A 118,590-nucleotide genomic window follows, 5' to 3' on the forward strand; every position below is an offset into this window, starting at 1 on the left:
GAGGTTTGACTCAGGATAGGAAAAGCTGCACTTTAAATTGCATGACTTGTACTCTCCTAAAACCTGAGCCAGTATCCCCTTAGTAGGTGGGGGAAGAAAAAAAAAAAAAAAAAAAAAAAAAAATCAATCCAATGTCACTCCACACTGACATCCTAGATATGACTGCTGGACACATCATCTACTGTCTTTTATGGAACTTTGTGATGCTTATGCTTTTTCAGATAAGCCTAAAAAAGCTTAAACTCTACTTGGAATCTGACTTCCCTACACTATCCTCAATTATATTGAGCAAACAAATGATACATTTCTTACTGTAAAAACATCAAGTTGTCCTTAAAAATAATGAAGAAAGTATCTTGGTTAGAAAGCTCAGACTTATACACGCTTTCAACAGAAAATACATCACAATAAGCAACAAAAAGACGTCAAAAATTATTAAAATCAATATTGCATAATTATAACCAGCTTATAGGCTTTTTCACTCAATTTCTCATATGTAAAAAGTTTGTAGATGTACATCTTAAAAAGAAAACAAAACGCATATCAACAAACCAACCCAGCTGCCACCTGGGCAGATTCTCACTTGGGAATGAATTGTAGCAGTTTGTCTTTTCATTAGGGAAAATAAAATAGTGGCCAAGCTCAGCAACTTGGGCAGCACCACAGTATTTCTGCAATTCCAGGAATACTCAGTCCCGAAACGTGCTGGTATAAAAACGATTTACACCAAAGCCTGCTCTTGGACCGTGACACAATCGCAATGAAGTCGGCTGGTGCTTGCCTCCAAAGCGATACCAGTTAATATTCTCTAGCCTCAAATAGCGGTAATGTTAACTATAAAAATATCAAAAAATCCTGCCGTCAGCCACCAAGGAACGGTCTATATGCAGCATACTACAAAACAATATGAGGGATCTCCACCTGATAATCACTGCCATATTTTAATGACCTTTTCTGTGAACATACCTGCAAGTGGTACCTTACACTGCAATACTGGAACCTGCTCAACAGATTCCCGCACCCCGGCCCTGTGCCGTGCAGCTGTCAGACCCACCGTCCCGCCAGGAGCTCCAGGCCCGGCCGAGCGCCCGCGGCGGCACCAGCGAGGGAGCGCGAGGTGGCTGAGGACACTCTGCACCCACGTCCCCTCCATGAGCCAACGGGATCGGACACCAGCAAGGGGCATAATGAAGGACCTGCGGACTGGAAGAGACCGTAAAGCTTAAAAGAAATAAGTATGTGGCTTTTCACTGCTATTTTTCTTTACACCCAGTGTTCAGTTCCAAGCGCAAAAGTACAACCCCAAGCTTTGTACAAAATCAACATTCACGTTTCAATATCCCATCTGGAAAAATCTGGGAAGCACCTATTAATTTGGCAACCGTTGTGTTTTCACGTGAGGAGAAGTCGAAATTCAGGTGCTATACAGGAACGACAGAGGGAATGCAAGAAACTCTTCACCTCTATCAGCAACATCAGTGGCAAACAAACCGTTTCTGCAAATCACTCCTTGGTACTTTCATAGTGCCCAGCACTTACCACACAAACATCGTCAGCTTCAGAGGGCCTTGATTTCAGTATTGCCACATACCAGGTACCAGGAGAATATTTAAAATACATACCAGTCAGTAGTGGCTACAATTTATCAGAAAAATGGCTGTCTTGTTTTTCACTCCACAATGTTCTGTTTGTAAAATGTCCTCTTATAAAAACCTTCCATTACTAGGTTAACTACTACAGCATAGTGGTATTAACATCTGTAATACCAAGTATAGCAGATTGTCTTTGAAAACAATGCTCAGATCTGAAAGTGTAAAATTATTATAAATGCTAGAAAAAATATGACAGACTAATGTTTCTAGAAAAACAACAATGCAATGAGATTCCCCCCCGCCCCGCCATGAAAACACACAAGGCTACAGTGAGATAGTCAAAACCACCAGACTCATCAACCTGGAAGAAGCAGAGTCTTGAACAGCATGAACCATGGTCCTTACTTCAGGTATTATACAACCACCGGGAACAACTATTTTCAACATTTGGAAAAGCAAAAGTTCTCGCCAATCACTTTAATAAAAATTATTACAACCTATTAAAATCGAGGAGATTTAAGCTTTCACAAACAATTTAGGGATTTAATTTTTCCCACTATATAATCTGGAAGATAAACTTCAAGCATTGCTTCCATCACCAGCATCTTCCCTCAGCTGCCTGTTGATTCAGTGACCATTATGAACACGGGTAGCATCATGTAACATCTCATTACTCTCAGAAGTGTGAAGAGACTAAGAATTGGAGTTAAATTTAATATTTTGACTAAAATAATGTCCACAAGATACATGCAACAAAATATCCAGCTTGTTTTGGAAGCAAGTCTCTTCCCAACAGCTTTGCCTTTTACATCTAGAATTTTTCTGTCTGTTTGGTAAGATGCAAGTCCAAGTCCAAGTCTAATATCTACAGTTACACAAGCACACAACCCCCCACATATATCACTAGTAAATAATCAGACTGCAGACAAGATATTTGTAAAAGTAATAAAACCCTTTGATGCTCCATATTTATGCTGGCAAATAACTCTCCTGATATAAAAGGCACTTTGAAAACCCAATATGGTTTGGTTCATTAAGTTTGCAAAGTACAAACAATTGTACAAACATACAATTATATTGAAGCATGTCAGCCATTGTGACATTATCTACAAAACAAGTTTCCAATTGTTGATAACACTGGTTTTATGAGAATGAGCAGTGGTTTCAGCAGCTTTACTGAAGACATGACAGGGTTTCCAGTACCACAATCTTAGTAAGTAAAAAAACCCTCAAAAACTTGCAAGTTTAGGGGCCACGAAAAGACAAGACCCAAGGTCTATAACATTCATTCAGTATTTCCTCCTTAGAAGTGAACTCCATCTGTAGCCCAAGGGCAGAAATCTATTCAGCCGATTCCAGACCAGTGGTGGAGGCAGACTCTGTCTTGAGAAATCAGTTGTTATACCGTTACAGCACAGAAAACTTTGGTCCAACAGCACCATTTCAGAAATTCACTACATGGCTGCGACATCAATCTGTATGTAAAGCTGTCTTACTCCTGCCTATGGAAAAGAGAGGGAGAGTTAAAAAATAAAACTGTAAAGCCAAAGCAGTTCAACTCTCTTGAACACCAGTCCACACCAGTAAGTTACCTAGCAAAAAAAACTTAGCATCTTATTTTTCCACAATTCATCTTCCATATTTAGCACATCATTCACCAAGATACTGGCAATTTAGAAACCTATGAACTTGTATCTAGACAGTGCTCTCAAAGGTCTTCACACAATCAAGTGCACATCGATAATTATATATTAACGTTAGCTTTGTTACATTACTTTTTTCGATTCATCCTAAATAGCTGTCACACGTGAAGCTGCACAAAAGCAGTTCTTACTTTCTTTTGTACAAGTTTAAGTTCCTGAGAAGCAAGCTGCTTGAAGAGCTGTCAGTTTAAAATGGAGCTAAGCACAAGAGTGTAATATGGGATTTGTTGTTAGAACTAGTTCTACATTAAGATTTTAGCAAGAAACAGCAATGGCTACAGTGAATTTACATCATGTCATGACACACTCAAATAATCGTTGGTAAAGGTATGTGAATTGTATGAAAGGACTTCTCTCAGAAGTCCTAATTAATCAGGCTTACGTGGGCTTGCTTTTATCATCATTCAGTATAGAACAGTATTAAAAATCATTTAGTCATTCATTCTAATCTCAGCAGCAGCAACAATGTTCTGATGGTCACTGGTTATGCAATGTGATCCCAAAGCATCAGGCTGAACACTGACTGCAGAGCAGATCGTCTTCAACCACCATCAGCTCGCTTTTAGCTCAGTCCAGTGGCAAAACCAACTGTCATATTAAGATAATGGGGGCAAATATTAATGAGGAGAAAAATCTCTACTTGCTCCAACTGTTCTTCTGCTTATTACCACAAGTCACTTAGGAAAAAGGAGAAACCTTGTTCTCCCAGTTGCCTTCCGAGACACGTGGCTCTTGGTACCTTTGCAGCTGCAAAGCGGCCAAAGAGCTAACAACTCAGGCAAACCTTCGGAGACTTTATGTTAAACTCATTTTACACCTAACAGAATGTTCTGCATAGTCCTTCTCCAAAAATACCCCTTAGTTTCAAACTACATGGTCTGCAGAATAAGCCATACAGAGTTCTACCTGCGCCGTAATCTAGAGCTGTATGTGATAGAACATCACAAAAAGGACCAAACTTCACTAATAAAGTTTGATTTTAGAATATCTGTAACAACAAATCCTCCTTCCCATAGTCTCTAACATAAAAACAAGTATGTGTGTTTATTTTTACTGGGTTCTCCATGACTGACTACTTTAAAATTCCTTAAATTTCACAGAGTTGACAAGAACTCATGCACTCAGGCAGCACATTGTAGGGTTGGCTTCAGTGGTGTTTCCCCCGTGAGTCCAGAAACTGAGAAAATCCAGTCTGGATTTTTTAAGAAATGTTATAAAACAGTTAATAACAGGGGCACTTATCAGATGCATAAACAAGTCACTAGGCTGTCACATACACAAGCTGCCAATGCCACAGACCAGCAGAACATTTAGCACAAGGGAAAGAACATGCATGTGAGCACACAAGGACTTTCCCCACTGCAGAAAGCTTTGAGAAAGCACTAAACTGTTGACAGAAATGCTTTTTTATTTACTGTATCCAATATACCTGATCAGAAACTCCCTTTCTTCACTGTCCAACTGACATAGAAAAGTCACTAATTTGTACATCTCCAAAATATTTACCCTCCAACTGACAATATTTTGTTACCTAAAACACTGGTTATAAACCAGAATATTTGTCTCCTTTTCAGCTACAGAACCCTTCGTAACTCAAAAGCAGAGAAAGGACATGATGGGAAAACGTAATAGTTTTGTTCAAATACAGTCCTCCAACACCATGAATAGAACCAGGATGTTTGGCCCTGGATGGTGTAAGACAGAGAGAAAGTTTCCAGCTTTATTCTTTACAAAGTTTGCTTGCTGGACTAGAATTTTCTATTTTACCCGAATAGACTCTAGGCTCTACTCGTAAACCACTCATATCCAGTAGCTATACTGGAATAGGCAGCCAAACTGCTGGCAGCCAAACCATGTTTAATGGTTGAAAGCATAAGAAAACAACAGAAAAAGCTTTCTCAAATTTGTAAGATTTTAATCATAAGGCAAGAACTATCAACTTCTAATAAAGTTTCTCTCGTCCACAAGAATTCCAGTAATTCCTATCAGCTACAAGTGCTATCAAATTCCTCACCATCTACATATATATATAAATAAATAAAAAAATAATATACATACACACACGAATAACCTGTAGGGAAATAAACAGGAACACACTGGTCATCTACAACATGACAACTGATAGTTACATTTTAACTAGTGATCACCACAGCATGGATGTTACTAAAAGACAAAATATGCTGAGATCAGGGATTCTTACAAGTATAGAAATGAATGACAAATACAGCATCAGCACAGTGAAAAACTTACGTAGGTCCAGTCTGTGGTCAGAAGCCCTATCTTGAGGGAAACCTCATTTATTTTCTTGGTTCCGCACAGGTCAATATAGAGTTTCAACCAAATTTGATACACCTCAGACAACTACAGCTGTTATTCCCATTAAGTGGCATAAAAAACTAATGCAGAGTGGTGCAACAACTCCATCTACACTGCTGAGTATTTTGAAATTGTTCTACACAGCTGAAGCAGAGAAGCTTTTCAAAACACACGTACCAAAACCAGAAACATTTAATTTTTCTTGATAAGAATTAAAATGCCACATCACACGACAGGCAGTTTACACTTTGAGATGTGATCTCCACTGACGAGACATACCTGAGTAAAAATATTGTGAGTCTGGCTTAGAATCCACCTTCCATCAGCATCAGGAGCTACTAATAATTTCAAAGTCCCTATGTAAACATCAGTACAGAGGGTCCAGAAGTGTGGATCGTGTAAACTGTAAACTCCCTGCAACTGCTGCACCTAAAAATACAAGCAAATTTTTAAAAAATATATTTCAGAAAATATTTATCCATGCTATGTTTTCAATAGAAAATATTAGAAAAGCTGATGCATTCTTTTACTTCCAGTCCATTGTGCAATTTGTGATATTTCACCTAAATTCCTTATTAATATCTCAGTAATTGCAAGGAAGGTGAAAACATACCGATTGTATGTATGTGGCATGATTTTGTATCTAGCTGCATTTACATTCTACATATATTTTACCAAAACCATTTCTGAAAATAGTGGTGTCCAAGAAAGAAAAGTCAGTTAATAAGTTTGAAAGGGCATTCAATCAAAACAGCAACTTTTGCAAATGCAAGAATTTCCCCATAAGACAATTTGTGAGAGATTCTAACTATTAACAGAAATGTATTAATATCTATGTAAATATTTTGTGAGGGCTTAGGTTTGTCCTGTCAATTCGTCTGTACAATTTTAGCAAACCCTCCGTGCAACGATCACAATCCTTTATCTTCCTGAGGACAGATGGCACTTCTACAAGTGCTTTGTATTATTTTTGCAAAGGTGCTTCAAATGTTCAGGTCATGACACAGTATTAGATTAGAAACAGTAGTACCAGGAGAGAGATCAAATTCTGAGTAACCTATGTACTCTTCTAAATACACTTCCAATGTTACTCCATCTCACTTTACTAAAGACAGAACTAGATTTTGAGGGAGACAAAAACTGAACCAAACAGAAAACATTACGCACTTTGCATTAGCATGAAGTACTTTGAGAGGAAAAGCTTCAGGATCTGTTTTTCTAAACCAACATAGCTCATATTAAAACACAAACTAAGCTGAAGCTATATACAACTTAGGACTTCAGCAAGACAAGAATCAAACTGGTACCTCCACTTATGCAATCTATGGAACCTTTCACTAGCATTACTGGAAAACCATCACAAAATATCCTCATACACACAGTTCAGGACCATTCAGTCAGCAGCTTGGCCTGAAGCAAAAATGGTCCAAGAGCTCACCCTCTGGTAGCACTGAGGCAGCACTTTTTCCAGGGAAGGAGGAGTTCGCTGCATCAAAATTCCAATGGATTCCCTTAAAAGTGGAACAATACTGGAAAGAAAAAAAGGAAGTTAGCTACCATTACATTTTCAAAAGATGCAGAACAAAGAGCAACATAACATTCCTTAATCGTCTTGAAGAATTTTTCTTTAATTGTTTCACCAGAAGCTGGGAAACTCACCATGAAAACCCGTTACAGAAAACGAAAGGATTGCCAAAATTGCTATGGTGTCTCACTAAAGAGAAGATTACTTCTCCCCCAGATTTTCCATAGAGACAACTAGTGGACATTCTCAAAAGACTAACAGTTAAATCACGGGATCTGAGAGCATCTCTCTTAGGGTCTTAAAAGTTCTATGACAAAGCAGCTGATGAGTATAGCTCAAAACCCAAACCCTACTTCAATGGCAATCACTCGCAATCGACCATAAAAATATGCAGCCGGAATGGGTTTTTTTGCTTTTGTGTTTGGCTTAAGGCATATTTTTCTTATGAACTAAGATAATAATGGGGAGAACATAAAACTAAATTAGTATGGACCAGTCCAGCTATAACAAAGTTATTTTGTCAGAAACAGAAAACTTAGCATATTCTTGAAGTGAACTAAGTGTAGGGTCTCATCCAAGCTCAAGGATTAAACATTTGGAAGCAATTACAAGTTCCCTCCTGGCCAAATGGTCTTATTTAAGCAGGAAACTAAGATGACACTTAATACCCTCTATTATTATTATTACTCCTTTCCTTCCTCCCCCCCCTCCAAACAGTAAGCCTGAAGCTACCACTAAAAATTTATACTTTTATTAAATATTTAGTATGACGATTTTTTTTGTTTAGGAGTAGTGCATCATGTCTGGCTCAGTAAAGCATCCTAAAATTTTCAAGAAGATGACAAACTTTTATAGCCCAATATTGAAACTTAAATAGCAACCTAATTTCAAGAGCATAAAAGTCACCTAACACTCTAGACCAAAAGTGCTGATGTATTTCAGAAATCGTAAGCTGAATTTCAGTGTTTGGCACTGGCATGACAGCTGGAGCATAGAGTGATGGGATAAAAAGCAGCCAGAAAACACTTGTAAGAGATTCACTGGGCTGCCTGTTAAAGGAAACTGCAGCAGCTTCGTTTGAAAAATCTCATGAAGCAACACAGAATGCACTGCGTAGACCAGCTGTATATTTGCGGATGGTGAATGGCATGACCGAACCGTTCCTCTCCATTTCAAAAGAGGTGGCTCCACGTGCACATGGAAGCAGCGCGGGCCGGTCACCTGCTCTGCTCGCTCCTCGGCCAACGCTGAGCCCGGGCCAGGACGGAGTTGGAGGGTGCCTGGCTCTCGTCTAACGAACCTCTGGAAAAACAATGAGCCTAAAATGAAGTCTCCTTGGAGGCACACTGGTTACTCCAGCCCAGTTCGCTGCCTGATGCACCCCATCGCGTGGCCGCGCAGTCACACTGCTACCGAGGAATCAGTTCAGAAATAGGAAGAAGCAATTAAGAGGCAGGCAGGAGCTGCCTAAACTGGACCCGCCATGAAGACATTTAGCAATGCAATAAGTGTCAATCTGTCTAAAGGAAGCTTAATTGGAGTGTCACATTCTACAGACAGTGGATTACAGAAGTTTAGGGAAAAAGGTTCTCTTATCAATGGACCCATCTCACTAAATAATGTCCATGTCACAAGCATTACATCAAAGGGAGCTGGAGCTGCCAAAATACTCCATTGCTGAATTGATTTTAGTTTAACTCACTACTTAAAATGCAGGTTTGCTCCTTAATAAAAACCTTGAAGACCAACACACAAGCTCAGGATGCAAACTGAATACAAGATTTCTGAACACTGACTCCATCCCCATAAATTTAACAAGGCCCCTCTAACACACGCATCCAAAGGCTTCAAAAAACACACACGCACAGGCTGCATATTTTTTCCCAGAGAAAGGGCTAAAGAAATGGAGAATGTAAGAGCTTGCCTTTTTATTGGAACATACCACTATGAGTGAAAAAAAAAAAAAAAAAAAAATCCATGAAAGCAATGTACACAAGATATGTCAGATTTGCACAACTGTGGCGGATGCACTTGACCCCCCCATTACATTATTTGATATTATTTACATTATTGGATAAAACTGATGCACATAATCTGATGGAATGGAAATGAATTGGCAAGTAGGAGATGTGGAGAGACAGCCTACAAAAATTCAATACTACCAGGTTGGGAACTCCAAGAAAGGATTTTGTCAGTGAAACTGGTTGACTCATTCTGGAACAGGATGCACATTGAAAAGTGAAAGTTAAAACCCCATTAGAGAGCTCTGAAGCTGAACATGAATTTAAAATTAAGATCTGCTTCATTCTGAAAACCTAGTTGCCGAAGAAACTGATCGTCCAAATTAAAGTCTCCGCAATCAGCAGGGTGTGTGCAAGCATCAGAGACTGTCTCTCCTTGCCAGTCAATGGGGTGCAGTTTTAAAGCGGCACATATCGGAATCATTAGCTCAAAATCAACTAATATACAAAAAGATACATGACAAAATACACTCCACTCCTAGTATAGCTGGTACAGCTTAAGAGCTGGTGAGATTTAAGAGAGAAACCTCCCGTGCAAGTTTCTGGCGATAACGCTGCACAAGTTGTGCTTTTATCCAAATTACAAAAATCCTAAAGCCATGGTGTTTAACTGAAACAGCAATATCATAAAAGTCCAAAGAACAGCGGTAAATCAGGATGTGGTTTGACAGCGCAGGTGAAATTTCAAGCATATCCCAGGTCACCCCTCCCTCCTCTAACTTCGACACAGTGTTCAGCTACAAATTTATGTTTTGCAGAGCTGAAAAGGCCAACAGACAGCTGCAGTGATCACAAAGCCCCTGCACTCATCTCTGCATCCAAAGGGACACTATCTTACAAGGCAGTCTTCTATTGTAAGCCAAACTAACACGACAAACTATAAAATCCAGTTTTCTGATGTCTCCGATTTTCCATTGTTTCATGCATACTACTGAAGTACAAAACCTTTAATTAAAACCCAAAACTCCACACAGTATGCTCTTTTCTCAAACACTAAACCACAGTATTACTTAATCACCAGGAGGCACTAGCAATATTAGTTCCATCTCATATGACTGAAGAAAACACTAGGAAACATGATGAATGTGGTTAGAGAACTTGACCAAGCTTTCCTTTGTTTTGGATTAGTCATTAGTGCAAAATACACGTGGTCGTCTGCAACAACTATTGCACTGGTACTTCCCCTTTTTTTTTCCTTTACAAAAAGATTATTGAGGAAAATAAAAAATGCTGAATTCTCACTAAGCGGGGAGTTTTTTCGTGCATAAGCAGTCTATAAGCTTTGCTGCTAAAGCAAACACAACTTTCCAATGGTCTCTGATTACCAAGCCCTGAATCTAAAATATCACATTCACAAGACAATGGAATTGGAAAGAGCACTAACCCACAGCAAGACTCAGGACAAAACCACGTCCTCTATGAAAGCCGTAACAGCAAAAGCGGGTAGTGTGCGCTAAATGAGTTAGCAGCACATCCCACTTTCACATACACTGTTACAGAGGAAGCAAAAGGTCTTCAAACAGATAAAAGCCACTGATGTGAACCTGATAAATCCAGCCTGCCGCTACTACACATGGCCTGGTTAACACCGAAGAGTGAAAGCATCAGACTCTCAATCAACTTGCATTACATTCAGATAATACTCACACCCATTCCAGTCCCATCCCGTTTATGCCACTGTTTTTGCAGGCAGAGCTGGCAAGATTCTGGCACTGTCATGACGTCAGAGCTTTAATAAATTTTTTCTATTAGGCAATGGCAATTTTAATCAGATTGCAGGCTTTGCTCAAGACAAGGGTCACAGCTTTAATATTTACTTCTCCAATTTTAAGTTGTCTCTTCTTACAATAACGTAGTACTTTCATTTACAAGGTAACGGTACCTGCCAGCCTTGCTTGAGAATCAAGGTAGTGCATGCCATTTAGCAATGACGGCTCAAGACAACACCAAGGACAAGCATGATAGTTTGGGGGAGTTTTGCTATACAACATTCCTTCGGAATCTTGGGGAACACAGCACTTCATTTAAAAACGTAATTTTTTATACTGTTATGTCCCAAACATTATAAGGAGTATATACCCCAAACGTTCTGGGCATGTCCTCCCTCCAAGCTTTTTCATATATTGTATCATGTTCAAGCAGCTCTAGACTTCAAGTAAAAATGATGTAACCCATGGAAACAACTTCACTAAGCAACTGAAGTAAATTGCCTCTTTTCTTTGACCATTTAATATGTACTCTGCATGCTCTATCCAACCTAGTATCATATTTAGTCCATGATGACTTTCTAGAAACATGTGGCTCTAATAGTGGTTTCGGAGAAACTTCTTGCTCTATACTGGAGTTGTGGCTTTTGCTTGATGACTAATTTCACAGAGCTGATGGAAATACTAAAGTTGCTTCAACATTTCAGAATAAGATTTAGAAATAAAAAATAAATGAACATTTAGTTTTAAGTATTTAAAGCCATTTGAGATTTGAAAAATTATATTAGGAGGAAAACACCTTGGATGACACTTGGAGAGTGTCAACCATAACAACTATGAAATAGCCAAGCTTTTTTTTTTTTTTTTCTTAAAGACTTCAAACAAAATGCTAGTAAAACAGACTTGTCTATTTTAAACATGTCCTATTTGCACTCTATAATTAAATCGACACTTGCATGAGATGGTACAGAAAGTAATCAAAGAAAGATTCATTGCATATTAGTGGTAGCAACCAGGAACACTCAAGAGCTACAACCCCCCCACCCAAACCAGCTTCACCCTCCAGAACAAGCCATAGATACATGATGCAGAGATTTTAAAAGATCACAGTATACAGCCCTTCGATTGAGAAACCACAAACTACCAAGCCCTCTGCTTGTTAAGGCTCGACAGATAAATACATCAACAGAGAAACACACCTTTCTACAGCAAGTAAAAGCATAATGGAATTTGCAAAGTGAACAGTATCTGACTTCATGCCTTTGCCTCTCTCTATCAGAACAGTAATACGTGGGCTAGTTTTCTTCCTCTAAACACATTTGAAAGCATGAGCTGTAATAGGTATTAACAATATTTCGATATAGTTCCACTGAAGACAGGCTTTTACTGGGATGTAAACAGTCCCAGTCTACCAAAGGGAAGCGGCTGATCTTACCTCTCTTTAATAAAAGCTACCTAAATTCTGCTTCTGCTAAGCTTGGAAGTGTATTTATTTGCCAGTGAAAACAACCTCAGAAGAATCCCACACTGGATTTTCACTGCACAGCCAGAATGTTCCGTGCTAACTCATGAGGAGTTTGGCAGTGAATGTGTCACCTTAGAGCAGCCTTAACGAAGGATCACAGGAGTGACCGTGTCAGTAGCTGACAATTTGCACTAATGTTGTCTACAGGAAGGCTCAACCATTTGAATTAAAATCACTGCTTGACCTCCCTGGAGAGGCAATGCGCAAGCCCCCGTGCACCCGCACAAGACAAAACGGGTTACAAATTAGAGGCTGCGCAGCTTTATATTGCAATGATAAATGCTTTAGTCATCCTATACAGATATTTCTGTGATTTCTTTTGGCAAGTGTTGCCATCATTTCAGAAAACTGAATGGAGCAGGAGACCCGCTAATCAGACCAGGCAAGACTCAAGTAAATCAGAGAGAGCTGCCCAACACTGAAGCAAACGCTCAACATAAAATGAACGGTTATGCCATCCAGACGCACGCAGTCCTGGATTAGGAGCAATGATTCCGCTCTGCACTTGCATGTGACCGCTTTGATATTCTACTGGCTTAATAGACACAGTTCCACGGACGGTAATAAGGAATTGTGTTCTGCCTTTATTTCCTTTGGATACAAAAGTATCCTGGAAAGAAAAAGAATACAGATTAAAAAACAAAACAACCACCCCCCGCCACCCCCCCAACAACAAAACAAGCCACACACTCTGTAAAACACTCTAAGTCAGACTCAGACCATTAAGCAACAACTTGGGGGATACATGATTGAAGCCAAATCACTACCAGGTATATGCACATTTTATCCAAAAAAACCAACCCACCACACCCCAGTCCCCAAACTTCATTAAACCCTCAAACAACTAAAAGTGTACAAAGTATTAAACACTAAATTCACTGACTACACAGTGATTTCCTAATTTTAGTTTCTTTCATTTTTCATTTAACATTTTCTTGAGAATTTCCTTGCTAAAAAGGAAACTATTAAAAAGCTCCTCAAAGAGTCTCATGAACCTCTAAAGGCATCTCAAACTCTATACAGCTTTTGCCTTTGCCTGATATATTTGAACTACAAAATATGTTCTATATACATTCCTACAGTGTATGCATTTTGTATTTAAAATCTAATGACCTGTATGAACACAGCATCAGACTTTCAACAAAAACTCGGCTTACGGCAATGGCATGAAAAAAAAAAAAAAATCGCAACAGCTAATTAATCACCTTAAAGTACACTAAAAATATAAGTGCACTACGATAACCACATTTTGATTAAATAGTTGCTCGGACATGCAAAGTGTAACATGCTAATGCAGATTTACTGGTATATATTTTTAAATTAAGCTATGTTTAATGATCAGTTTCAGGAAAATGATGACATTGAATTGCAAAGTATTTATTTTTGTAAAATTTGAGACAAAATTCAGTGAGATAATTATTTTTCCATTTCAAGAAAATTTCAATACATACTCAGTTAACGAAGTAGCTGGAGCTGAGAACCTGAAAGTTCTTGGTGACACTTTTGTTACTCCACTATACTCATTTGCTTATTTCAAGAAAACAAGAGCAAAATATCATGTGATTTCATAAATACTATCTCACATCCAGTAACAGATACCAAATTCAATATATTATATTCTTCCATTTTAATCTAATTATTTTCTAAATTATGTTGTACTACTTGCATCACAGTATCTTTACAGGATGTAAAAGCTGCGAGTTGGTTATACAATGGTGCCACATTAGTGCATTACCTAGATCTTCCTATTACAATCCCTCATCAGGTCAACAAACATGACAACGTAATTTGTTAAAAAGGCAGAATGGATTCTCACTAGTCTCAAACCAACATACCTAACTACTGTCACACATTATCTTTGCTCCTCCTGCACCTATTACCAAAACAATTCCTCTTTTAAATACATATACCTAAAGCTCAGCATCAGAAAATACACCTAGTTTTGTTGAAAATAATTCAGATGTGTTTCTGAATATATACTTCCAATAATACCCATCATACTGCAAGAATATAATCTTTCCTAAATCCCAATAGTGATAGTATTCCAGATTGTTCAGCTCATTAAGAAAACTACTTTTTAAAGTTAACAATCCAAAGGCTTCTTTAAAGGTACCTTATGATACTGTTTACAAGAATGCTGTTTATCCTGTAGAAGACTCCTGCCTCGAATTTACATCTATAATTCTGTCCTAATATAAAAGCTCATTCCAGCTGGAAAGCCTACTAACTACTCAGATTAAACACACATCCAAAGTGATCTGTAATCTAGACTGGTCTGAAGATCCTTCTCTTAGGGGAGAACACCACCAACCAGCATGAGTAAAAATTCATTTACCAGTCTGTATTTTATTGGGAATTTCCAACTTATGAAAATAATTTGCTCAATGTATACTTTATTTTCATATACAACTAGCAAAGTTCCTAGACTGTAACATTCAGAATAGTGTATCGTCATTACTTAAAAATTAACAGAAAATATTCAAGTCTGGACTGCTCTTCCACCATGACTTTAGATTTATACTCATGTAGCCATCTGCAATATTCACAACCGTTTCCTAAGACACCTTCCTGATGACAGAAAAGCACCCATATTATAAGCAAGTCTTATTCCAAGATGGTAATTTGGCATTTGAGAACAAGTGACCAAGGCCAGCCCAACAAGAGCTCAAAGATACACACACATACAGACATTCTCCAAAGAAAGAAGTCTCCCTCCCAATTAACAAGCCCAGAGCAAAAGCATTTCCATACACATTTTGACATTTCGACCGCTTTATTTTAAAGCTTCAGAGTACTCAAAGACATAGAAGAAGATCCACACTCAGGGTTTTGCTTTCACTAAGAGCTGTTGGTAGACGTTAACAGCAGTAAGGAGGGTATTGCCTGCTCAAGTTCATCATTAATAACTAATCCATTTTATGTAGAATCCAGAGGTCTAAGCAGCTAATTAAAAAGGAAATGGACAGTTTCATATACTTAAAATGTGGAGTCAGGCAAAAGAGCTTTGGAAGATCCGCAATAAAATACACTACTCCTTAGATTTAAATCAATCTTGTAAGAAGAGCCAGCACCTTGGGGCTTTCACACAACCCTGTTTGATAGAAGCAAAGCTGTACAGCCCCAACTTGGGGAAAGTCCCCAGACAGCATTCAAACTTCTGGACAACTTTATCAGGCTGGCTTTTGCTCTCTGACTCAAAACTATGCTTGCTTTATTACAGCCAAAAAGAACAGATCCCGATTTTGAAACACACACGCACGGGTCTGCTTGCTGGGTCAGGCATGTACTCTTACCCCACTCCACCTTAGCCAAGCTGGTTTAACTAATAAAAAGGACACAAATGGGCTACAAGTAAAATTGACAAATACCCCTCTAAAACATCAGACAATTACGTAAGCTAAAGCCAAACTCCCCCCCACCCCCACAAGTTATTTATCCAGGTTGCAAACAGGCCCACAGAAGCAGCCATGAGTCCCTATACTAGATATTGAACATCGCCCTCCTTCCCACCTCAAACCCACACACACCCCACCAGCAAACAGACAATTTCAAACACCTAGACACAGATCTTGCCGCTATCAGTTTAGTGCCTTTTTGCAAACCATGTTTTTCCCTTTAAATTTTAAATTTCACAAAATTTCAGTATAATCTTTTCTCTTGGTTAGGTTTAGGTGACTTGAAAAGATTAAGGACAAAATTATTATAAATCCTATCAGTCACCAGTTGGGGCCCCGTATTACCGTTACAGAAGATCACCTTATGGGAAAATCTGAAAAAAATCTTTTGCATTGATTCTAGAAGAGCACTTCACGCACACAGCGTAGTGAAGAGTAAGGCAGAATAAACAATGGTTTTACATCCAGAAGCATAAATAAAGATTGCTAAAGTCAAACAACACAAAAGGGGACTCAAGCTTTCAAAGAATATCCATCTGAAACAGTCAGTCATCTTGTTTATGATCATGTTTAAGTGCATTTCAGGCAAAGCCATCACTAGTTAAGTCTGTTGGATTGCTTAAAAAAATAATTAAAAAAAAAAACCCAACCAACCCAAACTTGCAATTAGTGTTTGCTCCACTATAGTGCCAGGATGTGTGAGTCTGCGAGAAATGCAGGCTTGCTTCTGCTGACTGCGATGCACCTGACTGCACTCAGCATGACGACTCTAGAGATCATTTATAGCGCCATGGACCGACAAAATAATATTACAGGCTGAGGTCTGGTATCAGGTCAAATGACACACCAAGCAGTGAACTTCTCCACCATTTTCAGCACAGAATACGGACCTCAGACGTTCCTCCTAACTGTGCTAGAAGACCTATAAACAGCTTTATTATGAAAGCTCTGTTATGGAAGGTAGTCTTCCAACCTCCGTATGAATGGGGAAAAAAAAAAGAATTCTCATTCCAGTGGTATTTTCTGATCAGCACTCCACATCTGCTTTGCTGTACACAAAGCTAGACCCTTAAAATACTGAGTGTATGGAAACCTGTCATTTATTTAACTATTACCTCACCAATAGTTTTTTTTCCCTTCGTAACATGAACATTTTCTCTCCCATTTTTTGAGGTTTCAGTTACAGAATTAGTTTGTAGTAATTTGTCCTTTATGAAGTTACAGAAGGTTTAAGTGAAAATATAAAGTTTATATTAAAGTGGTAATTTAATAGTGGGCATTTAGTGCCTGAAGCATGTTGACCTACTCTGATAAACAGAGAGATTCACATCAATAACTCTGCGAATGCTGCCATGCATCTGGCATAAACACACCATATATGGTGTAAGCATAAATTGCTGCACTTAATGAGATGATATTCACCAATGCTGGAGAGACAAAGGCGTTCAGTTATTAGGCTGTAACTGGATTTGTGGCGCTCTGCCCCATGCCGCCATTGAAACTGCTGCCAGAAAAGCCTCAGTAACAGTATCACTGAATGAAATGTTTGCTTGTCCAGCCTGATCCAAATGGCTGCACGTTTGGCTTCACATCGCGTCACAGATCTTGGTAAGCAACAACCGGGAAAGCCCACGACTACTTGAAGCACTTCCATCAGATCTTAAAAGGAATAAGGATGTCTCAGAATACAAATACAAAAGAAAAGACAGTTCTTGCCGGCGGGGGGGGTGGGGAAATTACCGGCCTTGGTTTGTCAAGGACAAGGGCACATCCTGTGCCAGCAGCGCTGCCCTGCAGCCATTCTGCTCCAGTTACTGGAGAACATGGCCTTATGTAAGCCTGGACTAAATACAGAGAGGAAGCTTTTTACAGATTGAACCTGAAAGACATTTTTGTAGTATTATGCAAACATGGGTAAAATATGCAGATCAAGAATGAAAGCTGTAGAAAGGGAAAAGAAAGCTCGTGTAAGAGCACACCAGAACAGCTGCAGAGAACAGAGGTAATATCTCTCTCTTGGAAGAAAAGCAAATGTCATAAGCCATTAACATACCAGACAAATATTTTCTTCCGAGCTGTAATTTGTGCTGTAACTAGCAACAAAAATACTACCAAATATCAGTGACAGCAACACTTACCTTACACCTATAAGTATTGCTATCAGCATTGAACAAATAGGATCTGCTATCATTAGACCATAGTTCTGCATCAATATAGCAGATATGATTACACCAATACTTCCAAGCGTGTCTGCAACAATGTGTAGAAATACACCTGTAAGAGATTAATTGACATAATTACAACTTGGTATTCTCAAAGCTAACGGAGTATTTCAAAGACAGTTTATGGAGAAGAGTTGCAAGACCTAGATAACATGACTTAGGCTCGTTAAATTTGTGGTTAATTTTTGATCAAACATACAGAAAGTGATCACAAGATTTCAATGTATTTGTAGAGCATTTGAAGAATTTACATTATTTTCTGCACTTAGCAGAAAAGGGTATTTCATGGCATGGAAGCGATTAAGAGATGTTGCTAATTCTTTTTTCATTCAGTACCCATCCATATTACAGTGAAGAAACTCACGTTCCCTGACGGCTAGAGACAACAGAAAGTACTGTATAAAATGGAAACTTAACAGAAACAGTTCTGTAAAACTCTGAATGATGCCAATGTTTTATCTACAATATCTTGTAGAAGTTATTTGGCAAAGAAATCCAGACAAATGATTTTGAAAATTAAACAATACTGCAGACATGAACAACTTCGCTCTTATTTTGAAGAGTAACACTCTACCTTAACAGACAAAGAAACAAGCACTTTGCAGCTGGCTAAAATTTAGCCTTTGGAGCTCTCTGCTGGCCATGACAAGAATAGTCATTCAGAAACAGTTTTTTGAAAAAAAGTTCTCCAGATTCAGATAATCCCTCCTCACAAAAAACAACACACAACTATAAATCAGCTCTTTAGTGATTTTTCCGAGTCTACGCTTGTACTGGCTCTGGCTGGGATGGATTTAATTTTCTTCACAGCAGCCCACACGATGCTGTGGTTGGGACTTGTGACTAGAACTGTGTTGGTACCAGTGGTTTAGCTCTTGCCAAGCAGCGCTTGCACAGCACCAAGGCCGCCTGGTTCTCATGAGCCCCCACAGCAGGCAGGCTGGGGTGGGCAAGATGCTGGGAGGGCCCATGGCCAGGACAGCTGACCCCAACTGGCCACAGGGGTATTGGCCACCAGGTAACATCACCCTCAGCAACAAAACTGGGGTGCTGTCTGTTCAAAATAGCTGTTGCTCAGAGACTTCCTGGCCATTGATCTGCTGGGGGGAGGTGGTGGGTGATTGTCTTTGCACTGCTTGTGGGGTTTGGTTGTTTTGTTTGTTTTTTCACGGTTGTTTGGTGGGGTTTTTTTTGTTTGGGAGGGTTGGTTGGGTTCTGGTTTGGTGGTTTTTGGAGCTTTTTTTGTGTGGTGGGTTTTTTTTTTTCCTCCCTCTCCTTTCCCCCCTCCCCTTCACTCACTAAACTGTCTTTATCTCAATTCAAGAGTAATTTTTGCTTTTACTCTTCTAATTCTCCTCCCTGTCCCACTGCAGCAGTGAGCAAGCAGCTGATGGGTGCTTAGTTGCTGGCCAGGAACCAACCCACCAAGCATTGAAAATAAAATTATATAAAATTGAGTCTTTTAAATATGCTTTAATTAAAATGTGCCTTTCATGAAAAGACTGACTTTGAAGTATCTTCTACCAAAGTACTGAATATACATAACACAGTATACTTTATATATTCTCAAAGAGGCTGAAAATGTTCCTTTTCCAGGACCATAAACAAGACAGAAAATCATGCAATAAGAGAACACAGTATGTACATTCTGGTATGCCAAATAATTACTACTTCTTACCTTACATAATTTTCTCCCTCTAACTTTTGAGCATTAAAAAAAAAAAAAAATAACCAGAGCTCAAAACTTATGACTAAATTAGCAGTCATTTATTTACACTAATGCTCAGGAGATCATGGACTCCAACGCTCCTTCAAGCAATTTAGAGTGAATTACCATCTTGTCTAAACCAACTGTAATAGATTGATGAAATGCAAGTTTTAAGTTCAGGTACCCTTTAGGCTCCTCAGGTTTCTGCTTTTAACTACTTTTCCTAGATTATTATTATTTAAACTTTTCAGCATCAGTAACAGAAGCTGAATCACAGCTTCTGGGATCTCCCTTTTAAATTGCGTTGACACTGCGCCACATTTACACTTGAGGGAACACACCTCAGCACCCGGCCATGCCCGGAGTCCGGCCCTGCTCTGTTTACAGCTGGAAAGGGACTTCATAAGATATCTCCTCTAAGATGAAACATAGCATTTACCCAGACACATCTTCTAAAACAGATGTGTGACAAACATGTTACAAGCAAGCAGACCATGAAAAACCTAATAGCACTATAGTTATTCTCATCGTACCTTGTAAAATCTGTTTGCTAGATCCAGCCATCCCTTCAAGTGAATGGTCATCTGCGAAGACAATTATTGGCATGTTAACCTACACAAAGGCGCTCTCTAGTGGTATATTCTGCTATAGTCTTCCTTGCTGAAATGTCTTGAACAAGCAAGCTGCTCACAGTGACCAGCTTTTACTCTAGTTATTGTTTTATAAAGCAGCAATTAAGTCTTAAAACACATTTTTAAAAATAAAATACCACTTTACTCAACAGATTTTATCTATGTACATACAAAAAGGATCAACATTTCTTTTTTTTAATGGAAACAAACTGAGAAATAAGGCCTTTCTAGTATTTAGCAAAATAAGGCACTCTCAAGAATGCAAGGTGCACACACAAACAAGAGCAGCAAGGTGAAATAAATTTACTAATCAGAAATATTTCACTTGAGCAAGCATTTATACCTAATGTAAAACAAGGATAAGACTTGGAAGAACTAAATCAAAAAGTCCTCTCCCCAAGCAGATTAATGCCTCTATGGAACACATCAGAAAAATATTTTAAGAAAAATTTATTAAAGGATAACAAATGACTTCTAATAAAGATATATAACAATTTATGCAAAAGTAGATTTGAATACCAAATTGCACAAAACAGATAGCTATATTCCCTGTTCCACTGGGGTGGGGCATGGACAGAGCAAGGAAGAGGCAGGAGCGGGGAGCTCTTGCTTTCCAACCAAACTCCAGGAGAACACTTGGAAAACAAGAGCCAACTTTCTACTAAAAATATCAAGGAAGAGACAAGTAAATATTATTAATAGTCTTCCTCACCTCCTGTCTGCAAGCTACCACGCTATTCCCCGCCCTGAACACGCACATTTTCAGTCACATCAGATTCTAGTTTATGGTTTAGGCTGGAAGGACTGACAAGCCTGCATTATAGCAAGGCTTTCATTTGTGTTAGTTCAAACAGGTAGCAACCACACTGTCTTTTCTCCCACAGTGAAGGCTGCTGATCACATTATGCACGGATGTCTCCTCATAGATTGCTTGCCTTTATAGAAGACAAGCATAGCTAAGATACCACATAAATTTTCCGCAACCAGCTTTAGAACAGATTACAACTACTCAAAATCAGGAAAACCTCATATTTGAGATCACAAACCAAGTGCGACATATCAGTCCCTAAGCACCCAAAATAAAATTACCTGTTCATCTTTCTAATTATCTTGATCTGTAAAATTGTTCAAATGGAGAACACCAGTAAGCAGGTTAACTTTGTCTATTGATTTTAATAAAAAATTGAAAAGAGAGTACTTGATAACTGATTTCATGATAGTGCTATAGCATACATCTGTTTTGCCAACACATTATGGTGAACACTCAAAAAACACAGGTAAAGCAAAATCTTTCAAAACTAACACTGAACTTGCTGCAAGCAAAACAGCATTTAGCAAAATGAGTCACAAAACATGACAGTGGCAAAGCATACCATACATTTAGTGAAACTATTTCCATGTATACTCTCAACAAGCTGCCAGCACCCTCTCTTTTTTTTTTTTTTAATAAATCATTAATGGCAAATTTTAATTGAGTCACGATGGTCTTTGACATTAACTAAGTACTTACCATGACAATAACTCTGACCGTGAGAGTGTCCATGGCCATGATCATGAGTGTGTCCATGGGCATGTTTATGTTCATGGCTGTGACCATGACCTCCGTGACTGTGTCCGTGGCTGAGGCCACCATTAAATAGGGAATGGCTGTGTTCATGCCCTATAAACAAATATCATTGTCAGAATATAAATTTATGTGTTGAATAAAAGTGTGCTTGCATTTGTTGCTAAGCTACTTGAAACCTATTCATCTTTTACGTCATCTTAAGGTATGGCTCTAAATAAGTTAAGAAAATTAACACAAGCTGCTTGTCTTCTAAATCTATGCTGTACAGCCATATAATACATCTGATTTGAGAAGTCAAGTGCTTTTATACAGTCCCGCTTCTGAGAAAAGTTGTGCTACACTTTTAGTACAATTTGAAAAATGTACGCATAATTTGATACGAGCACATTAAAACCAGCTGTTTTAAGAAACCAGATATCGGATATCATTTGTATATTAAAAATTCAAGCTTAAATTGCTGCTTAAAGACCAAAGACTATTTTCTTCCACCAGTCTGTTTCAGTTTAATATGTTAAGCTGAACGAGACAGCATTTAGCTTTGCAGTAAAAAGCTTACCATACTTATTTAGACAAATTCTACATTTAAATTCAAAAGACACTAAGATGAGAAGCATCTGAAGCTGAATCATCCCATACTTAAAATTTGGTTCAGCCGCTGTTTTGTAACTTTTCCAACCAAGACAGACCTCGGCTTAACTACAGTTTAATTTTTTCCAGAAGACACTTTGCAAAATCTCTTCCAGTAAGGTGCAGAAGAGTGCATGTTCCAGAAAGCAGATTCTGGAGTTCTAGGTCTTCCAGTTAATGGATATTAACATGACAAGTACGGTAGTGACAAATCAGGGGTGGTGATAAAACAGAGGTCAATATTGCAAAAGATCACATATATATTTGGCTAGAATTGCCACTAAAAAGACATTAAAATTTAATACTGCTGTTCTCATTGGAGGATTATAAGAACCTGCAACACAAGTAGCCAAGAAAAAAAAAAAAAAAACAGTACTGAAAATTCTAGACATCCTACCAGAGCCATGTGAATGTCCATGACCTCCATGTTGAAAAACAAATATTCCTATAAGATTTACAATAAATCCTAGTATAGAAACAGGAAGGAGTCTCTCATGATGCACGTCAGGAGGCTCAAGCGCTCTCTAAAAAAAACCCACAAAACAAAACAACAAAGCAGGAAACAAACAGAGTTTTACAATCTCTTCACATTACTAAAAGGCACTGAAAAAAACCAACTTAAACACAGAAGCATTCTCATACATAGAGGCATATATAAAGACATAATTAGAAATTACTCAGGACTTTCAGTTTTTGGGATGGTACACAGACTAATTCTTACTGTCTGAAGTCAAAGCTCTGCTATTAAAGCTATGAAAATATAGTAGAATGTTCTGCTATCTAACTAACTTGTATCGTAGGATTTCATTATGCTGCAGGATGTGGCTCAACACCATATGAAAACATTCAAGTTTGTTGTAGTATGTGGATTGCCCACATCATCCAAACAATGCCCAAGAGCCTAGAATGCCATTTCTTCCTTTCTCCTTCGAAGCGTGAGGGGACGAGGGCAATGAAATGAAGACTGAGAACAAACAGTGGCATTTTTTGAAATTACTAAAATCTAGATTTTTTTTTTTTAATTATTTTTTCACCCTACTTTCTTCAGAAGTTTTTTTTTTTTTTTTTTTTTTTTCAATGAGACAGGCCTAACACAATTTGCATCTGAAGCTAAGTGTTGAAGGGGAAAGAAACATTCACCATCTGTCCACGGGGTTGAAAGGTACAGGCAACAGTGAGACAATGAAACTTTCAGCAGATGTAAAATTTTGGATTGACAGGGAATCATCTCAAGCAAAGGGAATACTTAGCATGGGAGCTAAGACCAGGGAAAAGAATGATGTTTCAACACTACCTTTGACCTTTCCAGTAGCAGTTTTTAATTTTTCTAGTAAGTTTTGTTGCTGTTTCTAGATTTGGAGTGGTTTTCCCAAGCTTTTAGGCAATTTCAGCGCAGTTTGTATTGATTTTGAATTATTTACAGGCTTGTCCATGTAGAGGATATGTTCCTGAAAGTTCTTCCCAGTTCTCTAATAACTAAAATAACCCCACTAGAATGTGTTCTGAACCACAAGTCTAAACAAACCTACAGCACCTCTTCCATTAAAAAGTAAAAGCATTAATACAAGCTGATGAGAATCAGTTATCAATTCTTAATTTTACCTCACTTCAGTACAGACCCCCTTGACGTCTAAATTTTACTCTTGAAATGATCACCTGAACCAGCTTGTTAAAAAAACAAAACAAAACAAAATATCTCAAGAAAAGTGCCCTTCTAAATGTGAAAGCTTTTACTACTTGGCATTTATATCAGACTTCAGGATTGGAAGATAATGCTCTTTTTTAAATGACTTAGTCAAACTTCTTTGCAGAATGTATTTCCATTTCTTATGGCTAACTTGTCTCCGCTGAATGACTAGTTTTGGCCTTCATTTGTCCTTTAACAATGAGAAGATCTTTCTATGACATACGTAGGTGGCAGAAAAAGGATAGGGTAAATCTCACAGAATCTTTACAAACAACCAAAATACACTATTTAAGAAGCTAGTACAGCTATACGGAAAAAGCTGGGTTTCTATGTCACAAAGTAGCAATTTGAGATGGTCCTATTCTCTGTTCAAATCACAGACTTTTAAACAATTGTGAACATAATCAATTTCAATAATTCTATCCCCATTAAATATGCTTTACAAATGGAAATGTGACAATGATACAGCAATACGACATCATACCTCAACACCTTCAGAAAATATGAAGAATGCTGTAAAGATGAGGAATAAACCATTTACAAAACCAGCAAGTACTTCTGCTCGAACATACCTGCAAGAAACAAAAAAGCAATAGCATATATGACCACCTCCATTTGAATGCTGAAAACTAAAAGTCAAAATTGAAACCTAGAAGATGGTACTCCAGTTTCTAAGCAGTTATACTACACATGGATTTGCTAAATGTAAGATTCAGTATATAAACTACAGATAAGTATATGAAATTAACTATGTTGTATTTGACAGAAATTACCTGATCTAGATTAGCCATTAACTGATCTACATGGAAGAAAACTTTCAATACATCAAAGTCTTCCCATTTAAGATCACCTCTACTGGAAGTTATGGTGCAAATGTATATTTGGAAGCCACAGAGTAAGATAAACATGCAAGATGTAATCAAATTCTGCTAATGTAAAGTTCTGTTTAATATCAAATAGCCACACATTAATCTGCTCCCCCTCTTGTAGGGGGATTTTTAGTAAAAGTTTTAAGTAGAAATTAGTATTTCAGTTACTAAATTTTTGCAATGAAAAACCAGTCAGGTTGGAATAACATGTAATTCCAATGTAGCAAACATCAGACTTAATAAATTGTGGCTGTTCTCTAATAAATGGAACACCAGCTGTTTAAATGCATAGCAGTAATTAATACAGAAACTGCTTTCATTGCAATTAGTTCACAGTACAATCAATTCTTCCTAAATTGATTTCTAGGCACACTGGAGCTTCCATCTTAATTAAACAGTGCTTTAAGTTTCAAACTACATGATCCATGCTTAGGCAAGACAGCTGAAAGTAAATGCTGACATTCAGGTCAGTAATGCTATGGGGAACACAGCAACCCCTGTTACACCTCATTTGCTGTTAATTAATCAGCATCACCAATTAATACTATTGCATCACCAGTATTGTTTTATAGGGCACAGCTGCCATGTGCAGTACAACCAAGTCCTGGCCGCAGCTCCAGCCATGAAGGGCGGCACAGGGTGACCAACCTCAGCCCTGAGGATCCGGGTTCGAGGTGGCCACAGCTGCTGCAGCTGCTGGTTCTGAGAAGTGGGGCTCATGTGCCAGGTGCAGCACCACGGAGACTTGGCTCCTTCCAGTTGGAACTTTCTGTTCCAAAGGTGGCACGGAGCACCAGCAACCTGAGATTCCCTGTGCGGCACCTCACCGTGCCATGAGGACAAGCCCACGAGCGGCTGCTCTTACCGCACCGGTGCCACGAACACAGGAGAATGCAGCTCTCTGGTGTGTGACTTGGTTCCACTAGATTAATCACAGATCTCAGAAGCGATAAACCTGCTCCCCAAAAGCAATGTCTTTACATTTTTACTATTTCTAGGGGGATACTAACTTAAAAGTTAAAATAACTCATCTTAAAAACAAACAACCCCCCCCCATTCAATATAGCTTTTACCATGTTCTGCAAAAAGAGGTTTTGTTCACGCAGTGAAAAATTAGCACCTAGACATTCACTAAAATACATTAAGGTAACAGCTTGAAGTTTCTTACCCATATGAGAAAGCATCGTTTGACCTCCATTTTGAAATAACTGAAGCTGCTAATCCAGCCAATAGAGCAGTACAGTCAAAAAACATATGAAAGGAATCTGATATTAGACCTAAGCTGGAAAAGAACAGGAAAAAAAAAGTTATGTTCCATATGCTGTATGTTGAGTACAAAAAAAGCAGCACTTAATCTTTTACACACTAGCAGAACACACTGTGCATCTAAGCTTCAGGAGTGGTTTTGCTAGCACAGAAGAGGAGGCAAAACCAGCACCCCACAGAGCACACAGCTCTATCAACAGTTTTAAAAAATAAAAACACAGACAAGAATGCTAAGTTGTTATGGATGGCTGCTTCTTCATTTTGCTAAGTGTAATGATAGCAATTATCTGCTCCTTTTGCTGGCGATCACCATTACTCTTCTAGTTTGACCGAAATGTGTCCATGCAGAAATAAATCCAAGCAAATACCTGCTTCAACTGTGCTTTCAGCTGAATGGATCCCAGCTAATTCCAGTTCAAAAATGACAGAGTGGTGTTAGAATAAAGATGAGCCACTGCTTGTAAATGTTATCAGTTCTTCAATCTTTGCCTTATCAGCTGGAAGGAATTAACTAGAACGCACACACTCCCCTTTCATCTAGAAGCTGAAGGAAGCGGAGGCTGAAAGACCACTTCTGAAATGGTTTATTTCAACGACCAATGCACACCTACAGTCTTGACTGCCTAACACTGGATAAGTTTAGCATGCTGTTTTACCCTACGAAGTTCAAATAACTCAACCTAGTTCACGAGTTACCCAGTCAGCAGAACTCATATGAGTTTGTAGGCTGTATGTAAATCGGATTTAACACCACACACAACAGTGGCCAAATTTTACTCAACTACTGATCAAAACAGGTTCTGTAAGTCTGTAAGGAAGTATGTGCATCAAAACACAACAATTGCCTCATGTTTGATAAGACATTCGATACAGAGGTACTGATGAGCATTTGCTATTACAATTGTCCCAGGAGTTCCATTTTCCCAATCCTTTGGTTGTCTAAGAACAATTACATACACAACTCGGTTATTGCAAACCGAAGAACAACAGGTAATTACTGGTAGTAACAAGTTCTGGAGGACAGCCAGGTTTTTGCATTGAAGTCAAATACAAAGTTTCATTAGCCAAAGTTTGAACTACTTCACGATAAGACTCTAAACCATTTCAGCCTGACTGCAATAAATTTCAAGATTAATCTGAAGTGTTTCAGACAAAACACTCAACTGTGGAAGAAGTGGGTTTGGAGGAGAGGAGAGGGAACAGAAATCTTGCTGTCTCTATTTATTTACATATACACTTCATGTACACATACAGAGGTATATAAACATACAACTATAACACACATTTAAAGCAGAGGATGATGTCATGATAAATTGTCCTTAGGTGCTGTAGCCACCCAAGCAGGAAACATAGGAAGTAATTCTGAACAAACTTTAAAGGAAGACCAAAGATTTCAGCTGGATGCCTATGAAGCAGTAGAATGGAATCCCTATCAAATTCTTGAAGGGTGTAGGTGAGAGCTTCCCCCTCCCCAAAACCAGGTGACATCCCTAAGAAAACAGCTCATTTTAGGTTTGGTTCTGAGCAGTAAGGAAGATCCAGTGGGGAAACAAAAACAAACAAAAAAACCCCCCACACAACCCAAACACATCAAACATTCAGGTAGAATTAGGGTGACAGTAACAGTAAGTTTGCAGTGATTGTGAAATTGAAGGAATAAGTATGGTTAAACAGTTAGTGGTTTCTGAGGGATTTTTTATGGTACAAAGTCTCCTGGGAAAGACTGTACAAGGACTGTTACTGAATCAAAATCCCACACTAGCTCTAGAACCAGAAATCATACAGCAAGTTATCACAGTACTGTGCTCACACCCGCAAATCTCCCAGAGGCGAGACTTACCATACGTGCAACACCACTGTGCTGTGCTGCCATCTTCAAGCAGCCAGAGGCACGTGGATTTATCAACAGGGCTCAGCACAGACTGTGTCTGCAAGGCAAGTCACCCATGGCATGAACATGCTCTGTGTTACACCTACAGCTGTGAGAGATTCAACTGCACAAACCATAGGAAGCCCCAGTAAGAAGCCAATCTGATTTCACCTGAGGCTTTTTAAAAATGACCTGTAAATTAAAGGGACCTTAAAAAACAGGTGCAAAGTGACTCCTGAAGTAAACAAGCGATCCCTTCAACCATTTGCAACATGGGGCGTATGCAAGAACTTCTATCAGAACTGGGACACATGATCCAGAATATAATCCAGTAGAAACCCTGTACTCAAACACATTGTGTCTAAATGAGGATGCTTTAGTGAGGACTTAATAACACAATTTTAACACCAAATTACATAAGTGTGCATGTAATAGTGTTTCAAAACAGAACAGCCCAAGTAGCAGATTTCAACTTCAAACAAGCTCTCAGGTAGCAAGATACCACATCCAGTTCTGCTGTCTGTGCTTCAAGAACACCAACATATCAGAGTATTTGTAAGAGGATCGTATAAATGACAAAACAGCTATGTGAGTTCAGGAAATAAATTACTTGGGAAACAAAAGCTAAGGAGAATGTAAAAAGTAAGAATTAAAAAAAAAATAATTAGAATCGAAGACTTTTAGAACTTGCTGACAAAAATTTGGGGGGCTGAAATCATTAGATTTGATTTTGAAATCAGCATCAGGCACTGGCCATACCCAAGACAGGCCACAGTGGAATAAAGAAGCACTCCAGGAAGATACAGAAAATCCCCTTTACAAATGTTCCATTTCCACATCTCACACACAGAGAGCAAAGGAACAGTGTTTTTCAAACTCAATAAATAATTTTCCCTATAGGGCTCCTTGTTTGTTTGTCACATGTTTGTTGTTCCAAGGCATGAACCATCTGCTTTCACTGAAGGCGTTTCTCACCTCTTCACTACTTCTCTCTACTAAGAGATGCTTGCTAAGATACAGTTCTATTCCAGCCCAAAATCTAGACTTAACATAAAGATACCTGAACGTAGAGATTTGAAGTATAAACAAGAGGTCCAACTGATGACTATTGAGCAAATCCCAATTCTTAATCTCTATAACGAACAAAAATAAGTGTCTTCTCAATTCCGGTAAGCCAAATTCTTCAGTGACAAATTTCTGGCAAGTGTCACTTCAGTTTCTCAGTTTAACCTTCTCCTATACAGGACATTTTCTGGCATAGATTTCATTTCTGGTCACGCCATCAAAAAATTATTATGCTTAAAAGAAAGACATGAGAACAAACTCACATGAACACTTAGTTCTTTATATGTGAATCATTAAGAAAAATATTTGTATCTTCTGAGATCTTAAAAAAATATCCATTCTTGAACAGACTACACATACAATAATCCTCAGACAATTGCAAAGTGACTCAACATCAAAGTCAAAACCAAGCACATCCAAGATGGTCTGCACATTGCCAAGACAGCACTGAGTTCTCACTAGTGCTACAGTAGCAATTACTGTAACCAAGGTCAAGGATTTTATAGAATGGTTTGAGGGATTCAGAGGAACACGACAAACGGTAGGATACGACTACTTCCAAATCTGCATTGCTGCATTCACTCAAGGCTCTTGATTAAGCGTACCAGTAATCTGTGTCCATACTGTGGTTTCTGATAAAGACAACTTTAAGTTCCATGTGGAAGGAGGCACTGTTGGGCTTAAATGACATTTCCACGTCTGTACACTTCAAACTGAAGTACTGACTTTTAGACTGAAATAACCACCATAAAACAACTCTGTCGAGAATGAAGCATGATGGAGACACTACTACCATTGGCTGTTCTCTACCTGTACACTATACATGAGTACTAAAGTTATTTCGAATTTCTGCGTATATTTTACTACAGACTTTTCAGTAGCAATTTAGTCAAGTCCCCCCTGTTTTTTCCTGGTTTTATGTGCTACATAAACTACCACTTAGTTATACCAGGATGTGTTAATTCCTGTTTCTCACTGAGACAAGGATGTTTGCTGCAGCGCTGGTTTTTGCCACCGAGCTATCAACTTACAAATGAAGCCATATTCCCAGACAAAGGACCCTGTGGCAAGCAGCAGGCACAAAAGGGTTACAGCCCCTGGGTCCCGTACCTCATGTTAAGGCCAAAAAGCCGGGCAGCACGGCCGGCAAGACCCCAGGTTCAAACAGCATTCCTCCAGAAAGCGCCGAGCCGCGTCCCCAAGACGGAGCGCATCCCCCCGAGACGCCGGGCTCTGGCTGAGGGGCTGGCGGAGCCGGTCGCTACCCACGGGCGCGCTCCCGGTCGGAGGAAGCTCTCCAGCAGCCCCCCGCGCTCTGCCGCCCGGCCCCTCCGCACGGCGGGCGCGGAGGCCCGGCCTGCCCGCCCGGCCCCGGCCCGCGGCGCCCCGAGCCGGCCCCGCCGAGAGGCAGACGTGGCACTGGCCGCGGCGGGAGGCGCCGCTTCCTGCGCGCTGGGAGCCGCTCCCGCCCCGCGCCCCCCGGCCCGGTACCTGTTACTCCAGATGCCGTAGAGCAGCTCCACGAAGGCGAAGGAGAGATTGAGGCAGAGGAAGAAGAAGAGGTTGCGGGAGGTCTTGTCCGCTAGGATGGACCTGCGCACGGAGCACGCAGCGGGTCACTCGCAGCCGGCCCAGCGGGAGGCAGCGGCGGAAGGCCGGACCCGCTCGCCGGGCGGCCCAGGCGCCCTCGGCATCGGCCTTCCCCAGCCCCTCCGCGGGGGCTCGGCCGCGGCCCCGGCCCCCACTGCGCCCAGCCCGGCCCGCCCTGGGCTGCTCACCTGAACCAGCCCGACACCTTCCTGAGCAGGTTGAACTTCGGCGGCTTGTACTCATCGTCCTTGATGGAGAGGGGCAACATCTTCCCGGCGCCGCGGCGTGCCCGGCGAGCAGGCGGGGCGGCAGCGCTGCCCCCCGGCCGGCCCACACGCCAGTCACACTTCCGGCCTGCGCCTGCGCGCCGCCACCGCACGTGGCGCTGCGGGGGGCGTGGCGGAGGGGGCGTGGCGCCGCGGCGGGCGCGCAGGGCCGGGGCGGGGCTGCGGGCGGGCGCCGCGCGGGCCGCCCGCCGTCTGGGCTCCGCGGTGCTGGCCCCGGGGCAGAGCGCGCGCTGCCCGTGCCGGCGCGGCCAACGGAGAAACCAAACCCGGCTCCGGAACGTGACTGCTCGTCCGCGCCCCGCTCACCATGCCCGGTGCTGCCGGAGCAGCTGCTGCGGCAGCTCCCGGTTCGGGGCTGGGGCGGCGGTCTGGTCCCCCGCGGCCGGGCCCGGGCTGTGGCGTACCGCCGCGCCCTGGGAAGCTGTGTGACAGCCGGTGCCGGGCGGCGGGAGGACTCCCTGCCCGCGGCAGCACCCCGAACTACAACCCGGGGCCTGCCGGGAGGAAGCGGACAGACGCCCCACAGGAAGCGGGATACGGCGGCGCCGCCGTAGCGCTGCGGCGATCCCGCCTGGGCCACCCCTGAGTCACCGGAGCGGCCTGCGCGGGCGGGCCCAGCCGAGCTGCGGGGTGCCGGGCCGTGCCCTGGCGGCGCCTCGGAAGCCCAGCCCAGCTGCGGGGAGCGCCGCACGGCCGGGGAAGCGAGCGGCGGCACCGGCGCCCTGCTGAGCGTGAGCGAAACCGTGCGGGAGGGGCGGCCGGGCTGCGCGGGGCGCTCCGGGAGCCGCAGCTTCTGCGGCGCGGCGGCGGTAATGGCTGTGAAATGCTGTGGAGAGGTGCTGCCCACCGAGAGAGGGGAACCCGTTCAAGAACTCTCTTTCTTGGAAGCAGGATTAGAGTGATGTATTTTGACACGGGGTTTTTATTTTCGTCGGTTGTGTTTTGAAAAGGTCTTCTCTATGGGGGTAGTGTAAGAATTTTTTAAAGAGGTAAATCGTACATCGCAATTTCATAACTCAGTGGGCAAAACTGATCATCACTTTCTTACTGGAAAGTGCTATGATGCTAATTCTGAAGATTTTTATATAGATGTTTATTTTAATAAGGGAATAGATAATAATATCCTTCCTTACTATTATAGCCTATTGAGTAAAGACAAGAATCTATGGCAAGCCAGGGAGTCTCATTACCACAGTAAACAACATCTACACTTTCACCTCAAGTATGCTTTTAAACTAAGTAATTGTTATAGTAGAATTGGTAAGTATTGTGTCAAGGTACCAGCTGGGGAAAGAGAGTCTAAGGTCCGCCTTTTTACTAGCACATATGACCAATATATGGTGGTCCTAAGAAAAGCTGGGTAGCTGCTGCCGCCAACCAGTGTTAGAAGTCAGGCATGATTGTTTATGCCTATAAAAAGAAGCAATCAAAACAAGTGATTAAGTTCTGGAAATAGTTTCAACGACCTCTCCAGCCTCACAAAGTCAGTCAGTGGTAAAAATGGAACTTAAATTTGGAAGACCTGTAGGTATGGACGTATTCAGCTATCTGGTATCCACACAAGTTGGCAAGAAGTAAGCTTATAGAACCTAAACAAATTACTCTTACAAAATTTCACTTAGGTTTAATTATTAAATACAGCTTCTTGCTCTCTGTACTTCTATAGTACCATTCCTACATCAAAAGTAAAAACTCCCTTTCTTTGTTCAACGAGTCTTAGAAGAACAAAAGTCCCTCTAACAACCTAGGGGCATTAACAGACACAGGTTTCTTAAGTTGCAGTCCTACATCTTGTGCATCCTTCCTTTTTGTGCTTATGCTCATATTTGCTTTCCCTTCTGCCAAGCTGCCAAACCAGATGGGAAAAACAAAATGCTGTGTCTTAAGCCTCTAACACAACTGGTAAGCTTAGTGGAAGGAGAGTGTGAAGGGGATGAGCCAGAAAAGAGTGTGGTAGCCAAATATGTATTTTAGTGGTGCCTGGTGAACAAAGCAACAGAGGTACTGGAGACCTACTTGTATCTCTGTAGTTGACCTTAGGGATGGAACACATAGACATTGCATTGGTACAAAACAACAATTTTCCAAGCAGAGACATATGCTGTGCTTTTCTTTCTAACCAACTGGTGTAATAACTTCTTTCTGGAGTGTTCATTGAAAGGCAGAGACAGTTATTCAACTGAGCTACAGGAAGAGGGATTGGATAATTACCAAGAATGCGTACATCAATCAAGGATTGAAAGGAATGTTTACTTGTAAAAGAATGCTGGGTAGCATGTGGGAATAACTGTTAATCTTCAGTTATAGAGTCCCTTTCATTTCCAACAGATTCAAAGATCACAAACGACTGTCCTGGAAAAACAATCCTACCTGGCAACTATGAGGTAAGTTGAGAGGTTTTTTAGACTAAAATAGTTTACATTCATATTTTCAAGGATGGTATATGCACTGTGGATAAAAAGTGATCAAAACTTCTGTGGAAAAAACACAGATACTCTCTCTTGAGAGATGGGGCTGTCCTGGATCACTTAATTTGATCAGAATTCCCTGCCGAAGTCTTAGAACTTACTAATGTAAGTAATGAGTAATATCTATAGATGAGTAACTGTTTAGTAGTAAGCTTAGAATATTCATCTTGTATTCAATTCATACTAATCTTGCAAGTAAAGGAGGAAGAACAGATGTGGATGGCACATTTGAGGTGCAAACTATGGAATGCAGTGGCTGCTGGATCCTGCTCAGATTACAATTTATGAATGTCTGGAGAACCGGCAGTGCTACCTAAGAGACCTGAATGTTGGGGCTACCTATGTAGGAGCTGCTTTTTAAGAGCTCCTGTTTAGTTCCAAAATCAGGAGGATCCAGAAACCCCTGCCTTGTGCTAAGGCTGCCCCCCCATTTAGCTGATACATAGCACCCAGCATCTGACATTTCCCATTTCCACTGAGTTCTAGATTTAGCAGACTGGCTGTTACTGATGTTGTTGCATTCCTACATTACCCCATTTAGCACGTTTCTTTTGCTCCACCTGTGTTAATAGCCCCAGTTAGTATGAACAGAATTGTATTTTCCATGTTAATAACCATTACCGAGCAGATATACAAACTATTGACAAAATGTCCAGCAAATCAGTGATAGATTGTTCCTTCTGTTTATGGTGCCTGAGCAACGGAAAAAGAAAGAGCATTTAGCATCCTCCTTTCTGCCACAGCTCTTAAGGAGGCACCTTCTCTCCATTTTGTTTCCCAGCTGAGGCAGAGCTCCTGCAATGCTGAAAATACTGAATCTCTGTACAAATTTGTGTTCTAATTTCAGCTGGATGGGTCTGGTGAGGTATGTAGATGTTCAATCAAAAATGCAGTACTGAGAAAATAAGAGACGATGAACAATCTAGAGTTAAAGGATTACTCTGGATTCATTTTCACAGAACAATGAAATTCAAAGTTAACAAAAAAAAAGGTGAAAAGCAAATTAACGTTGAAACTAAGTACCAGAAATACCTGTCTTGATAACTGCAAGTAATTGGCCCAAGCCCTGGAATCCTCTGTATTTATTACTTAAACAAAAGTGTACTTAAGATTATGGGAGTTTTGCTCATGTAAGGGAGGTAACTATACATGGGATTAATGACTTCTCCTTTCTTGTTACTTGTTTTAAAGGTATTTTCACTTTTGTAAGCTTCCAGGAAGAGTTATGGGAATCCGCCTACTACGCTTCACTTCTGTCGTGATCATTGTCTTACTTCTTGTGGCAGGTGCTTTAACAGCTTTGCTTCCCAGTATCAAAGATGACAAAATGCCCAATTTGAAAAGGGAATCAAAAACCCAGAGTCAGTCTGCCTTGGATTCATTTACTCTTATTATGCAGACATACAACAGAACTGACTTACTGCTAAAGCTTTTAAATCATTATCAAGCCATCCCCCACCTACATAAAGTAATTGTTGTGTGGAATAACATTGGTGAGAAGATACCAGAGGAAATGTGGAATTCCTTGGGGCCTCATCCTGTCCCTGTTGTCTTTAAAGTTCAAACTGTAAATCGCATGAGGAACAGACTCCAGAATTTCCCTGAGCTGGAAACAAAAGGTAATCAGCAGTTCATATCGCTACTACTAATATTATTTTCACACTTAAAATCTGAATGCTAAAAGAGAGATGGTTTGAGTTATACTATGTAATAAATCCATGGATCTGTTTGGCCACTTAATAGAATGTGGGTAATATAGAATAAACCTATTTTAATGATATCAGATGCACACCACCAGCAGCAGGCTAGAGGCTGTCAATGAAGAGTAAAGAAAAAAAGAGGGATGTCAAATGTGTTTCATGGGCTTTTGCAACTGTGTCTGTTCTCCAGTTCCTTTGTCAGGTAAACAGAGGTAGTTCAGCCTCTCTTCCCTTTGTAGTGTAAACTGAAATTCGTAGTGCATGTATTTGTTGAGTCTCTGCATTAACTTGGACTTAAGTTATCTGGTAAAGACTTGATTTAATCCTTTCATTTTAAGACTAAGTTCTCAAGCATGTTCTGCTCTTCAGAGAAACTTCCCTCTCCAGCTGGCTGGTTTTCTATCTCAAATTATTCATCCTTTTTAAGAGTATTCTTCCCAGTCTTTTGGCTATTCATCGAAATATTCTTCCTAAGCTCTTTCCAGGAGAAGCACAGCAATAAGCCCTGTTTGTTTCAAGTGGAAAAAAACCCTATATGTTGCATTACAGACCTGACCTTACTCATGATTAGTAAAGGTAATTCTGTTTACTGCCCCCTTCCTAACATGCCTTGCAACTCAAAAACCATGACTTCTAGAAACACTAGAAGTCACTAGAAACTTCAGCTTCCCGAGTGTGTTACTTACCGTAATAGGAGTTATTCTGACTATAAACTTAAAAATCTTTAATGCATCTGGAGTTCTGATATAAGAAGGTCTTTCCTTTCCACTTGCTGATAGTCTTTTGCCTAAATTTTAAGGTAAAGATTCTTCATTCTGTAGTTAATCATATTGAACGTTGCCAGTGCAATTTATTAAGCTCGCTTATTTAGAACTTGCAAGTAGTGAGGAGACAGGTAACATTTTATACTAAGAATCCTGTATAAATCTCATACACTAAAGAATGGTATCTAAGTATCATACACAAAAGAATGGTATCTAACTCTTTATTTTAGTTGTGTTTTTAAACAAGATCAGTAGAATTTTAAGTTGCTTTGTCAAACACTCCCAAGTTTTCCAACACATATCTGTGCAGCTGTCCTACAGATAATCAAAGGTTGTTGAGTTTTGTGGCAAATAATCTATAACTTAGGTTTGCTTCCAGTTACCACAAAGCTGCAATCTCGCTTTAGCTTTGAAATCTAAATGTTTTCTCACTCTACTTTCAAGGAGTTACAATTCAGTTCTGCAATTCAGCTTGTTGGTTATAGAAGTTGCACAGCTACCTTGTCAAATACTGTGCTGTGTATTGTGCTCAGGTATTTAATCTGTTGGTAAGTTAAAAGTTTTTATTTTTTTTCCTCCCTTCAGCTGTTTTAATGATGGATGATGATACACTAGTCAGTGCTCACGACCTTGCTTTTGCCTTTTCTGTTTGGCAGGTAATGTTTTGCACCTTGGTAGGCAGTATTTGTGAGTTACAATTGAGATTAATGGTTTTCATTAGAGTAACATTATATCATAATGTTTTACCATTGATTTTCTAGCTATAAAGTTTAATTTTAGAAGGATTGAAGCATTGAGTAGTAGAAATAGCAAATATATTCTTCAATAGTAGCTATACCCATAATGCATAACTTTCAAATTTTTAACTCTTCTTGTACATGATCACTGAAGTAGCTGACTGCTGAATTTATTTAAACTTATAGCAAGCTGCAAAAAAAAAAAGTGGAAGTTTTTTTCTCTCTCGGGCAAACTGTCTGTAAATAATTTTGAGTGCCAAATGCACAGCTGCAAATAGTGGATAGATGTTTCTTGGCGCTGCATGACGTGGAATGAGGCATATTGTGTCAGTTTTGCAAAAAACTGTATTTAATTGCAATTTATGCAGATCAAAGGACCATATGCCAACAATTTAATTCTTTCCTGGCAATAATTTTGTGCTCTTCTCATTTAAAAAAAGCATAAACCTCTCTAATGAAAATACTTAACACACATTTCACAGTGTCAGCTTTGTTTTGATTTTTTTTAATTTCTTTTTTCTTTCAGCAATTTCCAGAGCATATAGTGGGATTTGTTCCTAGAAAGCACATTTCTACTCCTTCGGGTGTATATAGTTATGGCAGCTTCGAATTGCAGAACCCTGGATTTGGAAACGGAGACCAGTATTCTATGGTTCTTATTGGTGCAGCATTTTTTCATAGTGGCTATTTAGAAGACTTTCAAAGACAGCCAGAAGCTGTTTACGCCTTAATAGATGAAACTCAAAATTGTGATGATATTGCCATGAATTTTCTGGTAGCCAAGCACACTGGAAAGCCTTCAGGAGTGTTTGTGAAGCCTGTTGATATAAGAAATTTAGAAAAAGACACTAACAGTGGCTATTCTGGAATGTGGCACCGAGCAGAACATTTGTTACAGAGATCTTACTGTGTAAATAAACTGGTTAATATTTATGATGGCATGCCTTTAAAATACTCTAATATCATGATTTCTCAGTTTGGTTTTCCTAATTATGCCAATCACAAAAATAAAATGTAAGCCAATTAATTTAAGGTGTTAGATGTTAAGCAGTACTCAGTGAATTGTACAGAGTTCAAGGACAGAAGGTGTAATTTGCCATCCTTGTTTGTAGCCTCTGATTTTTTTCCATTTGGCTTTTAATGTATTTTTTTTTCCTTTCTTACTAATTCTCCATGGTAAGTTTTGAGAAAACTTAAAAAATATATATTAATGTTTAGTTATGAGAATATCATCCTCTTTCCTTAAAACCCGAAAAGCTATTATGATTAATTAGACCGGTTCTACAGAAACCTGCAGACAAGAATGCACTCCTACCCTTCAGTACATATGGTTGTTTTGTTTGTTGTATGTTGGTTTTTTGTTTGTTTGTTTTGGCGGTTTTTGTGTGTGTGGGGGGGGAACATTGTGGGGGTTTTTTTCTTTTTTTTTTTTTTTCTTTAATTATATGTACCTAGTCAAATGAGGTCTAGGCATATTTTTGATAGTGACATGTTGAGATGCTTCCTTGCCTTCCCCCTCCTCACTTCCTCCTGCCCAGTTCCCAGTGCAACTACGGAAGGGCTACAGTAAACTGTTGGCCGGGCTTCTATACTCCTGTACAAAACCCCTCTGAAGTTTGTATATTAAGTTATTCTGTATTGAGATGTTCCTGAAGCTGCTAGGAAAGCCAGCCAGAAAAGAGTACCTCACCTTAGTCTTGGATAGTCCTAAATCCATTGCCTACAATATCTACTAATGCTGAGATAGTGACAAATGATCTCTGATGTGGCTTTTTTTCCTATTATTAATTTGTCTAGAGTTGCTGAAACACCACAAGCAGCTGAAAGGTAAAACCTAGCAGTTGGAAATTTAAGAAACATGAATACATGAAATATGAAAGATATATAAGCACCCAGAAGAAACAGACGGGATATTACTTATTAATACTCTCTTTAGTACTTAGTTTTGTTTAATTATTTTGCATGGACATTGTTACAAAAATGTGCCCAAGAAAATCCTCACTTTTAAAAAATGTCTTATTTACAGTTCCTAATAAGAGCAAGTTGTTCTACATTTACTACAGTGTGCATTTTGTAATATTACAGGTCTACTCTTTTTTTAACTACTCTTTCAAATGAATATTTATCTTACTTTTTGGTTCCTTTCATCTTTGTTTTTGGTGGCTATGACAACAGAATTAAAATGTGCAATGAATGGGCAAAGCATTATACAAAAAAGTATTTTAAGGTACAGTGATATTTGACAAGGCTGGACTGTTGTCAGTCTCTGAATTCCCTGGCTTCATTCATAGCAAGAAACAGAGCTGTTACTAACAGCTTTTGTTAGATTGGAACTCTGTATTTCTGGAGACGTTGTGTTAACATGAACAGGACAAACCTTTTCCATTGCAGTTACAGAATTGTCTTCTGGTGTGGAGGAAGGAACAAAAACCAGTGATTTTCCTGGATCAGAGTGAGGAATCCAATCTGGCATCCAAAGTAGATTTAGTTTCACCCACATCAGCTTTTAATTGATTCTTAGTATCAGTTCAAAGGTATTGATGGGCAATCAAAATTAGCTAATTCCTAGTACACAAATAGCATCTGCACAAATGGTGTATAATTCTATAATTTTTTGTAATAAGTTAGCTGAACAAAAAGTGGTTGAAAAATGTGACAAGTTCCTTACAGCAGGGCCGATTCTGGGTGTGAGTCTTTGAGTTTCTTTGGGGAAATGGAGGATTCCTTTGCCTTGTTCTATCAGTGTTAAAGGATTTGGTTTCTGTTCAGTGAAGTCTTCCTAGTACTTTTGCAAGATTTAAAGGGCAAAATCTTAAAATGGCAATGTAAAGTCTGCTTAATTTTGTTGTAATAATGAAAAGTAGCTTTTATTATTGTGCTGTAGTGGTAAGTAGTATACAAACAGGTCTATGATATTTCCAGAAATGCAACTTTCCTAGTGGTAGTTTACTGCATTTTATTTACTTCACTGGTCTTCTGTAGCTTCTGTGCAGTATCAACTACAATTGTGAGAACTCCCAGATGTTGTTTACCTTACTTTTAAAATGTGAAATGAACTGTCAACTCAGCCAAATCTTAGTATTGGGTTCTTTGTTGGGGGAAGGAGTTGTTCTGGGTGGTTTGGTTTTTTTGTTCTTCTGTATCAGTGAAAGAATTAATAGAACAAGCTTTTATTATACTGGTAAATTTAATTTGTACCATTGTCAAATAAAATACATAAACCAGATTTGTGATGTATTTATTTTCAGATTATTGAACAAGTTTTTCAGTGTTACATGTTTAAGTAAGCTCGCAGTTTGCACACAGATGAGTAGCACCAAGATTTTTTTTTTTTTTAAATGTGTACTTGTTGGCACATTCACTTAATTTATGTAAGGTCTATTCATGAGGAATAAAGGCCATTAAAAACCACAGCCTTAAGCAGTTGCGCTTAAATAGCAAAGAAAATCCAAAGACTTCAGCTCTAGCCATAATTCATTGTGCTTAGGAACCAAAAGGGGTTGGTTTGTTTATTTTTTAAAGGCTGGTAACTTTTTATCCCTTGATAGTTAAAAAAGTACCTGAAGGTTCTTTAATGAAATGTATTACTGAGAATTTATTTTTTAACAAAGTAATATGCATGTCATGATTTCTTCTAAGAGATTTTCTAGATGTCATTTGGAAATATTTTGGAGTCTAAACAGATTCATCACCACCTCTGAATGTTCTGTAGAAATTAGTGTTTATGCAACACGGGATTTTTGAAATGGTATCTAAAAGATATATTTTAAATGTCCTTGTTGAAAAAATCAGGATAAAGTCTTAGAAGGATGCAATGAGACAAGAAAATTGCTGCTTTACCTGCAGTTAAAAATTCCACAAGATGTCACTGTAGCCTTGATATTTGACACCATCAAATGTTAAAAATAGTAATTGGAACAGATTATAATAAAATTGTATGAGGTGAAAACATTTTTAAAGCTAGCTTTTTAGAAGGTGAAGTTCATTAGATAATGATAGTAAAAGCTATGAGACATAATACTGGAACTGAAAAAACATGGAGGTTATTTTGTACATATTTTTACAGGGAGGAAGAGAAAGATTGTTTTAGGTACTTTTTCTGCTTACAAAGGTGCTAGCTAATTGCCACAAATGAGAACTCGTATGCAACCAAAACAATATTTGTGATTTTGCAAAAGGTATATAAGTGGTGTACAAGCAACATTTGATAGCGGGGCTTCAGTTTCCAGTCATGTTTGCCTCCTAGATTGACCAGCCTAACTATATGGATTTACAAATAATAGGCTTTAACACAAGCTAGAGATTCTAGATACTGGATAGCTACCCTGTTGCACTGCTCCATCTTTGCTTCTTTTGCCCAGTATACCTTAGCTAAAGCTCATTTGAGCGTGCTCATACAAACTCCCCTCAAGTGCAGCACAGGCTTAGAAATGTATGTTACATTGAACTGTAGTGAAAGTTTGAGTGAAAAAGGGTGCCAAAAACTATGGTTCTGGAGAAAATACATTGATATCTCTTTTCTTACATAGGATATGTTACCCCTTACAGAGCTGCCTGTAAATAAGAAAATAAATATTTGATTTAAATCAGGGTTAAATACAAGTGAAAGTCTCACAGAACAAGATAAATGCATTGATTTCCAGAAAAAGCAAGTGCTCTCCAACAACTTTTATTTAATTTGCTGTTACAGAAGACTATGGTCTAAGTCTTGCAAGCATCCTGCATGGAATAGCACTTACTATTCAGAATGAGGTTTCTTACCTAAGTTCACAGGACCAGGCCCAAAGAGAGTCATATTCAGGAATATTAGTTCTGGAGCTATGAAAAAAAAGGAAAAAAGAGGAATGTAAGAACACAGGTACAAATTATTAGAAGCAAAAATAAATACGCAACTACAAAACAATTGCATGGGATAAGTATTTTCTGTAGTGCTTCAGCATATGTGTAAGGCTTTAAAAGGCTATGCAGTGCTACACACCGGATTAAAAATTGAAGAGTCTAAAGTGTTTTATACTCATATTTAGCCTCATCTGCAGACACACTAGAATTAACTAGATTATCTGGTAGTTACAGTAGGTTATTTATAGTGTTAGGAAAGCAGTGATAAAAATGTGGACCTCAGGGCTGCATATTGCTTTATATTACAATGTCTTTAGTGGTTTTGTTTGTTTGGGGGAAGAATAACATTTTTCTTTTTTTCTCCTCAAGGCCCCTCTTCTTTGCCAACCTTTCGCGTGTTTAGTTGTGAGAATGAGACGGCCTGTCTGCTGTTTGACGCTTACTAATTCTTTGTGAAGTGACAGGTGGTGAAGAAACACATTTCTAACACTTTTAATGCTTCTGTTTCCTTGGCAGTAAGTTAATTGCAGAGCACAAGCTAATTCAGCTTTTGCAAACGAGCCACCAGAAAGTCAATCTTCCTCTTTTCTAAACCATCAAGCTACGCGTGATTTTCTGTAATTTTGTAACAGCCTTAGAAGCGTACGTGAAATATTCATGGCGGGATGGCTCCTCGGTAGGAGCGACATCCCACGGCTCGAACCGCTGTGTTGAGAGAGCTTCGTGAGACAACCAGCGTGTCGTCCCGTTCTGCTCGCAATCGGCTTCCCCGAGGTCTTGCTCCCTCTCATTTCTCCCAAGCACACAAAACTCCTCGCCGGAGGGAGGGAGGGAGGGAGGTCCCAGCAGGTGACAGAAACCCCGGCGGGCGGGAAGGAGGCGCGGCTGCCGGGGCTGGGCTGAGGAGAGCCACGCTCGAGCCGTGCGCCCGGCGGCAGCCCCCTCTCCACCAGGCACTGCTCGCTCATTGGCTGGAGACGCAGGAAGGCAGCCTTTGATTGGTGGGTCAGTTTGTCTATCAGGCTAAAACGGGGTGCAGACCCAGGCGGGCCGGGCGCGAATCAGTGTCCCAGGCAGAGAACGCCTCGCCAGCGGGGTGCGGTGCAGCGCTTCGCTTCCCCCCTGAGGCGGCCTCCTGAGCGCGGCTCGCTCACCTGTATCCCGGGCTGGACCCGCACTGCCGAGGTACTCGCTCCGGCCCAGGCTATGTGAGCTGTGTCTCAAGACTCCTATGTCTCCGTGGGGCGTTTTGCCACAGGCCGCCCTCGGGCGGGGGAAAGGGAGAAAAAAGGGCCCCGGGGCGCTGCCCGGGGCGGAGAAGGCCGTGCTCTGCCGGGAGCTGGGCGTGCGAGCAGGGCGGAGCTGTGCCGGGTGCATAGCCGCTGCCTGGCGGATCAGGGCGCTGCCGCCCCGCTGGTTCCAGGCGCTGTGCGGCGGAGGGCGGGGCTGCCGGGCCGGGGGGCAGGGGGGGGCCGGTCACTCGCAAGCCGCGGCCCCGGGCCAGGCGAAACAAAGGCTCGGTAACTCAGTTGCTAGAGCGCCGCCGGTCGCCTGGTAACCGCCCGCTGCCTCTTTATCCGGGGGCGTCTCCGGGCTGGGGTGGAGTTTGAGTCCGTGTAGGCGCCCGCCCGGCGGCTCGCCGTGTCCCGGAGCTACTTCTCGCCTCTGCTCCCGTTCCTATGCGGGCTGCAGCGGCGGCGCTCCCAGCAGCGTGGCCCCTGGCGGGCAGCCCCTCTGGGCAACGGGTCGCTTCGCAGCGAGCCCGGCCCCGGCCCCGCCGGGGCTGCCCGGGAGCGCCATGAGTTCGGAGCCGCCCCGTGCCTCGCTGCTCCGCGCCCTGTTTAAGATGGAGCCGGCGGCAGCCGCCTCCGAAGTGCTGGGGGGAGCCTCGGAGTTCGTGAAAGGTGAGAACGGGCCGGGGAGCCCTCCCGTCCCCTGGCCACGGGGGTCCCGCTCGCCGGAGCCTCCCTCAAAAAGGAAACCCGCTGGCTTCTTTTCCGTCTCCCCCGGCTCCGTGGGCTTTGCTGCGTCCCCGGCTCAGCTTCGGCCCCCTTTGCCTTGCGGTTTTCGCGGGCCGCCTGCCCCTCGGCTGCTGCAGGGCGCGCCTCAGCGGTTCCTTCCTCCGCTCTTTTCCGGTGAGAAGCGGGGCCGGCACCTGTTGCTACGTGTTGCCGTGTTTTGGGTCAGACCCCCCCCGCCCTCCTGAAGTCGCACCCGAGGGGTACCCAGCCGGTCGGGGCGGCGGGGGGATCCTGGCGAGCTGGGCCCGCGGCGGGGCGGCTGCTCCCGCTCACGCAGGAGAAAAAGGCTCCGCGGGGCCGCTTCCGCTCCGGGGCCGCGGGTTCGGTGCCCGTCGGCGGTGAGAGGCGCTGGGGAAAGGGCCGTTTGCCTTGTCCGCCCTACACTGCTGCCCTGCTCTGTCTTTCAGATCGGTTGTACTTTGCTACTTTACGAAATAAACCGAAAAGTACTGTGAATACCCATTACTTCTGTACCGATGAGGAGCTGGTCTATGAAAAGTAAGTGTTCTGTTTGTTTTGTGTACTCGAAGTCATCACCTGAGCTTCTTCCCAGCACACTTTACTATATAGAATATTTTTTTGCCCGATTTACCTACTTGCACAAAGCATCAGTATAAAGTTAGCCTGAGTATATTTATACGTTAGCTGAAAGTAATTTAATAAGATTACTTTAAAAAAAGAAAAAACAAAAACCAAACAACCACAAAAACAGCTATAAGACCAGTTAAATGGCTTAAATTGTGGTTGAGCTACAGGAAGGATGTCTGAGCTTTGTAAGATTTGTTATAAGGTGGAGAAGATCTCTTAAGACTAATTAGATGTTATTAAATGGTGTCTTAAATAGAAGACTTGTTTGGTATGAATAGATGAAACAGTAGTTTTGTATGTATTTACCTCTATAGGGAGTATGAAGTGATCACCTCTTATACAGAATCGTAAGAAAGCAAAACTTAAATGTGTTTTTGAAGAACATCTGCAACTTTTTTGTAAGTCTACAGAAGGTTTTGAGATGAGCACTTCCTGTTGGCTTTTGTAACTTTAGAAAAGCAGAAAAAGTATTTTCTGTGAAGTAAGAGCTTCGTGTGTTTAGAAAACACTGACAGCACATAGGTCAACAGTAAAATTGATTGTGGTGTGAATACTATTAAAGGACGTAAAATACACTAAACAAATAATCACTCTGTGCTGTGGTTAAAAAGTAGCTGCTCTACACTGTTCCCAGATCAACTGTTTCATGTGTGATAATTTATCTAGCCACTTGACAAGGGATTTGCTGGAGCACAAGTGAAACAAAAAACATGGTCTCTAGATATAACTTTCTGTGTGGGTTGAAGAAGTTGTGAGCATCAGCCATTTGTGTTTCCCTTCTTCAGTGACTTCAGTACTGCTTCTTTGAAGGTGTAAAACAATCTTCCTTGGTTTCTAGCTTACTTTCTATGCACAGCTTATGGTATTAGCATTTCTTTTCTACACGTGTTTTTGAGTCTTCATTATCTTAAGCTGTGTATCTTCTACTGGCGTTCCCAATGACTTGTTGCCAAAGTTGACTCTTGTAATTAACTGTGTGGGTTGGGAGTAGGTTCTGTAATGATCATTAATGGATTTAGTTTGGAAGGGGAGCTCAGGCGTACCTTAACGCAAGGTTGACCTAATATTAAAAGCAGAATTCAACTGGAGAAGGTCCAGAGCAATTGGTGTTATATGAATATGTTCTACTTGTTTCTAATTCTTAATGTGCGTCTAGGAAAGGTGAAGTAATGTTACGTGGGATTCGATCTTAGGAGTGGGAAGGGGGAGCAGTTCTGTACTCTTAGTTACAGATGATTGTACTAAGCAAGGACTGTAACTGGGGTATTTTGTGTGAGGACGGTGTCATTTTTTTAAAAAAGCACTGAGAAATTTGAGGGGGGGGAAAAAGTAATTTTCTTTAACATGTATAAAGGAAATTCAGTAACTATACTCTTTAAACAGGTTACCTGTTAACAGCATACCGGGGTGTAACTTTATATCAGATATAATTACAAGATAATGGAGGGAAGCAAAGGACACATCTCAGGATCTTGGACATGTAACTCATGGTGTATTTTCTGAATTGATAGTTCCTAATCTATTTGGTCTTTTTTAAAGCTATCATTCTATATTTGATACTGTAATAGTGCTCTCCCTTTTGTTCTCTCGAATTAAAATACTAAAATGTAACATGAGGTAGAAATTGACAGTTACCAGGTGGTATGGATAAGTTTTGTGTAATAACCTGACTCTTTTACGTAACAGTGCTAAACTTTCCCCGGATATTTGTATTGCAGTATCCATCACTATCACTGTATACAATATTTGGTAATAAAACCATGCCTGATTTTTTTTTTTTTTTTGCTCTTTTTCTTCTCTTCTCCGAGGAAGCGTATTGTCTCAGGGAAGTAAAAGCAAGTGTAAGTAGGGTTACAATTTTTTTTTCCAATATCTTTCTGAAATTGGAAAGCTAGAGGCAAAATAAGGGATCAAATGCAAGTCTTGTTTCTTGGGGAAATGCTGATTTGATTTTTCCCCCCCCCCCCCCCCCCGTAGCTTCCCTTTTCCTTATGCTCATCAGTGAGCTTGCTATCAGTCTGTTATGTTTCACAGGCTGCACAGCAAAGTAAGCGGCCTGACATCAGGGATTGTCTGTAAGTAGTAGTGGAGTGTAAATTTAGTACACCAGATTGGATCTTCTCATTTTCTCAAGAATGCAGCCTTCTTCTTTCTGAGAAAGTGATTAGAAATACTTGTTACATGATAGCAAAATAAACATTTGTGAGTTTTGGAGTGCCGTAGCTCAGAATAGTTGTTTCCAGAGTCTTCATGCAAAATGGCCTGCCTATTCTATTCTTGCCAATCAGAATTTCATGGCTGCTTCTGCTTTTTAATCAAATGAGTTATTTGGATTGTTACAAGGAGGATAGGAGATGTCTACTCAAGCATAAAATCCTCAGTACCTGTGAGGTAACTTTGCTACTATGTTTATTGACTTAATTTTGTTTAGATGCATCATTTTAGTGACAAGAGAGATACTTCATTGTTCATGGAAGTAAACTGCTTTGCTTTGGGCTGTTATTCTCTTAACTTTAGTGGTAACTCTTAAAAAGTATGAAGTGTTACACAAATTTATTTAGCTGACTTTACTGAGGTATCAGTTTGCTTTCATTAAAGCAATATATGACCTGAAAACCTCATGAATACGTAGGTTTGGGGGTTGTCTGATAACAGAGCTTGTTATTGGATCACATAATACTTAAATCTCACAGCCTCACTTCCTTTTTTTTTTTCCACCACTCTTGAAGAGACATAAGGAAGTAATAGTGTATGTTAATATAATGCCCCATTTATTAATCGAAATTGCTGTAGTGCTAGATCTGATGGTTTTGGAAGCTTTGGTCTGATAAATGCTGACTTGCTCTTGGAGTTTGTCATGTGATTTATCACTAAATTGTACACAAAGTGTGCTTATATAAACTTGAGTACTTCAGCCTTCAGTTTTCAGTTGAAGTTGTCAACTGTTCTAACGAATTAATAACACTGTCTTTGCTTTTTTAAACATTCACACTTTAAAAAATAATAAAGATAGGCTTAAATGCTTTTAAGAACATCTCAAATGCTAGCTGACTAGGAACTCGCTACTAGAACTGTCACTATTTTGGTTAAATGTGCTGCAATTTAACCTTGAACCTGTTATGCTAGGGAAATGGTACGTAAATTCCTCAGCTGAGGGAACAAGAAAGCTGAATGAATTTATCCAATCTGAATTCTTTTTTGATCTGTTTCTGTAAGATTTTGTCAGTCTCTGAAACTCTGAGGTCCTTCCTGAGAAAGTCTGCACTGCTGCTTAAAAGGGAATACAATCTTTCATGGTAATGTAGTACAGGTGACTATTATTCCAGGAAAATTGAATTAATGAGAAGTAATCCAGCTTGATGAAGACTGTCAATTGGCAAATAGACAAGCCTTGCTTTGGTAAGACCTCAATTAATTAGTTAGGCACTAATAAGAAGCTTTTTATTCTCTAAGAATAGTGTCTTTCATGTTTCACCTTTCAGTAAACAGATCTGGGTTGAGAATACTACATTTGACTGGTTAATTTGGCTTTCACATGTTTCTATCAAAGCAACTTTTTATTGTCCTTTTTATTGTTGAGTAGTTTTCTCAAACAAAATTAAAGCTTAAATAATGAGAAATGGGAATCACTGATAAATAATAACGACAGCTTTCAAAAATTATAATGTTTTTATTCAGTCATTTGTTCTGACTTTGGACCTCTTGTATAAACAGATTTTTGCAGATCTCATCTCTGACATCCTGTGAGCAGCTGTAAAAGTAATTAATATGATATTCCCTGTACATCGTATGTTTTACACTAAACTTTCTTTCAAGCCATTTTATGTTACTTGCCCATTTTACAGCAGTCTAATGGTAGCGACTACTTTGAGTTCAAGCAGCAGTAGAATAAGACTCTCAAATACTTAGCTACAACAATATTAAATGAGTACTTTTTGGACCTGGACTTGTAGGACTGATTTCCTTTACTGCATGTGTATACGCAAAGAAGCAGTTTCTCTTTCCTGTGAGAAGAGTAAGGGTTAACTTGTTTATTTTTACTTTGGCTAAATGTGTCTCTTCTGTGGCTATCCAGTAAGAGTACTTGCACAGGAAACCTGAACTTCTCCATCGTTCTCTGGCTTATATCATTTGAAAGGAAAAAGAAAACTTAAACTTAGCCTTATTATAACAAACAGAGCTGTTGCTTCACACAGAGAACAGGGAGTTCCTTGTTCTTATGAGTAGCTTTTGAGGACTTGAACCTGACTATCAGATGACCAAGATAACTTAGTAAGCTGAAGTCCACAAAAAAAAAATTAGGAAATTTCTCAACTTCTAAATTCTATCAATGTGTAAATACAGAGCTTGGTATACTAATACCAGCTTTTGTGTGTCTAATTCTTACAGGTGAGTATTAAAAATAGTACTCCAGCTTTATTTTGTTTTCCATCTTAAAATGATATTTTAAATCTACTCCAAACAAGGAAATCAGAAGATCTAAGAACTGAGAGTGTCAGCTTTTCCTTCAGACACTAACTACTGATGTAATTTTGTATTTGAAACTTGTAAAGTGCTATCCATTAACACCTATGATGTTCTCTCCAGTCCAACAGTTTCCTAAATTTTATACCCCCACATTGCTTTACTATATCCATCTTCACTTTTTTTTGTATGGAAAACATAAAAGCAATTGGGAAAACCGTTGAGGAATTTTTTTGTTTGCAGTAAATCTGTTTTCTAGGCTCTAGTTCTATATTGGAGTGTAGCTTGATATAGGAAACCCCTTAGAAGAAACTTGGTCTCTAAGATGACTTTTTTTGTTCTATAGAGAGTAGGCTTTTAACATGACCTGAAGATTATTCCATAGGGAAACTTTTTATGGGAGAACTTCACTGATACTTTGTTCTTGATCTTGAGGAGCATTATATCAAAAATATGTATATTTGGAATAGCTATTTAATTATCTCTAAGTTGGACCTATGAGTTCTTGTTGGATTTTGAAGAATCGGGAGCTTGAGGAGGATTTGGAACATTCAAAGGAAAATGGAGTGAGTGCCTGTTTTGCATAATCCAGAACCTCTGCTTTATTCCTACCTTCAGATGCAAGCAGTGAGGTGATAATTCATTTGTAGGGTTGTATAATATTTGCTGTGTCATCCTTTGTCTATTCAGAAGCGTGCAACCGCTAAGTAGTATTGAGTGTTAAGGATCGTGTCTCAGCCCAGATAAGGCTTCTAGCAATTCACGTGTTACTGGAATTGGTGGGGCTAGAGCAGGGACACAGTGCTGTGGAGCAGCCAGCCTTTGTTCCTGTGCTTGGGAAGGAGGAAGGATGAACGTGCTCTGGGGAACAGGAGCTGGAGAAAGATGACTGAATAGGTAGGATTTCCTGAACAGCAGTTAGGTTGTAATGAGTGTGTGGACTGGTCCTCTTGGCTTTCATCCAGAAATTCTGTGGCATGTTCAGCTTATGATTTGAAGCATTTATTTGTAGTAGCCAGGTGGCCACTTCTGCAGTAGCTGGTTCTTGTACTGCTTAATGGTGAGATTCAGAGTATGTGCATTAAGTGCCTTACAGTGCAATGACCTGAATGTTGCAGCAATCCAGCCTAGGAAAGGAGAGGAAAGCAAGTGGAGAATGTTTTTCAACTTGTTCTGATTCAGTCTCATTGCTTAATTTTAATAGTAAGATGGCTCTTTGTAAAATGCCGAGAAACTAGTGTAATTTTGCAGTTAGGAAGCTGTATTTCTGCTAGTTCCTGAAGTTCTTGAGGTTAAACTTTTTGACTTGAGTAACTGCAAGCCTTGGGTGCTCCTGTTTTTGCAGAAAAATGGATTTTATATGGTTGGTAGTCTCCAAGAATGCAAGCTTCCTACCTAAAGGAGAAGTTGTACCTCAATTCTGGTGCATGCACACCAGAAAATTATTGCGATTGCTAAACTGTGCCTCCATTTTCAAGTTGCAAAACCAGTAATTGAGTAAGCTGCCATGCAAGTTATGTCATCCCTCTGTGCATTATTGCATTGTTAGAACTGACTTGGTGGATCAGTTCCTATTTCTCTCCCCTCCCCCCCCCAATATGGTAATTAGGCTTTGGACCATATTCAGACTATTGGAAATGCTTATGGTAAGAATGCATGCGTACCCTCACGTTCAGTGTAGCAATAACACTGAACTCACGCTGCTCTGTCATGAAGAAAAGAATCCTGAAATAGCTTTTCAGATGGGAATTTCCTATTCTTTCATCCATACCTCTGTTTCTGTATCACAAAACTACTATGCGAATGGCAGTATAAAGCTACTGCTCTGGTGTATTCATCTGTGGGGAAAAGTAGAAGCAGTGCAATTTACCTTTGAAAGATAACTTGCTACCTTGGCTATAAATAGTTTGGCAGTGATGTTAATATAGAGGTTATCAATTCATTTCAAAGTCTGCAAGGCTATAATATTCCTTCATTGACCATAACCAGGCTCCATCCAATAGTTCAAGATATGAAAGCTGTTTATCACTCTACTGCTGTACTAGGGTCAGTGGTATTCAGATGCTTAGTGAAAAGGGACTGGAGCATTCAGAAGAGGTGCCCAAAGCTTGAGCCGACTCTGGCACCTTCACATGTCTTCCTGTGGAACTGTGGTGAGAAACAACTTGAGCTGCGGTCCTAAAGAGTTGTGGGCTACATTTCCTTCACCATTAAATTCTGTGGAAGAATGTACAGTAACTGCTTGCATGACAGGGACCAACAAGCTCTTTATGGGCTGGCCTTTGTAGGTGGGTGACCATTCCTATGATACAATACAGCAAATACCTCAGATGTTATGCTGTAAGAACTGATAGGAAGAAGTGGTTCTAGGAGCCTCTTCTATGGAAAATACAGATACAAGAAAGCTATGTTACTGCTTCCAGGTAGCATTATGATAGTATTTTTGAAGTGTTTAAATATTCATCTAGTATATTCTGGGGTTTTGCTGTTTCTTAGTTTGGGAAGTGTAAGGATAGCAAATTTCCATGGGATGAGGGGGAAGAATAATTTAAGCCATCACTTAAGTACTTGATTAAAGCAAAATATAATTAAATGTAGATTAATAGCATACTTGCCTGCTGTTCCTCATATCTGGGTCCCACCTCCATTGCAAATGACTGTCTCTCTTAACTGGCTTAAGCTTCAGAGACATCCTGACTTCTTATTGTGTATAAATGCTTATTAAAGTATCTAGATACAAAGAAAGTGTGTTACCTGTAAAAGAGGAGGAAGTAAAATAATATTGGGTAGATTATCAGTAACTATCATATAAGGTTTGATTTCTTTTATGTTTTGTCTTCAAGTACTGTGAGATAAAGTTCTTTATTCAAACGATGACTTGGTGTGTCATTTCTTCCCCATAGCCCACATATTCCCATCTTCTACTTATATTTAACTCTATGCCAAAATTCTTTTCTTAAGAAGAAAATCCTCTGGGTGTGTCAGGGTTAAGTGTCTCTAATTCAAGTACAAAAATAGCCAGTTATGCTAAAAGTAATGAGGGTGCATAAGATTAAGCCCTTCAGTTTAAACATGTCAGAAACTGTATTTAGTTCTAGGGATATAAATTGAAGAAGGGTTTTGTAGATCAGAGTTCATTGACTTTAATACAGAGCCTTGTGCTACCTTTCAGAGAACTCTTTGTGGAGATTTGTAAAGCACTTATTTTGTTTAGCCCCATTAAAAAAAAAAAGTCATTCAAGCTTATTCCAATTTAGAGGTATTAAGTGGAGAAAGTTAGAATTATACATGTAACAAACTTTCTCCATCCCTCACAGATCTACAGCAACACTTTATCAGTGAAGCCAGTGACTGGCTTACACTGCCTGCATGATGTTATGTAAATAACTTGGCAATTGCCAGTGTTTGGGTAATAATTCTGGTGCAATAGTGACCAAAATGCCTTTCACTTATGATTGTATTTGGTTTCTGAGAAATATTTTGTTTCTGCAGCATAGACAAACAGTGGTAGTACGAGAGTCTTAAACACTGAAACTCCCACCCCACCTCCTTTGTTTAAAAGAAGCATAGCATACTTCGTGGTAATGAGTGATGGACGAGTAGTCAGTCTAAGATTGTGACATCTTTAGTTTGGCAGCTGAGAGAATCTGAATGGCTTTATTTTGTAGAAACAGAATAACTTCATGGGCAGACTAAATAAATGTATTTTATCTTATCCCCACCAAAATAGTAAGTAACTTGTCTATTGTGGATAAAATGATTTGTAAATTAATTTTAATGAGCTTTTCCTGCACTTCCGTTTGAGTTTAGTCATGTGCAAAAGTAGAACCGAATGTATGACTTCATATCAATGTACTTCCAGCAAATGAATAGTAATAGAAACTTATTATCCTAAAGCATGCTGTAGTTCTTCAGTGCTTCAGATGAACTGTGTGTTCACTTATATCTTTGAGCAGATCAAAGCTACTTTGCTCACACTGGTTTAAAAAAAGTATTCTGTATTCTAGTAATTATCATATTCCACTCCACAGTTTTTCACAATACTTTAAAAAGTCTTTTTCCCAAAATCTTAAATTCTACTCTACTATCACATATTTAAGTGAAATAATGCTCTAAAGTTAATGGAACAAGGTAGGGTTGGTTTTTAGATTCAGAGGAGGTGTTAGTGCAGCAAAATGGGAGGAGATGTTGGTAAGCCTTCTGTATAGCGTTTTTAGAAGCTACATTCGCTGTAGTGTATTGTTAGAGCTCCAATTTTAACTTATTTGTCATAACTCCTACTGGTCCTTCTTAGAACTTTTCTTTTTATCTCTATTAAAAGCTGTGGAGGGTTTAATTTTAATCTGGCAGATTTATCTAAGAAAAGGTGAGGAATTCCAAAGTTAAACCCTGCTTTACTGCCACTGCAATTTCCTGTTGAGTTAAACTTCCACGCAACCTACAAATGAAGTCCTAAGAGCTGGACAGCGTAGTCTTTGGCACAGCTAATGAGTGTTATAATACTTTGTACTGAAGCGTTGAACTGAACCTTAACAAACACTTATGTTATTTGATATTGTAAAGTAGATGATATTGAAAGAGTACTGGTGTGGCAGGCAGGCTGTCATTCTAGGCAGTGATCAAACTAATGTAATTGTCTCTTTTTGCACTGGTTTTGGCTTTCTTTTCTTTGAGAGAATGTGAGGAGGAGGATACTAATGAAGTTATAAGCACCAAAAAGATAGGGGACTCCTACTTTGATTTTGTATCCACTTAGAAAAATGGCTGAAGCTGGAAGGCACCCCTAGAGATCGTCTACTCCAGCCCCTGGGCTCAAAGCAAAGTCAACAACAGCAGGTCACTCAGTCCTGTGCAATTGGGTTGTGACTCCACAGCCTCCCTGAGCAACCTCTTCCAGATGTTTGACTGCCCTCGAAGTAAAAGTTTCCTTCCTATGTTTAATTGGAACGTAATTAACTTTCCTGAAAAATAAACCCTCTGCCAATGGGGAAGAAAGCTTGAAAGGTACTACCCACCTATTCTATCATGTGATTTTGGTCAGTTTTCACTCTTCGAAGCCCAGAAGTCATAGAGCAGAGTTAACTTTTCTTTTGTCATTCCCCAAATAACGTGCATTCAGATGCTGATGGCCTGTTTTGTCAGTAGACAGGAAGTGCCCTGTCTCTTGTCAAGGCTTAAGGCAGGACTTAGTAAACAGTTTAAGTTATAATCCATTCTCACTGTAACTTATAAGCTGTACATCAACAAATTTTTGTAGACAAAGACAGACTGCTACAGACAAAAAAGAAAAATGTTGGAGAAGGCTTGTAACTTAAATTTTGAGCAATTTTGCATTATGGGTGGGGAAGGAGAAATATCTGGAAGATGTCGTTATAACTTTCTTCCATAAAGGCTCCTATTACTTGTAAAGGCACCTATGTGAAAGGTTTGCTAGAACGAGCACTGTGAACCCCTACCAAGAAGTTTTGTCATGCAATGATTTTCCTGTACAGACTACTGGTATTAGCTCTTATCCTAAGGACAGTGATTGCTGCTTCAAAGGTAAATGAGTGTTTAAGAATCTAGAAGAGGGAAACAAGAACAATCAGAAGACATGAAATTAATGATAAATTGGAAGAACAGCATAGAGACAAGAGGATTGGGGAGACAAAGGGAAACATAATTATATGTAAAGCGTATCTGTAGTATGTAACATGTAACCTCTGGAATAGTGGAGGATGGGATAAAAAAAATAAGTTTAAATTTTGGGCAGAAATCAAAACTGGACATTATTTAGTAAATTTTACTACCAATAAGAAATTCTGTTTAGCTTATTCTTCATAGTATCAAATTATGTATTCTCATCTTAAGCAGTTGTAGAACCTTTATCTAGGATGACATCAGTGTGGCTTAAAGGGGATTAGATCATGTCTTGAAGTTCTCTGTAACTTTGGCTGAAACCAGACCTGGTTATTATGGGATGGAGTAAAAGTTCTGTACTTAGCGTGTGTATATAATGGAAAAGGTAGTTACCAGAGCATCTTAAACTGAAGCTAAAAATGCTTTCAAAGTAATTGTAACTATCCTTCTCTTAAATTAATCGATAAAGAGCTTATTGTTGCACCATATATATTGGCTACTGAATATCCTCCCAAAGTTACTGATTTTGCAGCTTTAACTTTCAACAACGTGCATGTTGAAGTTTGCATAGCTCTTTTGTATAAATAACACTTTTTGTTGTTCTTTTTCTCCCAGTTTCTATGGAGATTTTGGGCCGTTAAATTTGGCAATGTTATACAGATACTGCTGTAAACTAAATAAGAAATTGAAGGTAAGCTTTGTTTAAAAACAGTATTCCGATATTTTTGTGTTTTGAAATTCGGCTAAAATGTATTATCCAGTTTGGTTCTTAGGTGCTCATTCTAGATGGTTAATACTAAGCTTCAAGGTTATTCTTTGTTCTGAATTATTTTCCCTCTGAAGAATGGAAAAAATGAATATGCTTTCGTTGTTTATCAGGTGAGGCACTGAGGGATATGTTCACCTTTTTTCATAACCTTGCAGTTTCAAGACAATAGTTACAAAACACACTGTGTATTTCATGGGTTTGCAGCTAATGAAGTGGGTATGCTGGTATGAATAACTGAAAAAAAAAAAAATGAAAAAAACCCCAAAGCAAACGAAAAACCCATATGCATGAGCAAAACCAAAACATGGACCCCAAAATCACACTATTTAACCTAAATTTAAACTTCCAGATCTCATTCAATTTAATAAAATGTTGCTTCTAATAAGTGTGATACAAATGTGTTTTTACACATTTATAAAAATGATTCATTTTTCTGTCTTACTTGTAGAAGTGTCACTTGCTGTCAATTAATTTGTAGAAGCTTTCTTATTTTCTTGCTTCCATATAATGATTGTTGATTCAAGGCAATTTTGAGTAGTTGCTCACTGGAGAGAGAAAATTTTAGTATCTTCTTTGGATACCACATTAGCTTTTTCATTTGACTGAAAAATGTTGGTCCGTCCTTTATAAAGCTGCCTTAAATCTGTAAATGCAGCAGTCAATTCTGAAGATCACTGTGACTGATTTTTGTTGTAATGACACTGTCTTGTCATAAAACCACAAGCCTGAGCAGGGTTGACCCTGGCCAGAAACTGAACCCCTGGCAGCAGGAGACCCTTCACCAAATATTACAGATTTAAAATGTTTATAAAATAGTAGACCCATTACTGTCAGAAGGGGAAAATGGGACAACAGATGTGATAACTTTGGCCACTGTTAAGAGGATTCCTGTATCAAAAATGACATTGTGTTATGACTAATATTTGCTGCACAAATCAACCCATTATGCAAGTTGATTGGCACTGTCTGGTGCTTCCAGAGGCACACTGACTTTAAGTCCGTTTTAAGAGGAGGTTCTGCAAGTTGAGGCGTTTGTAGAGTTGCTATAAGTTGGGTTTTTTTTTTTTTTTTTTCAAAAAAGCATTTCTAGTGAAAACTAACTTTGCTTCTTGATACAGTAAGTCAGGAACAGCACGGAGAAATCTTGTGCAGATCAGCTGCAGTCTCAGCTGGGAGGAGGTGCTATTTGCTGCTGCTGCCTTACCAGAGGCTGATTCCAAACAGGTTAATTTAACCTACTAGTGCATAATAGAGAAGGGTAACCTGATAGAGCAACCACTTGAAAGTAATACCTGATTCTAACAGGTAAAGCATGGAATACCACCTGAGTGCTACAGAAACTTGAACATGGATAGATTCCAGTCTGGCTGATTAGCACTACCCCCGAGGTACGTCAGTACCTGCTAATGTAAGCTTTGTTTTTCTAGTAGTTAAAATATATGCCAGCCTAGATTCTAATGCAAATACGATCTGCGGTGGCTGAATAGTCTTGTAAGACCAAATGCCAGGGCTGAAGCGTGCACCTGGTGTGTGCTGTAGGCCTAGCTACAACAGATTACTTCTGAGCTTCACTAGTTGAGAATGATGGATTCACAGTTTCTACCCTTCTACTCCTCACCTTCTCATGTCTGTCCTTTGCAACTGTCCCCGAGAGGATTCCTGAGGCCTGAACTAGTGTGTGTAAAAACAGAAGTTTGTGACCTGTGACTTAGCTGCCAGCAAGGCTTTAATGCAATGAGCAGCTGCAGCAGAAGTGTGGTAATTCTCACGTGGCATCAGGGGACACATAGGCAGCCTGTGAGCGGCGTTTCAGAGATGGGGAGCACCGATTTGAATAATGACATGGAGAACGAAAGAGTCCCATTGGACAAGCTGGTGCTTGCATACCTGTGCGTGAAGGGTAGCGGTGCCCAGCAGCAGGAGCTGGCGGATCCCAGCCAGGAAAAGGCCCTGCAAGTTGTCCTGCTCTGGAACTCCAGCCTCTCCTGTGGGGTGATTGCTGCTGCTCTACAACACTTTTGGGACCCTGAGGCAATCACAGTGCTTAAGCTGAGATGACTCCTGCCATGATTTGGTATATACCTGATTGGCTATGCACTTCATGTACTTTTCTTACAAAAAGTGTCTTTAAAAGAAGCGTGCCATCAAAAAAAAAAATTCACAAGCCACGACAGTTTTTATGTGGATACAGTGTATCAAAAGGAATTTAAGACTTAAACTTTTATTAAGCTTAAACCTTTTATAAATAGGAACAAGAGAAATTAGAGAATAAGAACTCATTAAAACAAACTTCACAAGCTTCCTCTCCAAGTCTTTTCAGCTCTATCTATTTTTGTTTTGAGAAAGGAATTAGACATGGAGGCAATTTTCTGCTTTCCCATCCCCTTTCTTGGGGCAGGTGGAGAAGGAGAAGGGTACCAGTTGAAATATGCTAATAGCAGACCAACATTTTAAAGTAAGCTGTTGTAACTTCATGCTGACTGATTTTTAAAAACAGTAAATAGTTCTCTTCTGAAGAGCTGAATAATTTAGTCAGATATCCGTTTGCTCAGAAAGTTGGGAGTAAAGTCCTAGTTATGCTTTACAGGAAAACCTTTCTGACCTTTGTTATGTTTGTAATGTTTTGGTTGCTGATTGCTCTGGAGATGATCTTGACTAGCCAAGTCAACAGCAAGAAAAAATGCTTGGCCATGCTATCTTTCTACTTGGTCTTCGAATGCTATTTGGGGGAAAAATGCTTGACTAAGCAACCGTGATTAATTTATGAAATATTTTTTTCTTCTGTTTTAAATAAGTCTCGTTTCATAAAAACTGGTTTAAAAACACTGTGGTTTATGTGTGTATAGCCTTACACAATCTCAATAAATTCAGCAGGAGGGGTAATCAGAGAGGGAGTGTTGCTGAGATGAATTATACAAGTACAGAAGGTCAAAGGCAGGAGAGGGAAGGTTCTGGCTGACTTATGAACTATGGGGTTAACATTTCTCGTATGCTAACTGTATTGCTGCTGAATCACAGGGGTTTGGTTTGGTTTTGGTTTAGTATAAGCAAACTGCTGGGCATTCACATGGCACTATAGTAATTGCAAGTATCTCCTTTAGGACAGCTTGGATTTTTAGGCAGGTTTCATTTACATGTTTAATACATCATTTTCTATGAACAGCTTGTCAGCCTTGTATTCACTGCTATTTATATGTACATATTACATATATATAAAAAAATAATATTTGTGTTGATCCAGGCTTATTAAACACATTGCAGTAACTTCTTGGTTGAACAATGCAAGTACATTAAGCCATATCCATTAAATAAAATACCATCAAATTGGTGATTCTAACCAGCTGTCAATCTAGTAATTGTCCACAATAGCACCTTCTAAGGCTGTTATCAACTTCGATGCAAGTACATATCTCTTGAGGTCTTCGAGAAACAAGAACTAATCTATTATTAAAAAAATATATATATCTTATAGTGAGAATTATGTGCTGTGGAACCCTCTCGTACACCCAATGAGTTAGTTTTATCACCTAAAACAAAACCTGCCACACTTTTCATGTAACCTCTGCTTTTAGTTTAAAAGATTGAGTATAATTCCTCTGGGATGTATCTTGACAGTTACTGTTCTGTTATATTGTTACATTGTGTCTTGTAACGATGTGTGAAACTGCTAGAATTTTCTTACTGGTAAAGAAAAATATCTTCAGTGCTTCATAGTATGTCCGTTAGTTTTGTTTTAGAAAAAAGGTTATTGGCACCTACGTTACTATATTATCTCCAGCTATTCTGTAGACTGAAAAATTTATCGTTGAGACATTTTTGGTTCTTCTGAGTTGCACTGTATCTAAGGGAACTAAAGCCAAAAGCCACTCAGGTGGAGTTTTGGAGCTGAAAACAGTCACCTCAAAGAACTCTCTTTTACACTTGTTATCATGGAACTTAGCCAAAGGAATAGACTTAGCTTATTAAACAGGGTCAGAAGATCACTATTTTTTTTAATAGACCTTATGGCTTAGTATTGATATAGAAAGTGTACTGAGTTGAGAATTTGTGTGTTAATGTTAACAGAGGCATTGCACTGACACTTCAGTAAACGCTGTGAAACTTGACTTTCTGTAACTCATGTGCAAATAAAAACAGTGGTTTGGTTTATAGGCTTCTGAGAAGTAAAACCCTGATGCAGTTTTCCTCTGGTTGCTATGCTATAAGCTGTTATTGTAGGTTTTCAATTTTGTGTTAAAGCTTTCATCAGGATTCAAAATATATTTAAATATTTCATATAGCAAAATGGTTTGTATATTTTGAAAATGAAACAATGAAAATGATCTGTTTCTTTAATTTAAAAGTTCTGGGAACTTCTAAGCTGAGCTGTGCCTTTCTGGCTACTTCAGGTACAAATGTGTCTCAATCTGAATGACTTGATATACCTGTATGATTTTAAAAAATCCAATCTGTAAAATAAAACAAGAAATAGGGTCCCGTTCCATAGAACTTACTTCTGGCGAGGTAGCAGAACGTGCTTTTTGCAGTTTAAAATAATATTTCAGGTGAACTGTAAACTGTTGCAATGAACTTCACTTTAAAATAAGTAGTAGTCAACAAGTTATAATTGAAGTTCTGTCACTGTTGCATAACTACTGTAATCTTATCCCACCCACACATCATGGGTGGAATTGCAGTTAGAGAACACTAAAATTAAAAAAATTGACGAGGGGGAAGAAAGGAGGCATCTTAAAATACTGGGATTAATTTTGTCAAGTTTTAATAATAATTGAATGCTTCACTAATTAAATAACTACTTGTGCTTTGTATGTTTGCATATACACTGAAGGAAACGTTGCTGTTGGTCTCAAGATATAACCTCTTCCAATCAACAGCAACCAGCTATCTAAGGAATTACAATCCTTTTTAGACATACTCAGTTGCATTAACTCTCACTCCTTCGACCTATGGAAGTTATGAGTAATAAGACCAGACTAGAAGGTACAGTTAAAACTGCCAGTAAGGGTGCTGTTTCTGAGGGCGTGGGAGTAGGAAACTGGCCACGATATTATACATACATTGGTTTTCTCCTGAGTTTATCAGCCATTTGGGGTTTTTTTGCCAAATTTGATTCTGTGGTTAAAGTTGTCCTAAAATTCACAGTAAGGTTTAAGATGAGAGTCGGCATTTGCAGATATCTGGAACTGAAATGCAGTTGGCGTGAATTAAATGAAACGCAATTCTGCAGCAGTTACCTTACCTCCACAAACCCAAGTGTCATTAGTGCCAAGAGCAAGAAAAGAAAGTAAATTAAAATTGTCAAATTGGAGTTAAAAACCTGAAGTTTGGTAACAGGAGCACTGGTATAAAGGCAGTTCATAAAATGTGCAATTTTTATAAACAGAAACGTACCTCAAATATTTAGAAGCAGAATCCAGTATGTTCATCTGACTTCCTCAAAACTGTAGTAGTACTGCAGATATCTGTCAGGAAAAACATGTGTGATAGTGCTGCAGAATATAGTAAAGGTGTAGCAATTCATGAAGCTAAAAAAAATAATGCAAGAAACGGTCCAACTTGTCATTTTTAAGTGACAATTTTTTATCTTTCTGGCTTTAAATGTTTTGCTGCAGTTTGTCATTATTGTTCTTTTCTGGTGCTTGTTGGTCTGGTTTTCAATGGGAGTTTTTTCCACAGGATTCTGACAGAGGCTTCTTTTCTTCCTAAAGAAAGAATTGCGAGTGTTACCAGTTCAGTCTCTGTGTACCTTTTTTCAGGCTTTTCACTGATGCAATCATTTTTTCTTTTATAAATTCTTGCTGTTGAAGCCTTCTAAAGATGTCTGTCACCCCATTTTTAGGTAGCATAGATGGAAGACGGTGTTCAACTTAAAAAAATGCCTGTAAGATTGATCGCTTCAGTTTTTCTACTGACTTCTCTATGGAATTATGTGCTAAAGCGACTTAACTCATAGGAGGGTGTTTGTCTGAAAATTTCAATCTCTTTAATCAACATTCATAAGCTGTTGTTCAAATATTTAAACTTGGAAAAATAAATCCAGAATTTTATATTGAACATTTTGGTTCAACTGCATTTTATAGGATATTTTTGCTCAGCAAACTAAGAGATCCACACTGATAGAGTGGCTGTTGTCCTGCGCTCTTATCTATAATTTAAGAAGATTCTTCACGGTATCGGAAATTTTTTCTCCTTTAATTTTAGAGATCTCCTCTGTAAGAAATTTTTCTGACTTATTTTTCAGTTTTGGAAAAGTGACCTTTTAAAAGAATTTTAACATGTATTCTCTTGGTAAATATTGTGTTTATTTTCTTGTTTTTTAAACAGTATTTCAGTCTATCAAGAAAGAAGGTCGTGTACTATACCAGTTTTGACCAGCGGAAACGAGCAAATGCAGCATTTTTAATAGGTGCATATGCTGTAAGTATGATTTATTGCATGGATACTTCTAGCCTTCCTTAAGAGACATCTATGTGTAAAATAGCATCTCAAGGGATGATCCTTTAGGGTTGTAGGCAGATCGTAATTTGATTCTTCTGTAAGCTGTCTTTGAAAATTCTGCTGTATGAGTTTTAGGGAAGCCCTGTCTTTAACACTTAACTTTCATTTTCTTACATGTCAAAAATGCAAAGCACAAACTTGGATCTAAACTTGGCTGTCTTAGGATTGATGATTGTTCATGGAAAAACTCTCAGCCTTTCCTGAAGTTATGATACCAAAACTGTAGCGATTATTGAGTGAAATTCTTTTCTCAGTTAATTGTCAGAGCCTACCCAGGATAATGGAAAAACAGAGGTACTTCAGCCTTCTGTTATTGCAGATAATATGCAATACACAACCCTGTCTTAGTTACTTAAGCCTAATTTATTGTGAGTTTTGATAGTCCCAAGCTGACACCTTGCACCTTTTGTCTTCATAGCAGTGTTGCCCAAACTTCAATTTCACCATCCTGCTCTACTGTTCAGAATTGGAGCACACTTGTAGAAAACTCAGAGTCTTTGCTACAGCATGTTTTACAATGGTCAGGTATTGGAACTGAGAAGCTGTTGGTCCTGAGCTGACACCCACGTGGTCAGCTGAGTTCTGAAGTCTCTGTTAAGTCGGGCTTTATGCTGTGTGGAAGCTGGTGGTTTTCTTTCAGGCCTGAGGTCACGCTGAAAGCAAAGCTCAGTAAATGCAGATGATAATGCTGAAAGACTTTAAGTTGCAGATTCTTGTAATTAAACAACATGTTTTACTACAAGTATGGGAATAGTGTCTAAATGCTCTTGACAAAGATGATATCTTTAAATTTAAAGATGGAAAAAAATTTGGGATAAGTTCAAATTTTAGAAATCTTTGGGTTAGATTTTTTTAACCCTTGGGGGTTAGACCTGATGGAACAACTCTACAAAACGAATAGTAAGAACAAATGAGTTAGAATGTTCTAAATTTGTTAATGTTTTTGGCCATATAAGGCTATATTTAATAATGCTGGAATTAATTTCCAATTCTGTGTTTTATTTTCTGTTTAAGGAGCCTCCAAGTTCAATAGCATATCTTCATAAGCTTCACTGTCCCTTCAGATCCACAATTTGTCTGAATTGTAGCATCTTCAGTAATTATTCCCATACTATAGTTTGTAAAGAAGTTTCAGTCATTCCATTCAGATTGCTCTTTGTTTTCTGTTTGCATCATTATATCTCCAGTTCTGTATTTAGAAAGATTCACTTCTAATTAAGCCGGTAGCTGGGGAGCACTGATCTAGCACATACGTAGATTACAGCATCTGATTGCCTTTACTGGATTGCCCTTGTCTGATCCTGCCTTCACCTGTAGTACATCTTAGAAACCTCGGAAGGGGTAGGACACTGGCATTTTGAAGAGGATGAGATTTTTCTTTTTTTTTTTTTTTTTTTATTCCCCTTGTCCAGTCCTTGTTATCTGACTGTCTCAACCAAGTAGCAGCTCTGTGTCTGAGGGGTTGAAAGGCCCTTGTCAGTAGTGTGTAGGCCCAAGGAGAGAGTGCTACTGTCCGCGATGAGAACTTGTAAAGCCAGGTTGTAGGAACAGAAAGCTAAGGAGCTACATAAGATGCAACACACAGCTCTAAGCAGAGGACTGATCAGCTAAGTAAGACAATGCCATTTTTACAATATTTAAGACTTAAATATGGGAACAGTCTGGTATATTTGGTAGTTCTTATTTGAAGGAGCCTGCTTAGCAGCTAAACCTAGGGATAAGGACACGCACGGTGGGGAGGGCAGCAGAAATCCCTCTAAAGAAAGTCAAGACAGAGCACATAGTACATGTACCATGGTGTGACTGTTTATGTACTCGATAACGGCAATCAGGTGGCACATTACACAGTGCGATGGTAGCTTATGTGAACAATGTGAATTAGTGTGCCACAACTGCAGGCACATTTAACCCTCGCCTACTCTGTTTTAAGCTGCTTATAGCTCTTAATTGCTAGCATATGCAAGTGGTTTGCACTGGCTTTGATACTGTTACTCTCTTGTCAGGCTAGTAGATGTTTTAAGTATCTTCTGATTATTGAAGATATTATGTACCAAGAATAATTCTTTACTAATACAGTGTTACTATTACAAAAAAATATTCACTCTCTTGTTGAAAACGCTTTGTAGTCACTTTCCAATTCCTCTCAAATTAGTATAGCATGAGAAAACATTTTGCATGAAGGTATCAAATATGTTACGTAAGTATGTCTTTCCAGAATCATGTCTGTAGACATGTGTTCCTGAACTTGCAAGTGCTATGGGAGTTCATTCACCTTCTTGTGTAACAGTTGATACTAATGCCAATAAATTCATAAAATGAATATTTATTCTAAAAATGTATTATCTACTTAATAATCTGTTCTGTGTTGTTGTTGTGGGATTTTTTGTGGTTTGGTGTTTTTTTTTTACTGTGGAAGCTTATCTTCTTTAATCCAGGCATATTTGTTTTACACTCAAGAAATAATATTTGCATTTTTTGAGTCGCTCGCCTGTATATGTTTAGTCGGATGCAGTAGACGTACACTCTGGGATTATGCGACAGAACGGTTCCTGACCCGAAGGAATCTAAGCATATTCTTCAGTAAAAGAACTGCCAACTGCCAGTTTGATGTATTGCAATTTGAATATCCAAATTGTGACAGAAATGTATGTACTCCTTGATATAAGGTCTATCTAGATTTTGTCTGTTCTTCGATTATACAAGCTTTTTGAGACCAGAAAGTCTTACAGTGAAGAACTCTACCAATGTGTGAAAGTTAATTGAGAAGGCTTGTTTTATTTGTTGTGGTGTTAAAATATTAAGTGTAAAATGAAACGTGGAAAACAGTGGATCAGGTTTTAGGAATGTGTTTCCAGTGGTGATTATGGAACTTAAATTGTCCCATTAAACAGCTTCTTAGACATACTGAACTGAAATACCCTATAGCTATTAAAATATTTTAAGAAGAGAGCCATAAGTTTAAGCATAAGTCTTAAAACCCTATTGGCAATAGCTTGCCTGTTTGTAAATTGCATCTTAGGAAGTTGCATTTTCTAAATTTCAGTTTTTACAATGGACTTTCAATACATTTGGGCTAATCATGTCCAGTTGATAAATTATTTTCCTTGCTTTTAAGAATTCTGTAAAGATTACTTCTGTCATTAAATACTGTTCTCTTCTTAGTCTGAATTTTAAGTTTTCCAAGAACAGAATAGCATGCCAACCTCTGTGATCTTAGAGAAGTTCAGAGTTCCTCCTAAATGGCCAAGTCTACACCACAGGCTGTTCAGTGATGTCAGAAACATGGTGCTACCAGGTTTTGCAAAGTCTTATCAGATGCCACAGAGCGTATTTTGAAGCTAGTATTGCTTTGCTTTTCCCTTCATCTGTTTGGAGACTTAGTTAGGGGATTTTGTGTAGTCTTCCACAATAGTTAATTTAAAAAAAAAAAGTCTTTAAAAAGTGTTTTTAAATAGTATTACATGTATGTGTAACAAAACTAAAGTAGCCTGTAGCAGTAGCAATATCTTGCAGTTCTTCAAAGATCAAAACTTGATTAGTGGACCAAAATCTGGCTTTTGAGCAGTCCTGGGGAAACGTAGTGCTTTCCTACTGTGACAGGCTCCGAAAAGAGATCCAGTGAGCTTTTTCCTTCTCTTTGTAGATAGCAGATGAGCTGGTCATATTTCTTTCTCACAGTTACTTTAAGTGTGTATTTTGGTAGTGATAGCTTTTATTAGACTTCTGTAATGTCAGTAAGAGGGAAAAGCTGTTGAGTTCTTAAGTTTATAGTTTTATCACAGCGAATGACTGGGTAGTAGCGAACTACACATGTTCGGCCCTTTGCTTGCAGGAGTTTTCCCTAATTTAAAAATATAAATGTGACTTCTCAGCCCTACCTGAAGCTTTAACGGTTTGTTCTCTTGTCATCTAAGCATATCACACCACTGCTCAAATCCGTAATCCCTCCCTTGGAGGATCAGCAAGTACAAAGGCTTTGCAGTTACTGCAGCGTGTGCAGCCTCTTTGCTGTTTCACGCAACACCCTTCTTGAGACCACTTTAGATTGGCTTCACAGAATTCTCGTGGTAACTTAGCGGCTCTGCAGTGGATCTGTTTGTAGACTTCTAATTAGAAAATGGCAGGTGCGGGTGGGAACAAGATGAATCCAAAATCTATTTGAAATATTGTGAGTGTTAAGATGGACTTGCAAAACACTAATTCCCTTTTTGTTCTGTAGACTTTTTAGGACATATAGTATGAAGGGGTTTTTTTTGGCAGTGTTTATGTGGCCAGTATTGCTACATGTCATGTGCCTGCATAGTGTCCCAACCACAGAGACCTTTCTCTTTCAACCACATAATTATTCAGGAAGTTGAGAACATAATAATGGAAGTGTCCCAGAAAAAAAAATACTTGGAATTATTCAGTATTTGCTGAATCTGTTTTTGTTTCTTGGGTTTTTTTGTGTTGTGTGTGGTGGTTTTTTTTTTTTGTTACAGCTAGCAGCACCACATGATATGAGTTACAGTAGTGACAGTAGGGAAAGGGAGGAGAACCTGTCCCTTGTAAAACAATTCTTGTAAGAGAATAGTCACTATCTGGGAAGTGATTTTTTTTTTAAAAAAAAAAGGTTTTTACTTGTATTACTTCTTAGATACATGTTCAGTTTATACCAGCTATTCACAACAGGCTCTTTGTGTGTTGCTTTTGGTTTTTTTTAACTTGTGTATGTTGCAGAATGAAAGCACTCTGAAGATTTATCACGTTAGATTTAAAAATGAGGCTAAGTTTCAGTTGCTGAGTTTTCATTGCTAAAGATGAGTCAGAAAACAGTTTTCTTGATTTTTTTTTTTTTTTTTTTTTTTTCCTTAATGGATATCACTACTTTTTAAGTACTGAAGACATGTACTGTACTGTTTCCTTCTCCATTTCTTTATCCTTCCTCCTTCAGTTATTGCATTATTCTTGACATGTGCGGTACTTTTTTTCAGGAGCTCTGTTCAAGCTCTTACCTTCTCCTTCCTTTTGTGTTCTTCATATCTTTTGCGTGCTTCCATTGTGGTGTATTTATTAGGAACTTTGTGGACAGACAACTAGCAGTGTTTGGTTCAGAATGTCATGTATACATGTCTTTGAGCAGAGACAGCTTTGAACTACCATAACTTCTGTGAAATAAAAACTGCCGCGTTGGAAAATATTAATATGGTACAACTTTGCACCTACTTCAGATTTCCGACTTACTGTGTAAGATGGAAACTCATCTTTCCCCGAAGTCCTCTGAACTACCTTCTAAAGATCTTTTGACTGCAAGGAGGAATTTAGGCTTTAAATTTAGCTAATTGATGTGATTACTGACATTAATTGGCATGAATAAAATCAGTGTTTTTCTCTGAAATTCAACTGCCACTGAAATCTACTGCACAGGATGTGTTGTTCTTAAACACAGAACCTTTGTGGTGTGAGGGACTATAAGGAAAATATAAAGGAGACTTATTTCACACACTGAAAGAATCTCGTTAATGACTGTGAAAGCAGAATGGCATTGCTATGCTGCAGGGGTTGAAAGCATGAATGTGGTGCCATTATTTAGCAATCATGGCTGTAGACAGACCATTACAGCAAAAAATAGAAAGAAGTGGGCCCTTCACTTTTTCAAATAAGTAAATACATATATCCATTAAGTAATATTTCGATACTAGTAATTGCTGGTTTGACCCCAACAACAAAGAATTCAATAATTGAGTTAGAAGTAAGTGTTCTGATAACCCAGAATAAATGGAATGGTTTTCATATAGAAACGTGGTCTGTTTTGATGGTGGAAAGCTTTGGAAAACCTTTGCTTTTAGAGTTTCAGGAGAGGAGATTAAAGAAGTTTGGCCAAATACAGGTACTTGAATTTTGAAAAACATGTAATTTGGTCACTTGCTAAATGAAATGGCAATATATACAGTGCCACATTATTGAGATTTAATATGTGAAGAAAAACGGGGTTCGTTCATCTTTTTGGGTACTGGTCATACTGATCCATGCTGTCAGTGTGACCACGGTGAGTGGAGCAGCCACAGCGGAGGCTGAGGCTGAAATACAGCTCTGTGTCAGGGAACTGATCTTTTGAAAGCAAATCAGTTTTTGTGAAGGGTTTTAGTCCAAAATTAGAGCAGTCAAACAGGTGATAGATGAAAAACAGATGATTCTGGACCCTCTTTTTATTGCAACATGACAGTTTCTCAGACTTTTTTACTTGAGTCAATTTTTTTGTTTGTTTTTGTCCTGATCTTGTCTTTTCTGTCTGTGGTGTCCATGCTTGAGTTAAAAATACATGGAAGAAAATCTACCTGCCATGTTGTCCGTTTAGAGAATGCTAAGAATCCTATTAACTTGAGATATTACTCTAGACATAAAGCAAATGGCAAATATTCTGGAGTGACCACCACTTACCTGTACTCTAATGTATTCAAGGTCAAAAGTTGAATAAAGCTTTTATATCAGGAACTAGCTTATGTCTTGGTTAAGAAAATAATTATTAGAATAGTTTGTAGTCAACAGTTAAATATGTGTAGAACTAAAAAGTAACTGCTGGTTGTGAGGTGGGAGAGAATGGCTAGGAAAACTGTGTGATTTGTCTACAAAACATGTTTGTACACATGAAATATGTCATTCCAAACTGGATGAAATATTTTTGTAAATAATGCCCTTGTTTAATATGTATTCCAAGTTAAATTTATTTTAGGAACAGTTTTACTGCATAGATAGGAATTGAAATGCAACAAGCTGTGGCTGTATTCCAATTTCTTAAGTAAGCTGAGCTGATAGTGCTCAGTGATAGTAGAATGAGCCTTGGCTTAGGGTGTTACAGTAACTATATGTTGGTCTCATAGTAACAGGTTCAGCTGGTTGATTTGGATATTTTTTGTTAATTAGTGGTTTGATATTGATAATTAGAAATAAAAAAATATTTATGTTGCAAAATCTTCCATTGAACTGTCATGGAAAAATGTTTCCTTTGTCAGCTGCTGTGATAATGTTTTGACTCATCTGAAGCTGGACAGAAACCTCCTGGCATAGATGCCTATTTTTCATCTTTGTACAGTGTTGAGTCTGTCTTAAAGTCTCTCAGTTGCAGAAATATGTGGGGCTTTAATTTTTATTTTTAAAGGGGGGGGGGGGAAATGACACAAAACAGAAGTCCCCATTTCTGTTGACTTCTGTTGATTTCTGAATCTCTTACTTGGTGTCTTTTCTGACATAAATGTCATAGGAGTCAGTCACAAAGGAGTATAGTATACAAGAGTTTAGTGGTGTGAGGGAAGTGTATGTGTGGTTGATGACTTTTCAGGCTCAGGGCTTATTTTTTTCCTCTCTCCTCTCCTGCCTTAGGTAATATACTTGAAGAAAACACCAGAAGAAGCTTACAGAACACTCTTGTCAGGATCTAATCCACCATATCTTCCATTTAGGTATGTGAACATGAGACATGGGCCTAACTTTTGTGTGTTGGAATTTGCTAGACATAAATTTTTCAGATTGCCTTCCCAGAAAAGAATTTCATGTCTGTACAGATGTATCAAAATGACCGATCTCCAGAAAAAATATTTTTTTTGCTTCTGGTGGAATTACTTGCTCTGTGTTAGAATAATAAAGCCATTTAGATTGATTTAAGTTTTAAGTAACACTCGTAGTCTTGAAAACCGTCAGGTTTAGAAAACAGTTCTTAGCATGTTTGACTTAGTAATTAAAATTTTTCTTTATGTTGTATCATGTTTTACTATTTGGAAGTCATTTAAATCTCTTAAATTACCTAGTACATAACCAGCTAGACTTCCATGAATGAAGGGTGTTTTATGCTGTTATATTTTTCCCTATTTTATAGGACAAGTACTGATGTTGTAGTTATTAAATTGCTTTTCTGTTTTCAATGAATCATAGACAATTTCTATCAATCTGTATTTATTCTCAGTACGAAAGTCGTATTGAGACTTGAATCTGAGGAGTTCTAGCTATCATGCCTATCTAATAAAGAGATTGCCAGATTTTTTTTCATGGTGTGGATCATGAAATGCACTTGTACTCTCTGAATGGAAAGATCTCTCACTATTATTGTGCAAACATTGGCAAGAAAAGGCAACTACAAGAAGGTCAATACCCTCTTTTTTAGGGGAATCAGTATTTTACGAGTAGTGTTCACTATCAGCTGATGCATTTGTAAATGTAGACCTGCTTTGTCTATATCAAATTCATCTGATTCTGCAGCCACTCAGCAAAGGAAGATCAGATTGTCTCTCTTATAGCCTGTACAGCAGCCAGATGCAGTATAAAATATCAGGACAGTACGTTTGTATGTGAAGACCAGTTTGACTTTGAAATCTTAAACCATCAAACACATTTTTAAACAAGGTATCAAATCAGTGATAGCTTTTATTGGCAAAGAGTTTATACATTCACCTGGTCATCAATAGCTCTTGAAAGCCCAAGTAGTTCACTGAGCTGTTGATATCCATATTTTTTTCAGCTAAATATAAAACATATTTGGTTCAATGCATTAAAAATAATAAATAATTCTGATTTTTAGCATATCTAAATTCTGTATAAGATACAGGAGTAGTGATTTTAAGTTAAATGAAGAGTAATGTATAATTTTATACACCTTTTAGGTTATTTCATTCCTGATCTTTTCCCAGTTTGAAATAATTACATTGGTCCTTTCAATTCACAGAAGGTTCAGCTATTGAAAAATTGCTACAAGAAGGTCTTTAAAGCAAACTCTGGTCTGAGCACAGAAACAGTGTCAATACATTCCTGTCTCCTTATTGTTTTGGGAAATGAGCAAGTGAAATGTTTCCCTGCAATATTTCCCTTCCTTCTGGAGATTACTATGTAACATTTTAGTGGAGTCTAAAAAGTTCTCAGTGGTTCAACTTTGGCTGGAGTATTTCTTTCATATAAGAACTTTCAATAATAAAATTACTTAAATTTTTCAGAATATTAAGCTTAGTTTATTCAAAACTTGCTTAAAAAGCAAAACTCTTAGTAGTGGAGGATGTATTTTACCTGAGAACAGCTGTATCTTGTTCACCAAATAAAGAAATTTACTGTTTGGAATTAGAGTAAATTGCTGTGTCTTTAGGTTACTTTCTCCCCTGACAAAGTAAAGATTAAGGTGTGTAGAAAAAAGATTCTGACAAAGCAAAGAACCTTAGTTGTCAGATCCCAAAATTGTAAGACACAAAACTTAGGAGAAATAGTGTTTGCAGAACAGTCTCATGACTGGGGAATCTGATAGGGAAGGGATATTTGGGAGTTGGATTCATAGGAAAGTGCTGGAATAATACACAAGGAGCTTAAGCATGACGAAGGCTGAGAGAGGGGCAAGTAGATCTGATGAGGGCCTGCAGTGGGACAATCTAGACTAGCTGGGAACAGGAAAGAAAGCCTTTAAGATTTTTCTCCCCCTGTCCGTCCTAAGACATTGAGAAATCTCTGGTGCAAAGCACAGCATGATGCAGAGACTCAAGCAAAGGAACCTGTGCTGGAAGCAGCAGCGCTGCCCCAGGTAGGTCTGCCTGGCATCAGGCAATGCTGTGAAGAAACAAGTTGGTTCTATGAGAGTTTCTACTCCGTCCACATCTTTAGGGTCCTAAAAAGGACTAAAATGACTTGTGTACAGTGAAAAAAATGTCTTACGTCTTCTCACCTGTTCTAAGATCTAGGAAGGAAATAGTTTGAGATATTAATCATTGTATTCAGGACTTACTGACTTGAATTTATTCTTTGAACCTGGAACTTAGATTTAACTTCTGTTGTAAAGGTAATTTCCATTTCAGTAGCTTCAAGTGCAAGAGTTTACCTGTGAGCAATGATCGGTTAAGTGTTACAGCTAGACTAATTAATAAGTTTGTTCATTTGATATGTGCAGCGTCTTCTAATTGGAAAAAAAAAAGCTTTCAATAGGTGGAAGCTGCAGGATTGTCAGATTCTCTATGGCATACTGAGGTATGTTTACATGAAGTGATTGCTGGGAAACCAACCGACTTCCATCTAGCTCAGTGACCTCAAAGCCTTAATCGGCTTAGATCTTCAGCTGCGATTTCATTTAAAGACAGCTTCAGCAAATATTGCTCACGGGTAGAAGGAAATCAGAATGCTGTTCTTACAAGATACGTGGATTTTTTTTTTTTGGGGGGGGGTGTTTTTATAATAGAAAAAGCAAAAGACAAAGCAGGAAGATAAGGCACTACTATCTCCGAGATACTTTCACCTTATTTTTGGCTGATTCGCTGTCACTTGGTGACACTCTGGTCTCTTGAAGATATTGTACTGTATCTTCGCTTCCATTTAAGAAAATAGTGCTAACACCATTTTAAATCATCGTAAATAGCAGTTTTGTATTGTGAAACTAAGTTTTAGCTTTTTACTTCAAACTACTCTGTATTGATGTTTTATTAAAGAGAAAAAAGGTATTTTAGTATTTTTTTTTTTGTTCAGTTTCTAGATATGACATGAATTTCAGGGCTAGATTTTGTAGCTTTTGGGTTTTGTTTCTTTATTGCCAAGTGCTGGGGAAATAAACTATTTTGTTGTTGACAGTGGTTAGAGGTTTTTTGAAAGGAAAAGCGTTGTGCAGTATTGAGGTCAGCTACAATAACTGTGAAATTGGATGTGGGATTTGCAGCTCTGTAATGCTGGCTCAGATTCATACTACAGCTGTGTCTCATGGGAATATTCACATTTTGAAAGCAAATAGAGTACTATCAGGTAATAGTTGGTAAAACCCTGTTTGAAAATCAAGGTGGGTGTGTATCTGGCCATAAAAGACTGGAAGAATACTGTAATGAAATGTGATCAGCAACAGAAATCAAAGCACCTGCACTGTAAAACTGTTCAGGTGGTATCTGTATGTGCTCTATGTGCTCTATTCTGTTATTCTGACATGAAATGAAGTCTTTTCTCTTGTATGCTTTTTTAAACACAGAGTTCTGAGTTGAACAAAAAGGTATAATATTTGAAATCCAAATAGCTTCATTTCTACCAGTAAAAACACCTAAATGTTTTTATATATGCATATGTAGTCCCAGTAGGTTAAAAATGACAAAAGCACATGCATTAGTTTTCCCTAGGGTAGGATGCTGACTGTGTGTGGTGGAGAAAGGAGAAGAGTAAGTTTAAATAGGAAGTGTCTGGAATTAATTGTAATTTTAATCTTCCTTATAACTGTTGTGCTTGCATTTGGTTTTACTGTGGTACAGTGTGGCCTGTTGAGAATCTATTGCGTTTTATGCAAGCTAAAATTAGTATTATTAATTATTGCACTAAAACTTTGAAATATATCCATCACTGGTAGAAAATGCATGCTGGTGGATCTAGCGCTGTGTAACTGACTTCTTAAGTTAGTGTGATACGAGCATAGCTACATTTCTAACAGGATTTTTTTTAAAGGTTAGTACTAGTTCTGGCAGTATCCAATGTTTATCGCCATGATCTGGAAACTTATACATCAGTAGGAAGGAAGATGAGTTGGCACAAAGAACGGTGAAATTGAACTAGCTGTTCTGCATTAGTTTTTAAATATTTATTTTTTCCAGTAAATGCACTGATTCAGGAGGATGCAGAAAATAAGATCAAATTTGGTTTCTAAATATTTACAAGGCTTCTTAATGATTTGACATGACTTCTTAGTGATTTCTCTGGGCTAGAAAAAGAACTTGATAACTCAGCCCCAGCCTGGAGGGAGTCTTCTAGGTGACTGGGGGGGGGGGGTTTATTTTGGTTTTGCTTTTAACAGAGAAAGAATCAAACTAATTAGTGATTTAAAATACCTTGGACAACTCCCTCTAAACAAAGATATTTTATTCAAGTAATTTATTTAAAACGTTCAGGAAATCAAGTCACTATAAACTCTTAGTCTTTGCCTTTTGAGTATTTCAAGGCCTTTCTGGACATGAAATTGGTGGTAAGATGGGCATTAAGCACCTTTCCTCTAATATTTCTGCAAAATGCTCTTTGACTGAAGGAATACTAACACTTCTCTGGAATATGAAGTCATCTATTTGATAAGAAGATTGAATATAAAAAATATCACTTCATAAGTATATTGCAACTTTGCTTCATAAATAAACTAATTTTTAATATTTAAAACAGCTCTGTAAAGTGCATTTTGTTGCTTGCTGTCTGTTCTAAAACTAGTAACTTCAGTTTCATCTTCTGAGTCCACAAACACCTTCTGTGTACTTCTGTGTGCTCTACTATATCAATGGGTCCAGCATACAGAGTTCTCATGGATTATACGTAAAACTTCTGCCAGATTAATTTCTTTGTTCTTATACCTAAAATGGAATACCTGTGGATGGCTTAGCTTAAAATTCTGGAGCATAAAGCAGTTTCAGAAAGGGGTGTGTGTCTGTAATTGATTCTGATCAGCGAGTTGTACTTTTGGAAAATAGGAAAACAAATGAACAAAACCAAACAAACAAACAAAAATAAACCCACAACACCACAAACAAACCAAACCACATATATTCCTGGATTTGCCTTGAAAAAGATTTAGAATGCTAAAACAAAAATAGCTGTGGCTTTAAGGAAAAGAAAGTACATAGATTTTGTTCCCATTTTTTTGTTTTCCAAATTATGACACAAGGAACTTTCATTATTTGCTTGTGTTTTCTTACCAGAAGATACTTGAGGAGCACAGGGAGAGAAAGAGAGATGATGGCAGGTCTGATGTCCTATGCTCAGTATTTGCCATGGTTCATTAAACATGATGCTTTCCCTTGAAGCATTAGGTAACATCAAGCCACAGCTTCCAGGCATTATTTCACTACATTGCTGTAGTGTCATTCATATCTAGTGTTTGTTTATGGTTTTGTTACAATCTTTTCTTTTGCCAGAGAAGATAGATGGGGGTGTGAGTTTTTCAGATCTTAAGTCAGTGTGTTGCATTTCTTTAAAAAAATCATTAGAATGCTGCTATTCTTTGAGTTTCTCCAAATGCGGGGATTTGAGCAGCTTTTTTATTTGTTCATTCCAAAACTTGGCCTATGTGGAATTTTTCTGGCTTTCAGTCTTTCTATTATTTCACTGCGCGTGGATGGCAAGTGTCAGCAGAGCAGTTTTCTCTGGTCTGAGTGCACCTACTGTGATGGCTACGTGCACAACAGCAGCAATGGGACGGGTGCGGCGTGGATTTGGGGGCAGTGGGTGTGAGCTGCTGGTGTCCACGTGCACTCAGCTGTCGTAGCTGTCTGTGGGAATGGAGCTAAGAATACACCTGCAACTGTGATCGGCTTATCTTGTACGTCTAGGTCAAGTTCAGTGTCCTCCCTCTCCTTTCCCTTCTCTCTCTTGCTCTAATAGCGCTTCTTAATGGATTAGAGACTACATGGCGCTTTTTTCCCTAGTAGTGTTTTTATGTACTGCGGTATCGGATGCCTTATCAGTTGAAGAAGTAGTTATAATTTTTATTTTATCTCTATATGTTTATTATTGGTTTTGCAACCTAACATGTAATGCAGAACATCTGCTACAATCATATCTTCTATTTATATTTCTCTGAATTCTTAACTTTGTGGTTTACATTAGCTTAGGTGTTGTTTCTGTCAGCCCCTTCAGAAAAGTGGTACAGCTTTTAAAGATTTTCTGCCATGTATGTGTTCCCACCGGGGCCTGAAGATTTTTTTGCTCAGAAGACCTTTTTGTTTGTTAAAATGTTTTTGTCCTCAAATGATCTGTTATTCAACTTACCCCTGTCAAAACATACCGTCTGTAAAGTTTATATTTTAGAGTTTTGGTGTGTTTTGTTTATCTAATGTAATGAAAATACTTTATGGCTTTTCATTTTGCAAAATGTCTTTGGATTTGGTTATTGAAGGTTTATTCACACTTTAAGGTTCCCATTCTAAAGCATTGTGGCTAAGTACTTTGCAATAATCTAATAACTTGAAAGCTTGTCTAGAGTAGCCTGCCTGTAATATGACGCTACCAGAATTGTAGCTTTTAATTTTCTTAAATACATTTTCTATGAACAATGCTTGCTCAAAACTGCTATACTTATTCTGTTGTAAAAGAATGAGTGAGAATATTCTGCTCTTAAAGTACTTGGAGTTGAAGGAGCATATCAATATAACACATTTCATACTAATAGCAAGTAGACTATCAAAAAGTTTTCAATATGAGAGTGAAATTTTGAGTCAATTATAGATTGAAGATGTATCTGTCTGAAACAGAAAATTTTGATATTCTGAGAAATTGCAGTTCTTAGCATTCTGGGTAAGATAGCTCAGAGCAACACTATGAAAGATTTCTTTAATGAGTGAGTCGAAAATAATCTTCCCAGGTAGAATTTTGTTAAAATGCAAACTGGTCTGCAGCAGGCCTTCAAAAGTATTTTTTTCCTCTTTCCATAATACGTATATTGCTGTTATTTTTTTGGTGGTAGTGTGTTTTGTGGGGGTTTTTTTTAATGTTAGTGTCTCTTACTACTTGAATATGTTTTGCCTTGGGGTATCCTGTCATCTTTTAAAGAGAAATTGTTATTTTCATAGTGGCAGCACCAAGGTCAAGTAATTTAAACTTTCATTAGATCTGGATAATTTTTGATCATGTGTGTAATCAGGCATCAAAATGAGAGACTGTAAAAGAAATCTGAACTACTAATCTATTTGCCTTTCCTTATTAGACAGTGTAACGCAATTAAGACTTGAATAACGGTTAAAGCAAGTTTTGCTTTATTTGCTACTATCCTTAAACAGTTGAGAGAGTATGCAAAGCTTCCTGTTCCAGGACACCATAAATGATTCGGTAAAGGGCATGTAGTTAGGTGATGCAAAATATGCACTTAAAATAATTCATACTATCTCACTGCATTTACACTGAGCTTCATCTTTGGGAGAGGAGTGCTTTAGCATGAGCAAGCTTCTAGAAAGATGTTGTCTTTGAACTTTAATTCAGATTTCTCAGAGGAGATTTAATGACTTGAATATACTTTCTGTGCTGCCTTTCCTAGAGTATTAAAAATAATTCTGTGTATATTCATTTGTATTAAATCTATAGGGATGCTTCATTTGGGAACTGCACGTACAATCTAACGATCTTGGACTGTTTACAGGGAATAAATAAGGTAATAAAACTTTCTTTGGCAAAACAGATTTAAAGTGACAGATCTAAAATGTAAAGGAAGATACTGTTAAAATACATTAGAAAATCTGGTTTCAAAGCAAAATGTGTATGAATGGGTAATATGCTGTCATGAGGCCTAAGGTACTGAGGGCTGTGGTTAAGCAGTGGCAACAGGTTACACTTTCACCTGGCTGGCCTGGCCTTTGGCAGCTTTCTGAACTGGAATGAGCAAACACACCAAGCTTGGCTGCCGACAGGTCTTACCAGTGCACTAGATCTGCTAATAGATCATTTGTAACCATTGGTAAAAGGGAATAATGTGGGTGACAAAGTCAAGTGAGACAGATACCTAGGTATACTGTGATTTAATCTGGGCAGGTTTTGCATGTACTTGGTGCCAACTTTCCCCCAAAACACTTGGTTCATTGCTTGACACTAATATTTTCATAATTGTTTAAAAAGGATGAAAACTAATATCTTGCCTAATGTTTTGATGTGTCGCTTTCAACAGTCCTGGTCCTCAGGAATACTAAACTCCAATATAGGGTTTTTTTAAATGTTATGTCACCTTTCAGTTGGCAACCTTGTGTTATAGTGTTTACTTCATACTACAAGCAAAGGTTAAATTTTGTTCATTTCCCAGTGATCTTGATGAAGGGAGCAGGCTGTAGAACAGTTCTGTACAGATACTTTATAGACTATTTGTAATTCTTAAAAGTATGGTAAAATAAGTGTTTCTTAAAATTGAAAAAAGAGATCAAGCTTAATATTTTTAGTTCTCTGGGGGTGGGAAAGGAGCTGTCAGTTAACAGAAAGACTCTAATCTGTGTGACATTCCACAGATCCTAAAGCTCTGTGAAGCAGTAGATGCAGTCACTGAAATTTATCTGCAACCAACATATCAAAAGGACTTTGAGATCAGTTTTTCCTCCTTTTGTTCCCATAATTTTTTTTTTTGTCCAGTTCACCTACATGCATAAAAATACTTTGAGCAGAAGCCAAATGCCTTAATCTAAAATAAAATCTTAGTCTATCTGGCTAAATTTGGTGTTTACATGCGCATATATCATACACAGGTAATCCAAGGGGCCTATGAATTCTGGAGTGCGGCCAGCCAACCATGCTTAAATGAAATATGTTTTTCAAACTCAACTGTTCAAATAAACCTCTTGGTATCTTATGTTTCATGACAGGTCCAGCCATTGAGCTTATGTTGTCTATGACAAAGTTATTTTTGTTTTGTCTTTAAAAAAGGTATATAGAGAGAGCAAATAATGGCAGACTGGGTATTGTTTTTTAAATCATAGATCTGTGGTGTACTTTTTATCACACCTAAATTCCAGAATGTTGTGTAATACCTATAGTTTTTGGAATGCAGTATATTCAGTATAAATATATGCTGCAGGACTGTCTTCCACCTATTCCTTGGAAGACATTTGGCCTAAGAATTCCTTATTTGTAGAATAGTTTTTAATATGGTATCATACACAAATCTTCAGTACAAAATTGGCATATTTAATAATAGTACAGTAATTAAATGCAAAACTTGACTTCTTTCAATGCTGTAACAAATACTGTCTAACGTAGTCTAGTGAACTTCATTCTATCAGTGGAATGTATATGTAAAAAAAAAAAAAAAAATCAAATACAGGGTTATACATGGTACTGTATTCTGTATATGCCATTTTGCCCGGGTGTTATGGTGGTGAAATCAGAGTATTAAGTATAGAAAATCAGTAAACCCTTAATGTTTTATATTTTATGTCCAACCGCATGAAAATCTATTCAGCATAGAAATAATGGAATGAGTGTATGACAAAAAGGGAATTGCTTCTTAATTTGTCATCTGCCTTACAGAAAAAAACATACACAGTGGGGTGGGGAGAATCAATTTTATGACTTAAGTGATATGCAACAACCTTATGTTCCATCGTAATGTCTTTGAAGAGGAAATAATGAGCCTGACATGTTTTAGTGACTTTGGAGTTTTTGTTGTCTGTGGTGTTAATCTGTGCAAATGTAATGTTGTCTTCATGTAGAGGCTTCAATAAGCCAAAAGCACAAATGTAGTAATTTAGTTTTGATTCTCAAAATCAGTATTATAAAATGAGATTATACATAATATTTCAGAATAAACTGACACCTTGTTGCCTTTTAGGCCTTGCAGCATGGATTTTTTGACTTTAAGACATTTGATGTGGATGAATATGAACACTATGAGGTTTGTACGTTTGATAATGAGTTGAATGTGTTTGGTTTACCTAAAATAAGTTAGAATATGCCATATCACACAACTTTAAGACATACTGGAAACACATTTTAATTTAAGTAAAACCCAGTGTTCCAATGTAAGGTATGTACATCCAAACCTGTATGCTCTTGTGTGAAAAACATGCAGGATGAATATCCTTGCCATTTCAGTGCGTCATGTAAGTCATCTACTATTTTCTTACAGCAGTTTTGACTTGTGGGAGCTCTTTCCTGCTTTCCCAGCCTTCCCCCAGGATATGATCCAAGGTCTCTCAGCTGACCCACAGTATCTGTTTTCTCTCAACACGTGTTGAGCTGCTTCTTGAGATGCTGTTAGTTCCAAATATGATTTTTTTTTTGATAGCCACGTAGCTTAAGCAAATTTTGAGCTTTATTAGTAAGGATGCACTACATAGGGATTCCAGTAATGAAAATACACGCAAAATATTTCCCTAATGAAGTTCCAGAAAGCTAACACGTCATTCACTGTTCTGCCAGCTCTCTTACAACTTAAGAATAGATACTCTTTGTTCTGTAACATAAGCACCTTTATCTGCCAGCAGTAGGCAGTTCTCTCAAGCTATATTGCTGCAGAGAACCTTTGAAATAGGCCTGTCCTGCACTGTGACCTGGGCGGTGTATAGAAGAAATTGCAGGCACAGAGGGTGAATATATTATATACAGAATAGTGACGTGATCTTTGTCTACCATTTCCCCCACCCAAAGGAAGGGAAAGGGTTTTTACTGAAGTCAGCACAACTGTGTGGTTGTATTGGACCTTGTCTTTGGAACTCCCTGAAGTTCCTGCAGTCGCACTGGTTAAGGAGAAAGATACATAAACTGGAGGTGTAATAAGCATTTCAATATATGTTAAACTCTCTTTTTAGAGTTGTTACTTAATTGTAGCCAGTATTCTTCCACACAGCCACCTCTATTGCAATTTTCAGAAAACTTGGAAATGATGAGAATAAATTTGCTTAGTCTGAAAAGGTCCATTTAAAAATGTTTGATGTTAGAAATATTCAACTTAAGATAATACAAGTTTTATGGATAACTGCTTTTTTAAAAAATCTCTAACACTTTAACTATTTTGTTTTACAAGCAAGAATATACGGGTGTCTCAGTACATATCTGAAATACATACAGCTTTAGCAAATGCTTCATAAATGTTCAAGAAAGAGGGTAAACTCAGGAGAGGAATAAACAGTGGCAAAACTTGATTTACGACACAAATCTATATACAGTTGATGTATATATAACTATAACAGCTGTTCACAAAACATAAATAATTTGTAGAAGGATTTCTGTATCCTGTAATGCTCCATAATGATTAGATTAAGAAATTGGTACAGCCTTTGGTGAATTACTGAAATTAAGAGTAACTAAAACTGAAAGTGTGAAATTGCTGCTCTTTTACTATATGTTCAAAAGGAAAATATTCTAAAAACAAATGACGGTTGGGAATTCTTAGGAAACTGTAGACATAGTAGGCATTAATCTGCCTGAAAAAAGTATTAAAATAATTGACTAAAGCTATCACATTATCTTGTTTAATACTTAACATTATTTTAGTTTCTGAAAACTGTGTATGTTCAAATGATGTTTCAAGTGTGCTGCCCCCTGTCTGAGTTTAAGAAGCAAGAACTTGGAATCATCTTTAATTTTTTGTCTATTTTTTTGGAATGCCTTCTATTATTTTATGCATCATGGTCAGCTTTGTATGTTTAGATATGTCCTGTGCTATATTTCTAAAACTTTTAAATGTTCCAGGTTTTTGCTGTGTTAGGTCTTCAAATGTGTAGTTATGTGGAACGAAGTTGCATAAAACTTAATGGGAGCAGGCTAAAGGAAATTCTGTTTCATGTTTATAGTTCTTTCATCTTTCTACATTGTCAAGGCAGCTAATTCCCCTTTTGTTGGACTAGATGTAAAATACTCAAGTTCTCTTGTTTCATAATAATGTTGTTTGCATGTAGCATTGAGTATATATACACACATAGATACCTGGAGTTGAGGTTGGTTAAAATTATTCACAGTAGCCCGTGTAACTATGAACAACTACTTAATTCACAAATAAAACCAGTAATACAAATCTAAAAATACTTTTAACTTATTGACCAGGACCTCTTCCTTGAAGGAGGTAGAGGTGCTCCAGTGTTGAGCCTGCAGTCTGTGATACAAATTTGCAGGGCAGGGGGTCCTGCCTTGGTCCGAAGGTCGGTTCGCTGGTCCTTATGCAACCCTGTTAACTTACAGGAGTTGTCGCTGCATGAGGACATTTGGAGCAGCCTAATGGGCTCTGCTAAGCAAACCGTTGGCAAATTGGTTACAGTCATGTCCATTATCAGAGCCTTTCACTCATTAGGATGTTTTGATGAGCTGAGCACTAAAAACACCAGCTTAATAATTTGAGTTGAACTGAGTGCTGTGTCCTTAAAAGTCATGCTGAGAATAACTGCTTGGCCAAATGAGGAGCAAGCACCCTTCAATTAAAAAAAAAAAAAGTGAAGTTTTGAACTTTAGCTATGCATTTCCAAAGAAGCCTCCAGTTTTGGCACTGCCAGAATTTGAAGAGCCTTTTTAAAGTTTTCATTTAAAAGTGAGCAAGAAATGCTTGCTCATCGTAGTTTGAAAGTTCTTGGGTTTTTTTAGTCTTTGATTTCTACTTTGTGACTATGATTACTGGCTCATCAGAGCTTATACCAATACGTAAGTTTCTGTTTCTACAGGGAAAGGATAATGGGTTTTGAAGGCTAGTTGGTTTTTTATTTTCTGTGAATTGGGTTTTTTTAGCCAGTGCCTTATAGGGAAGTGTTTTTCCATATTGCATTTCATTTTATTAAGAGATTTCTGAGAAGCAGCTTATGGTAAGTTGGTTTGCCCCATAGAGGTAAGCTAACTAATTACATTGAAGTGTTTTGTTTTAATGCAGCAAGAACATAGTCAAAAGTAAAATAAAATCTTGAGGGTGTTTTTTAACCTTATATGTACAGATATTCAAATGTTTTTCTCTTTCTCTTCTGAAATTTTTGTAGCGAGTGGAAAATGGTGACTTCAACTGGATTGTTCCAGGAAAATTTTTGGCATTTAGTGGACCACACCCAAAAAGCAAACTTGAAAACGGTATGGTGTATATTTTAATGCTATTCGATAATCCTGTTTTTCCAGTATGTTAAATAGTCACAGCCAATGAGCAGAAGATAATAGAGGTTTATAGATTATCATCCTCAGAAATAATCATACAATGAACACTTTATATACTATCGTAGAACTTAATTCCAAAGACTATGGAATTGTTCTTTAATAGAAGAATTCCAAATCTTCTAACAGTCAGTGACTTTCATTCAGTGATGAAGTGCCTGAGAAATTCAGGCCCCTGACTTTTTTCTTGGAACCTGACACCTGGTACGATAAGTGTACAGAATGAAAGAGTTGCAAAAGCAGAGGAAACTATATAAAGAGTTTTGTAACGAAGGCCAGGGAAGACTAGAAAAAGAAGCTTGTCTATACTTCTGACGATTCTTGGGATAATGGGAAGGATCTATGTGATTCTAACGGAATAAAGAAGAGAAACTTGACCAACAGAGGGAAAGTAGAGATTTGGTCCAACTAAAAGGAAAGAGTCATTTATAAACTACAATCAGATTTTTGCTGAATTTCACTGTATGCTTTGCTCCATGTGGCTTTGTTTATGTGAGCATGTTTTCTGAATATCTACCTTTTTTCACTTCTGTTCTCTCATGTTTCCTTTATGACTGGAATGCTGCTCATTGCATAGTGTCCTCCAGAGGTTTAAATGAAATACAAGGAGAAAACATTTAGATTGCTTTGGGTTTCTTCCCCAATCACTGTTACAGTCCCTTCTTGCAGAATTTTTTCAAAAATTACTTAAATTGTTCCATGCAGTTTGGAAAACCTATGCTTTATTTTTAACATGTATATAACTGAAATTACCAAATTAACACCAGTGCTTAAAATCTAATTTGGAGACTACAAATAGGCCTCACCCAGGGGAGTGTAAGTACTCATGACAAAGCTATGTTTTTCTCATTATGTTGTGACTCTAATTGCATTTATTAATGCAGGTATGACTTGTGGAAAAGACACATGTTTTGTGGGGTAGCTTTTGGACTTTATTCGAACAGAAATAAAAATTCTGGAGATTGTTCCTGTGTTTTGTTTATAAGACTTGATTGTTAATGGAAAAGAATAAACTACATTTTGCAAACATATATAGACACGTGTGCACGTGCTGGCTCACACCCTCGTCAGAGAACATCTATTTGGTGAAAGTGCCCTAAACAGGACACTCCCTGCCCCCCCCTTCTTCATCTAGAGGATCCTTTCGTTTCTCAACTGAATCAAGGGACTAAAACTTTATTACTGCACAGTGGAGCAAGAATATTTCTGGTATTACAGTTTATTCTTTGACCATTCCTCTTGTCCATAGTATAGATCGCCAATCTATTTTCCTGATAAATGAGTGTTTCCTCTTAAAGCATGTTCTTGTTCTTTGATCTGCAACTTGACTATAGATGAACAGCTGTTCTGAAATGCTATGTTCATATATGTGGCTAGCTTTATATATAAAATCCTACTTGTAGAGAGGAATGGGCTATTGAGGAGACAGTACAGTGTTTCGCATATACTGTGCTTTAATTTTTTTCCGATCCTTTTTTTAATTATAGTGGTCTTCATGAGAATTTTGTGGACAATTTTTTTTTATGTCACTTAAGATGTTTATTATTCTGAATAAAATAGTCAAGCATTTCTAGCATACCAAAAAATTTTGGAGGCAATTTTGATTAGGAGGACTTTGAACTTCATATATGACATTAAATGATTGTTGCTTTATTTTTTTAATAGGTTATCCTCTTCATGCACCTGAAGCCTACTTTCCCTATTTCAAGAAACATAATGTCACATCAGTCATAAGACTAAACAAGAAAATTTATGAGGCAAAATGCTTTACTGATGCTGGTTTTGAGCATTATGACCTGTTCTTCATAGACGGAAGCACACCAAGTGACAGTATAGTTCAGAGGTTCCTGAACATCTGTGAAAATGCTGACGGTGCTGTTGCTGTACATTGTAAAGGTATATGCACTTATTTATTTCAGATTGAAGTTCAAAATAAGTATAAATCCATAAAGTTTATTTCAGACATACAGCATTTCATAAATAATGCTTTCTAGTTGTGAAAGTCGCATTGCTTCATGATTCTTGGCTAAATGAATGACAAATATTTGTTATTTTCATGCACATATTAAGTTCCTTCATCCTACACTACTGCTTACAGTAACTGACAATCTGTTGTTCATTGTACTGTTTTTTCTTAATATCACTTGAAGGCATGAATTTTACTTGATGGCGATTTCACTTTTGCATTATGCTTTCAGAGCATTATGATAATTGACTAGGAAATGCAAAAGACTGAAAGGCTTTCTTTGTGCTTTTGGACTGTTCTACATTTTTCTGTGGAGCATGACTTCCACCCTTCAAGTTAATGTGAGTTACTGTGATGCCAGAATTTCAAACCAGCTTATTTCAGCAAATCAGCCAGAAAATACACAAAACATGCTTAGTCAAGAATGATTAACAAAGGCTTTGAAGGGTTCAGCTTGGTTTATGTTTAGAGTTTTGTAAGGACATTGTGGAGACGAATGTCTTTCTGATTTCAAACAAGAATAGCGCTATTCATAATTTTTTGCATGAACAATAAACATGCGTATTAAAGATAAATAAGTTTACTTGTTAGCAAGTTGTTAATGTGGCTAGAACCCAGAAATTCTGGCATTTATAATCTGGACATCTGCTAATAGACTAAAACAGAGTATAAATTATTGATTCGTGGGGATACATTTTTCTCTAGGTTTAGTTGCTACAGGAAGACGATATACTTTTCTAGGCACTTAAATATGCATTTGCTAAGCTGAAGTATTTTTGATCTTTATTTGACAATTTAATAAGCAAATCAGTCTGAAGTTTTTTTGTTAGGGTTGTTTGGTTTGGTTTGGTTTTTTTACACCCTTCTAAATAAGCCTATACAAAGTTAAATCAAAAGTTAACTCAGAGTTAATATCTTGTCTGTAGTTTTCTTGTACTCACTGCAGAAGTATTCCAGCCACAGCTTCTGCACTAGAAATTGCTTGTCCCAGAAGTTATAAATGGTTTAGTGCAAAATGTTGCTATGGAAAGATTGTACGTTAGCAGGAACTTAAAGAACTGAAGTCTTAGTGATATGTGCAGTTGGTAGATGTTAACTGCAATTTTCAGAGACCATTTTCCTATTCAGATGTATGTTTAGTATAGTACAGCTCTTGGTTACCTATTTGCATGTTGCATTCCTTTTGCGTTTAAAAATCAAACAAGCAAACAAAAACACCTAAGCCCAAAACTCTCTCTTAACAATACATCCCCTTCTTAAATGAGTCTTCAGAGCTGGTCTTCCAGTATACAGTTAGCGGATCTCACTATTTGTGAACTTTTACCTTCATCCTTTTACCTGAACCATCTTAACTTGCCAAACAGTCACAGCTAGACTTAGTTATTGGTTAAATGTAAAGAGCTTGTAGTTGTGTGTAGAATGGTCAGCAAGAATGTCTGGCTGCTTAGAGTTTCCATTTAGATAGCTGTCGGTGCATAACAATAACTGGCCACCATCAGACTGTAAACTGCAAATATTGTATTTGTGGGAAAATAAGGTTTAAATTGGGAGACACTTTACTAGTAAATAAGACACAAGGCTAGAAAGGTATTAATTCTTACTCTATAGTGAGAGATTTGTCTGGTGGTAAAAGCTAATTTTTGTCTCTCTATTCTCCCCTTAAAATCAGGATTAGTTTGTCATTTGGGGACTAATGGGTTACATTTTTTTGAGCTATTGTTATATAAAATTATATGCTGGTTAACATTCACTGCTGTTTATATAGATAGCAGTGAATACTTTTATAGGTTTGTTTTACAACAAAAGTGATTCAAAAAGAAAAAGCCACTGGCTGAGAAGATACTGCTATCTGTCGTGATGCGCATATGTATTTGCACGTTGATTTGTAAAGTATGTGTGTTGGCACCTCAAAGGTACTTTGATTTTGTTTTTTACTGGTTTTATAAATATGAACTTTTGTATCCAGGTTGGTCAAACTTTTTTTTTGTCTGATATTTTTTAAAAAAGCCATGAAGTAGAATTGTACAAGAGTGATCACTGTTGCGTGCATTCTTAAACACTCAGCTTTTTATAAGTATGAAATATTTGTTCTTGCGTCTACAGCATTGAAATCCAATTATGTGATAAATGGGATACTGAATCAGAAACTCTTTCAAATATTAAGGTGGTGAAAAACATTGCAGAGAAGTCTTCTCATATTCCATACTTTGATAGTTATGAAATACCGATGATTTGGTATGTGAATGCTGGTATTTGTTTCTGCAGCTGGCCTGGGGAGAACAGGAACACTGATCGCCTGCTACATAATGAAGCACTACAGGTTCACACATGCTGAAGCCATTGCTTGGATAAGAATATGTCGACCAGGGTCTATTATAGGACCCCAGCAACACTTCTTGGAAGAGTACGTATCATGTATACCTTCCTTGCTGCTAAGAATCAACTGCTTCTCTATATCCTTGTCCATCTTGCACTATTGATAGGGTTTACTCACTGTCTACTGATGTTGTATATTACTGCCTGTTGCAATGTATTTAAGGTTGGTTAACTTGGGATTGAAATCAAACTTAGTAGCAATCATCTTCTCTGGAATGCTATGCATTTTGTCATCTTGTGGGGCAGAGGGTCTCAAGATTCTGCATGTTTCGGAGTTAGACAAATGTGTTGGAAGGGTAAAGTCCCAATGTGGACAAAAGATTAAATCAACAGTAAGGATTTATTAAAATATTAACATATTATAGAAAGGATAGACTATATATCATCCATGATGACACTTCAAAATTCATCTTACAAGAGTATAATTGATATGGTTTTTAATTTCTTGTAACTAAAGATTAAATAAGTATGTGCTGGACAGCTTATGATCTGTCAGATTCCTAGCATAACGTATGAAGTGTTTCTGATTTGGACCTAATAGTCGTTAGCAAAACAAATATGACTTTAATATAGCTCCTTCTCAAAATTGAGTGTATACTTTGGGTTGAGAACATTTAATTTAGAAATAATGTGAATGAGTGATTCAAGGTTTGATCCTGACTGGAAATGAATGACAAAATCACACTGGCTTCAGTGATGTAGACATTAAGTTTTAATTTCATAGTGCTTTCTACATTGTGCATCACTATTATAGTGGTTATGCTCGTATTTCTGAGTTGATACCATGATGTTATTTAGTTGGAGGCATTTTCACTGTTATGAGAAAAAACATTTTGAGATAATCCATCACAAATTTGTCTCTTTTTGAAAAAAGATAACGTAACAGCTCTCCTAGATACTGTGTAAATACAGTAAAACATGCACTGAGCTTGCATGTTAAAATCCATGGGATATCAGAGAGAAAGGAGGAGTATTACTGTAATTCATAAGAGAAACTGAGCATGAATAAGGATTCCTATGTATCTTTCAGTGCAGCTGAATGGGCACGCCTTTGAGAGGTGGCCCCCTGTTATTCAAAAGACTGTGAAACGCAAACTTTGAAACCCTAAGTGCTCACAGAAGGCAGGTTAAACTTCTTCACCTGGGGCTGATGCACTCTTAAAATAACTTGCACAACAGAGCAAACTTGAGAAAGGTGGTAGGTAGTGTGATTAGTAAGTGCTGTTTACTTCAAAGGTAAGAAAAAAAGGCCCATGTCTTTTCTGCAGTGGTGTATACTTGGTTTGATTTTATAGATAGAAAAAGATCCTTCACTTTTTTATTCATCTGTACATTATTCACAGCTAAGAGCTGTAGGGTTGTTCAGTAAGAATTTTCTATTGTCCTAATGGCAATAGATACTTGTTTTGACATTCAGACAAAATTCAAGCAATGTCACAAGTAGTGTCAAAATGGGATTGAGAAGGAAGGAGCCAACATCAGTTGCATCATTCTAATATAAAATATCTTGCCCTCAGGGCTGCAAAGTTGCCTCTGATACAAAGGACAAATCTTGCAGCTTTGATCTCCCAACCTTCATAGAAGTCAAAGCTCCATCTCTTTGGTTCTTTGAGTTTTATTAAGGGGGCTTTGAGTAGTACTTTTGTACAGATCTTCCCACCCAAGTATGTAACAAATCAGTTTGTTACTGTGAATGCAATTGATCTTGAAAGATTTCAAAGGTATTTAAATTCAAGCATGTCTTCTAGGTTACTTCTGTTAGGTGGAATAAGTGGTCTTCTCTTTCCCTGTGCCCTCTGCTTCTCCCTTCTCTTGATGTTTTCTTGGGACATAGTGAAATTTTTCTGGAAGTGCTTACCTTGCACATTCATTATTGAGCAAGTTTAGGCAGTTGGCTCAGACTACTTGGCTCTTAAGCCTTGCTGTAATATTTTGCTTTCAAACAAAGAAAAGTTTCCAGTGAAAGTGTATTCTGATTTAATTCCTCATTGTTTATTTTTCTCATTAGTATAGAAATTTAATTTTGTTGCAATAATATGTATTATGACCTCAGTTCTTGGATGGAACTAGCGTGACAGGTACCTACCCAGCAAACTTCCTTATTGAAGAATAATGCAGTCTCATCAATAAAAGCCTGCTTAGCCCGCGTATGTTGTAACTTTTTTTTTACCACCTGTCTGAAGGTTATAATATTTTCTCAAATACTAGAGTCCTGTTCAACTTTCCATGATTATGACCACTTTCACTGTGCAGTATTGCCACATACATTACATATATAAGAGCATTACTTTGTGAGTTTTTAAGTTGTTTCAAAAGCCTTTTAAATACCATTGCAAATTACTGTTTAGTTTATTTTATAAAATACTACCGGGAAAAGAAATTAAGTTTTAGTATCTCTAAAATTTGTGATGGCTGCAAACTTGTTTGGTGATTCCAGGGGGGATTTTGTTGTTTTTTAACCATTGATTTTTTTTTGATAGACATTCAAATATTTTTTCCAGTTGAAGATGTACAAAAGGTTCAAATGTTGGCAATCTATAAAAGTAGCATGTTTTCGTATTGATTTTATATGTATTCAGTTTTGCTGATATGAATTGATTTTGTTTTGTGTCCTAAAGGAAGCAGGCAATGTTATGGCTGGAGGGGGATCTTATCCGAACAAAACAGAAACAACGAGTAGTTGATGGAAACATTAACAGAGTTCTTTGTGGATTGAATGACATTTCAATCAGTGACAACTTGAATAAAGCACAGGACTTGGAACAATACAGGGAGGTAAGAGTTCATAAGAAAAACTTCAGATGAGCAGAGATGAGCTTATAACTAGCTATAGATAATTTTTAGGTGGGTTTTTTTTAGGCTTATATTAGTACTAGATTGCTCTTTCACAACTACACTTTTTATAGGTCATGATTAGAACAAATCTTCCCTTTACCAAAAATTAAAGTAAAAAGCTTAGGCTATGTTTAAAACTGCTATAGCTAATTTTGCAAACTTCAAAAGGTTTGCATTATTTCAAGTCGTTTTTTCAGGGTTTTCAGTTGTTTATTGGAGAATGGAGGAAAAAGTAATCAGTTTTCTTCCTGGAAATCCATTTATTCCAAGTTTCTAGCTAATAATGCACAAGTGTATAGCTGTCTATCCCTTTAATGCAGTGGTATGGATTACTGATGTCATGTGTACACTTAGGGTAAGGACCTCTTCAGTTATTTAGTAGAAGCAGGGGCATGAAGTGTGGACTAAAGTGAACATACTTCTGCTTCTGGACTTGTAAAAATCTTAAACTGTAGTTACCTACAGCATCTGTGAGAAGCAGTTTAGAAGAACCATGCATTTGATTGATCCTGTCTTAGCTCTGTAATAACTGAAGTGCTTTTACATTGCTGATGGAATCCTTTACTTGATGTAAAAGACCAGAGAGGTAGTGGGCACCTTCTTCAGATAGTTATTAGTGTAAATTAAAATAATCAGCTATCATGTGATCTATCATAATCTGGAAGAGCAGCTTGAATAATTTTCTGTAAAGGTACTAGTTCCCTTTTGGAAGTTCAGTTTGTGGCTTGGAATATTTAACTTTAAATATCTAGATCAGTAGCTGGGGAACGTAACTGTGTGGAGATGATCTTGTGTGCCTGATGACAGCAGCTGGCACACACCTGTGTGGGTAAAAGTCATGTGTTTGAATCTGAGCTGCTACTACTACAACTTTACTGCTTCCAGTATCAAGGCAACTTACTTGCAGGTAACTCAGCTACCTGTACGCTGTGCAGCAGCTCATGTATAGATTCACGGTATAAGTTCACAGTGCTGCTTTTTTCTGCTGTAGCCGTCCTGTAGTATGTAAATTTCAGTGGTTTACAGATGCCATGTTAAAGCTGTTTAACATTCAGTTTTCAAAATATTTAACTTATCTCTTTGGGTATTTAGTTACTTTTCAGGACCTCATTATACTGGGCTCTCTAGAAGCTCAAAACAAATTAATGTTCCCAGTCCCAAAAATGCATGAGGTCTAAGAATCAGAGGACAGAATAGCTACATGCAGTAAATGTTGGGCAGGTAAAGACAATGAAACAAAATTTATCAGCATTGAGGCTGAATGATAGGTAACAATGGCCTAGCATATAGTTTTCAATGAAATATGCTAAAATATTTATATTTTCCTGTAATTAATGCAACATTTAGATTATCACATGATTAGATTAACTTCTGTTACCTTACTTCTGTCAATCTTTCATCTTGGTTAATGGCAGAAACTATTGCTCTGTTTTATGCAGAGCAGTGAGGTCACTTAGGCACAATAGGAACCGCAGTACTAAGAACACATACTTGATCTGAGATCAAATGAAGCATAATAGGTTGGGTTTTTTTATTTGGCAATTTAAAAAATAAAATCTCAGTTCTCTTGCTTTGTGTAACTTCCTTATTCCTCTACTACTTAAGATACTGTCTATACTTTATACTTGAGTCTTGAAAGTCTATTTTCAGATCAGTCAGAAATTATAAACAGGCATTTAAACAGTGACATACACTTTTAATATTTCTTAGAGTTTATAATATTTTCTAAAGCTAGCAGAAGTATGATAAAACTCTGAAATCTGCTCATCCTGTACTCCTTATTAAGTTCTCATGGGGAAATTTTTTTCAAAACTGTATTTTTCTGGAGGTCATGAGAACTTTTTATTTTTAAAAAAATTAGTAATTTAGGGAAGTTGATTTTTAGCTCCTCTTGCAGGACACACAACTTTAAATTTCTTCCTTGTCTTGTACATATCACAAAATTGTGTTGCTGCTTTTCTTTCACATTGATAACTTTAAAAATACTGATGGAGGAAGGAGTTGGAGTTTTTAAGTTCTTTGAAGTAAATAAATACCGGTGTTAGACTTAAGCATCCTGAGCTGATTTTGAGGTCACATTTCTGCAAAAAGCCTCTGTGAATGTGCATTTGTACAGTGACACATTTAATTTACTGGAACTATGCAAAGACAGAGTAGTGTCTTCTGTAGGCAGAGGACTGTAGATGAGCGTTTTAAATGATAATCTTTGTGAAGGAGATGTTCAATACTATGAAACTGTGCTACTCCTAAGGATTTGATATATTTCCTTGCTTGAATACTTTGTCTTTCCCAGAATGATTCTGAAGATAAAGCAGGTGTGGAAACTCAGAATGGCATGACGCAGGGAGACAGGCTTAATGCTTTAAAAAGTCAGAGACGGCCATGTTCTGCTACAACTGGAGCTCTGAGGTAATTAATTCTGAGGTAATTTGCAGTTTTAAACTCAGTCTATTGCTATCAGATCTCATTGGCAAGTACATGACCTCATTTAAGGCAGTGGTACTAAATTTCTTTAGATATACATCTATTTATTAGCTGCAGATTTGGTTTATTTTTTCTCTGTGTCCCTGTTCAGGGTACCTACTTGTTATGTAGCAGTAAAATACAAAAATATTTCAGAACTTTAAAATTTATGTCTATCTTGCATTTTTAAACTTATGTCTCAAAGAAGATATTCTTCGATCAACTTGGTTATCTTTCTGTAATTACTTTTCAGTACTCATTATATAAATTTTAAATTTTTCAGAACCAGTAAAAATGTGACATTTGAAAATAAACCTGAAGTACCTATCTGTTTAAGTTTAAAATAATGGTGGTTAATGATTCTTAACTCTTGTTAGTCTTGTACTTTAAAGCTACTATGAGACATGCAAGACAGCTTTGGGAGAGGGGAAAGGCTTTTTTATCCTTTGAGATTCTGCTTTTGTTTCTTTAGGCTGCAAGACATGAAACTGCACACCAGGTCAATATCACAACCTTTCAGGTATTAACTTTAAAATAATAGTTCTAAATGTGTACCACCTAGATCTTAAATTTTCAGTGTTCTGAATGACACTTATCACATCAATTGACTAGCAATTTCAGACTTTCGAGAAGTGGCAGGTAACAAACTCTTTTTTAAACCTGCGAACGGTGGGGTGGTGAGGTGAGGAGAATCTAATGAGCAGAGGGGTACAGCTCTACTTCAGGAATACCTTGACTTCCTCTTAATAAATAATTAGCACATACAATTTCCACAGTCACAATTTCTACTATCTGTGCTGTTATGGAATGAAGGATGACTAGTTCACTTATAACCGCTTTATCTCTGTAAAATTAAATACTTGTCTCGAAAGTTTAACTTGGCTACATATTGCCTGTGCATCACAATTTTTGTCCTGTGTGTTTTAGTAGATGAACTAGAGGTATTGCTTAGTGGATACAAGCAGTACTTAATGTTTATCTGGTACATATAAAAAAAGTGGTTTAGTACCCTTTCATATTTTAATACAGGGTCCTCACTGTACTTTTACTACATGCTCAGTTCAGAACTTTTTGTGGAGCCAATAAAGCCAATCATTTCTTCTCATTTTCTACATGTTTATTTCATTTATGACCTGTACGAATCTCAAATCAGTACTTACAGTGTCCCCCAAAAGAAGGTAAAACTTAGAGTGAAAATTAATGTAATTTTAAGAGTTGTAGGAATGGCAGAATTGAGTCTTGTTTTTGTAACCATTGCATCTATAATATAACACATAAGACAAAACAGCTGTTATTTTAAAGCATTAATATGGAACAGAACACATTTTCTTCAGTTTTGTGACCACCTAGATTATGAAATGGATTACTCTAAATATCTAACATTGAAAATGTCTTTTCACCTTTTCTTGGTGTGAAATTAAAACTGCTTCTGCTCAGTGTCATTCCTTCTGTGCTTGTAGTTGGGAGACTTGTATCCAAGGTCTTTCATCCTTTAAGCGCTGACCATGGTCGTATCCCCTGCTCTAAGAATGAGGAGAATTTCATACTACTGCAACAGCTGTTTGTTTATCAGTTTTTAATAAACTAATACAGACAACTCTAATGCTAACCTTTTGGAGTAGTCCAGTGTACCATACTTACAGCTCATCATCAAAATATGAAGAATTTGGTTATCAGGAGTCCCATCCTAGAAAGAGCTGTATGTTCTGTGCAACTTTGTAAAAATGTTCTTGCTGTCAGTTGGAAATGATGGTGGTGTTCTCATGAAAGCTACAACGTTGGGTGTTTTTTCTACTCATACTGGCTTTGTTGCAAGCACAGAATTATTCTTTCTCAAATTTACAATGTTTAAAACCTATAATCAAATTTACAATAAACGTGATACAAAATGGGCACTTAGCTTTCACAAATTATCAAGGTGAAAAGTAGCCTATAACTGTATAATATGGTACAGCAGGGGAAAATCTTAGGAATGGGATATTTGAAAAGGTTTTTTTGAAAATATATTTGAAAACAGGCAAACTTGAGTTTTTGCTGTGGAGTTCTGAGTACTCAGACTTGAGAATTCCCACTTTTAAAAATACTAGTCTATATATTAAGACTGTGTTTCTGAGATGTGTATTTCAATTATAAAAAGCTTGCTTCTCACTAAAACTCTGCACTCCTTTTAGACTGAATACCTCAGGTAGCACAGAAGGATCCATGTCTCCTCTGAAGGCCTCCAAAGTGATGGCAGCTAAGTCACCATCTGCAGAAAGAATCAGCAGAATTCCCATATCCTCAGGCTCTAACCTTAAAAGGTTTTCTGCTTCTTATTCTCATAGTGATACAAATACTTACTGTATACTACGATGTTTTTCAGCACATATGCAGTCTATGAAGCGCTTGCTGTTCTTGGGTAATAAGGCTTAAATTTACTTAAAGTTCCACTAGCCAAGCTTTAGTTGCCTGTATATTAAAAAAAAAAAACCAAAAACCAACCAACCACCAAACAAAAAACCCCACAAACAAAAAAACCCTCAAACCCTATGCTACTGGTATGAGAGTTTTCGTGGGATTATGTCAAGTCAGAAACAGTATTACATTGCTCAGGTGGGGTTTTTTACTCATCTGAGTTTATAGAAGTTTTGCAAGTATTCCCAGAAGTCTATTTTCAGAAGAATACTGAGTGGTAATTAATGTTTTTTTATGAACCCTTGATTTATTGCTATTTAATTCCATTATTACTATTATACTGTGTAGTTATGGATGTTAAATGAAATTTAGAATGATGCCTTTTTAATAACTTCTGGGCACAAATATTTACTTGAAGAAAATAACTAACTTAGAGATTACAGGACACCCTCTTTTTATTCTCAAATATTATCATATTAATTCTTGGTTACTTGAAGATTTGTATCACATTACTGATTTTGAGAAATGGAAGAGGAGTTCTTAAACTGTTAAATGTACACAAAGTACTTCAATGTAGATCAGCCACTGGCTAAACCTTTTAACACAATCTCCTGCATGTGCAGATGGTTTGACAGAGATGAAAGCTGGCCGTAGTGGCGCTTGAATAAGCAAAGGTTGGGAACTCCTGACAAAAAATTCCGGTTTTCATTATTTGAGAGCTGGAAGATGAACCTGCGTACAAACGTGATTTAAGAATGGTCTAGGTTATTCACCTAATGTCTTCTGAATTGTCTTTGTTCTGTATATATCTATACATACCTTGTGTGTATTTTTTTTCCCCGCATGTGTTTTCCATTCAGCGTTTCCATAAACTCCAGACTAGCCAGTTCTCTAGGGAACCTCTATGCTGCTTCAGATGATGATGAGAGCAAAATGAGGACAGGTTTTTCTGTAAGCCAAATCTCCAGCCACTTGAATGGCAGCTTGCAGCTGCCTCACAGAAATAACCATGAACTGAACAACAACTTATACAACAGAAACAGCAGTAGTGGCAACAACCTGAGCAGCCAAACCAGTTTTCACAGCGCCGTGACAGATGAGTACGCATCAGCCTTCCTTTATGGGCCTTACAACTCCTCCAGCATGATACCAGAGTCAATCAGTTCCTGTAAGTTTATAGTCGCAACAGCACATTCAGGCATCTGACCGATGCTTATCTTCCTTGCTTCTGTGAGAACAGCTGTCACAAAAAATCTTAACCCAGCATAATTCTCCAATTTCCTTTAATGCTTCTGAACAGCACCTTTGTCTGTTACCTTTTTAAGTAATTATAATTTCAGCTGCTTTTTTTCCATCTTTTTCAAGAATCTAGATCATGGAGGGTTCATGAAAATAAATCAGTCCTGAACTTGAACACCTTTTCTCATAATATCTCTTTTCTGGACCTTCTTACCCTTTAGATGATTTGGTTTTTTATTTCAAATTATCCGTAACACAGTTCATATGTGTTTACATATCTTAATCTTCATGTAGTAACAGTTTTAAAGAAGTCTTTGTGTGTATCATACTAAATGGAAAGTATTGCATTCTTAAAGGCGGGGCCCATTTGAAAGGTGAGTCCCCTTGACTTGAAACCCAGTCATTTTCTAACACCGAATGTGAAGAGTATTTTAGAGCAAGATATTTCTGGTGGTCTCACCGTTTTAGCTTTCATTCCTTAACAACTTTGCTGCCTTGAGCTTATTTTGTGCCCTTTTTCTGTGTGAAAGCATCTGTAAAAGAGGTTGCAGAGAGAAATTAATGCAACTTGGAAGTGATTCTATACAAAATTCAGGAAAGAGAGAGTAATAACTTCAGCTATTTTAGGGAAAAAATAAACATATTTACCGCTATAAAAACAATTTAAAATATCTGGTTTCCAAAGATTTTATATCCTACTAATCATAAAAAATAGTGCAGTGTTTTCATAGAATATATTGCATACAATTAATTGAACCTGTCAGCCTCTGTTTAGTAGTACCAACACTTCAGATTATTTTTCTAGATGCTGCGAATAAAATGACCTTCTTACAAAATCAACTTGAGAATATTACGCCTTTTCCATTTCCTTAGCACTGAGAAATTATTTCAGTATAAAGAATGTTTGTGTTATACCCGCTACTGTTTCTGAGCGTGGTGAGTCCCCTGTCTTAAAAGAGCTAATGCACACATTGCATGTAACTAGGATGTCAGCCAAAAAGATGGCTCATGGGTTGTGTTCTTATTTCCTGAAGAAATGGGAGATCTCCTCTCTCATTAACAGCTGGTTTGTGGCACCACTTACAGCTCAGAAGCCACATGTTTGTAGCTTGGGGTATGAATTGCACTTTCTGTAGATGACAGTAGGAAATAAATTCTCATTGTTCCATTGTGGAATTAAATTGCATGTGTGACTGAAACCTAACTAGTAAAATGAAGTTAGTTGAGGGTACTTGCTTCTGTATTCTTGTAAATTCAATGGATATTTCCACTGGAAAAGGAGTAGAGTTACTGTGCTAGGATGTGCTTGACCTAAAGCAACTCTTCAAAATTCTTGATGCTTTCACACTCCTTGTGTGCAAGTACATTTAGCTTCTTATCCACTACAACTGGAAATAAATGTTAATATTCCATGATCTCAGGATCACTGAGTGTTCTGCATTGAGTTTAAATTTGACTTTAAACTTTACTTTAAACATCAACAGTAACATACTTATAAGGGACTTCTTGATCATTGCCACATCCTTTCAGGTTTTTGAAGTTGTTTTACCTCTTTAATTTGGCTGTGTTTTTACCTGTTACATGAGATTGAGGTAAACTGTGTATAATTGAGATTTTTCTCAAGTTGGATATAGAAACCATTCCAGTTTTCTTATGATGAAACCAGTTCAAGAACAAGGTAACCGTTTTAGTTTAACTAATTTGGTTTAATTCCTCCAGGTGTAGAGATGAGGAGAGAGGTGAAAAGCTGTGTTGCGAGCTGAGGATGTTTGATTTGGGACACATCCACGAGTCCTTCATTTGTTCATGAATTCTCATGGTTCTGGAAAGTCAGCCTGTTTAGGTGTGTTTTAGGGGTGTTTTAGGTGTTCCCGTCCAACATGCTTGCAGAAATTCAGTCCTCAGGAAGGCTCCAGTTGAGTATACTGGAACCAAAGTCAATATACCAGTGGTGGTAGACAGCAATCGCTCATCTGAAAAGAAGTGGTAGAGTGTCTGATTTTTTTTTTTTTCTTCCTCTCACCTTCAATATTATCTCATATTTAATGTATTTGAACAATAATTCCTTGGAAGGTCAACCCATTCCCATTCTTTTCTATTGTACCTTCTGTAAATGATATTCTGCCAGCAGCAATTTTTAAAGTTTTTTCTATATTCTAGTTACAGCTGCATATTATGCATAAATACGTAAACCTACATGCAGAGCCCTAAGGGGAAGAAATGTGACTCAGTCATGAAAATAAGTTGACATTGTTCATAATAAGCCAAAAGTTACAAGAGTACCACATGATAATGTAAATTATTATAGAAATAAGCACATTTCCTCAAACAGCTTAAAAGTTTGAAAGAAAATGGAACATCTTCAAAACTAAGAACTGTCATCTCCTTTGGAAAAGTATTATAGTTCCCAGACTTTTATGCTTTCACTGTTAAAAATTATTTGTAGCAAAGTTAGTGGGCTTGTTCCATAAGCATAGGCTAAGAACTTAAGAAACAAAGCATCAACCATTACTTATGTCTAGATATTTACTGAATTCTAGGTTAGCATTATGTTTCTATTTAATCTCATAAACCCTCAAGGTTCAACATAATAGAACTGACACAAAAATTCCCCAAATATATCTAGGAAGAGGGGCTGGGTTTATTAATGTCACTGTCTCTTCTAGTATTGTAATACACATTTCATTCTTAGATAAGGGTGACTAAAATACTTAAGGGAGAAGAGCAAATAATGTTGATTCTTGCTTAATTTAAGGAAAAGGATAAGAGCAACTAATGAACAGGTGAACAGCCATCTTGACATCAGAGAGGGACTATAGCTATGTGCATCTTGGAAAGTGGGGAATTAATTGTTGTTCCCTTGCAATAAAACTATTAAGTGCCTTAAAACAGTCATTTAAATTAAATAGGTTAGACATAGTATAAAGTTTTAGGTTGAACAGGAAACATTTTTGCAGAAAAAGTAGCTTTCTAGAATGCATGTTTCTCCTGTTCTAAGGTCTTTATTCTTTTCCCTACCTATCTTAATGATTTAGTAATGCATGGAAGGATGTAAGGGTGTAATCTTTGAACAGTGCTTGGATTTATATCATTTGCTGATTAGGAGCAGAGATTATACACAGTCAAATATATAATAGCAAGATCTTTAAATTAGATGCTATATCCAGTCTTTGGAAGAGTGAGGCGAGAGAAAAAGTATTTTGTGTTGTGATGTGGGAAACAGCATTTCTTAGGAAGAATCATGCCATACAAAGTCTATGGTAGCAAAATACAAATTCCTGATTTACCTGTAATCTTTTTTTTCACTATAAAAATGGTTAAACTGCTTTCCTGCTTAGATGTTTTTTCAAACATGTCCTGAATATTGCATGTGCTTCTAAATATACCATATGGCCCTGAGCCTCTGTCACAATCACAGTGGAGTGCACTAAATAGTTGCCTGGTTTATGCACAATTGACTGAGTTGGGTGCAGTTACTGTGATGCCACAGTGTTTAAGATGAGTGGATTATTTGATCATTTAGTCTCTGAATGCTTTTTGGCTGATAGTGAGCCTCTGACTTACTGGCTAATACAGATCCATCTTGATGGTGATTTATTTTGAATACAATAGAATTCTTCTTGATAATTGGTCCCTCTGGTTGAATAGAGTCATCCTTAAAACTGTCTCGCTTTTAATCTGAAACTTGCTGTATCTCTTTATTATGTCACTGTTACAGTCCTTTATTACCTTATTTCCTTGCCATGACGACATTTCATGCTAGTCATCTCAACTTGATTGTCTTTTGATAAGCTAAGTTGGCTCAAATATCAAATCCTTTACAGTTTTTGAAAATCCTTTTTCAATAAGCAGATACAACACTCTAACAGTCATCTTTCAGGCCCAGAAAGCTGCTACTTGATGCTGTCCTGCTTATAAATAATCTGTAGCTTGTGTTAGCTGCTTTAACTGTAATGTGTTGGGAATTTATGAGGAGAAGAGAAGAGTTCTTGTCATCCAAGATATTGACTTGTATTTTAGTCTGGTGTCCTGCATCCCCTGGGGTGTTTTTATGTGCAACTCTGCATTTAGCTCTATAAAAGCTTGCTTTTTTTTCTTTCCCTCTTCTTAATGGGACTGATTAGCCAGCCAAGGAAGGTTAGTTTGTCTTACCACTTCAACCACTGACATCCAGCTGTTTGGCTTTTGGTGATGTTCATCAGTGGTCTTAAGCTCATGAGCAAAATACGGAGTAGCATCAAGCCTTAATACCAGTTCTGGCAGAATTCTGTTAAAAGCAGAATTCTGTTTAATGATTTCTACTTCACAGTTTTAGATGCTGAAATTACTTGGAAGTCTTGTCAGCTGAATCTTAGTCTTGTTGCAATGAGTGTTTGTATTGCATTGCACTTTTTTATAATTGGAGCACATCAGACAATGTACCTGACAGAAGTCGATTACATATACTGGAGGTTATGATTATTCATTTAACTTATCTCATCAAAGAAATCTTGAATTATATTAATTATATTCCTCTTCTTTTTATCAGCAGCACCTCACTTACCTGAGTTAGTTGTCAGCCTAACCATCTATAATCGTATAGGTACTCTATTTTAGAAAATCACCCTATCACTCTTATTTCTTTCTGTTTAACTACTGACACAAGTGGTGCAGGAGCATTTTTAAGACTCTCAGGACAGTAAATTTTCAGTTCTAATTAATGTTCTTTAATATCATGAGTGAGGAAATTGGGAATTTCATTTTTATGGAAAACAAGTACTTCTCTCCTGCCCCCAGTATGGAAGAGAAAGTTATTCAGTACTCTTTCTTATTTTGTCATGAAATAATTTTTTTAAAAAAAATTATTGTTCTGCATTTCACTTAAACAAAAAATAACCATGACTATGACTTTCTGTTGTTGTCAACCATATATTTTTCCCTAGTGGTTTTTATCCTTCGTCAGTGTAAGTTTATAATCCACTTATTGTGTTTATGCTGTCGTATGCTGATGAACTAAAAGAAAAGCTTGATTTTCATAGAATAGACAACTTGCTATTCTAGCCAAATAGAATAAATATTTTATTTGAAAATTTTACAAATTGGATGTTTTGATTAAACAATCTCTTGCTATCAGAATTTGCAGAAATATTCTTATCAGGTATAATCACATTTAAGGTACCACAATAGTTATAAACACAAATATCACTCTTTAAAATGTCTTTTTTTAATTGAAGAGTATGTAACTGGGTAGTCTTCAGATGAGTCACCTTTTGCTTCTATAGCTGTCATGGAAACTGGCAGGATGGAAAAATTTCAGAAAACTGAGAAGTGTAGCAGTATTTTAAAATTCATATACATGATCTTTATACTTGTAGAATAGTTTTTCTTAAGAAGTTACCATTAATGAACATCGGACAGCCTTTGCAAAAAGCAACAAACACTAGTGCATCTTACTGGTTGGTAAATTTAGCAGACTCAAGGGATCACTTCAACTGCGTATGCACTTTCTATAATATATCCTGATTTTAGTGGATCTTGTGTATTCATGATAGTTCTTGCCTCCTGCAACACTCCTGTTGCAACCATGTTTGGGGAGAGTTGATGCACAATTCAAAAAACTTGAATTAATTTTTTTCAATTATCTGGAAAAAGTGCATGTTCAGGTCTGAACAGACAGCCCCTAATGTGACAGGGTTGTTCTGTCTGAAGGGTTAACTCACAGCTGACTTGGTCCTGAAGTTGAATTAATGCCAGTGTAGGTCTAATGCCTAGAGGGATCTGTGGCTTATTTTTGTCTTCCTGGAGGCTTTCGGTGCCTCCTATTGAAGAAGAAAAATGATAGTGATCTAAGTAGTTGCTTCAGCATGAACTTCATTAGATACCATTTCCTGTAGTGAAGCTGTCTAGTTCTTAGTTCTTTGTTTAAATGTCTGATACTTGGGTATAAAATGCCAAGCTTGACACTGCATGGGACCACTGTAGGAGTAAACCTTGCAAATTCTACTCAATTAACTGATTTTATACTCTCATCATGGCAATTCAGCAGTCAATTTTTTTTCCTTCTATTTTTACCTCTCTTTTAAATAAGATTTTGTTAAATATCAGCATATGACTTGTAAAGATGGATTGAGGCTTTTTGTTTTTAATAAAGCTTTCAGAATCACAGGCCATACTTTGAGTCACTGAAAATAGGAAATAGGAATGTAAATTTTAAAATAGAAAACTCCTCAAAAGATTAAAAAAAAAAAAATCACAATGACAGGCTTTGAAACATTACAGTCAATCTCTTTGGACAATGTGAAGAGATTTAAGAGCAGGAATTACTTAACTGCAAAAGAAAAAAAAAACCTCCATAGCTATGATTTAATTTTTCAACATCAAAAATGACTCAGTATACTTTACAACAGCTCAGTTGTTATGGCTATCACCATGTTTTTAATAATATGTGAATAACATCAATTAATCTTAATCTGGAAAAAATGCTGCTTAGATCTAATTATTCCCAATAATCACCACAGGCTTTGAAGCATTAGGAAGAAATCGTTGCCATGTGAAGTAAAGCTATGGTGAGGGTGGGAACACATTGAAAAACATATTTCTCAATTTGAAAATAAATAAAATAAACCTTGCCTACCCACCTGTAATGAAAATTAACAAAACATGCTGTCTTGTTTCCAAGCAATCTGTGCTGTGTGGATATTTGGTTTTTTTTTTAATGTTGCCATTAATATTTTTCCGTATTTTCATAAGTTGGATTACTAACAACTTCAAGAATTTTAGTTTAAACTTCAGAATCTCTAATGTATGGTTTGCTTGTTTGTTTATTTAAATTATAATTTAGAATGCCTGGGTATTACTGTCTCTTTAAGGGCTGCTGTTTGTAGTTCTTTGTCAACTAAGCTCACAGTTCCCAAGATCACCAGAAGTATACGGTGCTTTCTGGTCATCTTTCTTCTGCCCAAGCTTAAAGTAACCTATTACTGTACAACTCATGAGGGTAGATTATTAAATTTCATGCATTTTTAATATTAATCAACTTTACTTGGAATTCAGTTTTAAAGGATCCATTTCAAGTATTGCTCTGGTTAACAATCAGAAAGGTCATTACCCTTAAAATATCCTTCTGAAAATGTGAAAGCTTTGAGGGTCATTAAGAGAGCAGAAGCTTCAAGTGCTCATTGGTGAAAGGCTATTCCTTCTGTCTCACTCTTACACATGTAATAAATGGCCTGACAAATGCTTTCACCAAAGCCAATAATCCAGAATAATTATTAGAGAATAGAGTGGGGAAAAAATAAAGCTTCTATGATTACATATTCCATGGTGATTCTGAGCCTATAATTAAAAAAATACTTGTTAAATCTCTTTAGTTTTATGATAAAATATTTTCTATTAAGCGATACCCTTCATGTTGAATCCCTTCAGTACTAAAACCAGACCCTTTTTAGTCAGTGGTATTCAAATCTTTCTATGCTGACTGCACTTCCTTTTCAACCTAAGGAAAGGATATCCACATGGTCTCGGATCTTTAACATGTGAAAATAAATCTAAAAGGCAACTTTGGAAATATACACTGCGTGTTAACATACGGGAAAAAAGTGGTTTTGTGATACTAGTTAGAGCTCTAAAGGTTTATATATCTGTTACGCACCACTTGTACTAATAGGTTTCACTATGGACACGAAAGAGCATTTCTATAGTGACTAGTTAGGAATAGTGGGAGAATGGAAGAGAAGACTCCAAGGTTCTGAGCTTTCTTGGGATTCATATTGTTCTCTAGTAGTTCTCTCTAATTCTGATGAATCAATGCTGATTTAAAATCTGTGGGGTTTTTTATTTGCTATTTGTTTATAACCATACTAGTACAGTGAAGAGAAGACTTTCCATTCATCAGAATTACTTCCTGAACACATTTGTATAGGAGGTAATAAAATGTTTGGATGCTGCCTACACTGATTAAGTATTTTGTAGTAGAACCTTATATTTCAGCAGAAGCAGAAATCTAAATAAATAGAATAGACCAGGTGATGCTTTCCTCTTAATTATACTGACTGCTTGCTAATCCAGATGAACCACTTGCAGTGCTTCATTGTCATCTGGTTTTAGTAGTCATACACAAATTTATTCATGTCCGTGATTGTATGACTGTAGATTTTTTTTATCAATAATTAGCTATACCATATGTTTGTTATGATTTTTACCTGAATCAACATCTTTATTATGCTGTATTTTACAGTAGCACTTTGATTTTTCATTTAGGATAAATGGAAACAATTCAATGACAGTAACTGCAACCATATGTTTTTCCAATGTCTTAAGGTGGTGTTTTAAAGAACTTCTAACAACTTCTTCAATAATCTCTCTAATTTGGTTTGGAGAAGTAAGCATAGATACAGGAAAGCCGATGGACTTTACTGTATCCAGTTCTCGAGTTTCTTCTATTTTATTCATCTTTACCGATGCAGAGATTCAGGTTCCCCTCCAACTCTGTTTTTCTTCTTCCTGTCCTTCCTCTGCTCTTAAGCTTTTAAGTGCAAAACATGTATTATATACAAGTGCAACCTCCCCAGTGAATTCTAATCAGTTTTTCTTCTCTGCACAGTCCCTTCAGTCTGAACGTGTTCAGTACTAAAGCCTTGCTGCTTTGGTGAATCCTGTTGAGCTCTTAAAATTGAAGTTGCTCATGAAGAACTGAAGGAAGGAAGCTGCTCACTCCGAGGAGGAATCTTCAATACAAGACATTAAAACCTTAACACCAAGAGGAGACTTCTTAACAGGCAGAAATTTCTTGTTAATGACTACTGCAGATGCACTGATGTTGAATTTATGGAAATTATTTTACCCCATGTTTATATACAGATTTAAATTTTTAATGTTAAGACAGCCTGAATACTGAAAACTCTAATGAGTTTCATTAAGACTTTTATTAACTTGTGTACAGTGTTAAAATATATATTAAGAGAATATTTTGGTAAGCAATATATATACAAATTATGTAAAAAAAGAATATATTTTAATTTAGTGTTGTTTACCTCTTTGCTACAAAAATGTATATTTTACAGAATTTCGGTGTTTATCAAAGATGAAGATTTTTTATGGACAAGATGTTTTTTCTTGTTAATGGGTCCACCATTACGGCTAAAAGCCTAATCTAATTACTTTTTCACTAATTGGTCTTCTGATAACTTAATGGAAGTCCAACTAATGAGAGACTAGTTATTCCACTATCTACTGAAAGCACTTGATACATAGTCTGCTTTCCACTTTCAGCTGCTAATGTTTCATGGGGAAACACTATGAAAGAAAAAGGGAAAATATTTGTTGATGTAAACTTACATCTTATGTGTAACTTACATCTTCCATTGCAAAGAGAAAATAATTTATCTCATGATTCAAGTGTACAATTAGTGCTTTCTTTCCATTTGTCTCAAAGGAATGTTTTAACTTTTTCTTTGAAATGTAGAAGGTTAAATTGCTATGCAATATATACTGCAAAAATAAAGGCAGACCAAACCTAAGTTGGTAAGAATCTGTATGTACAATGAATTTGGCAGTGCTGCATACTTACATGTTTTTATCTTATATTTGGCAGTATGTGTACAGTTTCATTAGCAAAGCATACTAAAGTAAATGTTGGAAGTTTACGAAATTTTCACTTATCAACTGGACACTTCATGAACTTAAAAATTTGAAAACTATTACTAAACATACAGCTAATGTAACCTCCTGTATCATGGAATATTTTTGTCAGTAGTAAAGATACTCTTTATAGTTTAATCAGGTGTGATTAGGAATGAGATGTAGAATGAAGTGGTATTACAGTGAAATACTAGAGATCATGTGTAAAATTTTCAGAACTCAAGTGCATAGTAAGCAAATGTAAGCAGCTGTGAGGACTTGATTTGCCACTAATTTAGAAGATAAAACCAAAAATTTATCACCTGTGAGTTTTTCTGATATTTACAGAAACTTGAAAATAAAACTTGGTTGAATTATGTCACTCTTTGTTTCTGAAGACTTGTGAATGCTCTGCATTTGCTCTACAATTGAAGTCAAGATAAAGTGCCACTTTTTTTTTTTTTTTTTGAAGACCAGATGACACATTGCTATGGAAAGTTGTACTGGAAGTGTTAATAAGCAATACCGAGAGCAGCTATATAAATTGCTGAATAAAATTTACATGCAATACTGTACTTTATTCACAACTGTGTATATGTAACATATACACACACAAAGTAGCATGTGTGTGCATATATACACAATATACTGTATATTAATTATAGATTAACGGTAAGGTAATTCTACCTCTTATAAATAATTTTGTCATGTAGTTTGTTATAAGTAGTTTTCCTTAAAAAAATTGTTTAATTTTGAAATGTAGATATATACATACAGCTAATTGACAATAAAATGCCTGTATCAGCCAGCTGCTTCGTTTTGTAGCTTTTTTTACTTTTTATGTAAACTAATATGATTAGATCTTTAATCGAAGAGAGCAGCTCTACAAAATAACCTGCTTTCTTCTAAGAAACGTATTTATAAAAAGGTGATGTTTCAAAAATATGTTAGTATGGCAGGTTTCTTTTATAACTGATGTCTCTATGTAACCTTGGTTTTGCTTTGTATAACATCAAGTATTTAATCAATGTGTTGATATTATGATGTAAAGCATATATTTCAAAATACCATAAGTTAAAAGCTGTGTCTGAATTGAGGAAACTTTTTTCCCTGGTCAGGGACTCTTAATAAAGGTGTAATATACCTTCTCTTTTTTGCATGTGCAAGAGGTTTCTTGGTCTCACCAACAGCAGGGTCTAAGAACCTAAAAGATCATGCTTTCATTTAGCTTTTTATCCTTCAATTAAAAACTAGTCACAAATAGTTCTAAGGTTGTTTAACTCTGCTGATTTTCAGCAAATTTGTGTGTTGCATGATTATTTATCTGTGGTGTTTAATATTCCTGTCAGACAAGTCTGTACTGCAATAGATGACATGGACAGGATGGAACTGCTGCACAGCCACTCTGAAGGAATGGCACAGACAGGAATAGCGTGGATGCTTTACAAGCTGCCCAAAATCTACAGTGACAGTCTAATCTAAAAACACAATAAAAGGCTTCTGCCACTACGCTCAGATAATTAATGGATATTGAGTTGGATGTGTAGAGTAAATATAAAGGAAGAACAGCTAATTAAAAAGTTTCTAGTATGTAGGAATCAACCTCACACCTTTTTCTAGACTTAACTTCTATTGACTTATTATACGAAATACAGTAAATGCCAGCTAATGGATAGCATATTTTTTGTTCTTAAAAACAACTTATAAATATAGCCAGTATTCTGTAACAATCAGCTTAACAACAACAAATTTGGGAACAGTGAAAGGTCAGGGAGGTCTTTAGAACCTTGTAGTTTTTAAGAAATACCCTGAAATTTGTTTCATACCCTCTGTTCACTTATCCTTGAACTTTACCATTTGTGTTGCTTCATATATAAATATATCTTCTTATTCTGGAAGAACAAGCTCTAGCACATGAGATTTTTACAAAGAGGTTTGATAAACATGTAGGGATGGATTAAATACATATAGAGGTCTCTACTGGACCTATGATTCTGTGCCTAATGCCTTATTGAAACTTTTAATAATATCTTTATGAAGCTCTTTGGTTAGGGAGATATTTCTTGTTAAAGATTTAGAGAATATTTTTCAATTACAGTACTGCAGAAAGAGGAGGATTTTAGTTTCAATAATAACTGTTCTCTTCTGACAGCTAAACAATGAAAGGCCTCAAAAGGTTTGACACTTGATTAGATCTACACTGTAAAGTGCAGCAGGCAAAAAATATGGTAATTAAGGGCCTGATCAAGTAAATCACTCAGCTATGTCTTTAACCTTAAGCACATGAGCAATCTAATTAATTAAAAAATAACATAGATATTCATGTTTGTAACAAATCCACATTTGGGTCAATAGTCAATTGCAAACGTGAGCCTTTCTGTCAAATAAAAGATGTGCTATGTTGCAACAAAATAATACATTGACCCACACAAATTAACTTCATTATCTTAAAGAATGTATATTGTAACTATAATTACATCCTACTGTATTATTTCGGCATTGTCATTTGTTAGCATTGTGAGTTTAACAATATCCAAACACCTTATACAGGTATCTTGGGTCAATATACAGGTCATACCTGATGAGCTGATATTGCTTACATTTGTAGCCCACATCTAACCCACCTGTAAAAGCAGCTTTTCTCCTAAAATCACCACAAAATTAATCAGCATTCTTTTTCTGGAGAGCTGCTGAGAGGAAATCTAAGTTCTTTTACTAGTTTCTTATTAAATCTTGTGTCCAGGGTAAGGACATTAAACATTTTGTCCCTGTTTGAGTAAAGCACCGTAGAGTTCCTTGGGAGAATCCCACTAGTAACTCTTTTCCATTCAGGAGGGACCGTTAAGCCCTTGTCAAGGTTTAACCCTATCTAGTAATCGAGACCGTGATGGCCTCTCACTCGCTCCCCCTCCCACCCCTCAAAGAGGGGAGAGAACCAAAAGGGAAGAGAGACACTCGTGGGTTTAGATAAAAACAGTTCCATAAGACAACAAAATAATATAAAAATAAAAGATAAAATAAGTGATAATGCAATTTCTCATGAACTCCCTCTGCATCAAACAGCCAGTCCCAGGGAGAGAGAGCAAACAGGCACAAAGGCCAACTGCAAAGGGGTAGAACGGCAAAAGGCTGAACTAACACCAAACTCCAAACAGAACTCCCGAGTGAAAGGGAACTGAACTGGAACGGATCTAATGAGCTGGCAACGTTGACTCCAATTATTGATAGAGCATGATGCTAATGGTACGGAACATTTCACTGATCAATCTGGATGTCAGTCCAAGTGCTGTCCTTCCTCGGGCTGCCTCCTACCAATTTGCACCTGGAAAGTCCTTGGTTCCCCTGACAACCACCAAGATATCAGCCAGTTCTTACATTCTCTTCATACCGACTCAAAAACACAGCTAGCCACTGAAAGAAAAAAAGCAGCTCTATCCCAGAGAAAAGCGGTGCCAGCTCATTATTCTTACACTAAATCCAAAACAAAGACTGTGCTAGCTACAAAAAGTTTCTAACTCCATAAAGAAAATTAACTCAATTTCAGTCCAACCAGCGCAGCCCTACTCTTCAGCTTTTAGTCCACCTAAGAACCTGTCATTCACCTCTGCAGGAACTTGTGCTCTGAATTAATTTTGGTGCGAGACCATTTCAAACGCTACGCTGATTGTTTTATCTGTGTGCCTACTGACACCAGCACTCATGTCCAGCAGGTTGGTGATGCAGGATTTCCTGCGCACTGAGACAGGCTGAGTTTTATAAAGAAATGTAGACTATGTAGATTGAGGACCAGCTTCCTCAAATAAGAAGTACTGTCTTACCAAGGATCTGTGTATCATGTTTGAAAGATTTAATTTGGAAAGTATATTATTATTATAGGCCAGTTCCAAAATTAACTTGAACCTTGCAGAAGCATAGTGCGCTTTCTTTTAACAAAAATGAGAAACAAATCCGTGGAAGTCAGTATCTAGCAGAGGATTTTCCACAGTAAGCGGACTGTATTTCAGACAGAAGTGACTGACACCGGTTTGAAAGCTTGCTGCAAATGAAAGTTGTGTGAGCGGGTTAGAACCAGGAAACTGGTAAGGCAAAGAGAAGAGTCAGACTGTAGTTGCAGTATTTCTGGAGCATGATAGGATTTCGTTTCTTTTTTTTTTTTCCTTCCCTCTCAATTTAACAAGTTGAAAATCTGCTGAATAATTCATGAAGAGTGGAAGGGCTGAATCTTCCTGGAATGATATACAGTGTACGTACTGTGGCACAGGAGAAACTGCAAAGCTTTGTATCAGTTGCTGCTGCTTCTGCTGCTGATTGCAAGGTGCTGCTGCTTTTGGCATTTTCACAGCTACAGAATCCTCAGTTGTGCTCTGGTCTGCTAACAGCTATCTGCTGCCTATGGACCCACCTTCGCTAGCTACAGCCTGTGGGATCTCTTGCTGCCCACCTGCGTTGGACACTGCTGTTCTCTGGATTGTCACTGCAAACTGCATTTTCTGGACCTTGCAGCTTGTGTGACTGAAACCTGCCGTAGAGTCCCTCAGCTGCACATCCCGCCTTGTGCTCCGTGGGGGACTCCTGCAGCAGGATCTTCAGACCCAGACAAGGATGGGATTTACAGGAAGAAGTCAAAACTGAGCTGCATTCAGCGAGATGCCCAACGCCTCTTCCTGGAGTGCCAGCTCACCTCTGCTGCTGCTCTGGGAGGATTCCTCCGGGACCCGCATCTTCCTGTCGCTGCTCTACGCAGTCTTAGCTATCTCAGGGACTTTATCCAATGTGATGGTCATCTATTTAGTCTTCTCCTTCAAGAAGCTGCAGACAACCAGTAATGCCTTCATTGTGAACGGCTGCGCGGCAGACCTGAGCGTGTGCGCCCTGTGGATGCCCCAGGAGGCTGTGCTGGGGCTGCTGCCCCCCAACTCCTCCTCCCTTCGCTCGCCGGAGTACCGGCTGCTCCGAGGGGGGCTCCTCGGCCTCGGCCTCACCGTCTCCCTGGCCTCTCACCTGCTGGTGGCCTTCAACAGGTACGTGCTCATCACCAAGCTGCCCAGCGTGTACCAGGCCCTCTACCAGCGGAGGCACACGGGCTGCATGATCGCGCTCTCCTGGGCGCTCGCCCTGCTCCTGGTCCCGCTGCTGCCCGGGCTCTGGACGCCGGGCTCTGCCCAGCAGCCGCCCCCGCGGCAGACGGACGGCAGCTCCCGCTACACCGCGCTGCTCCTCGCCCTGGCCGTGCTGGGCCAGACCGCGCTGCTGCTCCACTGCTACCTGGGCATCGTGCGGCGGGTGCGGGGCAGCGCCAAGCGGGTCAGCGTGCTCAACTTCCACCTGCTCCACCAGCTGCCCTTCCCCGCCGCGCCGCCGCCGCCCCGCCGCGCCCAGCGCCGCCTCAGCAGCGTCTCCGTCCTGCTGCTCTGCTGCGTCTTCCTCCTGGGCACCCAGCCCCTGGTGTGGGTCAGCCTGCTGGGCTTCTTCCTGCGGCCGGCGCCGCCGGCGCTGCAGGCCGCCAGCTGGCTGCTGCTCTGCGCGCTCTCGGCCCTCAACCCGCTGCTCTACACGTGGCGCAGCGAGGAGTTCCGCCGGGCGGCCCGCTCCGTCCTGCCGCGTTCCGAGGGCTGCGCCGCCGCCCCGCGCCCCGCCGCTGCCGCCGGCCCCGCCGCCGCCCCGCCCTGCCCGCAGCTGCCGCGGCGCCGGGGGACGGCGGGCAGCGCCGGGGCCGCCGCCGCGCCGCGCTGACGGGCCGCGCCGAGCGCGGGGCAGTGCGAGCGCCCCGCGGCCCCTGCCCCCGCCCCGCCGCCTGGCGGCGTCCGCGAGCCCGGCCCGTGCCCTCCGGCCGCTCCCGCCCCGCCCGCCGGCGGGCGCCGCACGGCAGTCAGTCGCCTCCTGGCGCTCACCGCGCGGCGGCCGCTCCGTCCCGGCCCCACGCAGCGCTCTCCCGCTCCCTCTTGTCCACTGACAGGCGGCCCTGCTTGTCCCGGGCACCGGGACGGGCGCTGGGTGCCGGCCTCCTGCCCGCCCGCCCGCCCGCAGCGCGGCCCTCGCCGCCCCCTCAGCGCCGCTCCCGCGCCCGGCGCCGTCCGGGACTCCAGCCAAAAGCCGTGGATTTAGAAATCTGGGATAACTGGTAAATATGGCAACGTACGTAACTGCTGTTATGCTTTAGAGATGTCAATATGAGACAGGCACCTAGGCAGCTCTTCTCGAGACTTACTGCAAGTTCGTTTTTATAAAATCTGTGTAATTCTTAAAGCATTTGAAGTAATTCTTTCAAGTGAGCTCCCTGGGCACGAGGTTCGCTGGTGAAGAGCTGGCAAGCGTCTCATCACACACACACAAATCCACCAGGAACTTTCCCTGACAAACTTCCGTATAATGCTGTCTGTGGAAACTGTTGAAAACACGCACACCTCTCTGGCGATCTGGTTTGGATATTTTGTTTTGAAAGCTCTTTATATAAGGTCTGTTTCGACAAAGGCCTCTGCCTATGGTAAGGCGCTTGATAAAATACAATGCGATATGGAGACCGGTGGTGTCCATCTAACCTCGTCGCCTGTTCAGTTACCAGTTTATTGTGTTTCTATTAAATGCGTTATTGCTGAAGTGCAATTTCACAGCCTGTGCTAAGTAGAAAATGACAGATTTCTGTGAGGCGTTTGGAAAGGCAACAGCTTCTCACACTGAGGGTGGCAAGGGAAGCCAGCTGCTGTGGTGAGTGCTGCACCCTCATTCCTCCCAGGAACGCGCCTAAAATCCTTGTGTTTCCTTCTCTGTTGCTTGACCACCTCCCTCCTCTTTTCCAACACTTTTGCTGTTGTTCTCATAGTGATGATACTTAGTGGTCTGTTTGCCTTTTGGCACAAAAGGCTGGAAGAAGGCAGTTGTATTCTGAATCCGTGAGCATCCACAAGCAGTATTACTTAAATTGTACTGTTTCGAGAAGAAGAATGGACACATGGGAACATAGGAAAGTTCTTCACAACCGGAGTTTGTTGCATTGGATCACAGGTATTAATACAAGCTTGGCAGCTCTCATGAGGACATTTGAACAATGGGACAATAACAAGGAAGTGACAAGCACGATAGGTATAATGTAAAAAGCCCTTTGGCCATATTTTATAATGCTCCACACTTTGCTTGCCTTACCTGATGGGGTTTGAGTTTCAACAAAAATTGCTTTAAGAGGAAGGGAAGAATTTCATTTTTTCCCAAGTCTAAGACCTGTTAGGCATCTGTGATACAGTTATGTATCTAAAATCCCTATACCAATATTTTTTTTTCCTAAATTAAAAATTGCTATCATCACAGAAAAGATTCGTCTTGAGGTCAGGATTTGATAAAGACGAGGAACCCAGACCTCAAAAAAAAAACCAACAAAAAAACTTGACATCCTGAAAATGCATCAACATCTTGAAAGCAGCTTTAGCCATTTGCAAGGACCTGCGGAAAAGCAAGAGGAGTTTCCTAGAGCCTGAGGCTTACAGAGAGCTGCTTCCTCCATCTGGGAGACAGTGTGAGAGACAGTGTGCCGCTGCGTGACAGCATCAGAAAGATGCGGAAGGCTAGTGAGGAAACACGAACACACGAGATATGCAAGATTTATTTTTGTCAACACTGTGCACATATCTTGGAGAGCGGAGGAGCCACTATATCCATGTTGTAATCTCATCCTGATTACAGCGACTGTGCTTTTGCTAGCTTTGTGCAACAAATGGAGAAGGAAAACTGTGCCAACTACACCTATACCAATTCCAGAAAATATTCTGGATCACTGCAAAAATAAAGCTAGACCAAGGGCCACCCAGGCGTGAGACCCTGTTCCACTATAAAGTAATCCCTAGGCTGGAACGCACAAAAGGATGCACATCGCTACTTCCCACCATGGGGCTAAAGGAACTGAAGACACTTGGTAAAGCTCAATACTGGGCCCATAAGTAAAAGAATAAACTTTAAAATAAAAAAATTAGACAACATCCCCCTTGTTTTTGACTATAGAACTTGTTCGTCTGGAATTAAAGCAATAACCTGTTTCAGAATTCAGTGTGCAAACATCAGATAACTGGAAACTTCTGGGCTTCTTCCCTTGTAAAATAGCATGCTAGTCAAATCTGAAATGCCTGTATTTTATATAGACTACGTTTTAAATGCAAACATGTAAAAAAATGCTATCATGTACAAAACTCCAGCTATCCTTATGCTATGCATTAATTCCAGAGAATAGCTGGAAATCCCATGGAAAGTTTGATGTGATTACATCTGACTGTAAATCTTTGACTGTTTTAATATACTCAGGTGACCTAAATAGCATTACGCAGAAAAGAATTGTAACTTAAAGTAATTAAGAAAGAGTAATTGTCTCAAGATCAGTTTCTCTGGGAAATTACTGCTCAGAAAAGTCATGTATGCCTTGTTCTACAGCCATATTCTTTGTATTCCCACACTGTAAATACTCCATGATAAATTGCAATGGAAGCTCAGCTTAGCTCAACTTCTGCTGGCTTGGTGATACTACTTCTTGGTTGAGAAAGCTGATCTGATTCAGTTTTTGGCATCTATGCTTTACTTTTACAGCTGATTCAAATGTATCCACTGCTACTTTAATGGTGACTTTTCTTCAATATTAATTTCTGTCATGCTCAAACAACTGATTTACAGATGCAAGGGATATGGTGCCAATTGACCTTTAAAATGTCTCAACCAAACAATCTTTCAAGAGGTGTAAATGAAGATGGTGGGAAATCGTGTCAGCAATTCAGGCAAGGTGTGCTTGAACTGAGTTTCTCCTTTGCTCTGGTGTTGTGCCAAGCAAGTTGTTTGAGCATGGCCAGAAGTTACCCTTCCTAGAACGGCTGGTCAGCTGGCTTCATATGTGCTAGATGAGGGCTGTGATCTCATTAAAGCATTGGATTTATTATACAATAGTTCAGCTCATTTGTGTTGTTCATGTGCCACAGGTGCCTATTCCTTTGCTGTTTCCTCAGGGCTTCTGGAAACAAGAGTAGCTAGGAGTTAGTAATGGGCCGGATGGATTGTGTCCGGTTGTACTGATGGGGCTTAAACCCAGCCATTTGGTGTATTATGGCCTAAGGAAATCTGCTACTCAGTTTGCTGTTTGTCCATGCAGAAATACACGTGGGACTGGCTTTTTGAAACGGAAATTGTGGTGCCTCAGAAAAACACCCTAAGGCAGGAATATGGTTGTGAAAATTGCTTGCAGAGGATGTTCATGAAATCATAGTTTGGATTAAGTCTTTTGAAATTACCCTTAATTTAAGATAGTTGTAAAAAGCCATTGAACTGCTTTGTGGAATCGGGTAACTACAATAATAAATGCCTCCACCAAAACTGGACAATCACTGCCCTAAACAAAGGTGCATAAAAAGTACAGACAGCAAAGTGAAGCTGGGAAAATATGACAAGAGGAGATAAAGGTAACGAGACAGGGGCACTAACAGCGTGATTCTGATGAACAACACAGCGAAGAGTCTGAAAGCCAAAAGAGGCCTGGGATTATGATGAAATAAACCATCACAAATTATTTGATTCTTTATATACGTGAGGGAACAGAATTCTGTGCTCTTCTTAATAAATAAAACCATGCAATTGTATTCTAAATTTATTTTTTTTAACAAAGCATTCCATACGCCAACAAATTTTCTTTAACCTCTGGAATCAAAAAAGGTATGAGTTGCATCAGGGCCCTTATGGAGACTCGATTCAACAGCATTACTGGACTTAGAAGCAGGGATAACATCTTAGCTAACCTCCAGATTCAGTCAGCCGTAAGCACACTGTAAACCCTTTTTTCCTAACCACCAAATTGATGCTATTTTTAAGAAAACCCACATACAGATTATTTTCAAATGAAGACGTTTAAGTGTAGCATTTCATTAAAGAAAAAAGTGACAACATATACTTTAGCTTTCCATTTCATCTTAAATCACATACCTAGATTATTGCAGTATTCTTTAAATTCAGAAGTCCCTTTCCCAAATGGCAGTGAAAATAGCTTTTCTCGTGACTGTTTAACTTCTAAGAAAGCTGCCTTTTTTTGCTCTTTTATGTCAATCCTTCCCATGCACTGTCATCATTTTACCAGAGTAATAGTCTATTTTCTTTCTTTCTTTTTTCCCTTTCTTCGGTGTTTCTGTCATTTCCTTCACTAATGGAAAAGTACTTGGTCCTGCTGATCAGGCCATGACTGCTTGAGCCATGTAAATTTTGGGAGACAATTGTAAACCAAGACTAAAAAACTGAGGGACAAATCCCACATACTTGAATTTCTGCCTAAGACTGAGTCGGTTTTGAAGGTAGGTTGTTTCCTGCATAGAGTAGTGGACAAGTGCTCTGTCTGTAATTACAGATACTTGCATTTTATTAAGGCTATGTAAAAACCAGGGGTAATATAGAAAAAAAAGTCACAAGTAGTTTGAAGGCTGGAGAAAAGAACTTTGTAGCTGAAGATCTCATTATGATTAACTTATCAAAAGTGGCCTCCTTACAGAATACATACCCTTATGCAAGTATTCAAACCAATCTGTTACCGTACAACGTGATCTAATTATCTCTTCTGGCTTGGAAAACATGACCTTAAAGGAAAATAGCTCTAAGAGTATGGGCCACCTTGTTTGTTCATTGCCAAGAAGTTCAACATGACAAGGCTTCCTGTGCAGTTTTTGCCCTACACCTGGTCCGGGTGGGTATTAATGAAATTAAAGAACTGGAAACAAAATAATCCAGAAGAAAAAATACTTGTGGCTGCTTTCTTGCCTGAAGCTTTGGGTTTCCAAAGAAACACAGTAACTGTGCCAGGAAGGTTCATTATTTGGCGTTTAGGGCAAACTATGGGATATCTAACCTGCAACCCCACAACAAGCTTTTTCTAAGTATAGAGCCAAGTTTTTGAGAGTTGTTCAGAAGGAAAGCAAACTACCTGATGGAGGGGGAGCTCAAGCCAAGCCAAGGAGCTGTGTAGCGCCATAGCCTTCACCATGCTGAGCTATGCCTTTGTGGGACAACAGGTTGAAATCATGAATAATGAAAATGTGCCTCTGCCAAAATTTTTCAGCATTTTTTAAGCACCTTTTTTTTTTTTTCTGTACTTCTGTGAGATCATCCTCTGCTTCAAAAGCTTTCCTGCTGGTCTAGAATCAACAGTGGATGAAAACTGTATTTAGTACTAATTATTGAAGAAACACAAAGGAAGAAATAATAACTTTAATTCTCACTGGACAGAACGAGCTCCTGTGGCTCAAGGACCAAGGTACAAGGGAAAAAGATGGAGCTGCTATTATTTAAAAGGTTCACTGAAGAACAAAGAGACCTTGTGTTCAGGAGCAGTCCTACAGAGTCAAACAGCTTCTGGTGAAAAATGCCGTCACAGAGCCATACTGCAGGTGGTTGTCACATTTGCTGTTTTCTGAATGGACACACTGATGGTATTTGCCTGTGATATTGCTATTAGAGAAGGTATTAATGTTTGTGAAAATAGCTGTGCAGCTCGGGCTTCTCAGTAAGGCCAAATTTTGACCGTATCAGGACTTGGTCTTTCTGTTCCCTCTCTTCCTGAGAGTTCAGAGAGCAGCTGAGTGAGGAAAGTGGAAGTACAGTCCTGGGGGAAAAAACAGCAGGAACTATTAACACCATACCTTTAATATCTTGTTATTTTATTCATAGCTTCATACATCTGCAATTGCAGATGGAAATATCTTAATTCATGTATTCAGGCTGTCTGGAGTCTTCCCCTGTTCTATGACAGTCTCAGGGCAGCATTAAAAATGCAGATACACTTCAGGCAAGAGCTGCATCCATCCTGATCTGTTCTGAAGATGCTGATGTGCTGGAAGTACAATGTCAGTCTGAAAGCAACAAAGTCAGCATTAGCAACAGAAAACTTGAGAGCCAAAATTGATGAATCGAACAATAGCCAGGGTTTTGCAAAGCATTACACAAACTTTGCTCAATGTTTGTTCTGCTGATGTGTCACAGTGAAATGTCCTTTGTTTTCTTCTGCCCCCTTGGTCTGCCTTGCCTCTGTGTACTGCAGTGCTGGAATAGACAGTTTCTTCTCACCCTAGAGCCTCCAGCACTGACTTTGATGTTATTTCATATGACGCTGGTTTTGTGATTCTATATAAACTTTGCATCTTTCATTCTAAGGCTCAGTGAAATGGCTGTAGCAGGACTGTAGCAGTGGAGACAGGAGCAGCAAGTTTTGAACAGAAGTAATAACCAGAGATATTGTTAAGACGTGCAGTAGTACTTCATATCTATGTTTGAGTGTTACTCCTTTGTCTTCTGTTGCATTTCATCCATTGTTATCTGCACATATTGGAATAGCTTCATTGCAAGAGTGTCCTTTTCTGTAAAAAAATTAATCCTTTTTTATAAAGGTAGTGGTAGTCTTGCAGGATTTGAAATGTGCAGCCATGTTAGCTCCTCCAGTGAGCATAATCGGCCCTCTTTCATTAAACAGAGCATCTTCCTTTACTCTAGACTTTTTAAAAATTATTTGTGGCATAATTTCTCTCAGGCTGATTGAGAGAGATTAAATGCAACATGGGAAAACAAAAGAACAACATCACTACTGCTTCTGTTTAATTTCAAGGCAAAGGCACTTTCCATAGCTTTTACTGTGATTATCAGCTTTTTTGGTATGGCATTAAAACAAGAGTAGAACCATCCAGCATGTTAAAAAAAGAGATATAAACAGGAACACAAAAATTATTTATCATATATGATGAGTAAATGTAAGTTCCCTGGATTCCACAGTAGATATCTTGCTTGGCTCTGTGCTATTTGTTGTAACCATTATGTACATACTGACAGCATTTAGGAAAGTCACATACAAATATAACAAATTATGGCTCTGAGCTGAATTAAAGGCATGAATTAGTTTTCTTCTATCTCATGCATCATTAAATATTGCTGTGTTACTGTCTACTGATTATCTGTATTATACCTGTCACCTGATAGCAACCATGGTCGTTATGGTAATGTCAAGATTATAATTATAGTCCCTTCTGCAATGTAGTCATGCTATGCTAAAAAATGTGTCTTTGAGATGGTAGTGTCCCATGCTTGGTCTCAGCCGAAACATAAATACATTTTGAGATTTTGGGGGGGAAAAGTATTTTGTTTCTGAGTTAGTAACATTCAAGGAAAATTATATACTTATATGTACATACATGTGTAGATATTAAATATATATAGCCTTTTATTAACATTGAAGGAAAATTACATACCTATGTGTACATATATGCTTATATAATTGAAAAATATCTAGCCTTTTGAACTATGGTTTTACTTCGTTTGAAATAAACAGAACTTTTCAGAACTTTTTATCCCTTGCTGAACATCCCTTCGGCTGAGTTTGGGAATCTAAGAATATAAAAAACATGTAGTTATTACCCAGAGATCAAAGTAATCATGTGGAAGCTTGTTTGGCAGTGTGTGTCGGTGTGGTAGGTAAACCCAGAGCCTTTGCGGTACCAGCCATGGTGCTCGGAGTGTTCTGGCTGCGCCTCCTGAGGTGTCTCTCGTGGC

General features: G+C 38.3%; 4 protein-coding genes across 10 annotated transcripts; 3 read left to right on the forward strand and 1 right to left on the reverse strand.

Annotated features, from left to right (window-relative positions):
• Nucleotides 1-487: 487 nt before the first annotated feature.
• On the reverse strand, nt 488-31,213 carry SLC30A7 (solute carrier family 30 member 7). Of its 2 annotated transcripts, XM_065656543.1 has the most exons (11): nt 31,075-31,213; nt 30,788-30,889; nt 26,264-26,377; nt 24,711-24,798; nt 22,937-23,063; nt 21,856-22,005; nt 20,247-20,297; nt 17,922-18,057; nt 7,050-7,140; nt 5,891-6,040; nt 488-3,094 (listed from the first exon to the last, which is right to left on the reverse strand). In XM_065656543.1, the coding sequence occupies exons 1-11, from the start codon at nt 31,152-31,154 to the stop codon at nt 3,047-3,049; spliced, it is 1,137 nt and encodes a 378-aa protein (XP_065512615.1). In that variant the 5' UTR covers nt 31,155-31,213; the 3' UTR covers nt 488-3,046. The 2 variants fall into 2 exon arrangements, with proteins under 2 accessions (XP_065512615.1, XP_065512617.1); XM_065656545.1 differs by lacking the exon at nt 30,788-30,889.
• A 527-nt stretch (nt 31,214-31,740) lies between these two features.
• Nucleotides 31,741-40,019, forward strand: EXTL2 (exostosin like glycosyltransferase 2). 3 transcript variants are annotated; one of them, XR_010607893.1, is made up of 6 exons: nt 31,881-31,904; nt 33,502-33,557; nt 34,833-35,260; nt 35,817-35,917; nt 36,691-36,761; nt 37,369-37,385. XR_010607893.1 is itself a non-coding variant. In XM_065657195.1 (5 exons), exons 2-5 carry the CDS (start codon nt 33,553-33,555, stop codon nt 37,858-37,860), a joined length of 996 nt encoding a protein of 331 aa, XP_065513267.1. In that variant the 5' UTR covers nt 31,741-31,904; nt 33,502-33,552; the 3' UTR covers nt 37,861-40,019. The 3 variants fall into 3 exon arrangements, 2 of the variants coding, with proteins under 2 accessions (XP_065513267.1, XP_065513266.1); XM_065657195.1 differs by lacking the exon at nt 35,817-35,917 and having other exon boundaries at nt 31,741-31,904; nt 37,369-40,019; XM_065657194.1 differs by lacking the exons at nt 31,881-31,904; nt 35,817-35,917 and adding an exon at nt 33,665-33,746 and having other exon boundaries at nt 33,520-33,557; nt 37,369-40,019.
• Nucleotides 40,020-42,824: 2,805 nt separating this feature from the next.
• On the forward strand, nt 42,825-104,370 carry CDC14A (cell division cycle 14A). 4 transcript variants are annotated; one of them, XM_065656027.1, is made up of 16 exons: nt 42,825-42,866; nt 44,110-44,200; nt 54,989-55,064; nt 61,467-61,559; nt 69,000-69,079; nt 76,665-76,731; nt 78,889-78,951; nt 82,016-82,103; nt 83,847-84,077; nt 86,413-86,551; nt 89,142-89,298; nt 91,652-91,767; nt 92,294-92,341; nt 93,993-94,121; nt 95,076-95,383; nt 104,036-104,370. In XM_065656027.1, exons 3-16 carry the CDS (start codon nt 55,023-55,025, stop codon nt 104,047-104,049), a joined length of 1,575 nt encoding a protein of 524 aa, XP_065512099.1. In that variant the 5' UTR covers nt 42,825-42,866; nt 44,110-44,200; nt 54,989-55,022; the 3' UTR covers nt 104,050-104,370. The 4 variants fall into 4 exon arrangements, with proteins under 4 accessions (XP_065512099.1, XP_065512096.1, XP_065512097.1 ...); XM_065656024.1 differs by lacking the exon at nt 42,825-42,866 and adding an exon at nt 43,208-43,585; XM_065656025.1 differs by lacking the exons at nt 42,825-42,866; nt 95,076-95,383 and adding an exon at nt 43,208-43,585.
• Nucleotides 104,371-109,698: 5,328 nt separating this feature from the next.
• GPR88 (G protein-coupled receptor 88) lies at nt 109,699-110,784 on the forward strand. The gene has a single exon (XM_065657251.1). It carries the CDS (start codon nt 109,699-109,701, stop codon nt 110,782-110,784), a length of 1,086 nt encoding a protein of 361 aa, XP_065513323.1.
• The last annotated feature ends 7,806 nt before the right edge of the window (nt 110,785-118,590 follow it).

This window comes from Caloenas nicobarica, chromosome Z (assembly GCF_036013445.1).
Source record: "Caloenas nicobarica isolate bCalNic1 chromosome Z, bCalNic1.hap1, whole genome shotgun sequence".
NCBI lineage: Eukaryota > Metazoa > Chordata > Aves > Columbiformes > Columbidae > Caloenas > Caloenas nicobarica.

Excerpts from the sequence above, each read along its gene's own strand:
- SLC30A7 (XM_065656543.1), bottom strand. The coding sequence starts at position 31,154 with ATGTTGCCCCTCTCCATCAAGGACGATGAGTACAAGCCGCCGAAGTTC. Across the intron at positions 24,799-26,263 it reads AACGATGCTTTCTCATATGG|GTATGTTCGAGCAGAAGTAC; the intron begins GTAAGAAACTTC and ends TGTTTCTTGCAG. Across the intron at positions 6,041-7,049 it reads TGCCTCAGTGCTACCAGAGG|GTGCAGCAGTTGCAGGGAGT; the intron begins GTGAGCTCTTGG and ends TTGTATTTTTAG.
- EXTL2 (XM_065657195.1), top strand. Across the intron at positions 35,261-36,690 it reads CCCTGAGCTGGAAACAAAAG|CTGTTTTAATGATGGATGAT; the intron begins GTAATCAGCAGT and ends TCCTCCCTTCAG. Across the intron at positions 36,762-37,368 it reads TTGCCTTTTCTGTTTGGCAG|CAATTTCCAGAGCATATAGT; the intron begins GTAATGTTTTGC and ends TTTTTCTTTCAG.
- GPR88 (XM_065657251.1), top strand. The coding sequence starts at position 109,699 with ATGCCCAACGCCTCTTCCTGGAGTGCCAGCTCACCTCTGCTGCTGCTC.
- CDC14A (XM_065656024.1), top strand. The coding sequence starts at position 43,480 with ATGAGTTCGGAGCCGCCCCGTGCCTCGCTGCTCCGCGCCCTGTTTAAG. Across the intron at positions 44,201-54,988 it reads GAGGAGCTGGTCTATGAAAA|TTTCTATGGAGATTTTGGGC; the intron begins GTAAGTGTTCTG and ends TTTTTCTCCCAG. Across the intron at positions 82,104-83,846 it reads AAAAAGCAAACTTGAAAACG|GTTATCCTCTTCATGCACCT; the intron begins GTATGGTGTATA and ends TTTTTTTAATAG.